At 37.4% G+C, this 144,179-nt stretch overlaps 1 protein-coding gene across 1 annotated transcript; it reads right to left on the bottom strand.

Annotated features, from left to right (window-relative positions):
- Positions 1–35,942: 35,942 nt before the first annotated feature.
- Positions 35,943–107,969, bottom strand: LOC131038934 (arogenate dehydratase 2). Its single transcript, XM_057971543.2, has 11 exons — positions 107,143–107,969; positions 96,528–96,595; positions 96,331–96,423; positions 95,318–95,518; positions 95,140–95,220; positions 94,877–94,972; positions 94,686–94,763; positions 94,377–94,466; positions 37,265–37,332; positions 36,969–37,050; positions 35,943–36,372 (listed from the first exon to the last, which is right to left on the bottom strand). The coding sequence occupies exons 1-11, from the start codon at positions 107,423–107,425 to the stop codon at positions 36,310–36,312; spliced, it is 1,203 nt and encodes a 400-aa protein (XP_057827526.2). The 5' UTR covers positions 107,426–107,969; the 3' UTR covers positions 35,943–36,309.
- Between the last annotated feature and the right edge of the window lie 36,210 nt (positions 107,970–144,179).

Genomic DNA, 144,179 nt, shown 5'->3' with positions numbered 1-144,179 from the left:
CATATCCATATAGCCTTTCCTATATATGCAGGCTCATCTACATTGTATGTAACAACTATTGATCATTTATCTATTGATGAGAATACGGTTTATTCTTGTCCTATATTTTGTCTCTCTAATTTGTAGTTTTCATTGAGCTCTTGATCTTGGCAAAATCTCATAGCTCCCCATTGGCTTCCTTGATATCTTATACTTAGAGAGGATTGACCTTCTTTGTGTCATCCTACTCATCTAGGGTATTGGCTTCCTTGAGCCATGCCACCCCATATTGGATTCCTTGAGCCCTTATACTTAGAGAGGATTGACCTTCTTTGTGTCATCCTCCTCATCTAGGGTGTTGGCTTCCTTGATCCATGTCACCCCATATTGGCTTCCTTAAGCCCTTATACTTAGAGAGGATTGACCTTCTTCGTGTCATCCTGCTCATCTAGGGTGCTAGTTTCCTTGAGCCATGTCATCCCATATTGGCTTCCTTGAGCCCTTATACTTAGAGAGGATTGACCTTGTTTGTCTCATCCTCCTCATCTAGCTTGTTGGATTCCTTGAGCCATGCTTCCCCATGTTGGCTTCCTTGAGCCCTTATACTTAAAGAGGATTGACCTTCTTTGTGTCATCCTGCTCATCTAGGGTGTTGGCTTCCTTGAGCCATGCCTTCCCATATTGGATTCCTTGAGCCCTTATACTTAGAAAGGATTGACCTTCTTTGTGTCATCCTACTCATCTAGGGAGGGTGTTGCTCCTAATTTGTCTTTTTACCCTGCAAGATGGCAAGATCGTGCTCTGATACCATTGTAATGTACCCTTTTGGGGATTAACCTTAGTTTAGTCCTGAGATATCAATTTTAAGTTAAAATGAGAAATGTAATATATTAATCAACATAACTTAATTAGAACTCAATACATTCTATTGTAATATTTAATTTAAATTTTAAGATTAATTTAGAAAGTAGAACTTCTCTTGATAACTCTCTCTTTGATTCTACAGATTTGATATTTGTAAGGTGGTCTTGATCCATTTATCTGATACTTGATTCATGTAGTCAATATAGTGTATCACTATTGTCCCCCAAAAAATGATTTTCATCTTTCTCTCTAATACCATTCATATAGCCCTTTGTAGAAAGGTTGTGACTTTTCTATGTAAAGGTGACCATTGATCGGTTGTGAGTTTTCTTTAATTGCTTTGACTTTAATTAGAATCAGAATCATTAACTGGTCTTTTTAGGAGATCATGTTCCCTTCTTTACAAAGGTTCACTTAATGTATTTAGGCTTACTCTTTAATCTTTGGCAAACTTAATTTTCCCAACAACATGAATGCTACAGATTATTACGGACCATTGCATTGGAGGTCTCTTTAAGAGGTATAGATTAATCGCTATCATGATCCAATCCTCCCCATCGTATGTGCCTTACATGATCTCCTATATTCTTTACTATTCTTTGTTGTATGGGATTTGAATATAAATATTATTTATAGTTACAAGGATCTTTCTTCTATTTCGTTCTAGAGCTTTATCATTTGGAAGGGGATATCACAAGAAGCACACCAAAAATTACTTGTTTGAAATTATTTGGCTATATTGGGCCTTTATAGTCATTAAATTAATCTTCTTGTGATTTGTCAAACCTTTGGGTGATTAGGAGTTAATATTCTTAAACCACCCCCCAAAAATAAAGAAGACTCATCAAATTGTTAGAACGTCACTAACTCATCATACCATCAAACTTGGGAGAGAAGCATAAAAATATACAATGCCCCAACGAAAAAAAAATATCATACATCGATTTATTGGGGTACCTTAGAATTGCATACCATGACAAAGGGGATAAGACACTCCAAAACTATGAAGGGGCGATGGCATCAATAAAGGGTGATGTCAACATAGATGTGATTGCTTGGGATGAATGAAATTACTAGAGTAAATTCAAAGTTTTAAAGTTTCAAGGATAGATGGAAAGGCATGAAGGGATGGGAAAGGCCAAAATTATGAGAGATTTAGAAAAAATTTGGAAAGATCAAGAGAAATGTCAAGGTATTAGACTTTGGAGGGAAGCATGACCAAGATACCAATTCTAATGGGGGTGGAGAAATTTGAAACTCTAAAAATTTGAAAGACAAAGAAACAACTCTTGAGGAATTATGGAATTAAGGGATAGTAGGAAGGCAAGGGAAAACCCAAAACTTGAAAGGCCAACAAGTTGAACACTTTGGAAATTTTCAAAAGGCCCCAACGAAGTTTTAGACTATTGGAGGTGGATGAAAATAAGTTATTAAAAAGGAATCGTTAAATTTTAGGCCCTGATAAGGTATTCAAAGTAATTGATGAAGTATTAGAATGTTGATAAATCAAAGAAACATGGACCAAGGGATGGTAGAGGAGGAATTTTTCAGAGGTTGATAGATAGATATAAAGGGCTTAGGATTTTAATAGAATTACAAACTTTGAGAATTGTGAGCCATCTTCATTCAACTTGGGAGGGACTAGATTTCTTTGAGTCATTCGGCCCCCATTGGCTTCCTTGAGCTCTTATACTTAGAGAGGATTGACCTTCTTTGTGTCATCCTACTCATAGAGGGTGTTGGCTTCCTTGAGCCATGCTACCCCATATTGGCTTCCTTGAGCCCTTATACTTAGAGAGGATTGACCTTCTTTATGTCATCCTACTCATCTAGGGTGTTGGCTTCCTTGAGCAATGTTGCCCCATATTGGCTTCCTTGAGCAGTTATACTTTGAAAGGATTGACCTTCTTTGTTTCATCCTCCTCATATAGGGTGTTGGCTTCCTTGAGCCATGCCACCCCATATTGTCTTCCATGAGCCCTTATACTTAGAGAGAATTCACCTTCTTAATGCCATCATGATCATCTAGGGTGTTGGCTTCCTTGAGCCATGTCGTCCCGTATTGGTTTCCTTGAGCCCTTATACTTAGAGAGGATTGACCTTGTTTGTTTCATCCTCCTCATCTAGGGTGTTCGCTTCCTAGAGCCATGTCACCCCATATTGGCTTCCTTGAGCCACGCCAACCCATATTGGCTTCTTTGATCTCTTATAATTATAGAGGATTGACCTTCTTTGTGTCATCCTACTCATCTAAGGAGGGTGTCGCTCCTGATTTATCTTTTTACCCTGCAGGATGGTAAGATCATACTCTGATACCACTGTAATGTACTCTTTTGGGGATTTACCTTGATTTTGTCTTGAGACATCAATTTTAAGTTAAAATGAGAAATGTAATATATTAATAAGCATAAATTAATTAGAATTGAATACAGTCTATTGTAATATTGAATTTAAAATTTAAGAATAATCCAAAAAGTATAACTTATCTTGATAACTCTCTCTCCAATTCTAGAGATTTGATGTTTGTAAGGTGTTCTTGATCCATTTATCTAATACTTTAATCATGTAGTCGGTATAGTGTATCATTGTTGTCCCACAAAAAATGATTCTTATATTTATTTCTAATAACACTCATATAGCCCTTCATAGAAAGGTTGTGACTTTTCGATGTAAAGGCAACCATTGATCGGTTGTGACTTTTCTTTAATTGCTTTGACTTTAATTAGAATCAGAATCACTAACTGGTCTTTTTAGGAGATCACGTTCCCTTGTTTACAAAGGTTCACTTAATCCACCCAGCAACATGAATGCTACAGATTCTTATAGACCATTGCATTAGAGGTCTCTTTAAGAGGTACAAATTAATCTCTATCATGATCTAATCCTCCCCATCATATGTGCCTTACACGATCTCCTATATTCTTTACTATTCTTTATTGTATGTATTTTGAATATAAATATTGTATAAATAAAAGGACATTTCTTCTATTTGGTTCTAGAGCTTTATCATTTGGATGGGGACATCAAAATAAGCACACCAAAAATTACTTGTTTGAAATTATTTGGTTCCATTGGGTCTTTATAGTCATTAAATTAATCATCTTTTGATTTGTCAAACCTTTGGGTGATTAGGAGTTAATATTCTTAAACCACCCCCCCAAAATAAAGAAGACTCATCAAATTGTTAGAACATCACTAACTCACCATACCATCAAAATTGGGAGAGACTCATGAAAATATACAATGCCCCAACGAAACACAATTATCAAACATCGGGCTATTGGGATACCTTAGAATTGCATACCATGAAAAAGGGGATAAGACACTCCAAAACTATGAAGGGGCATTGACATCAATAAAGGGTGATGTCAACGTAGATGGGATTGCTTGGGATGAATGGAATTACTAGAGGAAATGCAAAGTTTTATAGTTTCAAGGATAGATGGAAGGCATGAAGGGATCATAAAGGCCAAAATTAGGAGACTTGGAACAAATTTGGAAAGAACAAGATAGATGTCAAGGTATTAGACTTTTGAGGGAAGCATGACCATTGTCAAGTCTAATGGGGGTGGAGCAATTTGAAACTCAAAAACTTTGAAAGACAAAAAACTAACTCTTGATGAATTAGGGAAGTAAGGGATAGTAGGAACGCAAGGGAAAACCCAGAACTTGAAAGGCCAACAAGTTGAACACTTTGGAAATTTTCAAAAGGCCTCAACAAAGTTTTAGACTATTGGAGGTGGATGAAAATAAGTGATTGAATAGGAATGGTTATATTTTAGGCCCTAATAAGGTATTCAAAGTAATTGGTGAAGTATTAGAATGTTGAGAAATAAAAGAAACATGGACCAAGGGATGGTAGAGGAGGAATTTTGAGAGGTTTATCAATAGACATAAAGGGCTTAGGATTTTAATAGAATTCCAAACTTTGAGAATTGTAAACTTTGATAATTGTGAACCATCTCTGTCCAACTTGGGAGGGACTATCTTTCTTTGAGTCATTTTCCCCCCATTGGCTTCCTTGAGCTCTTATACTTAGAGAGGATTGACCTTCTTTGTGTCATCCTACTCATCTAGGGTGTTGGCTTTCTTGAGCCATACTGCCCCAAATTGGCTTCCTTGAGCCCTTGTACTTAGAGAGGAATGACCTTCTTTGTGTCATCCTACTCATCTAGGGTGTTGGCTTCCTTGACCCATGTCACCCCATATTGGCTTCCTTGGGCCTTTATACTTAGAGAGGATTGACCTTCTTTGTGTCATCCTCCTCATCTAGGGTGTTGGCTTCCTTGAGCCCTTATACTTAGAGAGGATTCAACTTCTTTGTGTCATCCTGCTCATCTAGGGTGTTGGTTTCCTTGAGCCATGTCATCCCATACTGGCTTCCTTGAGCCCTTATACTTAGAGAGGATTGAGATTCTTTGTCTCATCCTTCTCATTTAGGGTGTTGGCTTCCTTGAGTCCTTATACTTAGAGAGGATTGACCTTCTTTGTGTCATCCTGCTCATCTAGAGTGTTGGCTTCCTTGATCCATGTCATCTCATATTGGCTTCCTTGAGCCCTTATAATTAGAGATGATTGACCTTCTTTGTTTCATCCTACTCATCTAGGGAGGGTCTTGCTCCTCATTTATAATTTTACCTTGCAGGATGGGAGAACCATGCTCTAATACCACTATAATGTACCCTTTTTGGGGATTAACCTTGATTTAGTCTCGAGTCATCAATTTTAAGTTAAAATGAGAAATGTAATATATTAGTAAACATAACTTAATTAGAACTGAATACATTCTATTGTAATATTGAATTTAAAATTAAAAAATAATCCAAAAAGTAGAACTTATCTTGATAACTCTATCTCTGATTCTACAGATTTGATGTTTGTAAGTTGGTTTTGATCCATTTATCTGATACTTGAATCATGTAGTCGGTATAGTGTATCACTGTTGTCCCCAGAAAAAATGATTCTAATCTTTCTTTCTAGTACCATTCATATCCAGGGTTTACTTTAGTGGTGAATATTCACCAATGGCGAATGTTTCAAGTCGGCGACCTGAGAAATGACGAATATATTGTACCAAATGGGGGTGGCTATGTCACGACAACATTATCAATTTCCGTAAAATTCACGACCCGATCGCAATATGTTTTATGTAATTAATTGTTTCTATGTGAGGATTTCGCCAAAACAATATATGGTGGACACATGGTAAATTTAATTTTTTCGCCTACACTCTCTGAGGTTACCTTAATAGACGACCATAAATCACCTATAGGCATATGAAGATTTGTTGGCTAGGAGGACCCAATTCACTCGGCATTTTTCTAACGCATGTCTCCATTCACCCCATTTTTTGCCAACCCTATTGTATTTCCCAATTAATAGGACGACCCACAATCGCCTCGAAAATTACATAAATTGTGTTATAGTTAAGCAGGATTCGCCAAATATTTGTATACCATATAAAATTCCCACAGAATTCACCATATAAGGATTGGTATAAATACATTCAAAGATTAGATCTATCTCTACACAATATGGTGGGTTCTAGGCTTTGAATTTGGATCAATAGCGAAGTTTCAAACCAAGGAAAGTCATTGGTGTTGACTGCATTGGAAACTACTAGTGACCTAAAGGTGAGCGATCATATTTTTGAAGTGTTATAATATTATTATGAATTTATCTATATTTATTTGCACTGTTGAGTTCATTCTTATTTAGTGGGGACCCGTCAGTGCCAAGCGGTCAACTGGAAGACCTTAGACATCTAGATTATAGGTCATAGGGCCAATGAAACATATATTATACTTTATAGTCTATTATTATTTCTTCAACAAATTGATATTTTTTTCAGCCTTTATTTCATTGGAGATGTCGAACAAGAAGAAGGGTAGGAATCCTAAATGTGGGGAAGGCTATGAGAGGCCAACAAAATGCAGAATTTTGTCTTCGTAATTTGGATTTGGCAAAGATTGTGGTGAAAATTAGGAAGGTACATCATCATAAGTACAAGTACAAAATTTACAACCTACACCACATGTTGAAGACAACAGAAAACCTGATATCTCAGATTAGGATGAACTTGAAGAAGATTATCTGGTAGATACCCATGTTAGCCAGAATGATATAATCGACTTGGGTGATAATGCGATAGATGATAATGCACGAAAGGGGAAAAGAAAATCCAAATCAAAAAAGGATCAACCAAAATAAAAAAGGATCTGGAGTGGGATATGTTAGTGAGGAATTTTTAAATTAATTAGGCATCAAAATATCCATTCATTGAGCCAGTGGAGAATCCAATTGAAGGCGAGCCTCCAATAGAATGTAGGTGTAAGATTTGCACTTGGAAACATAACAAGGAAAAGAGGTTGTAGCTAAAAATTGACACCATAGAAAATCTAATGGGTAAAGTTTATGAAAAATAAATGATAGACGGAGTTGAAAAAATAGTGATAAGATGGAAAACAAAGGAGGAATGTAAGCATGTGAGGAATGCCGAAGAGTATTATTTTTATGAGAAAATACAAACGAAGCCTGTTGAAGTTAAAGGTTCTATTGAAGCTATTTTTGGAAAAGCAATGCAAATAGAAAAACTGGGAAAAGATGTTCAGTTAAGTGTTGTTTTTATATTTTGAGCAGAGGACGTGCTATGACACATTTCTCATCAATTAGTCGTTTGTAACACTTTTTCAAAGTTCCTAACTATCCTAATAGTCATTGGTCAGTAAACAATGGATGGGAATGGGCAAGTTGTCTTGCTGAGGCTGAAAAAGAAGATGTCAAGGAAAAAATAAGAGAGTCAAACTTTATTGCATTTTCTTTAGATGAAGTTACGACAATAGATAATACTTTGTGGGTATGCATGCATGTTTATATTGTACAGAATCATGCCCGCCAACCTCATCTACTATATGTTGCTAAAATGAAGGATAGTGCGACAACGGATAATTTATTTCAACTAGTAACAAGATGTTTAATTGAATATGGAGGTATGGATGACATGACAATTGCCAAAAAATTGGTGTGTGTTGGAGTGGATGGAGCTTCAGTAATGCAAGGTCACAGGAATGGTCTTTGTACAAAGATGGAAACTTCTTTTGCACCCTACATTGTTGGCATTCACTGCATGGCTCATAGAATGAATCTAGCTTTTGGAATTGTGAGCAAGTATACTCCAGTAAAAGAATTGAAATTTTAATCAGAGAGCTCTACTCACTTATGTCAAAGTCCCAAGCGATTTATGGAATTTCAACACTTTGTTGATGGAGTAATTGATGGAAACAAGCTTCTCAAGGATAATGATACCAGATGGATCTCTTTAGATGGTCCAGTGTGAGGCCCTACCCCGAGCCCGTCATAGCACTTCTTAATTTTTCACTATGGACTTATCGTTTGATACATTACTTTGATGCACTATGAATTTAGAGACTATTTGACAGATGATATGATATAATTGGATATAATATATCCCATATTATGTTGATGGTGTTATGATTCATGTATGCATGTGTAATTGATGATTTCTTTATATGATCTCAATGATGTTGCAATTTAGTTAATGATCACATATGGATTGTTAGGAATAGTAATTGGATTCTATCTTTATTGTTCTTTGATTAGGAGATCAAACCATGATATGATGTGTAATTAGATTCTATGTATTTTAAAGTGTATTACTTCATATATGTATGCATATTGTTTTGGACCTACTGATGTGCGGGTTGAGATGTGCAGGATATTAATCCACGTGACCATGGAAATACACGGGAGAACTAGAGCCAAACATATGTGCGATTGTAAAGCCAAGGTTTGTCTATTTGGAGAGACAATACCTCATTTGTAATATGTTTATTTTGATATAAGTGAATACATGTGGGTGTGTTCAATTTGTTTAATTTTAATTTATTTCACCTTGAAAAGGCATGTCCAAGTGTATGTTGGTGTGTTGTATTTTATGGTGTCACTTGACACTTGTAAAGTGTTGTGAGCTGGCATGGCATGTGACATATCCTTGAGAGGGAAATGTGAAACACTATGTATTTTTTAAACCTCATTTAGCTTTCCCAAAAGGCAACTTGGTTAGGGAGCCCTTGGTATGGTCAAATCAATTTTGACCCGTAGGTAAACTTTAGGTGGGTTTTTGGAGGGTCAAACTAACTCATATATTTCAAGTTAAGTCATCTTTGAAGGCCCACTTGATATACCTATGGGTAAGGGACGTTTTTGGGCATAGAACCACTCACATGTGATTGTCGAGTCACTTCAAAAGTGATCTTTTCTTGATGGACGAAAATCAACTTTTAGGAGATTGAGTCTTGGTAAAGATAACCTTTCATTCTTGTGTTGGATGCACTTTCCCACCTTACACTTACATTTTCAGTTTCCTCTTTTAGAAACCTTGTAAGAGGGTTGGGAAGACCAACCTATGAGCTCTCACCATCCTTTTCCAAGGAAGTTGGAAAGTGTGAGGAGAGTCTACTTAGGAGAAAAATTCAAACTTATAACTCATCACCCACTCTCCAATTTTGGAGATCAAGAGTTGTTGAATGAATTGAATTTTGAGGAAGAAAATTTAGCTAAGGTAAAAATCTTGTAGTTGGTGGACATATTGTTGGCTTGGGTTGGAGGCTCTTCATCAAATCTTCTTATCACATTCCATTGTAGGAGTTGAGGTTGGTGTATTGTCACCCTTAGGTTTTAAATGCATATTTTAGTGGTTTTATGTGAAAATATGCATATTGTAAAATCACTTGTTTGTAACTAGAGTTTTGGTATTATTGTGAATTCTTGGTTGGATTGTTGCATAGTGTAGTATGTCTTCTCTTGAATATTGTTTATGGGAGCCAAGACCAAACTCACCCTTGGGAGGGTAGAGTAGTCTTCAAGTGAAGGGATTTTGACATTCATAGGGTGTAGAGTCTCTCTTCCGGGAAGAGAGGGAAACAAGGATATGAGATCCTTGCTGCATTTTATTTTGTTTAAATAGGGGGTCATAAGTGAGGATTTGGCTTGAAAGATTTAGGGAGTCATAAGGGATTTATTTTTATGGTCACGAGAGACCAGGTTTGGAAGGATATTTTTGTTCTTGTGATGGCTTTGGTTATTGTATTATACCTGTAGATCTCCCCATGTCTAGTCCACCTTCACCCCACTTTAAAAATGTCATTTTATGACTATGTGTTAAGCTTGGGATGGTAGTTTTTGTGTTGAATGTTCCCCCTTTGTAATCTGGAAATTGTATGTGTGTTAAGCTTGTTTGTAACCTGTTTGGTACCTAGTTCTCGCAAGCTCGAAGGTGGCCTTGGTGCAGAGGCACTTAGCAAATTTTGGTAACTTTGTTTCCAGGATGTTGGAATCATGTTTTTAGTTTTGTAATAAGGCCAAGAGGCCATTGAGTGTGTTCTCAAATGGTTGAAAGGGCCCTGAGAGTCTTTGTTTGGCCAATGTTGGATTGTCAGCTCTTAAGGGTGCCAAGTAGAGCACTTAATAGGATAAGTTGTTTTTGGGTTAATGTAGGTTGGTTGATGTTGTTTTGAGATTATTAAGGTCGTATGAGTCATTTGAAAGTTACCAAGGTTGAGTTTGAGCAAAGTTGCTCGTCTATGTAACAAATTGCAAAAGTTGCTAAAGTTGCTCATAGCAACTTTGCAACATTTTCATACACCAACGACTAGTTGGTTGACACATTCGGTTGTGAGCATGTGTAACTACTCCAAGGCCAGTATAAGGCTTGGAAAGGTCGATGATAATTGGTTGTTGAATGTTGTTGAAGATCTGAAGCAAATAAACTAATTTGATTTGCCATTTGGTGTGTTCTTCTGAGTTACCACCTATTCTTTGCAAGTTTGTACGGCCCGTATGGATTGACACCTCCAAAACAGGGATATGGATTGTTATCCTGGTGTCTTACCTTCATTTGTTTTTTATTTAGAGTCTTGAAGTGTTGTAGTTTGTAAATAATCTCATTTTGTTGCAGGCGGGTTCAAAGGTCCTAAAAACCAGGGTTTTGAGACCAAAATGGCTCCAACCTAACATTCCAGGGTGGATATCCTCTCTTAAACCTTTTGGAATGTTAGGTTGTTATGTATATTATGTTTTCTTTTTTGGTTTTGAGTCAGGGGAATTCAAAACAAAGATTTTCCACCATACCCTAGGCTTGACACGTTGAGTTGGCAAGCATTAGGAAGAGCTAATCATGAAGACCTTTGATGTAGTTAAGACTGGGGGTCTTATCAAATTACCCAATCTTGTAGCCTTAACATGCCATCCACTCCAATTTACGAAAATAAAATCTGAAACATATCTTTATTGGAATTTTTAAATATACATTCATACAACAAAATACTTCAATAAAAATTACATATATTGAATATTTCAACAAGAAACAAAATTTAGACACTTTATAATGTTTCTAGGCACTTCATGCCTACAAATCTTAAAATCCTCATATTTTCACACCTTCATGGCTTCACTCATCTTTTTAAATCTGATTTTTTTCTTCATAATATATCTCTCATGGCTGCCTTAAACACCTACAACACACCTGCAAATTATTCTCTCTTATTTTTTTCTTTTTCCTCTTAGCAAGCTCATTGCCAACACTCTTCCTTATACAATTCTTTGGAGAAACTTGCAAGTTCTTTCTCCAACCTTATTTTTGTTGATTGGTACTTCTTAACACCATTAAAAAGATGAATTTTATAGAGGTCAAAACATCTATGAGGCACCAAACTATGGCACCCAAATATGTTCTTTCGTTTCCCTTAACTTGACCTCTCAAATTCCTTCAAATACATGAAATAAAATATAATTTTGTCTTTCAAAACGTTATGGCACAATATACAATGACTTTATGATATATTTCATTTGAATATGAATAAAATATCAAACCAAGTTGTGTCCTTGTTAGACAGCTCAAATAACTAGAGGATAACTGAAAGGCGAGGGGGGGTGATTCAGTTGCCAACAGATTACAAAACTTTAAGAATTCAAATACTTATTATCGAAACACATAAACCAGATACCAGAATAACTGATATAGCAACTAAGCATAAACATAAATCATAAAATAGTTACCATCCATCCATAACACATGACACCAATATTTGTACATGGAAAACCCGGTAAAGGGAAAAATCACGGTGAGAAGCCTACCCACAGTCAGATTGATAAAGAGGTAGGGCAAGGGGGTTGCCCAATTAGGCTTGTATTTTTACCAAGTGATAGGTCCTTAGCTAGTTTCAAGGTGTAGTCACCAAAATCAGAGTGCAAAAAGCTTATAGGCAACCTAGCAACTCTCCTTGATCCACCTCCCTAAGTCAAACACTCCCTGGTTGCTCAAGGGCTTCAACTCCATTGTTTTAGGATTTGTAGTCTAACACCTTACTCTCTCAATTGGAATTCATTTCCTCTATCCCTGACCTATTCTCTGACTGCACAAGGTCTCCTCTTGATGAATTATAAGTTTGTGTCAAGTTCTACCCCCATGGGTGTCTTTGGTCTTCTATGGTTTGGAGCGTAGTAATCCTTCACAAGTGCTACAAACCAACTTATGGAGTGTACCTCACCAAATGTGTTAAATGCATGCAATATTAACTTGTTTCAACTGGTTCTGATGGGTTTTATGCTTTACAACCTTCCTTTGTGTACCCGATTTGACAAAAAACCATATTTTAGGCCTAAAACAGGCTACAAGGAATTAGCCCTCTTTTGGGGGTTTTGTGCTCATCCTGCTCCAACGATGGACTTCTAGACAAAAAGAACCACATATTATGATACCCTTTTGGAAGTTCTTGAGGACTTTCTAAGTTTTAGGGTCCATTAGGCCTCCTCCATGACTGTCCCAAAAATGGGTGCAAAAAGAAGGGTTTGCTAGGGTTTTGATGGCAAGAATCAACTTGCAAGCTAGAAACCTTCAATGTGAATGATGCAACCTTAGTTCTACCATGTCACATACTAATTAGGCCAAAATAAAGCAGTTTTACATCTTCAAAGGTTAGAGAACAAGATTTTACAAAAGATGCTCATAAGGAGTGTGCAACATTTACAACTTTTTCCTTTCTTGCTTTCCACAAACACATCATTGCAATGAGTACCAATTACATCCAAAACATGTAAAAATGTCTAACATTAGTGACAAAGGAGAACCAAATTATCCCTACACAAAAAGGCATTAGGCAATTACAAACCAATGAAACATTCACTGTCAAAACTTGTTATCACTGCACTTTTCCTCTTTCACTGCATTTTTACTTCAACCTGCATTTACCCCTATCAAAACTCTTTTTCAAAGGTCTGTCTGATGCCTTTGATCATTTCTCTACCTTTTAATGTTTGTTGACCTTCATACCTTCTATTTGGAAGAGGAATATTGCATAAACAACTCAACTTAAAATGCAAAAATCAGTCATAATTGACTGTTACAGCCAACTGGGCGTTTCAACTTTGCCTAAAGGATCATTAATTGATCTTGGCAAACTCCAAAACCCATGGGTAGGGTCAAAGACCACTCCTTGTTCTTGTTTGCAAACAAATAGAAGGAGATACAAAATTTTACAAACACCAATATATGGTGGAGAGTAAGCAAATGAGTGGAAACCAACACCAAAACAGTGACTCACTATTTTTTTACACAATTTTCACAAACTGAAAAATGCAACCATCTTCATCATGGCTTGGAAAGCCTCTTTTCTTTCACATACAACTTGAACATCAAGACAGGTCTGCCCACCTGATGAATGCATTTGCTATAGAAGAGCAAAGCATCAAACTTCTTCAAAGACCTGTTGTGACCATTTCACACATCGCCCCATTTGAAATGGGGACCCCCTCTTTTTGCTCCTTTTTTTTTGCTCGCTTTTCGCTTCGCTTTTAGGGTTTTGTTAGTCAGTCAATTGTCTAGATTTAGGGTCAAGCCTTAGGGTTTTAATTGCCGTCTTTTCAGGCTAGAATCTAGTCAATTTTGAGAGCTTTTGAGCTTCTTTTGTAAGAATGCAAATTCTGAATGCAATGATTTCGCCAAAATGGTCTATTTTCAATTGGAATTTTTTTGAGTGCAGAGCTTAAAATTGTCTAAGTGTTGAAGATGAAGTGTGAATTTTTGTCCAAATGAGTAATTTTGACCAAATTTTGACTTTTTTGATTTTTGATCCCGGGCATGGGGAATGATTTGTTTTCGCCTTGTGAAGTGATTAAACTTGTGAAATCATGTTATTTTGGCCTGTAGGAGCAAAATCGCTCCCGTCCCTCAGTGAAGGACCGAAGCTCGTTTTCAAATATCTTACTGTCCCTGCAGAGTCAAGATGAATTTCGAATTGCAAGTGGTGAAGAAAGGCGTGATCTTTCCGTTGAATATAAATTGAAGAATTTCACGAACACGGAAGTGCCTCAAGGAGTCAAAATCGCTCCTGTCCCTCAGTGAAGGACCAGAGCTACAAATCAAATATTGCTTTGTCCTTGCGAGATTTTAACGACTTGACGTCTTGAAGAGATCCAAGGAGATGCATTTTACCAAATGAATATAACTTGAAGTGCCGACATGAAGGAGAATGACCCAGAATGCCAAAATCGCTCCTGTCCCTCAGTCAGGGACCAGGGCGAAGTTCTTTGTAGTTCCCGTCCCTCTCCCAGGGACCAGAGCGAAATTCTTCATAAGGTACGTTCTAGGCAAAAATAAAGCAAGTTATAAGTTTGAAGGCAAGAAATGATGTGACTCTAACCCGTTGAAGACAAATTGAAGATTATGAAACGTCAACAAGGGACCTAAATACCTAAGTTCGCTCCTGTCCCTCAGGGAGGGACCAGAGCGATTTTTACTTTAGATGATTTTCTTGCTCAATTTGAATGGACCCCAAGGCATGGGTGAATGGAATGGAACATTACGAATCCGTTGAAGATAGTTTTCGAAGGTGATAAAGTGAAATAAAGCCCACAAGAGTAGGATCGCTCCTGTCCCTCTCCAAGGGACTAGGGCGATATAATGATTATACTATCGTTCCTCCAAATTCAAGACTTTCTAAGACGGAGAACAAGGTGGCAAGGACATCTTAAGGCATCTCCATCAAGCACAAAGCATCAAGGGTCATCAACATTAAACGAATTACATCAAGACCCCCAGTTCGCTCCTGTCCCTCAGGAAGGGACCAGAGCGATATTGAATATATTGGCCAATTCATGCAAAAATCACGTTAAGTCAAGACTTTACAAGGTCGTAAAAGGTTCAAGGCGTCCTTTGAAGGTCATATACCAACGTGTTGAACGTTAAAATGCTACCAATTTGTGCAAAAGGCCTATATCGCTCCTGTCCTTTGGACAAGGACCAGAGCGATTTGCATAGGATCCTTCATTTTCCTTCAAATGCATGTCAAGGCAAGTTCACGCAAGATCAAGGACGTCCTTTAAAAGGCAATGAACAAAGAACCAAGATCAAAAGTTTGCAAATTTGAGCCAAGACACATGGATCGCTCCTGTCCCTCTCCAAGGGACAAGGGCGATGATCCTTCCAACGTTTAAATGTCTTGTGGAATTCAAGCGAAATGAGCATGGAATAAAAGAATAGCATTGTTTGTCCTTCACAAAGATGATTGAGGCTCGAATTTACAAAGGTCAAGGAGAAATTATGAGGATCGCTCCTGTCCCTCTCCAAGGGACCAGGGCGATATTTGCCAAAACACCTATTATCCTTCGAAGATCATAACAAAACAAGTTGCAAAGGGTCTAAAACGCCATTTGGAAGGCAATGAACGAAGAGTTAGAATCAAAAACGATAAATTTCAAGCTAGAAGACAAGGATCGCTCCTGTCCCTCTCCAAGGGACCAGGGCGATATCACATTTAAAGACATTCCTTCGCACAAACAAGTCAATCAAACTCGAAGGACCCAGCTAAAATGTCGATTGGAACGTGGAGATGAAGACTTTGGACGTCAAAAATGCAAAGATCAAGACCAAATTGATGGATCGCTCCTGTCCCTCAGTCAGGGACCAGAGCGATGAGGTATGTATATTTCATTTTCAAATTTTGGGGCCCAAAACAAATATTTTTGAATTTATTTTAAATGCTAAAATTCGATATGTTTTGAAAATTCAATTAAATGGCATTTAAATATTGCGCTTGGTATTAATTAATTATTTTGCCTTGTAAAAAAAAAATCGAAGTTTATTAAATAATAACGATGGCATTTAATAATTAATTATTAATTTAATAAAAAAATCAAAAGGAGCGCTTGGTTTATGAAGGTCGGCCTTCTATTTTGTTTAAAAAATCGTTTAAATTGCCTTATTATTTACCAAGTCGGCCTATGTGGAGGTGAGAGGTAAGCGCTATAAAAGGAGGGTGAAAATCTTCATTTTCACATTATCATTTTTTGCCATTTCACATGCGATTTGGAAGACAAAGGGAGAAGTGCGAAATTGAGTTCAAGTGCGAATTTCATTTCAAGTTAGGGGGTGCAAATTCATATCCAAAGGAAGGCGCAAACATCATCCAAGGAGGTGCGAACTTGGTTTTCACTTGAGCGAATTGACAAAGGATCGATCATTTAGAGGAGATCACGTCAAGGACATACCAAAGGTGGCGAATTTGTCAAATGCATTAAAGATCACGTCAAATACTTGAAGGGTGGTGAAGTTGATAAGAGGAACGTTGATTTGAAGATCACATCGAAGCTATCTAACGTCAATTTTGCCTAGGCGAATTTTTATTCATTTTGCATTCTAGAGTTAGCTCTCTATTGAGGTATGGCGATTTTTTGCTTTATTGCTTTAATTTTGAACGTTAATCGTCATAGCTTAAATTTTGAATTTCGAATTCCTAGCTCAATCGTTTTATTTTAGGAAATGATAACTCAAAGACTTATCATGAAGTTTCCTAAAATTTACTCTCTAATCTATGTTATGCATTGCAATATCTAGTTACTTATTATGAAATGTTGTGTAGGTATGGCAACCCCGAAGGCGGGAGCATCCACCAGTCGTTCAGCTCTCATGAAAGAAGATCAAAAGACCGAAGAAGTGGAGACCAAGATCGTGTCGAAGTGGAGCAACATTGGAGATACAAACTTGGGTAACTTCAGCACGAAGAAGTTTCGAGAGGTCCCTTACATTGGCAAGCCATCACCTGTCGCCCGGAGAATAATCGAGAGTGGCATCATTAAGGCAGTCGGCTTTCCTCCAGCTGTTCAGTGCCATGAGTTGATGATCGAGTGTGCTCGTCACTATGATCCATAGTCCAGAACGATCGTGTCCAAAGAGGGAAACACTTTGGCGTACCTTTCAGAGGAAGCTATAAGTGAAGCTTTCCATCTTCCAGAGCACAAGGACATGATATACAAGAGCATAGAAGGAGCCAGATCAATGTACGAAGATGATCCAGATGCTTGTCTAAGCATAATCAATAAGAACTGGTTACTTAAGAGTCGTCCCCGTCTGAGCAAGGTCCCGAACACACCGCACAGGATTGATTTCCAGGAGGAGTACAGAGATTTTATTACCATGCTCAACCGAGTTACAGGAGCCCCTCACGCCTTCTATTTTGAGAAGTGGATGTTCTACTTCATCCAGGTGATTGTTCAGGGAAAGGGTATGATACATTGGGCTAGGATGATTAGCCATTGCTTGGACGTACAGTTGAGGAGACTCAAGGCTACTAAGTCCTTCCACATGAGTTCATATGTCATCTATGCCTTGATTAGGAGTGTTGAGTATGCAGGACTACCTCACAGAGGAGTGATTGGAAGAGGACCCGACGAGGTCAGAGCTTGTGATTCCTATGCCTACTTGCATCATCCGCCAGGAAGCAACTACAAGCTAGTTAATGATACCTTCACGATGAACATCACAAGGACGTTGCAAGGTGGAATTCACAACAGATTATCTCAAGATGCACAAGAATTCATAAAGAGGTATGGTGCTTGGTTCATTCAGTTTCCCAAGTTCACTTATATTAGAGTGCATGGATGTCCTTTACCTCCATACATGTTGCCGAGATATCCGACAGACAGAATTGTGTTACTTGAAGTAACAAGACAGTTGGCAACATATGCGAAGGCATTTAGACACAGACATCAGAATGGAGTTCCAGTACCCATCATTTTGGGCAATTCAGTTGAGGTATGTCCTAATGCTTTAGCCATGGATGACGCAGAGAAGGAGTTAGCCTTGTATTCTTTTTCATCTTTTGCTTTGAGAGAAAGCTTTGATCCACATGGACATTTAGAGGAGACAGTCGGCAGAAGGTTTAGGCATGAGTACCAAATAGAAGATTTTATGATGAATCTCTTAGATGATCTTGAAGTGAAACGGAAAATGCATTCTAGATTGCCTTTGGATTTCATCAGGAAATGCAGGATTTAGAGAGTGGCCGACCAAGCTCAGGACAGTGGCAGACATATCCAGTCTTCCTATGATCGAGAAAGCAAAACAATAAGGTTAGATTGGAATGAGCCTGAGGTCATGGATCTAGATACTTTGATGGCACCAGTCTTGTCTTGTACTCGCAGATGGGTTGACATTCAGCATCAGAAGTTGAGAGAACAAGGCATAACTATGACTTTCACTTTGGAAGAGAAACCAGCCGAAGGTGGAGCTAGTGTGAGTGAAGGCAATCCTAATCCTAGAAATTCAGGTGAAGGAAACCTTCGATGTGCCAGTGAGGGCAATCTCCATTCAAGAGGTTCGAAGAGGAAAGAGAGACCTGGAAAGAGAGAATCTTCCAAGAAGAAACAAGAGGCTAACAGAGATCGATCATCCGGTACTTCTTCTAGACCTGAGAAGAGAACAATTCAAGTGGAAGAATCCATGGAGTCTATGGTACAGAATGACAGGCAGGAAGGAGGACAGGCACAACATGGGTCACCAGATGGATCTCTCCAAGACTATGAGTTAGATGAAGATAAAGAAGACAATGCGATGACATCTCCTCCCAGACAAGAAGAAATAGTGCACAAAGAGATTCAAGTTCAAGAAACAAGATCGATTATCCCAGATTGGTTGAAGGAAAGATTAACCAAGGTGATCATAGTAGAAGACGAGGACAATCCAATTGATTTAAAGAGCCTTGTTGGACGCTCACACGAAGTAACAGAGAAGAGGAAGGCTACCAAGATGTCCAAGATGATTCAAGATGAGACTGGATCCAGGAAATTGCAGATAGCTACACCGGCAGTAGACAAATATGAAGGTGAGATCCTAGCAGAGGAATATGATATATAGACATTTGAGCTAGGACCATCTACAGCAGAGCAGACTTTAGATGATGCCACCGATTCATTTGAGGCATTGAAAGACAAGCTTAGAGAAGAAATGGAGAAGAACAGAAAGCTTGAGAGAGAGGTCGGTGCATGGAGGACATATTTCAGTCACATCAATGAACCTTTGGGACGTCAGGATCCAACTAGATCACCAGTGCAAGCACTTCCACTTCAATCAATCAATGAGGCAAAAAGATTCAGGAACATGGTCCAACGTACAAGTACTTGGATGGATAAATCTCATACAGTGGCCATAGAATTTGTAACAAGGATGATGAAGATTATTCATCAAGCTATCCAAGTTCTTGAGATAATCCACAATTTGATGATAACAGTAGCTGCATTTGCCCATACCAAAGATGTCATCATTCTCATCTTGAAGGTAATTAGACACACATCAAGGAAATTTTTAGCGCAAGAGAAGATCTTGGATGGAGAATCTCACAGTTTGTTTCAGTGGTCAACCTTGCTCCATAGGAAGAGTGTTTTCTTCGAGGACATCAGTGTTAGATGTGGCCAAGTTGAGGAGGTGATCAATCCGATCCAAGACAGAGTATTTGAGGTACTTCGTACCATTCTTGGCAGAAGGATCGAGGTCGAGACAGATGTGGATATGCAGGAATTAGAGGATAGAATCAAGGTCATCTTTTGCAAGGACGCAAATGTTACAGATGAGCAATATGATCAAATGTTTGCCACCATGCTCCTGATTGAAAGAACAAAGGAACTTGAATCTACTTGGGACACAGCTCTTCTAGATGCATTCGATCAGGTCATCCACTTGGAAGAGAGTATGAAGAATCTTCCCGAGATTCCAATTGCAGAAATTGAAGGAATCGTGACAAGATTCATTGCATATGCCAAAAAAGAACATTGGAAAGGGAATAAGATTCTAGATGAAAGGTTGTTATAGATGACATGGCATCTTATTTGTCATTGGTTTATGTCTCCTAGGTTTTTGTGCCAAATTTAATATTTGGCTATGTATTTAATATTGTTCAGTAAAAAGGAGGCCATTTGTAACAAACCCTAATTAGGGTTTAGGTGTCATGATCTTGACCGTTGATCTACTTTTGATCTGGACCTTTCATTGTAATTGGGGATGCTATTTATACCCCCATTTTTCATTTCATTTGGTAATAGTCAATAGTTAGATATCAGAGAGTTTATTGTATTAGAGAGATTAGAGTTAGAAGCAATTTTATTTTGTAGCAAGATTGAGTTTTGAAGAGAGGAATTCAAGCAATTGTTGTACATGATGACTTGGAAATCAATAAAATATTGAAGTTATGGTGTTTTTTTGCAACTTTCTTGGTTATCTTCATGGTTGTTTAATCTACTTGAATCATGCTCAATCAAAGTAATGTGTTAGTTTGAAGGACATAGTGTGAGACTTGATTTTTGGTAGGATTCGCTTTCCATACCACTAGCTTCTTGCTGATTGTAGGAACGCCTTGCGTGGTCGACTGGAGAATACTTTGAGTCCCTTAATCTTCAATCATTATTGTATCTTGGATATGTACCTTCATGGTAGTGTCTTTGATCTTTGATGCATTGAATATCATTTTGTTACCTTAGAAGATCGCACTAATTTCAATTGAGTTGTTATCTTATGGCAAAATTGAAGTTGGTTGAATCTTGCCAAGTCTTGTCTACACGAAGTCATTCTTAGGGTTAGATTAGATTAAACCTCTTTCAAACCCTACTCTTTTGTTATTTTTGAAAAGTTTCTTTATTTTAGCAAATCTTGAACTTTCGGAATGCGTAAGACCCCTTAGAGGAAACAGCAAATCACATCATACCGCTGGAAGCTTGTCCACACGTAGAGACCCTACTAACCAGAACCTTGGAGTCATCCTAACTGATCCTTTATGCAAATCTTCAGCAGTTAGAGACTTTTTCTCAAGAGAGGATAAGATGCCTATTGGTATTTTATTCTGTGTATGATTGTGTACAAAATACACGTCAACAAGACCCTAGCCAAATGGCACACTTGCCTAGGGCTCCATGGCCACAAAACTTCTTGCACCTGCATTTTTGAAATAAAAACATGCATTTACATATCTTACAAGTTTACCAACTGGTTCTTGGGAAGCCATGAACATTTAGGACTTCAAGAAGCCAAGTTGGTCAAGCATCCTTGCCAAATTCCTAGACAAGGCAGTGAAACTGTCAAAACCAATTAATTTTGCCTAGAATTCAAAACTTAATGAAATTTGATGCCACCAAAGGGAAAATTTTTAGGAAACATAAGAGAACTTGAAAATGTAAAAACAATACGGCCAAGTACAGCAGGTGTACGGACTACTGCTCACATGGAGTTAAAACTTAGAGAAAAACAAGGTAAAAACTAGTGCAAACTGAAAAATGCTTGATATCTCCACGAAATCAACCCTTACAATGGTTAGAGAAGGAGAATAAATACCTCTACAAGTCATTTATCCTCCTGTATGGAGAGGTACATGTCCAAGAGCACTCAAATTTGACATTTTCATGTCTAAAATGATAACTTTTAATGCCTAGATGATGCAAGGTTGACCTCAAAGGCTACCAATCACCTAAGAACACTACTCACACCTAAAAACCAAGCACCAAGCATGTCTAAAAACTTTTCAAAACAAAAACACATTGAAAACTCACTTTTCCCAACATTTTGCCAAGCAACTCCAAACTGGCAACTTTGAGCAAAAAGATGAAAACAAGAGACATGACCACACAATGAGTTCAAAACTCATCCAGAAAACTTAGAACAAGTCAAAAACATCTTAGACAAACTTTCCAACTCAAGACTAACAAAAATCAAACCTGCTATCAAACCTATGATGAAAGGAAGCTAGGTGCTCCTGCACCACAGATAATACTTCTGCAGTAAGTATGTGATTACAAAGTGAGGGGTCTGCACATGCAGGAAGGTCAACAACCTAGAGCACACTGCTCATCACAAAAGGAGCCCCACTGAATACAAAATAAATTTAGACTACAATCCGGAAAGAAGAGTGAACTGGAAAGATAACATCTCCTATGCCTAAGTACAGTTCCGGTTAAGCTTAGTACTGAAGGTCTTAAACCTCTCTTACCAACCCAATTCAATCACCTATGATAAACCAAAACTCTTGCATATGATTACAGTATTATTCACACACAGATAATCACATATCCATTCTATAACCATGATCTACAAAGAGATCTTACATCATATTTATACCAACCCGGTACCTAAACAATTAGGTTGACCACCTAAAAGGTAATACAATAAATTCATAACATAAACCCGCAATCCAATGATCAAACAAGTCAGCCTAAGATCAAAACAACATAATCCAATCAATGAATCCATCCAGTAACGCATCGGGATCACCCATCAACACGTTACATAAGTCGGTCCATAACCTAGCAGAATAAGACTAGACCCAACATAGGTCACCATAAACCAAATCCAACAACACCGATCAACACGAATATGAACAAGATAACCAACAACATCCCAAAAGACATCTAGAAGTTGTGCCAACACCACTTATCACATGCATCAAAAGATCTTCAACAAAGTTATATCAATAAAACCCTTACCGGTGACCAAAAGGCTTCCTAGAACAAATGATAGTATCTGAGTCATCAAATCGTGAACCAGTTGATCGTGATACACATCTGAATATCATGAATGACAGATCCAAATCAATTACACAAACCAAAGCATACCAGAGCATATTGAATCAATACATAATTCAACCACTCTACCAGAACCAACCGAAAACTGGTAAACAACCAAAACAGTCGGTGTTGCCATCAATGACAAAACATCAATGCAACGCATAATAAATTCCTCCAAATTTCCAAAAATCTCCCCCTTTGGCATTGATGGCAACACTATATGTGAAAAACATCCAAGTGCCAAAAAGTGCCAAACAAGTCCCCCCCTATGGAAGACAACCAACAATCTCCCACAAAATGATATAGAAATGACACCAAACTCCCCTAATGAATATATCTCTCCCTTATTCTTTTCACAAGAATTAACTCTCCCCTTTGACATCAATGTCAACGATCTGACATAAATATCAAAGAAAAACCATAAATCCTCTGATTCTTACAACTAACTACTCCCCCTGAGTAGTAGCACCACCACATCAATCTGGAATGAGTAATAGCTCTGATAATGCATGTCGGACTTATGCAAATCAGCATCACTCGAGTCTCTACCGGAGGGGCAGAAACCCCCAAATCTGTCTATGGAGTACTCAAATGATTCTTTAGGCAAAGGTTTAGTGAAGATGTTTGCAATCTGCTCTTTAGTGTTCACATAAACCAGTCTGACTTCATTTGCTTCCACCTTCTCCGTCAAAAAGTTATAATTGATAGATATGTGCTTTTTCTTAGAATGAAATACCAGATTCTTTGATATATCAATAGCAACAGAGTTATCACAGTGAATAACTACCAGTTCATTACAATCCACCTTTATATCCTTCAACATTTGCTTCATCCATTGAACTTGTGTACACTTAGTAGCAGCAGCACCATACTCAGCTTGAGCAGTATTTAAAGAGGTACATGACTGTTTTTTGTTGATCCATGAAACAAGTTTCTTTCCAAGAAAGAAAGCTCCACCGGATGTGCTCTTCTAGTCATCAACATCTCCAGCCCAATCTGCATTTGTATATGCATATAAATTAAAATCCTCATTTTTAGGATACCACAAACCATATTCAGTTGTTCCCTGCAAATACTTGAAATCCCTTTTCACTGCACTCTCATGATTTTCTCTAGGATCACTCTGATATCTTGATACAATACAAATTGCATTCATTATATCCGGTCTAGTCTAAGTCAGATATAACAAACCTCCAATCATATACTTGTACCTTGTAGGATTTACCGGTGCAGATGCATCTTTCTTTGTCAATTTCTCACTTGTAACCATCGGAGTACCAACCGGTTTAGAATTTTCCAACCCAATTTTCTTCAATGACTCTCTAGCATACTTAGTTTGATAGATGAAAATACCTTTATTAGTTTGAGTAATCTGCAAACCTAAGAAAAAATTCATCTCCCCAATCATAGACATCTCAAATTCATTCTTCATATTGTTAGAGAGTTCCATACACAACTTATCTTCACCTCCAAAAATGATATCAACAAAGACTTCAATAATCAATATGTCATCATCAATGATCTTATAATATAAATTACTATCAACATTACCTTTACTGAAACCAAGCTTCAAAAGATATTTATCCAGTCTTGCATACCAAGCTTTAGGGGATTGTTTCAATCCATATCAAGCTTTCTTTAACCTGCAAATCATGTTTTTGTCATCTGAAAGTGAAAATCCATCAGATTTCTCAATATAAACTTCCTCTTCAATATATCCATTGAGAAATGCACACTTAACATCCATCTGATAAACCTTGTAGTTCTTATGTGCAGCATAAGCAAGAAATAATCTCACAGCTTCAATCCTAGCTACCAGTGCAAAGGTTTTATCATAACCAATTCCTTCCTTCTGAGAATATCCTTTACAAACCAATCTAGCTTTATTCCTCACAACTTGTCCATCTTCATTCAATTTATTCCTGAAAACCCATTTAGTTCCAATAACATTCTTATTTTTTAGGTCAGGAAACTAAAGTCCATCTGTTATTATTTTCTATTTGATCTAATTCTTCTTCCATAGATTTCATCCAACATTCATCTTTACAAGCTTCAATTACTGATTCTGGGTCAACTTCAAAAATTAAACATACCTCATCAGCTGCCAACCTTCTTCTTGTCATCACTTCTTTGTTTTTGTCTCCAATGATCTGATCTTTTGAATGATTCAACCTTGCATACCTAGGAGTCTTCTGATTTTATGTTCCTCTGCCCTGATCTTTAGTTATTGTTAAATTTTCTAATATTGCCGGAGTAACTAGCTCAACATTTTGTTCTAGTGTAGGTGCTACCGGTTCAGTTATGATCTTTTCTACTGTCAGTTCTCTCTCATAAGTTCTTATTTGACTTATGTTCTGCTCATTCACCTTGACATTTGTGCTCTCCAAAATTCTCTGCAATCTTTTGTTATAACATCTATATGCTTTGCTTTCATTAGAATAACCAAGAAATATTCCTTCATCACATCTAGGATCAAACTTTCCAATGGAATCATCTCTTTTGATATAGAATTTATTACCAAAGATTATAAAATACTTAACTGTCGGTGTATGACCAAACCATAACTCATAAGGTGTCTTACTGGTATCTCATTTGATATGAACTTTGTTGAATGTGTATATTGTCATGCTTTCAGATTCTCTCTAGTATACATGAGGTGAATTAGCCTTCATCGTCATAGTTCTAGCTGCATCCAAGATAGTTTTGTTCTTCCTTTCCACAACTCCATTTTGTTGAGGTGTTCGAGGTGCAGACAACTGTCTCCTTATCCCATTCTTCTCACAATAGCTGTTAAATTCACCGGATGTGAATTATCCACCCTGATCTGACCTTAAGCATTTAATATTCAATCATGTATCTGTCTCAACTTTAGCTTTAAAGATTTTAAACTTTTCAAATGCTTCAGACTTCTCCCTTAGAAAAGTAACCCACGTCATTCTAGAATAGTCATCAATGATTAGCATGAAATATCTATCACCCTAAAAACTTTTGATTCTAGCAGGACCACACAAATCAGTATGAATAAGATCAAAAACATCATTAGATTTGTCTTGCATACTCTTAAAATAATTTCTGATTTGCTTTCCCATTTGGCATTCCTTACATACCAGATTATAGGGCTTTACAATCTTAGGTATATCTCTAACTACCTTAGTAGAACTGATTTTCACAATGTCATCAAAATTCACATGACACGACCTCTTATGCCATAACCAACTCTCATCAATTTGTGCAATCAAACATGTCTTCTCACCAGAGTTCAAATGAAAGATGTTACCTTTAGTTTGTGTACCGGTTGCAATCTCCAATCCAGATCTATTGATAATCTTGCATTTTCCATCCTTGAACTATAATTGAAATCCCTTATCCACCAACTTTTCTACACTCAAAAGACTATGCATTAAACCTTCAACATAATAGATGTTATCAATGTTATGCTTACCATCCAATAATATTGTTCCTCTTCCTTTGATCATGCATGCTTTTTCATCTCCAAATCTAACCAGACCACCATCAAATTCTTTCAAAGATAAGAACTTCCTTTTATCTCAAGTCATATGATGTGAACGTCCACTATCAATCACCCATTCATCCTTGTCTTCAATTTTAGTAGCAAGGGCCTTCTCTTTGGGTACCAGATCATCTTCCTTGATAGCCAAAAATACATATTCCTTACCATTGTCGGATCCACTAGCTGAATCTTGTGTCGTTTCATCATCAGAATCAATCACACCTTTGCCATTAACAAAGTAGCACGATTTGTCTTTGTTCCTCCTATACTTATGCTTGTTCTGATAATCATGGTCGTTAGGCCTAAAAGATCTTGTAGTTGCTTCTTCAAATCTTGAATTCCTTTCAAGACATCTAGATGCAAAATGACATATCTTATTACATGTAAAACATTTAAAAGGTGATTTTCCTTCATACTTACTTCCTACCGATCCTTTAGGTACTCTTCTAGCAAATAAGGCTTCAAGTTTCTCAAACTCTTCATCTTCTTTCTTCATATCCTCTAGTTCCTTCACATATAAAGCTTTCCAATCACTCTTGCCGATAGATGATGTAGATGCATGAAAAGTAGGTTTAGATTTTATAGCTCCAGAAGGTCTCAATTCCTCAAATTCAAAAGCAGATAACTTCCCAACCAAGGTATCCCTATTAACAAAGGTGTTTTCCATAGTTCTCGGCTCATTAATTGCAGTAGCCTTCATCTTATAAGACGGTGGAAAATCTCTCAGTACTTTAGAAACTATTTCATCTTCGCTCGGAGATCCACCACAACATTGAATTCCTATAACAATCTCATTAACTCTCTCCATAAAACTAGTAATCATTTCATCTTCTCGAGTTTAGCAATTTTAACAGTAGGGTCACCTTAATTCAAAATCTCCAATTTTTCCCATATAGCCTTTGCAGTTGATTTTTCAGTTAGTCTCATTATTTGCTGATCAGAAAGTGCACACAAAAGGGCTTCTCTAGCTCTACAATCATTCTCAAGCTCCTTATATAGGCCTGCTGGAGGAGGATTTCCAGATGTTGGATTAAAAGGTGTTAATCCTTTCTTAGTGATCTCCCAAATTTCATTTCCAGGGAATCTCATATGAGTCTCCATCAAAATCTTTCATACCCTGTAATTTGTTCCATCAAGCCTAGGAATTTCTCTCCAGAAAACAACTGTAGATGTATTTGATGAACTTGAACTGTTAGATGTCATAGGATCTTCCTCAAGCAGTTAAGCTTCTATAGAGAGGACCAAGCTCTAATACCAATTGTTAGACAACTCAGATAACCAGAGGACAACTGAGAGGAGGGGGGAGGTGAATCAGTTGTCAACAAATTACAAAACTTTAAGCATTCAAATCCTTATTACCGGAACACATAAACCCAATACCAAAATTCATAAACCAAATACCGGAATAACTGATATAGCAATTAAGCATAAACATAAATCACAAAGAAGTTACCATCCATCCACAACACATGACACCAAGATTTGTACGTGGAAAACCCGATAAAGGGAAAAATCACAGTGGGAAGCCTACCCACAATCAAATAATACTTTTGCAGTAAGTATGTGATTATAAAATGAGGGGCATGCACATGCAAGAAGGCCAACAGCCTAGAGTGCACTACTCATCACAAAAGGAGCCTCATTGACTACAAAATAAATCTAGGCTACAATCCGGAAAGAAGAGTGAACTACAAAGATAGCATCTCCTATGCCTAAGTACAGTTTTGGTTAAGCTCAGTACCTGAGATCTTAGCCTCTCTTACCAACCCAATTCGATCACCTATGATAGATCAAAACTCTTTCATATGATTACAACATTATTCGCACACAGATAATCACATAACCATCATATAACCATGATCTACAAAGAGATCTTACATCATATTTATACCAACTCGGGACCTAAACAATTAGGTCGGCCACCTAAAAGATAATACAATAAATTCATAACATAAACCCACAATCCAATTATCAACCAAGTCGGCCTAAGACCGAAACAACATAATCCAATCAATGAATCCATTTGGTAATGCATCGGGATCACCCATCAACACGTTACATAAGACGGTCCATAACATAGCAAAATAAGACTGGACCCAAAATAGGTCGCCATAAACCAAATCCAACAACACCGATCAACACGAACATGAACAAGATAACCAACAACATCCCGAAAGCCATCTAGAAGCCGCACCAACACCACTTATCACATGCATCAAAATAACTTCAACAAAGCTTTGTTGGTAAAACCCTTACCGATGACCAAAAGACTTACTAGATCAAATGATAGTATCTGAGTCATCAAATCCTGAACCAACTGATCGTGATACGCATCTAAACAACATGAATGATAGATCCAAATCAATTCCACAAACCAAAGCATACCGGAGCATACCGAATCAATATCATAATCCAACCACTCTACCAGAACCAATCGAAAACCAGTAAACAACCAAAATAGTTGGTGTTGCCATCAATGACAAAACATCAATGCAACACATAATCAATTCCTCCAATTTGCCAACACTCCTTTGGTAATTGAAGAGTCATTAATTATTTTTTCAAAATTTACTACATTTTCTCTCCAATTCAGTACCCCAAACTAAAAGAATAACACGAGAATGAAATGTCAAATTTTACTTTCTTTATGCATACTTGTAATACTCCACAAGATGCTCTTGAATCCCAAACTACACCAAAAATGATAAAATTAAATATGAAAATAAAAAACATATTGGTGATGTAGGATTTCTTGTGAGCCCAAATGATCCTGCATAAGACACACCAGTTAAGAAGTTTGTGACCATAGCTCCCAAATGGATTTGAGTAATTAGACTACACTTTCAAGTTGAAAATAACTTTGCAACATACTCCAATGTTGTGAATAGGTACCCTGTATTAGTTTTCTTTTTGCTTTTCTTCCAAAATTTGCTTGGAACATTTGTCATCCTTCTCCACCAAATCAACTATCCACTCCTCTTTAATTTCATGGGATTTAACACACCACAATTCAACCTCCTTCACCAAATACATTTTCCCCTCTTCTATTTTCTTGTGAGATTCAAGCCACTATAATTTGTCCACCTCCACCAAAAGTCTTCTTCACCTAAACTCAATTCTTCTTAAATTTTATCAAAAATAATTACTTCCTCTTTTATACCTACATACACTACTTCACCAATATAATTTTAAAAATCATAACTATTTAACACCTTTTCTTCTTCACATTCTTCTACACCTACAAACACTTTACATGTAATAGTTTGAAACACGCTTATTTATTTTAATAATAATACCTTCATTATATACCTTTTCATCCACCATTTCTTTCATTTCTATAACATCAATATCACATTTTAAAAAATTAGAAAAAGAACATTTTACCTCTGTAACATCTAGTGTTACAACTCCATCCTCTATCTTTATGCCTTCAAAAAGACATTTTAACAGTTGTCTCTTCTATTTTTTATCGTTTTCTTCTATATTTTCTCCTTCAAAGAATCTTTCTATTATTCTCATCTCCTCTTTTAGCGAGAGATCATTAAATTGCACATCAAATTTAGGAATCTCTAAGTCAATTTTTTGAAAATTTTCATCTTCATTTCCTATACTCAAAACATCACTTGCAAACATATTATGATAAAAAAAAATGGGACTTAGCTTCACTCTTTTTCTAGTTTTCTTCATTTTTTCTCTCTCTCATTTATATCTTTCTTTTTCAATCTATTTTCATTGACATACAATCATGCTTTAGTTTTTATCAATTCTTCCCAAGCCTTCTATTTCTCTTTTCTTCCCAATATTGTTCTCGGAATTAAATTCTTATAGTTCTTTTCAAAATGCCATTCTTTATCCTCTTCTTTGAAAACATCTTCTCACATGGGCTTCACTTAGTGAACTTGGGTTATATCACCTTCATTCATGGCATACTAAAGAATCCCCCTATTTTCAAAAAATATTTCCCTACTCCTTTTTTTCCACCCCCTCCCAATACACATCTTGAATTAAGTATTTGCACAAAATATTGGATTTTTTCATAGCCCGAATTTAAAAACCCCGTATTTTCACTAATAGGCAATATATTGCACCCTCATTTTTTGGATATTAAACCCCCCAATATGAATGCACATGATATGATATTGCCTATTTAGTGAAGCCCCCATGCATCTTCTTCTTTTTTAACAATTTTTAAAATTTCTCTAAGAGACTTACGAGTCCCCTTCCAGTCACAAGGTTTCATCCTCACTAATATCTAGAGTATTAACCCTTTGCAGTCATCAATCCTCATTGCAACAAAAATTATCACATCACACTACCCTCTACCCAACAAAGACTCTAGATGATGCACCTCTCAAGACCCCCTCTACCCACTCTCTCTTAGTGGAGAAAGTTGTACACCTTCTACCTAACTTTATCTCTATTGGAGGATACAAGTTATAAACCCTATCTCATGCCTACAAAAACAAACTCCTTCATACATGTTGCAAGAAAACTCTTTCGCAACCCTCTCTTTTTTCCAACTCTCTCATACCCCAATCTTCAAGCATGCTTCAAATCATGCCAATGATCTTTTGGCTTTGATACCATTTGGTGCAAATAAGATTAGGGAGTCTTATCAAACTACCCAATCTTGCAACCTTAACATATAATCCAATCCAATTTATGAAAATATAGTATGACACATATCTTTATTTAAACTTTCAAATGTACATTCACACAACAAAATACTTCAAGAACAGTTATATACATTAAATATTTTAACAAGAAACAAAATTCAGAAATTTTACATGTTTCTAGGCACTTCAAGCCTACAACTTTTCAAATCCTCATCTCTTCACACCTTCATGGTTTCATTCATCTTTTGAAGTATAGTTTTTTTCTTCATTATATAGCTCTCATGATTTCCTTATATGCCTACAACACACTTACAAATTATTCTTTGTCTTCTTTTATCTTTTTCCTCTTGGCAAACTAATTGTCAACACTCTTATTCAAATCTCTGGAGCAACCTACAAGTTCTTTCTCCAAGATTTTTGTTGTTTATTTCTACTTCTTAACACCATTAAATGCTGAAATAGATGTTAAAATATTTGCAACATCAAATTGTGGCCCCCAAATATGCTATTTCATTTCCCTTAATTTGACCTCTTAAGTTCATTTAAAAATATAAAATAAAATATAGTTTTTTCTTTCAAAATGTTATCACACCATATACAATGCCTTTCTGATGTATTTTCCTTTGGAAAATGAATAAACTACTAAACCACGTCATGCTCTTTTGGTAATTGACGAATCATTAATTGTTTTTTCCAAAATTTACTAGTTTTCCCTCTATTTTGGCACTCGAATTGAAAGAATAAGACTAGAATGAAATGCCAATGGTTACTTTATTTGTGTAAACTTATAACACTGCACAAGATACTCTTGAAGCCCAACCTACACAAAAAATGCAAAAATTAAACAGAGAAAAAATTATTATTTTGGTGATGCAAGATTGCTTGTGAGCCCAGATGCTCCTACATCAACCTTGGATTGGAATGGGAACATAACTAGAAAATATTGTACATGTCTCAATCCATTTTCATGTCATCCTAATCATCACATTTATGTGTTTTATCTTGAGGAGCTTAATTTAACCTGTCACTTAAGGACTCAAGCTTGTAGGATCGCCTACATAATAACCTTCTACAAGAGAGAAAAGCAAGAGCATAGATTTTCAATAATGAATGCAAATCTATTAAGATCAAATGTGATCGATGCATTGGCCTAAATGTACATATGCAACCTTTCTTATATAGACAGGGTTCATAGATAGGAATAACTAGGATGATGACAAGTGTCTTAATCCTATCATCCTATGTCATGTGACAAACAAGTGACAAGATCACATGCCTACAAGATACTTCTAGAAGGAATCCTAACTCGCTAAGTAAATATGTGAACATGCGTGAAAAGGTCCTAACCAAAAACTAGTTAGAATATACCTAGTTGAAAGGGGGAAATGGATAGGAAATACCCATGTTCACACCAATGTGACCAATAAAAGACTATTCATTGTTTAATGATAACTTGGTTGAACTAGCACTAACTATTTGAAACCTGTGTCAACTACAAATATTACCTACTTCATTATGGGTCCTAGGAGGAATTGTGTATGGAACTACATTGAATTTGGAGGATACTAACTCAAGGTATATCGTAAATGGTTATTTTACATGTTACAAGGGAAGCATACTTGATACATAAGACAATATGCCAAATCCCAAGGCTATCTAGAAATCAAAGCATTTAAATGTGGGGCCTTTAAATCTTATCACATCTATGTACAATGATGTACTAAATTTTCCAACCAACACACATCAATTCCACATTGTTTATATATAAAGAATTTTGATACAATTTAAGGCTAATGGACAAAGGAGTGATAGGTAGCAATACAACAATTATGAACAAAGTTTTTGTAAGGCTCAACCTTATGTGTGATTATTACAACTCCTTTCTCTTTGGTGGGATCCATTATTGCCAAATAGTTGAGATGATTAATGAATTGTAACCTTGTTTTGGTGTGGTGTATCATCAGTCAAATTGGTGAATCTTCTTGTTACTTTTCTCTCTCTAAACTTAGCTTAAATATTTGATGCAAATTATTTTATATTATCGAATTTGTGTTGCTAACCATCTGACTTAGTTATGGATAGTATATGATCTTTTATGATTGAAATTATCTACAACATACATCCTATAATGAATGAATTAGGTTGAATAGGAGATAAAGAATGGCCTTTAGTTTACGCATGCATGCACACTCACTAGCTAGCTAGCTATCAAAAATCGTGTGTTAAGATGACCAGGTTTTAATAAGAATAAGAATTTTCATGACTTTGTTTAAATTTGGATTCATATTTATTTGGGTTAAAAAGCGATAAAATGTAAATTTATGCTTTATTATAGTGGTTTTAAAGATCTCATATATGTACCTAAGGGTTAGACACATTATGAAGTTCATATCTTTAACTTATAATTGAGTTTTGAATCCTCTTCACTGTCCTTTAATGTTTGTGACAAAATGAGGGTTGAGGTGGAATGGATGATGTGTTATCATCCCATTCCATCCTCCAAAGTTTAAGGTTTGTTGGTTGTTGGATAACCTTCCATGGATCACACATTAGGTGGACACATAGAAGCTCATTGGGAAGAATATCTCAACTTCTCAATAAGTGCTAGAATCGTCGACTGGGGGGTCGAGCCCCTACAATTCTAAGGTAGTTGGTATATAGTTGGAGGGAGCCCCACAGGATCCAGAGCCAGTTTACTAAGAACCAGTACCACCAATAGCAAGGGAAGCAGCACCAATAATAGAGCCAAAAGAAAAGGTTACAGAAGCAAGGATGGCAGCAATGATTGTTTAACTGACTAATTCCAAGAGAATAGGGATAACTAAGGAGATTGAATGTGAAGTTGATAAGTTCACCTTCACACTGAAAGATTGAAATATTTATATTTCTATTTATTTTCTTTTGTAAATGAAGAAAGGGTTTCTTCTAATAATTTTTGGGAACCTTATTTTCCGTTATTGTTCTTCTTTATAAATCTATTATTCTTGTGTAACTTTGACAAGGAAGAAGTCTTCAAAGGGTTTTTAGGGGAAAAAGAAAAGTGAGATTCACAAGAGAGATGGAGACCAAATGAGTAAGACATGGCAAAGGAAGGAGACTTCATCCCTATAATTCATGTAATAAGATCAATCCTCCCATTTCCCTTTATCCATTGTTTTGACGTTTTGAAGATATTATTGATTTGTAGAATTTTTTTTGTTAAAAATGGTTTAGTGAAATTATAGTAGTTCCTTTGTGATTTGTGCTTTGTGTTTGGAGATATTGTATTTTGGTTGCTTGAGAATCTTGTGGTATTGAAGAGGTTCTATTGTTACATGATATTCCTACTTCATTTTCAAATATATTTGTTCCATCTTGTGTATAATGGAGTTCCTGATGATTCACTCTGGTTAGGGAATGGCTAGTCTTGATTAAGGCATATTGGTAGAGTGAAGAGAATTTCTCCTACTGTTGACATGTCCTCGTTGGAGTTTCCATTATGGTTCTTGAGAGACTAATGGATGTTATTTCATTGAGTCAACTTGTACTGAAGAGATCTTATTGTAAAATCAATGAAGACTATGAAGTTGCAAGTTTTCGTGTGAATAGAGTAAAATCGTATTAATTCTAGTTATAATAAAATGAAATGGATTCCTATGTGTGGATTAAATGTGTAAAGGATGTAATGATTTTATTGGTATTCATTATATAGAAATTACGAATGTATGCAAACAAAACTCTATTTGGATGTCAGTAAGAGATTATCTACAACTACATTGAGGAATACTAACATATTAAATTGTGTCCATATCTTAAATGGATAATTTTTTTCTAACTAAATTAATGCAATACATTAGAAGAACATTTCTTTATGCACAATTGTATAAACATTATATATCTTCAAAATTTACATATATATTATTAATAATTTGAGCTAAAATCACTAAATTTCATCTTCACACGAATGTCATTATGACTAGCATTCCAAGTCAACAAGGGAAATAATGATAAAATAATAATCTCTCAACAAAATGGGTGTCTAAGTACACATTAAAAGATTGTTGGAAATGCATAAAATAAAACATTAGGATTGTAATTAAATATCACACTACCCTAACACCTTTTGCTTAGGCAATCATTTAACTTCCCAAGTGCATGACAAATATAATGTCTTGGCAAATAGTCATTTTTCATGGCTAGTTAACAATTCTCATACCCTAGGGCTATAATTGGTTGGTTAGCTAGTCAGGCAACATAGGTTCATATATCTACCCTAAAGGATGATGACCTTTCATTGGTCATAAGCATTGTTCATTTCCACAAATGGATGTTAATGTGAAAAGACTAATAACAATAAGCAGAGGCAATGGCAATGAAAGACAAAGCGTGTTCAATCAACTGAGAAGGCAAGTCAACATAGAAGTGTTTCTCTCCAATCTATGATATTGGAGAATGCCATCATAATATGGCTGCCATACATTGTTATCGTAGGAGTCATTAACAAGATGTAGGCAACTCTAAGAACCAAATTGATGGGAGCTATCATAAGTCATGTTGGCTAGTAAACATATGATTTTGTTTTCCTTGAAGTGTGTGGAGGTGTGTGAGCTTGACTATAAACAATAGAACTTTGTAAAGCTTGTTGAGCAATATCATAGCACATGTACATTGCAGAATGGTAGCATGAAAGCCTAGCTAATTCTTCTCAAAGTTTTCTGCCAATTGAAGGGTTTCTCTAGTATTAAAATGTGTTGCAATTGTGTACGTTTTTGCATGATTATTTGTCTTTCCATATTTTGGAAGTACTCTTAGTGTTTCCTAAAGCTAAATATACACACGTAAATTCATCTTGAGGAAGTTATCTAGATGCTTTTCAAAACAAATCCATATTACTCGTGTGTCAAAGTATGGCATAGCTGCCCCAGATTACAAATCAAGCAATGACTGCATGATTTCAACCCCCTTGTTCACCCATAACTAAAATTCTAATTCGTAACCTATAACTCATCCACCATTTGAGAAGAAGATGCATATTATACATTATGCTTAAAAGTTCCTGCATAGGACCATGGGGTTATTGTCATCAAACCATACAAAGGCAATAATAATATACAAATAAAATACATAATAATGAGGTACACTTTACATGATTCTAGGAGAAATCAATTGTACACATTTCTTCTCAACAGGCTTAAAGAAGTAATTTTAGTCCACCTTTGAGAAATTTTAATGTGCCAACAAAGATATATAATAACATTGCATGAGGTAATTGCAAATGATGTTTAACTCTTTGACTACAACTAAATACAAATATGTTCAAATGTGCAAATATAATTTGTTCGTCATTTACCCCGATAACTTACCCACTTCAGTTTTAGGTAAGCTACCATGTAATTATACAACTACATTCAATTGAAACAATAACACCCTGGCCAATTCCTCCAAAATCAAGTCTCTAGCCAATCAGTCACTTGAGCTCACATCCATAGGGTAACTTCCAAGTACTCTCATGAATGTTGCAAATTCCTACACGTTAAAACATATTGTCAATTTGTTTACAACTGCATGTAAAGGTGCAAACACATTTAGGTAACATATGGAAACCTGAAACATCCTTTCCAAGATTGAATCTGGGATGTGTGTAAATTACTGAATTAGGGAACGAGTTGCCATTGTTTAAAATACAATACATTTATGCATCCAGTAACCAAAAATGTAAATTTACTTTTACCATAAATTCGTTAAAATTTCAGATCTTAAGAACAAGCAATAAAGCATGCCACTGCACTCGAACACAATGTGCATTCCATAAACGCATATAGTCCTTTTTATTCCTAGTTGCAGAGCTTTAATGAAGACATTATTTTCAAATTTCAGACAAATGCCTACTTACAAAAGGCAAAAGCATACTATGAATTGTAATACCTTCAGAACTCAACTTATGGCAATCCACTCATTACGTTGAAGAATGTTAGAGGGTGGATAAGATATACTTGACGTGGAATGCACTTTTTCAGAACATTTCTAATTGTATTTTCATTTAGATCCAGCACCCCATTCACATATACCACATTTTCATTCCTCCAACCTGTTGATGTTGAAGAAGAAACAGATATAAATACCTGTAGGTGCCCAAGAGCATTTTGTGCCCGTGCATCAGCCATTGAAGCTTCAAAATCAACATAGAAAAGATAATCAAAATACCTGCAGGGTGAAAATACATACATATAATACAATTAAAATATGATTCCAACTCAAATAATTTCGATTAATTTAGGTTCTTGATATTATTTATAGTGTGTCCAATGGAATAAACTTGAGGAACTCATGAAAAGAATTAATTAGTTCCTCTTAGGGACCCTTATTTGAGAGTAAAATTAGAAAGAAATCTGGGAAACTAGCGAGTAAATATACTGACTTGGCAGACCCATTGTTGCAACCATCCATTACACGTAATGGCCGTTTTCTTTGGGGACGGCTCTCTATCTGAAATAAGGAGCAACATCACTTTCAAATAAGGTATTAGAATTCATGGCTGCTTCCAAAATTACAAGAAACAAAATTATTCAGTTAACCAGCCAGCCATCCATACAGCAAAGCATTCACCAACAGTGCTATCAGAATGTCCCATTTCGTACTTGAGAATAAAGACCTATAAAATCTAAATTAGGGTGTACTCTATATAAGGTTCTCTAACAAACTGAAGCAAGAAATCATATTATATCATCAATGCAGTCATTGATATTATTAGATCAGGTACAGTCCCCATAGAATGATAACCTTACTATTTCTTGCAAGCTTTTACTAGAGCTCTCTTCATCATTGTTTTCTTATTGGAGCAAATATGAAAGAACTGGGGGCACACCTGCTGCAGCATCAATCACCACATGTCAAACTTAGAGGACCCCATTTGGCTAAATGCCACATGTTAAAGGATCTTGTTTGGAACCCTTAAATTATCAAACCACATAATCCAAGTGAATGGAAAGGAATCCAGCAGGATACGAACCCTGACCATCATCACAATTATATTACAACCTTACTGCTAGACTAGACCCTCTGTTTGCAGCCTTCTTTATTGTTCTCTGAGAATACAGCTCTTACATATTCCAAAAGGAGCTACAGACATGCTTATAGTCTCTATTTTTATCGGAACTTAAGGTCTCATTTTTTTTACTGACACCCACATATATTACTTGATACTTTATAATCAACCGGCATTATTACTACAACTAGAAATGAAGAAAAGAGTTTCCAGTTTGTCTATGGACATTTATATGAAATTCCTTAACAGTTTTGAGATAGTTTTGAAACATTATGCAATCCAATTTCAGGAGTTGAGGAGATGAGTTTCAGGTATAGCTGGAAAGACCCCCATATTTTTGGGGATGGTACAAGGGACATTTTGCACTAGAATTAGGAACACCCACACAAATATATAAAAATATATAAAAATTAACTAATATAGTATAAAAATAACAACCAATGTGAGTAATTTACAAGCAGCAAGAAATGATATTGGATATAGAAGAACAGTCAAGAAATCATGACAGAACCAAGTATGTGTAGTTTATGTTTATAGTTTATACCAATTTTTAAAAAAACAAATGCATGAATGAAGTTTTTTAAATTAAATTTAGGAAGATTTACGTCAAATTTTAAAAATATCCAATCACATAGTATCCGGCATGGTTGGAAAATCAAGGTTTTTTGGGCACACATGGGTATAGTATCCAACATGTATCCAGCCCATATTGGATACATATCTGTTTCAGATAGGGGGAAACGCATGGTCAAGGAGGGACAAAGGAGTATCAAGCTACTCTATTATTTAGTAATGGTCAATTAGCTTTTAGTTGTAGGATTTAATAAAATCGGAGACTAGGATGTAATTTATGCTTTATTAATTTATTCTTTATATTTCAACATTCTTAGAGAGGCTTGTCACCCTACATTGTAAAAATATATAAGAAAGCTCTCGCTTCTTATTTAACTAATAAATATCTTGGTAATCTTTATGTGCTCTATTTTTTTGTAATATGATATCAAAGATCAGCTAGAGCTTCAGAAACTATGAGAGCACAAAGACCTAAGGATTTATTGGTAGAGATGGATCAAAAGATCAGCAGTAGCATAGTAAAGAGCCAAAAGAATTCATATAACAAATTGTATAGAATCATGTCCGTTTTGGAAATTCATGCAAGGATTTATTGTTGAGAATTTTGCACAGATTTTTAATGAATATTGATAGTTTTTTCAACAAGTAAAATTGTGTAGTTTGTTTAGAAGGCAAAGTCACAAATCAGTTTATGGTAAAAATCATGCTAGTTTAAAGGAAAAAAATCCCGCAAGGTATATTTTTAATTAAAATCATGCCAATTAGGGCATGTGGAGGTCACATGGCTGTTTAAGGTTTAAATCATGGATTTTTTCTCAAAAAAAAAACCAAGGCTTTAAATCACAAATTCAGGTCTTCAGGTTGAAAACAAAGTGCCAATTTTTGGTGTTACAACTAGGGTTTCTACTACAAATCTAGGGTTTTACTTTTGAATTTGTTGCAGGCTCTTTCTGCTGCAAATGAAGGGTTTCAAAAAAAAATGGCAGCCGCAACTACGGCACAAATTTCTACAAAAAAAAATTTGCAGCAACATTATCAGGGAGGCATTGACTTTTTGTCTGACTCCAAGACTACAAGTTGAGGGAAGAATATTTTAACATGTCCTCACCACCCAAGATCATCTTGGAAGCCAACTAGAAATTTATTTGGTAAAAACTACAATACATGAAGCAATATATGTTGACTATTTTCTAGAATAGATGTCTTGAAAAAATTACCGTCTAGCAATTGCAGGTAAAGACCAAGACAAATTTGATAAACGTGACAAAGATGTTGTCATATTGATTGAATTCTCTATTATAGATGAAAGGTATCTCTTCAAAATCAAAGTACTTATCCATTTCTCCTATCTAGTCTAGGAGTTCTTCTCCATTCAAACTCCCTGAATACACTGGTAGGTCCATCTCGACCTTAGAGCCATCATTCTAAACAGCCTTAACAACCTTTCCATTCTCAACTCCTCAAAATCTCTTTCTTCTTCTTGTTCTCCTTGTGGTGTGCTTTATTCACCCACTTCTTCTTGGTCACTCACATCTCCTGAGACCACTCCTCTTCTCTGATTTGTCTAACTCTCAACTGCATCAAGCCTGGCTTGAAGGATTTTTGTCAACTCCCTCATCTCTCTTGCATGTTTGTCATAACCCCTCTTTGGACATTGGATTAAATAAATACGACAATTAAAACATTTATTAATTAACATTTAATAATATTGGAAAATCGTCTCATTTATGAGACTTCACGATTTTCCTCTAAAGTGAGAGGGTTGTCATAACCCCGCATCCTAGTGATGTAATTAATACTAGTTTTTGTGATTCTTCATCATAATAATAAATTATCATTTATTATGTAATTAATTATTGATGTTAATAGTAGTATTAATCATTCATTAAATTTAAAAATAAAATTTATTCTCACTTGGCTCAAAGCAACGATTGTATTGAAACCCTTGCTTGTTACACAAGGTAAAACAGCATTGAGTAAGATTATTAAATGCTAATATTTAAATAGTGGCCAGGTACAAAGTATCATAAGCAAGACCTTAGCATCTAATAATAAAGATAATACTCAATGATATCTCCATTACCGATCAGAAAATGACACAAGAATAATCGCTATAGATTAGCGATATAATGGAAAGGAATTGATTCACTATTATCAAGCATCGATGGGTTAAGTAATAACAAAGAAGATGATAGATACGCATCATTAATCGATATTATGACAACAACTATAATGCTAACGTGTAATTTGTTAAAAGGCACGATTAGTGGCAACAAAGGGCAGTGATTTGGACGAGATAGAAGACGTGTCTTTTCAAACCACCTCATCGCATTATATACTGAGACAATCAAAATCACTTTGAATGGGAGGGGAGTGATATATATAATTACAGTTTAGAAGAACAGAAGGGGGGAGTCAAAAAGGTCCAATATCCTGTGTATGAAAGCCCAGGATTATTCACATCTGACACAACACTGCATATCCTATGTAATATCGTATATATCAGAAATAGCATCATCTCTTTATCTATAAGTAATACAAAATCTCATTCATAGCATTCATATATCGGTCATGAAGAGGATTATGAAGGAGCGGTGAGAATTCCATAAGTTTAGTTATGATTAGGCATCAATACATCTCCAGACAGCAGTGAGTATAATATGCACAAATTAATAGGCTGAGAGGCTACAGCAGATATATATGTGAAACACATCATCAGATTTAATTATTCTATTTAACTCAAGCAGCACTCAGAAAACATATGTTAATTCAGAATCATTTATAATTATCTTGTGATGTGGAAGCAAATTATAAAGGAAGGAATTCCACGTGGGAGGGGGGCTTTGATCTGCCAGAGATATCAGAGTTAAGGAAAAAAGGACTTCAATAAAACATCAGATTTGTTAGTATTGAAATAAGCTTGCCAAAGGTGCTTTGTGGGCCCCAAACAATCAGTAGCTGAATACTTGTTATTCTGATTTCTATAGTAGAGGGACCCACAAACGGTGACTGCAGCATTAGGAAAGATTTCACAATTATTGTGTTTTTTTAACAGCACCACTAAAATGGAATGGGACCCACTTGGGAGATATTGGATTATTGGTTGTGCTTTTATTTCAGCCTTTCTTAAGCCTAGCAAATTATTGTTTGTGATTTGAACAACCAGCATTACCAAAAGGTCAACAATGTTCTAAGAGGAGTTAACGGATTGAAGGTTTTGTTTGGGAGAATCATTTGTGTTTTTTTTTTATCCATTCTCCACTAATTGTGAGATGTCAATCCAAATGGTTTCAGAAGATGTTTACAATATAAAATATATCTCAAATCGGAGAATCTATCAAGATAAGTACTACTTTTCCAAACTAGCCTTAAAACTTTAAGTCGAATATTATAATGAAATATATTCAATTTTGATAAAGTTATATTTATTAATGTATCACAGCTCTCATATTAAGTTAAAATTATTGTCTCAGGACTGGATCTCAGCAAATCCCAAAAGGGGACATTACAATGTTTCTCCTTCAACCCACTCACCTCTCCTGAGACCACTCCTCTTCTCTGATTTGTCTGACTCTCAATTGCATCAAGCTTGGCTTGAAGGATTTTTGTCAACTCCCTCATCTCTCTTGCATGTTTCTCCTTCAACCCACTCACCTCTTGGCAACTGGATTCCCTTTTGGAGGCATTCTTGCTTCCCTTCACTTCATTTTTTCCCTCTTCTTGACCAACCTTTGCTCTAATACCAATTTGATGCAGAGGTAGGGGCATGTACAATGGTTTCAACACACAAAGACGATGATCACATACTCCATCCTTCTTGACATCCTTGGATGTGTTATTTGGCTTCTAGGCTTGGGCAACCAATATGACTTGAACCGTCATCATAAGGGCAGAGTCAAGTATCTTGGCAAACTGATCAAGGTTTGAAGACACAGGACTAATACTCGAAGGTAGGCTTTCAACAACTCTACTCTCTCCAAAGTTGACAACCATAAGTCTTACCCAGCTTGAATTAACATTTATTGATAGCCAAAGGCCAACTCAAAGCACATCTGCCCCTCTCAACCTCACTTGGGAACCCTACACAAGGTTTACACACATCATACTGGTCTTATAACAATGAAAGACTCCCCACTGTAACTCTGTTTGCAACATTCATATGACTGGCAACATTATTGTGACAGGTGGGTTACTAGGACAGTCATGATTACATGAGTTCTCTTCACACTATGACCTTCAAATAAGTGTCTTTTAAATTGGTAGGGTCCCTCACACATCCATTCAACACCAAACACCAAGGCAGTTTCAACCTTTTGCCTTTCAATGCAATTTTGTCCCTCACTGGTTTTTCAGTCTGATACATAGGGATATCAGACTTTCATTCCATCACCACATGTGCAAACTCTCCCATCCGTCCTTGCAAGTCAAGAATATTAAAGTACACATGGAAACAAGTCATTCCACCATTTTTGGGGATTTTCTATTGGTGGAATGAAAAGATGTGCATTTTCCTAGTTCACTGGTTACCCTACCTAGGGTTTGGACCAGTTTGGAAAGAAATTGTTGTAACTTGCTTATTACTCAATGAAAATGGATACAACAAAAAGATTTAGAAAGTAGATTCAGTCCTCTTTCATTCCCAACCAGTCTCAGACTTTTATTTTGCAAGTACAGTCCGTATCAATTGCTGCAACAGCTTGCAACTTCCAGAAAAATAAAATCTAATAGGGCGGCCTATGGTAAAATGGCCATAACTTTCTTGAAACTTGATAAAATTACACCAAACCAACGGAAAATGAAAGATAACTCAGTCCTCCATCAATTACAATTGATTTCAGACCAGTAAAAGTCGTACAGAGCCGTACAATACAAAAGAGCAGCAAAAAACATGAGGAAAAATGATGTGTTTTTATTGCTCCCATTTCAAATTTTCATCAACCCTTGGTTCGTACAATGTAGGCCTATTTATGCCCATACAATCAGTTTTCATCATCCAAACCGACCCCAACTACCATCTAACAACTTTTTGAGAAGTTGACAAGAAAATGCAAAGTGGTCAAGACAACTTTGCCAATTTTTGACAACTTTTACAATTTTGAACCAATTGACCCCAAACTTGCACAAATGGGTCCAAATGAACAATAATGGCCTAAAATGGCCTTATTAACATGAAACAACACAAAAGGAAACAAAAAAACAACTTTGACCATTGTAAGCACAAGGGTGCTCCTACACCAATTTTGTGGTGGAAATCTCACCCTTGCATTCTCCAGTGGGAATCTAACACCTCAACCCGAACTAGCCGAAGTGCCCTCTCCCTAGCCTCCTCAGCTTCCTCAAGAGAGTATGTCACCCCTCATAGTCTGTAAAAGACATCCCTATAGCAATTCTCCATGCAATGAAGTGCAATGAGCACTCAGCCATATCGTCCAACCATAGTGGGTCTCAGTGGATGCCATGTTGCTAACATGGCTAATGTCTCCACGCTTGGCCACCCTTGAGATATGAAGCACCTAAAGAACGTAGTCGACATAAAATGCCTATTGTTATATTTGATAATATTTGTTATCTGCCAATATATTAATTGTTTGTATCAAAGTTACAAGACTTGACGAGTCCCGAGGCGGGTCGCCTTTGCCAAAGCCAGGCGACCCTAGACTCGAACTCGGCCGAGTCTGGCCGGGTCTGGGCAGACTCGGCCGAGTCTGGCCGGGTCTGGGCAGACTCGCCAAGTCCCGAGCCCTAGACTCTGTCGCCCAAGCAACATAAAAAAAGAAAAAAAAAATTAATATGTTTGTTTTAAGTGAAACTAAAGGTAAATATATTTTGACTCTCACCCTAAAAAGTCATTTTTCTTGTTTGCAAACACAAGGAGAGAAAAAGAGGGTTTTGAGCAAAAAAATAGAGGCACTGAAGAGCAGACCAACAGATAGAGGAGATTGCAATTGTTGATTGTTTGTGCAAGTTTGTAGCTTGCATTCAAGCATTTAAAGGTGTTAAAGAAGGATTTGGAAGAGGTGTCTAGCAAATTTATAGAGGTAAGTACCAATTTTTTGCTATTTTTTTATTTTCTTATATTCATAATTCCATTTTTTTGTACATTTGTTTTGTTTTTGTTTTACTTTATATTGATGGAAAAAATATGAAAGTTGAAACCCTAGAATTGTTTTTTCTTTCTATTATTTATTTTTAAGTTTTAATTTATTTAGAATAAGAGACATTATGCTGATATTTTTCATTTATAATATATTGCAGCATAATGTCTCAGCCTACCGGTAGTGGAAGTGGTGCCCCAGTTAGAGAGGATAAGGCTTGGAAGCATGGCATCCTTGGATCAAGATAAGAAGCAACATGTATTTATTGCAAAACAAAATATAATGGGGGAGGTATTAACCGATTGAAATATCACATTGCACAAATAGAATGCATGATGCAAATCCATGCAAAAAAGCACCCCTTGAGGCTATACATGAAGTGCAAGCTCAATTAGAGGAATTTAAAGAGAAAAAAGAATTAAGAAGGAAGCGAATGGAAGAATTTTCTAGATCTAGAAGTAGTGATATGTGGTAGTGTGAGTGTGAGCATTGGGCCTTGAATTGCGAAGTCGAGTGATCACTAATATTGGCTCCTCTAAGCCTTAAACTTCTAGCCTCTAGGCTTTCATATTCCATGAATTTTGTAGACATTCGACACTATCTATATTTCTAATATGTTATTTAGTTTATCTTATTTCCTTAAGATCAAGCCTAAAAATTGCATTTATACTTATGTGATGAATGTAAACTTGTGTATGTGTTCAAAGCAGCTTCTATTTGATGAGATTATTGTGTCTTTGAGGTTTATTTAGTAAAAAATATGTGAAACAAGTTTAAAATCATTAAAAATCTTTGAACTTCTTGGGTTTTTCAATTTGCCGAGTCTTGGCCGATTTTTTGTCAAGTCCGGGCACCAAGTCCAAGTCTGAGTCAAAAATCAGCTTGTCGAGTCTAAGCCGAGTCCGAGTCTTGTAACTATGGTTTGTATTAAGTAGGTTGTCACTCTCGGGTAGTTAATGTGTTGGTTTCTTGATAGTTGTATTCCTCTCAGCAACCGTCGAGTCCTTTAAATATGTTGTGTACCGCCAAGGAAGGTAGTATAGTATAATCAGATCTATTGTAATCCTTGGCCGACCATTTCTACTCTTCTCCTCTGTAATAATTTCATGTGCAAATGAAGATATAACTTACTGTTGTGTTTGATATGCGTTATCATGTATATTATTATTTCATGTATTTGATTTATCAAATATAGCTGTAAACAAAGAATTTTCCCTCACACTCCAACTGCATGAATGCCAAATCTTCTTAGCCTCTGTAACAAGAAGGGAAGCAAGGCCACTATCCATTTAGTGGGATAACTCTGCAACCTCACTCATCACCAAGGTCATGTCCTACAACTCACCCAAGTACCGTTGCACGGTGCCAATTATGTCATGTGAATCTGGTCAAGTGATCTCAATATGTGTTCCAGGAGTCTCATCCTTGGTGGATGACTCCTTTGAATCCTCCCCCTCTGGAATGTTTAGCCGTTTCAGGTTACTACAATCCTGTAGGAGTGGTATCTCTCCTAACCTCCTCTCAGGGCTATTCTAGCTGATATCTCTTTGGCTATGACCCCTTTGGTAGTGGCTCATCTAGTAATGGCCCTTCTGGCTAGGCAAGCACGATCTTGACCTCAAGCTCCACTCTCAGGGCTACCTTCTCTAGCTGCACAACTAGCTCTGCCTCCCCTGTTTGAACTGCCTCAAGTGCCAGGGGTTCCAAGCTCTCATCCGAGAGACCTAGCAATGGTAGTGGTGGAACATCAATTGGTACACCAAGCATACCCAGCCAACTGTCAATCTTCTTTGCCTCAACTATCCCCTACGTACCTATTGTTGCCACTTGATTGCCTTAGGTTGCAACAGCCAATGGTGCTGCAACTAAAACTATTCCCACCTCAGCCGACGATGATACTTTTGTTACAAGCGAGAATGTGACTGGCGGAACTATCTTGATCAAAGATGAGATAGTCACCATGGATGTGAGTCCTCTTGATATCTTTGTTGCGGATGATATGGTCAAGAATGTAGTCTTTCCTATGTAGAGAAAATATATAGCACATAATTATATAGAGAAAAAAATAAACCATAAACACATAGAATTACGTGGAAAAACCTAGTAAAACTATACCAAGAACAAAACCACAAGCAAAGATCTTTTATATTATTTCTCAAGAATTTTCATAGTTACAACAATCTTCAAAAAGTGTCAAGAAAACATGACTTCTGGTAGCATTTTACATCCGAATTGTAGAGTCTTAATTGAAGACAACTCTCCAAAAAAAGAAAGTATGACTCGTGCAACTACATGTCAAACAAATGTCGAAATGGCTAAAAATAACACTAGTGTCATATCCATTCTTGACTATACATCACTGCTGGAATAACACTAGAATTGACTTCATATTCGAACATGCTAGTGGTCGTCGCACTAATACTAAGTAGGCCTCCACTACTACGGAACCCTCCTCGAAAGTGGTAATCTCGAGAGTGGTTGTCTTCGTGTATGATGATAACTTAATCACTACATAGTCACTACTCTCCACTATTGCTCTCATCTCCTCCTCTTCCTCGGCAGTTGTGTTGTTGGTTGAGCAACCTCCTCACCACCTACCTGGAACCATAGATTGGCCCAACAAAATGTGGTCAACCATGTGGGATCCAAATATCCTGCTGGCTACAACCTCCCCCATGTGTCAATGGGCACTTGTGTGTGTATGGCACCCAACAGCAACCTCATGGCGTGTTGGATCATGTGGAATGCCTTGTGCCTTACGCACAAGAACTAATGTATCCTCTTTGACAACCCTCTTGCCCAGTTGTATACCTTTTCCTACACTCAAGCCTATTATAAAATCTATCATCCAAAATGCAATATCTGGCGCTCGGCTAGCTCTTGTCAATCTACACTTCATAAGGTCAAGCACGCATTTCCACTCGACAGTGGCAATAAAATTCTTCTCAAGTCCTCTATTCCCTAGACTCCAAATATTGTCAAGCTCCTACTGTATCAAATCTTGTCTACATACTCACTTGATAAGTGCCTCATATTGGTGGGTAACTTTTGTAGGTTTCCTCACTGATCTCCCTATTGAGGGTATGTTGAATACTCTCGTGAATTCTAAGGGACTATAAGAAATGGTAACCTGGCATCCCTTGTAATCAATAGACTTGCAAGTCACCCTGTTATACTACACAACCATTGCCCACAAGTACTAATAAAAGTCCCTCAAATTAAAAAAATGGAAGTAGTGTCACTTTATCAACCTGAGCATGGCAAAGTGCAACCTTCAATACATGGTCCTCCTATGTAGTCTGCCACCAACTACAACACACTTTTGGTGATGTTCCCCAAGGCAATTGAATTTGTCTTAATAACATCATTGCTCTTTGCCTTTCCTACTATTCCTATTGTGATTTGAGGCTTGTAAGGTTTCTTCCCTTTATTGCTACTCGCATCCATACTCTCGACTGAAATTGATGAGTTCACTTCCCTAAATTTAAATTTATAATACTTCCTTTGTAAACGATTAGAATAACTTGGCTGAGTATGAGGCCATTCTCTAAAAATGTGCAATTTCCAAGGATGCCCTACTGTACCACTTACTCAATGGTGTCTACCAATTGCAATTCTTCTACTACCCAGACCAAGTCGTACACTTAGAAGTGCATAGGAAACATGTCGTACGCCAAAAATAGTAGCAAGGTTTTGTGTGCCAAAGGACTTGTATTGTCGTACGATATTGACTAGGTGTTGTCTGCTTGGCAAGTAAGTATTGCATTGTGGGTGGATGATTGCCGTACAATGCTTGAAAAGGGAGGTCATACTTCGAAAAAAAATTGTGTTATTTGTTGTCATACAATACACTCCAAGAGTCACACAAGGAGATCTTGTAAGTGACGTGACATGCTTGTGCCAAGAGGTCCTACTAGAAATAACTGAAGATGTTGCACAAGAGTTGTAGAAGGTTGTACGTTGAGAGTGTTGTTGTATGAGAGGAGAAGGTCATATGATGTTTAACCTTTGGAAGTCGTAAGATAGGAGAGATGAGAACTATTCTACCAAGTAGGACACCAAACGCCAAGGGGAGAAATGAAATAAAGAAAAGATGTCATATGATGAGCTTGTGGGTAGATCATTGTACAGTTCTAACAATCTATCATATGCTAAAGTTGTGTGCACATAAAATCATTACCTTGTTTTTGTAATCGCTAGAGAACGAAGGTGAAGGGGTCGTACAACCAAGACTCTTATTTAATAGCTTTGTAGTTTTAAGTCTCCCTAATTTTAGATTGGTGCTTTCATATCCTCCAAAATTTTCCTCTGCAAGGTTCAATTTGTACTTCAATTTTCCCTTATTGTGGCATGCCATATGCTTTTTAAAGGCCAGATTGTTTTTTTTCCCCACCTTTAACAGTTTTTTAATCCTCACCTTTCTATTTTTGGCCTTTAATTGCCCCTTAAGTTTTCCTCCATACTTTCTAATACCTTTTAATTTGAGTACCTTAGTAATTTTTCTCCTTGGCACTTTAATACTTTTCTCTTTAATATTTCCTAACTCCAATGTTTTAATGATCTGTTGCTTTTTTCTGCACTTACTAGCATTTTTCTTTTTTAATTTAATTTTTCTCAGCCTTAGTGCTCCATTTTAAAAAAAAATTCCATTGGTCGGCTGCACTTTTGACTCTTTTTTTTCACCCTCACCATTTTTCCTTTTTGTTTTCATTCTGCAACCCTTCTATAAATTTTCACTTTTCCCCTTGGCCCCAATTCTCTGTAATTTTTGTATCGTGCCTCCACTTATATGTCTTCCATGGCCATCTAAAATATTCTTCCTCACAAAAAAGTACCAATGTATTCAAGATCAAAAAATTTATCTAGCACCATACCTTGTTCAGAGTTGTGACCGTCAAGTAAGTTTTCACCTTGTTGGTTCTATATGACATATTCTCCTTGTATAACTAAAGTTCTAGTAGATTTGTTCACCACTCGCTACATTCTAGTAGGAGGACAAGGTAGGGTTGGTGGCGGTAACCCCTTTTATTTTGCATACTAGATCATCGCTTCATTGTATCCAGATCTTTCTATTATTATCACCAGAGGTGCCATTAGTACTAGTCTAAGCTTTGGTCCTCCACCTTCTTCAGCAAACTCAAGCCGTTCCTCGTCTTTTTAACTCTCTCCTAGATTTTTATCAGCATTGATTTCTATGTCCATTTCATGGCTTGAATATCCGAGTCTTCAAACCGAGTAAGGGTCGTATATAATTTTGGTATTGTTGTGACGTATTCACACATCGCCCCATTGCAAATGGGGACCCCTCCTTTTGCTTTCTAGGGTTGGTTTAGTTTGTTTGTTTGTCTGGTCTTGACTATTAGCCTTTGGATTGGAGAGTTGTCAGAAGGATTGTTAAGATAGCAGGCTCTGCTTAGGCTAGGGTGAGTCAGTAGATGGTCCAGGTCAGGGTTTCTTTAAGGCCTTCCTTAGGTCAAGTTTTACTTTTGTGTCTGGTTTGAGTTTGAGGAGGTCAGTGAAGTTTTGTGAGGGAGTGTCATCTTTGAGAGTTTAAGATTAGTCCAATAGGTGAAAGATGAAGTCCTAGGTATAATTTGATGTGAAGTTGACTTATCTGTCCTTTGGAGACGCCTTGGATAAGTTTAGACCTAATGATTTGATGAAAAGGTCAAAATTTGAGCCTAGAGGAGAGATTTCGCTCTTGACCCTTCCAGAGGGTCCAAAGCGAATTCCTTGGAAAAGACCTAAATTGTCATCAAAAAACATTGAAATGATGTCACCTTGAAGGCGAATCGACTTAAAAAGATGAAGGAATGACCTAGCAACCAAGTCAAAGGGCAAAGTTGAGGAAAAAATGAGAAATCCTAGCCCAAGTAAGAATTTCGCTCCTGACCCTTCCAAAGGGTCCAGAGCGAAATTTCACAAAGGACCTAAGTTTTGACCTAAGTTAGTGAGGGGTTGAGCGAATTTGCAAAGATATGAAAGGAAATGCATCAAAGGGTTGAGTCCAGGGCAAAGACAAGTTAAATTCAAGGAAAATTGAGCCAAGAATGCAAATTTCGCTCCTAACCCTTCCAAAGGGTCCAGAGCGAATTTCTCTATAAGACACTCTACATTGCCCAAAGCTATGAACTAATCTATGTCCCAGGTATTATTGAAGGCAATTCACTTGTTCGAATGAAGAAATGTGGGAAATGGAGTCAAAAATCAACCCAAAATGCAAATTTCGCTCTTGACCCTTCCAAAGAGTCCAAAGCAAAATTCATATAAGACCCTATTTCTTCACAAAATCTTGAACTAGATGCCAACTTGAGGAGCATATTCACTTGATCATGATGGAAGGAGGCCTAAGAAGTTATATCCAAGCCAAGGAAGGGAGGAAAAAGGTGAGAAATGAGCCCAAGTAAGAATTTCGCTCCTGACCCTTCCAAAGGGTCCAGAGCGAAATTCTAAATAGGTCCTGTCCCTGGCCATGGTTTTGAGCGAATTTCTCCTTTCAAGCCATTTTGAGGTCAAGCAAGTGTTGTCTTCATGAGAGAGGGATCCAAAGTTGAGTGTCAAAGGAAAACAAGGTATGAAGAATGAATCTAGGTGAAGGAAAACAAACAAATCTTGAATTTCGCTCCTGACCCTTCCAAAGGGTCCAGAGCGAAATTCCCAAAATCACCTAATTTGCTCATGATAGAAGCTAATATATGAATTCCTAGGCCTTGGAAGAGAGAAGACTAGTGCATACTTGCCTTGGGGAGCAATTTGGGGTAAAGAAATGATGCAATTTGGACCTAATCATGAATTTCGCTCCTGACCCTTCCAGAGGGTCCAGAGTGAAATCCTTTGAAACTCCTATTTTTCACCTTGTTTGAGCTAGGCGAAGGACTAATTTTGAGATCATGATGAGAAGAGGTTTGAGGGCAAGGCCTAAGATTGTGAAATGGTGAAATGAGATCTAAATTGAGCAAAGTAGCAAATTTCGCTCCTGACCCTTCCAAAGGGTCCTGAGCGAATTTTATTATAGGGCCTGTCCCTGGAGAGGATCTAGAGCGAATTTCATTCTAATGCCTTCTTGTTGATGATTTAAGGTAAGAAATCTTATGTTAAGATAAATATATCATGTGTACTTAATCATCTTTTGGTTTGTTTTGCAGGTGGAAGAAAATCAGGCCAGGACAAGGACGACCTATTCTAAGCCCATCATTATCAAGGACACTTCAAATGCATAAAGGAGAACTCAAGGTGTTTTGAAGCGTTGGAAGGCTACAAGTGTTCGAGGAGTTGCAAGCTATCTTTAAAACCTTCATTCTGCCACACAAAGGAACCACATGCTACCAGAGAAGGAGTGACTTGACTGTGAGGCGGCCTCATCAAACACAAGAGGGTCAAGGAGAGGTACGTCATCCATCAAGTACATCAAGGACAGAAGAAGATCAACCAAGGTCAGTGCAAGGGTGCATTGAAGAAGCGGATAGTTTCAAAAGAGTTAATCAAAGTTAGCTTCTCAGCATCATCAAATTGAGTATCAAAAGAGATATGAGCAAACGCCAGACAAGGTGGCATCCCAGTCACTATTCCTCCAATCAGATAGCTCCACCTCAACATGTCCAGATTCAATGTACCTGACTCACCAGTGATGGCACAAACTTCAAGGCACCTACCCCTAACATCTATTGGTCCACACTCATGGAATGTAATTTTCTCGTTGGCTAAGGAAGTTTGTTATAAGAAACCCTAATTAGGGTTTCTATCTTGTAATCCTAGCCATTGATTCAAAGTCAATCAGAGCCATCAATTTGTAAAGGGGTTCTCTATATAAAGCCCTGGCTCTTCATTTGTGAAGGTTAATAGTCAGAGATTAGTTAATAGTTAGGAGTTAGCAAAAGAGAGATAGTCAATAATTAGTAGCTCAATAGTAGATAGCATTTTAGAGTAGAGTAGAAAGAGAAGGCAAAGATTGTTGTCAAGACATTGTTGCAAAAGACATGTAAACTTCATTGAAGGAATGGTGAATTTTGTGTGTTGATTCTACAATTTGCATGGTCTCTATACTTCTCAAATTTAATTTCATGTTATTAGATGAATGGAAGAAATTTGTATGATCAATGGTGAAATTTGTATATCCATACTACTAGCGGTTTGTTGATTGCAAACTTGCCTTGCGTAGTCAACTAGAATCATTCAACTTAAGCTTAACTTCAATTATCACTTCTTCATTGATATGCATCAACCTGACGGTGTCTATGCTTGTAGCGGTGATCTGAACATCATAAAGCTATCCTTAGAAGATCGCACTAACCTTGTGGAGATGATCATAGCATGTCAAAGCAATACTTAGTTAGAGTTTCATCAAAGGTCATCCATTGCTCCTACATTCTTAGTGTTACAATTAGATTCCTCTCCAACCCTTATCCTTTTTTCCCTTTTTAAAAAATCAAGGATTGGTAAAGACCCACATTCCAGTGATATCCAAAGTAAATCAAACGCTAAGGTCATCAAATGTAAGTCCCCTTATGATTCCAACAAAATCACATCATACCGCAAGAGCTTATCCACAAGTAGAGAACCTACATACAAGAACCTTGGAGTTGCCTCGATTGATCCTTCGGCGAAATCTTCAGCATTCGGGGAAACTTTGTTCAAGAGAGGATAAGATACCTTGGTATTTTATTCTGTGTTCGCATGTGCATGAAATCAACAGGTATCATCACGAAATCTTATCTCAATCGGTGTTGGTCCGCACATACAATTGATTAAATAGGGTTTCATTGTTGGTACTACCACTTCTGATATTTCTATGTTTTCTTCAAACTCACCTACTAGTCCTCCCAATCTCAAGTCAAAATTCTCTCTATGCATTGTGTAGTCTATCATGTTTAATTGATATTGGTGTCTCCATTCTTTCTCTGTATAGTTTAACTTCTATCCATTGATACTGTCTTTTAGTAGAGTATCGTCCAAATTATCCAATCTAATGGCTCCATTTTGGCAAACTTCTCGGATTTTAAAGGGACCGAACCATCTCACCTTGAACATACCTAGCTTAATTTCATTGCAACCATTATACTTCAAAACTATCTTGGTTGGAAGTTCATTCTTTGTAGATGTTTTTCATGCCAATACTTTCTCTCTCGTTGCATGTTCTCGGTTGCCCACTATGCAAGCACCCTTCATTCATCAAGTTTGTCCAATTAAAAGAGTCATTCCTTCAAACTCTTTGTATCTTCAAGTATATTCTCTACTACTATTCTCAAGCTTGGAACCATATACTCGGTAGGGACGATTGCTTCCTGACCGTACATCAATTGAAAAGGTGTATGCCCAGTCATTACTTTGTATCTTGTATGGTAGGCCCACAATACGGCTATCAATTTCTCCTCCCAATCAGCCTCTTCGATGCCACATGATTTGTGAATGACTGGTCCTAGTACCTGTTGTGATGTTTTCACACATCGCCCCATTGCCAATGGGGACCCATGTTTTTTGCTTTTTAGGGTTTGTTTTTGGGTCTTTTAGAGTTTTGTTAGTCAGCCTTTGCATTTTGAGTGTCGCCCAGGTGATCAATAGGATAGCGAGTCTGGCTTGAGTGATGTCTGGAATGTCCTGAAAATTTGGCTAAGTCTGAACGTCCTGATCCTGAAATTTGGCTAAGTCTGGAATGTCCTGAAAATTTGGCTAAGTCTGAACGTCCTGATCCTGAAATTTGGCTAAGTCTGGAATGTCCTGATCCTGAAATTTGACTAAGTCTGGAAACTGAAAAACCTCAAAAAACTAGATTTTGCAATATAACTCCTGGAGGTCTGAAACCACTCTCAAACATCCTGAAAGTATATATGGAATATAACTTAAAGTATAAGAAGGAAATGTCACTTATACTTAAATGTTATATTCCATTAAAATTGTCCTGATAGAGAGTTCGAAAAGTCAAATTTCGCTCCTGTCCTTCACTGAGGATCTAGAGCGAATTTCGCTCCTGTCCCTCTCAGGAGGACCAAGGCGAAGCACTCCTGTCCCTCACCAAGGGACCAGGGCGAAAACCATTTAAACATCGAATATGCCTTGCTAACGACAAGTAGAATATGCATGAAGCGAAGGGATAACGTCATTGCTTGCCATATAATGAAGGTTGGTGATTGAAGAAGCAAGATCAAGGAGAAAACACCAAGATCGCTCCTGTCCCTCACCAAGGGACCAGGGCGATATCCACCTTAGAGGGCATTCATTCACCAAATCAAGTTAGTCAAGTTCGAAATTCCCAGCAAAAATGCCAAAATCAATGTGGAGATGGAGGTTTTAACGTCAAAAACACAAGAATCAAGACCAAATTGAGATTTCGCTCCTGTCCCTCAGTCAGGGACTAGAGCGTTAGGTTTGCATCTTTCCACCTTTTTTAAAATTCTTGGCGTTAAATCATTTTTTGAATTTATTTTAAATGCTAAAATCGACAAAATCAAAAAAAAAATTCAATTAAAATAGCATTTAAAATTAGCGCATGGGCCTTTATTAATTAATTTTTTGCCTTTTAAAAATCGAGTTTATTTAAAATTATAGGCATTAAATTAATTAATTATAAATAAAAATGGGGCGCTTGATTTAAAATTTGTTTCATTTTACAAGGGTCGGCCTTTAAGTTTATTTTAAATTTGCCTTATTCACCAAAGTCGGCCTAGGGTCAATATGAAGGTGAGCGCCTATAAAGGAGGAGTAGTTTATTTCATTTTCACATCATCATTTATCATCTTTTCATATGTGATTTGGAGTATACAAAGGAAGTGCGAAATTATCATTCAAGAGGAGGTGCGAATTGTGTTCAAGGTACGAGTCTTATCAATAGGAAGGCACAAGCATTATCAAAGGAGTTCGAGTTTCAAGTTAGGCGAACTTGCCAAGGACATTGAAGAACACATCAAAGACTCCAAGGGTGGCGAATTGATAAAGAGGACGTTCCTTATCCTTGAAGATCACGTTGAAGGCTTCTAACGTTAATTTTGCCTAGGCAAATTCCTCATTTTGCATTCTAGTGTTAGCTCTCAAGAGAGGTATGGCGATATGGATCCCTTGTTTTAATTTCGAATTTTGATCGTCATAGCCTTAAATTTTGAAATTTTGAATTCTAATTGCTCAATCGTCATTTAGGAAATGATAACTCAAGGACTTATTATGAAGTTTCCTAAATTTAATCTCTAATCTAGTTATTCATTGCAAAATCATGTTGCTAATTTTGAAATGTTGTGTAGGCATCAAATGGAGATCTCATCAAGGAAAATCAAGCCGGATCAAGGATGGTCTTCGCCGGGACGATCAAGCCAGGACAGGGGCGACCTCTTTCAATCCAGCGTTCCAAGGCGAGGTACATCATCATCCTACACATCAAGGACACATGGAGTTAGGACAAGGGCTCGTTGAAGAAGCAAATAATTTTAGAAGAGTTAATCAAAGATAGCTTCTCAACGCTACCAAATTGAGTATCAACCAAGTGTCAGATGAGGTGGCATCCTAGTCATCACGTCTCCAATCAGTGAGGTCCACCTCAGCATGTCCAGATTCAATGTACTTAACTCATGGAAGGTGGCACAAACTCCAATGTACCTACCCCGGCTATCCATTGGTCGATTTTTCTAGAGGGGACATGTGTCCAAGCAATACAATTTTATCATTGGTCGAGCATTAAATGTTATGTAATGGTTGTAACAAACCCTAATTAGGGTTTTCATTGTTGAATCTTGGCCATTGATCTTGAATTGATCTAAGCCATCGAATTGAATTGTGGGCACTATATAAGCCCTGACATTTCATTTTGTAAAATTAATTAGAGAGAGTTATAAATAATAGAAAGCAGGTAGTAGATAGAGAGTAGTTAGAAATTGATAGAATAGTAATTAGAGTAGAATAGGAGGACAAGGCAAGAAATTGTTGCCATTGATTGTAAACAAACTCCATTTTCATTGAAGTAATGGTGAAGTGTGTCGTTTCTTGCAATTTGCATGGTTTCTTGTTGAGTCTTCAATCCTAGATGGTAGATGATTAGATGAATGGAGGAAATGCGATTGATTAATGGTGGAATTCGTATATCCATACTACTAGCAGTTTGTTGATTGCAGACTTGCCTTGTGTAGTCAACTGGAATCATTCAGCTTAAGCTCAATTTCAATTTGTCGCTTCTTCATTGATATGCATCAACTTGATGGTGTCTATGCCTGCGGTGATGATTTGAACATCATAAAGCTTCCCTTAGAAGATCGCACTAGCCTTGTGGAGATGGTCCATTGATGTCAAAACAAGACCTAGTTAGAGTTTCATCAAAAATCAAATCATTGCTCCTACATTCTTAGTATTAGGATTAGATCTTCTCTTCGCCCTCATCCTTTTTCCATTTTTTTCAAATCTAAGCCAGTAAGAGCCTGTGTTCCAGCAAAGCAGATCGGAAGTTCAATCATCAGATGTAAGTCCCCTTGTGATTCCAGCAAATCACATCATACCACTAGAGTTTATCCACACGTAGAGACCCTACTAACTAGAACATTGGAGTCATCCTAACTGATCCTTCATGCGAATCTTCAGCAGTTAGAGAGACTTTATTCAAGAGAGGATAAGGTACCCTTTAGGTATTTTATTCTGTGTATGATTGTGTACAAAATACACGTCAACAGTACCTCGTTTGTTGATTCGGCCTAGATATTTGCTCTCAGGTATTACAGACTTGATAGATTGTGAAAGATCCAAAACTCCGTTGTAATCAGCCTAATGACATGATTGACGAAATGTAGTCCCTGATCACTTGTGATATCTGTTTTATTAATTTGGGTCCCTTTATTTAATTAATTAAGTCCTTATGGTATTATTTAAAATTTAGGACCATTTAATTAATTAACTTAATTAAGTCACTTTATTAAAATTGGAGACATTACATACTTGGACATCAACAGTCATATCATAGATCAGACTTTAAGGACAAATATCAGAAATCAGGAGTAAGTGCATCATTTGGACTGATAAAATCAGGAACAGGTCTGATTTAGGTCTGAAAGTGATTTTGTTAAGGCAAATTAGGCCTCCCTAATTCATCTAAAGAAGCAAATCAGCCTTATCCAGCAATTAATTTTACAATTATTAAGATGCAAGGTTGATTTGGATTAATTCCATAGCTAGCTTATTAAGTGAATAGGCTTCATTGCATCAATATTTCACCACTACCCTAACTCACATATCTCTCACAGGTGGAAGATGGCAACTCCTAAACCGAACAAAACTATTTCCCGTCGTGCACTCATCAAGGAAGACTCAAAGAGTGGTGCATTCGAAAGCAGGATCACTTCGCATTGGAGCAAAATAGGAGACACCAATCTCGAGAAGTTCGACAACAAGAAGTTTCGGCACCCATCATACACAAGTGAACCTACCGCTACGGTCAAGAAGATGATTGAAAGTGGGATCATAAATGCAGCTGGATTTCCTCCCGCGATGCTATGCTACGAGCTAATTGTGGAATGTGCTCAACATTATGACTCTACCTCAAGAAGAATTGTGGCGAAGGATAGAACAGTGCTCGCATATCTCTCAAAGACAGCAATCAGTGAAACATTTCATCTACCCGAACCTAAGGACATGGTCTACATAAGCATGGAAGGAGCTAAGTCTACCTATGATGACGATCCAGATGCTTGTGCAAAGATAATTGACAAGTTTTGGTTGAAGAAGAGTAGAGGTGGTATAAGCAGATGGCCCGACAAACTACATAGGGTGGACTTCAATGATGAATTCAGAGACTTCATCACTGTACTACATCGATTGGTTGGTGCACCTAAGGCTTCATATTTCAAGGACTGGATGTTCTACTTCATTGAGACTCACTCATGGCAAGGATGCAATCAATTGGGCGAGACTCATCAGTGAAACATTTCATCTACCCGAACCTAAGGACATGGTCTACATAAGCATGGAAGGAGCTAAGTCTACCTATGATGATGATCCAGATGCTTGTGCAAAGATAATTGACAAGTTTCTGTTGAAGAGTAGAGGTGGTATAAGCAGATGGCCCGACAAACTACATAGGGTGGACTTCAATGATTAATTTAGAGACTTCATCACTCTACTCCATCGATTGGTTGGTGCACCTGAGGCTTCATATTTCAAGGACTGGATGTTCTACTTCATTGAGACTGTCACTCATGGCAAGGATGCAATCAATTGGGCGAGACTCATCAGCAACAGCATAGATCTACAATTAAGGAGGTTGATGCACACCAGAACATTCTATATGAGCTCCTACGTCATATACTCCCTTGCAAGAAATTATGAGTATCCAGAACTTATGTACACGGGCGTAGTCGGAAGGAGACCCGAAGAGATAAAGGTGCATGAGTGTTATCCGCGGCTTAATCATCCACCAAAACAACACTATAGGAGAGTGAATGATGCATTCGCTATGCATATCACGAGGACGCTTCGAAGTGGATTGCAGCGAAGACTCTCTCCAGAAACACAAGCATTGGTAGAACAACATGGTGCATGGTTCATCTAGTTCCCGAAATTCACCTATACCAGAGTTCAAGGATTTCCTTCTCCTCCCTACATGTTACCGCGCTACCCAACAAATAGAGTGGAGTTACTTGAGGTGGTGAGACAACTGGTGGCATATGTCAAGGCATATAGGCATAAGCATGGAACCAGTGTTTCTTTTTCTATCATGCTTGGAGATTCTATTGAAGTATGCCCTTTCATTCATGTAGCTGAGGATGCCGAGAGAGAGTTGGCACTCCATTCACTCAAGACATTCATGCCTAGGGATTGCTTTGATCCATATGATAACATAAAGGAAATTTTGGGAAAGAAGTATGGACACCAGTGGAAATTAGAAGATTATTGGATGAGCATTCAAGATGATGTAGAAGTGAAGAAGAAGAAGATGTATTCCAGGCTACCTCTCGATTTCATCAAGAAATGCAAGTTGTTCCATGTTGCCGATCAAGTTCAGGATAGCAGCAAATATCTCCAATCAGCCTACACTAAAGAAAACAAGGAAATCAACATCAAGTGGGTTGACATGGAAGTCGTGGATTTGAAGGAATTGATGAAACTAGTTTTGGAATTGATGAAACTGAAAGAACAAAACTTAGCAATGACATTTCACTTAGAAGAAAAAGCAGATGGCAAGGATGAAGCGAGCGCAAGTGGGAGTGCACCTCAACCATCTCACTTAAGAGGATCAAAGAGAAAGGAAGATCGTGGAGAAAAAAAGTCCTCAAGGAAGAAGCATAAATCAAATTCAAGTCATCCTTCCTCCAAGCATGAAGAAAAGTTGAATCAGGGAGAAAGACATGAAGACCAAAGGGTAGAGAAGGAGATGAGTCAAGGAGCAAACGAATCAATGGAATCCACAGTTAACAATGATAAAGGGAAGGAGAAATCGTCACAAGGACAAGAAGATCTCATTAAAGAAATCGAAGGAAATGAAGAAGAGGATAATGATGAGACTACTTCACTGCCTAGAGATGAGCAAATGCATGAAGAAACACAAATTCAAGAAGGAAGATCCTCTATTCCTAAATGGATAAAGGAAAGACTAGCCCAAGAAGTAATAGTAGTGGATGAAGAACCAACATATGATATTGTTGGTGTAAATAAATATTCATTATGGATATTATTACACTTTACTTAAGTTAACTTAGGATAATGCATTTCTTCGTAGTTTGGATTTGAGACACTTAGGGAAGTGTGCACATAGGGATAGAGCTTGTAGGAGAAATTCCACCTTTTGTGGTCTTATTTTGCTGTTACACTCCACATTCGGTGGGTCATCCACCTCTTGTGGAATATTATATTATTTCTCCTACCTAACCCTAGTATTTCTTACCTACCCTTGTTTCTCATTGAGCCACATGTCATGATTGTGTGCTCGTACATCCATATGGCCTTGCCCATATAAACAGGCCTATATTCATTGTATTGGTGAATCCAGTTGATCATTTTCATATTGATGAGAATACAGTTTGTTCTTGTCATTCTTTTGTCTCTATTTTTATACTTTTCATTGTGCCCTTGATCTTAGCAAAATCTCACATGGTATCAAAGCCATTGGGGCTTCATTGATTGGTTTTTGGAGACATCGTGGAAGGCTTCTATTTTCGGATCTGAGGAATTGTGTTTTTTGGAGGCATCTTGGAGCGTTTTCGACCTCACCATTGCATCCGGGAGGCGGTTTCCATAAAAATCGAGTATACATTCAACCTATTTTGGCAAAAATCGATTTTCGGGTGTGGAGGAAATTTTCTGCCCAATTCGGGCGGTACGGTAAGGAATTTTCGGATTTTTTTCCAAAAAAAAAAAATTATTTTTTTTCTGAAAATTATTTTCCAGTTTGAAAAATTTGAAAATTATTTTTGGGATCCGTACCTTCTGCCCAGTCAGCAGCACCCAGTCAACGCCCAGTCAGCATTTTCTTTGGAAATTTTTAGACCCCTCTCCGTTGAGCAGTTTGGATTTTTGGGTCAACTTTGGAGGCCCATAACTTGCTCAATTTTGCTCCTTTTTGGGTGCAATTTTTTTTTTGATTTGGGCTAATTTTTCGTGCTCTTCGCAGTGGTGTGCTTATTTTCTGGTTTTGGTGCACAGGGTTTTCGAAATTTTCAGATTCTCTCAGTTGTATCTGTCCGATCCTCAATTCTGCAATTTCAAAGGCCTCGTTTGAGCTCATATGACCTCCTTTTCAGGTGCTGTTTTTTTTTAATGTGCATGTTTTTTCATCTACTTTCATAATCTATGACCAGATTTCCGAGATTTTAAGTAGAAATTGTACTTTCAGATATTGGTCTTATTTGGCCTATTTGGTACTTGTAAATTGCTTGGATCTTAGTTTAGATCTCTTGCATTATTAGTTTGAGTCTCTTTTGTCCTTATTGAGGCAGTTGTAAAATTGAAATCAGAAGTCCACTTTGCCATTTTTTGCAAGTGGCCCATTGTACATGCACTAAGTATAAAGTGCCAAATCATCACTTTTGGGGGGGTTCTTTGATTGAGTGAATTTGGGGGGGTGTCTTGTGTGATTGTGTCTCTCTTTCCTTGTGCTCTTTCATTTTTGTTGCAATGAGTCCTCATAAATTTCCACCTTTAACTCCACATAATAATGCATCATGGAAAATTAAAGTATGGAGCAAATTAATGGAAAAAGGTCTCACGCATTACATAGATGGAACAATAGCAGCACCACCTGATCCTAAGGCTGATCCTAATGCTCAATTAGAATGGCTCACTAAGAATTGCATGGCTCTTGGAACTTTGCGCAAGTATGTATCAGATGACCTCATCTTTCATATTGAAAAGTGTACTACAATCAAAGATGCTTGGGATATGTTTCAGAAATTGTATGGTCAAGTTGATGAAATCAGAGGTTATAAGATTGACAATGAGCTCACCAACTTGGATCCCAAGAGTTTTGATACAATCCAAGATTATGTCACCAAAGCAAATGAGCTAAGAGCAAAGCTTAAGGATTGTGGAATTGACAAAAAGGATGCTCAGTTGATATTCAACTTGTTGGACAAGCTTGCACCAGAATATGCAGCATTTGTGTCTAGCTTCCAAACTCATCGTTTGACAGTGGGGAGTTCCTATGTTATGCCTTCATTTGATGCTTTCACAGAAATGTTGATATTGGAACAATCTAAGTTGTTGAACATAGGGTTTCTCAAGTCTTCAAAGTCCAAGGCTTTGGTGGCTAATCAAGGGAATCAAGGAAGTCAAGGCAAAGATTCCAACAAGAAGAAGAAGCAATCTAAGTCACAACCACAACAGGAAAAAGGACAATCATCCTCTCCATCACAAGGCGATTTTTCATCCTCTTCCAAGAAGGGGACACCACCTAAGAAGGATAAGCCAACTTGTGCATATTGCAAGAAGTATGGTCATGATGAGCATCGATGCCACACAAAGCAAGTTGATGAGTTAACTAATCTTCTTAAGAAAAACAACATCAACTTGCCATCCGCCTACACAAAGAAGGATTCATCTCCTTCCTCTTCCTCACAGTCTAAGGGAAAAGGGCAAGCATTTGTGGCTACAACAAGTTCTTCACAGCAGTGGATACTTGACTCAGGTGCCTCATATCACATGGGTTCTACAAAGGAGCAGTTTTCTTCATTGGAGCCATCTAAGGTACCTCACATTTACATAGGTGATGATACACAAGTAGAGGTTGAAGGGAAAGGTTCAGTTGACATGGATGATGGAACATTTGAGAATGTTCTCTATGTTCCTAACTTGTCTACCAACCTTCTCTCTATCTACCAAATCACTCACTATGGGAATGGGAAAAAGGTTGAGTTTGCACCAGATTCAGTTGCGGTAAAGGAACTTGATGATGATGCCTTGGTAGCAGTGGGACAAGTTAATGACAACTCAAGGCTTTATTCATTCTCCCACTTTGTGCCAAGTTCACCTTCTAGGGCCTTGCTTACTCATTCAAATTCCGAAAGTAAGCTATGGCATGAGCGGTTTGGTCACCTCAACTACCGCTATCTTCAACAGCTCAGCACTAAAGACATGGTCACAGGTCTACCTCGAATCAGTTTTTCAGAGGGTGCATGTTCAGGTTGTTCCATGGGCAAGCATCCCGAGGAAAAGTTTGATAAGGGGAAAGCTTGGAGAGCTTTGGAAGTTCTTCAACTTGTTCACAGCGATGTAGCAGGTCCATTTCCAGCACCTTCATTTAGTAAGGCCCGCTATGTCCTCACCTTCATTGATGACTACTCCCGCTTCACTTGGGTCTACTTTCTTATTCATAAGAGTGAAGTATTTGACAAATTTCAGGACTTCAAGACTCGTGTGGAGAAGCAATCCAGGAAAGTGGTGAAGATTCTTCGTACAGATAATGGAAGGGAATATGTGAACAAGAGACTTGAGGATTTTTGTACATTTGAGGGGATTGATCTTCAGCATTCTGTAGCATACACTCCACAGCAGAACAGAGTTGCAGAACGCAAGAATAGATCTCTCAAAGAAATGGCTAGCTGTATGATTCATGCACGTTCTCTTGATCCCGCTTTTTGGGCCGAGGCTATCAGTTGTGCCACACACATCCAGAATCGGGTTCCTCACAAAGCTTTGCAAGGTATTACTCCTTTTGAAGCTTGGGCTGGTAGGAAACCGATTGTGAGACATTTCAGAGTCTTTGGGTGTCCAGCATGGGCTCGCATACCTCCGTAGAAACGCAAGGCATTGGAACCACAGAGTCGACCTTGCATATTTGTTGGATATCCTAAGGGTGTTAAGGCATATAGATTGATGGATCCTGAGACACATGACGTGTTCATTGAGAGGAGTGTTCACTTTGAGGAAAGCTCTCCTAGCTTAGCCTCTCTACCTCCTCCACCTTACTCCATTGTGGATAGTGATGTTAGTGATTAAGATGATGAGACTCCTTCAACTCCGACTCGCAGGGTTACACCTCCGCAGGGTCCACTTGCAGTTGAGGAGCCTCGTTCTCCACCTCCCCCCAGACCTCGTTGGGCTCAACAGACACTTGAGTCTGCGGGTTCTCTTGTTGGGGATCCTTCAGATACACGGAGAACTCGATCACAACATCAGGATCTTCCACATGCATTCATTGCTACTGCTTCCTATCCACAAACATTTCGGGAAGCATCAGGGGTTCCTGAGTGGGACCAAGCTATGGAGGAAGAGTATAGTTCCTTGATGAGGAACAACACATGGGATTTAGTCCATCTCCCTAAGGGGAGAAAGATGGTTCGATGTAAGTGGATCTATCAGACCAAGTATGCTGCAGATGGTAGTGTGGATAAGTATAAGGCTCGGCTTGTTGCGAAAGGTTTCTCTCAGGTTGTAGGTATTGACTATACTGAGACCTTTGCGCCCGTAGCCAAGATGAACTCCATTCGCTTGACACTTGCTATTGTTGCAGCTCATGGTTGGGTTGTACATCAGATGAATGTGAAGAGTGCTTTTCTTCATGGTGACCTTGATGAGGAGATTTATATGGAGCAGCCGCAGGGTTTCATCCAGGATACTTCCTTGGTTTGCAGACTAAGGAAATCTCTCTATGGCCTTAAGCAGGCCCCCAGGGCTTGGTATGCCAAGATGGATTCCTTTCTTCTCTCAGCAAGGTTCACTAAGTGTCATTCTGATCCGAATGTCTATATTTTGCGACAGGATGACTCTCACTTGATACTTGTGCTCTATGTTGATGATTTGATCATTACAGGGAGTACCGCATCCATCATTAGCAGGGTCAAATCTGCTTTGCATGACAAATTTGCTATGACTGACTTGGGTCTTTTGCACTACTTTCTCGGGATAGAGATTTCACAGTCACCTTCCGAGATTACACTATCGCAGCCCAAGTATGCTCTTGATCTACTTGCACGCTTTCATATGGCTGATTGTAAGCCTGCACCGACTCCCTTTCTTTCCGGAGTCAAGCTTGAGGCTCAGTGTTCTTCTCCACCAGTTGATGCCACTTTGTATCGTCAGCTTGTGGGTAGTCTCATCTACTTGACCCATACACGCCCTGATATTTCATTTGCAGTTGGCATGGTTTCCCGCTTCATGCAAGAACCACATGAGCTTCATTGGAAAGCCGCCAAACGCATCCTTCATTACATCCAAGGTACACATCACTATGGGATTCACTATGTAGTAGGCACAGGACTTCGCTTGGTTGGTTACACAGACTCTGATTGGGCTGGCGATCTTGATGATCGTAAGTCTACTTCTGGTTACAGTTTTCACCTTGGTTCAGGCCCCATTTGTTGGCAGAGCAAGAAGCAGCATGCTATTGCTCTTTCTTCGACTAAGGTTGAGTATCGAGGCTCTATTAATGCAGCGACTGAGACCATTTGGCTTCAGCAGATTCTCACAGAGTTTGGGTTCACCACTCCGCGACCGACAGTTCTACATTGCGACAATCAGAGTGCTATTGCTATCTCGAAGAACCCGGTCCAGCATCAGCGGACCAAAAACATCGAGATCCATATGCACTATATCCGAGAGTTGATTCAGGAGCAGGTCATTGATTTGCAGTATTGTCCTACAGCGGAGCAGGTTGCAGACATATTCACCAAACCTTTCACCGAGAGTAAGTTCCAGCAGTTGCGAGCTCTCTTGGGGGTGCGGGATGTGTCATTAGGGGGGGTTAGCTGACTTCTCCTTCCTCTCTTATGGGGGGGACTTTTTCCTCTTTGAGGTTTTGTCCTTCTTTGAGAGTCTTTTGTACTTTCATCTCTCTTTTGGGGGGGAGTTTTTTCCCACTAGGTTTTCTCCTTTTCTCCGTTTGTGAGAGATTGCATTGCATGGTTTTTCTTGCATTTGCATATTGTACATGGGTACCTATCATGGCCTAGTAGTCGGGACCCATCTTGCATTGTTGACTTGAGTCTTCATTCCCCTAAGTTGCACTTAAGGGGGGTGTTGGTGTAAATAAATATTCATTATGGATATTATTACACTTTACTTAAGTTAACTTAGGATAATGCATTTCTTCGTAGTTTGGATTTGAGACACTTAGGGAAGTGTGCACATAGGGATAGAGCTTGTAGGAGAAATTCCACCTTTTGTGGTCTTATTTTGTTGTTACACTCCACATTCGGTGGGTCATCCACCTCTTGTGGAATATTATATTATTTCTCCTACCTACCCCTAATATTTCTTACCTACCCTTGTTTCTCATTGAGCCACATGTCATGATTGTGTGCTCGTACATCCATATGGCCTTGCCTATATAAGCAGGCCTATATTCATTGTATTGGTGAATCCAGTTGATCATTCTCATATTGATGAGAATACAGTTTGTTCTTGTCATTCTTTTGTCTCTATTTTTATACTTTTCATTGTGCCCTTGATCTTGGCAAAATATAGCAAGCCTTCTAAACTACACTCGAGAGGCCACTGAGAAGAGGAAAGCTACAAAGATGTCCAAGGTGATTAGAGATGATTCAGGATCAAGGAAGTTGCAAATAGCTACTCCAAAAGTTGATAAGTATGAAGGTGAGATCACAGCAGATGAGTATGATATGGAGACTATTGGTTTGGGTCCACTCACCTCCGAGCAAGCTATAGGTGATGCAACTGATTCATTTAAGACAATTAATGACATGTTGAGAGCTGAAATAGAAAAGAATAGAAGATTAGAAAAGGAGATAAGTGCATGGAGGAACTATGTCCAACAATTTCAGCAACCATTGGGACATTAGAATCCAGCAACTACACTGCCACCCTTGCTTCCTATGGAGTCAGTTGATCATATGGAGAAGATGAGGAACTCCGCACAATTGATGGATACATGGATAGAAAATTCATATAACAGAATCAGCAAGTTCATGAAAGGCATAATGAAGACACTCGATACAGTCATAAAGGTCCTTGGGAGAACTCATGTCCTCATAGAAGCCTTCGAAGCATTTGCTTATGCTAGAGATGTCATCATTCCAGTATTACAAGTAATAAGAAAAACACCCAAGGAGGTCCTATCAAGAGAGAAGATAAGAAGAGAAGGATCTACCCCCAGTTTTCTACAATGGAGCAGTCTACTTCGCACAAAGAATATCATTGTTTAGGAGATTGGAAACAGATGCAGTCAAGTCCAAGATGATATGCACCAAATTCATGATAAGATAGTAGAAGTAGCACAAATTGTTTTGGAAAGGAAGATAGATCCTGGGACAATTATAAAAGCTAGAGAGTTGGAGGAAAGAATAAGAGTTATCTTCCATGGAACTGATGGAATGAGCACCAAAGGACAATTCGATGATATGCTTGAGTTCGTGGTATTAGCCAGCAAGACTCAAGAACTCAAACCTGAATGGGAGAATGCCATCGTCAAAGCTTTTGATGAGGTCACACACATGGAAAAACCATTGAAGTCTCTACTTGAGATCCCAATGATAGAGATAGAAGGCATAGTGACCAAATTCATTGAATATGCCAAAAAGGAACGAGAGAAAAGAAACAAGATTCTAGAAGACAGTTTGTTATGATCCTACTTGGCAATTCGTTTTCTCATTGGAGGATGCTTCCTCGATTTCTTTATCAATGCATGCTATTTTCTCATTGGTTGTTTCCATGATGATGTTTATCTAGATAGGGTTTCATTTGTATCAAACTCTAATTAGGGTTTAAGTGGCAAAATCTTGACCCTTGATCTTTATTCAATCTAGGCCCTTCATTGTATTTGGGAGTATTATATAAACTTCACTCATTTCATTTGTAAAAGGTTAATAGGGATTTTGATTAAAAAATTAGTAAGCAAGAGAGAGATTAGATATTAGAGATAGAATTCAAGAGTGATAAGAGGACTTGAAGAATTGTTGTTCTTTGGCTTTTTGGATTAATAAAACATTGAAATTATAGTGTTTCTATTCAATCTTTGAAGCTTATTGCATAATTCTTTATCCTCTCAAATCAATCTTTGATATTTGTTTAAGTATTTAGATTGAATGATGGAATGTTGTACTTGATGTATTGTGAAACTCATAATCCATACCACTAGCCTCTTGCTGATTGTAAGTGCACCTTGTGTGGTCAGCTGGAATCGTTGAAAGTGCTTAAGTTCAATTGTTGCTCAATCATAGTTATGCATTCAACCGATGGTGTCTGTGTTTAGTAACGATTTGAAAATCTCTAAACATCCTTAGAAGATTGCACTAGTTTTGGTGGAGTTGTTCTTGTATGGCGATTCTAAGACTAGTAGAGTTTCACTGATGTCGTCCTCATCCATTCATTCCTAGGATAGATTAAAACTTCTCTTTTGCTATTTTTTGACAAACATTCAATAGTATTAGGAAGCAACTTCACCGCATATCATCCGCAAAGTGCTTCTTGAAATCTCTCCTTGTGTAAAAGGCCCCTTGATGAAACAGTATTCACAACGACCAACTATGCTTATCCACACGTCGTGACCCGACATACCAAAACCTTGGAGTTGACTCAAATGATCCTTAAGCCAATCTTCAACATTTGAGAAACTTTGTTCAAGAGAGGATAAGATACTTTTGGGTATTTTATTTTGTGTTTGCATGTGCGTAAAAAACAAATCAACAATATCTAAATTGGATTACCATGCCTCATGACAATTTGCTCATAAATAAATCTCATCGTACTCACGGTCGTGTTTTCCGACAGTGCTCTTGCCTCTACCCACTTTGTTAGGTACTTTCTCATTGTGACTGTATTTGCACCAATGTAGTTGGCTGACCTTTAGTGGACCAATGAAGTCCAATCCTCACCTCTCAAAGATCTCCTAAGATTGCGAAGGGAACAATGGCATTTTGAATTTGTACTACCTAATCCTGAAAAATCAGGTTGAACTTCTAGGAACAGGTTCTAAACATATTCTTTTGCCTAAATATCAGTTTGTGGCTCCGTGAGATATCTATGGCAGTTTGTTTTCGATAGTTTACTGCAATTATTCATGGTTTTTCCCTAATTTCACAAATACCTTCCAAATTCAACTAAGAAAAAGGATAACCATTTCCAAACGGTGAATCCAATCAAAATTTTAGCCCTTTCCTTATTTGGATTGTAGCTAGATCTATTGGGTTCACTCCCCTTTCAATGTATTGGGTTAATTTGGTTGATTTAGTAGATTTATTATCTTAAAACCTACTTCTTGATTTTCACTCAATATATTTTGGTGAACCCGACACCTTTCATGCTTGTTTCTGATTTATTGTCTCAGATCTGATTTGTATGCACTTTAAGATTAAATTTTTGCACTCATAGATCTTATTTGCAATTGACTTACATAGATTTAGAGGTTAAAATCACAAAAACCCGAATTTATTATTCTAAAATTGACTTGTCATAAATTTTCAATTGTGTTTTCAAATTTGATTGTTATGACATGTTATGTTCAGATTTAGACGCATTTAATATTCAAAATCATAATTCAAATTGCTTAATTAATTGGTTAATCAATCATTTTTACAACAAATTGCATTGTTTAATCATAGTTGTCAATTTTTGCATCCAATTTTCCCTCCTTTGTGCATGAGTTTTGTTACCATTAGTCCTACATACAATATTTCGGTGAGAAGTTGTAGACTTATGGCTTCCAAAGGTTTAAACACTAAGGATATGAAGCCTTAGTTGGAATCGAAGCGCCCATTAATTCTACATCCAGTAAGAGGAAGTCTCTGGGCTCAAAGTTTCTGCGGGCAGCGCACAAATACCAGGTGAACACAAGCATTCCGGCCATGTTCTTGGCTATTTGCATTCGGATGGGTGTGTGCAAACCCAGAACGAAGAAGGTCTGTCAAATGGTTTCAAGCATTCTTTTTTGGGGGAAATTGATACGGTCTTGGACAACATAGACAACCAGAATTGAATTCCGTTGGCCCATCAATATTACATGGCCCGTGATGCATGGGGGGAGACAAGGAAATTCTGCATTCTACAGAACATGGAGCTAGAGAAATATAATCAAGGTTGGGCAGAGAGAAATAGAAATTTGAGCTTCATTTTGTTTGTGACGGGCAGCCTGGCAAGGTCGGAGGGCTTCGACTTGGGAAAGTATGTGCAGGAGGAAGGCCTGCAGGGTAGGTAGGATATTGGGGTGGATGAGAATGGTGTGATGGCGGAAGGCAATGACTGGGGTCTGGAGCGTGGGGAGCTGTGGATTCCAAATTATATGAGGCTGGTGGAGGAAATTGTGGTTGGTGAGGCTCATGTGGATTGCGGCAAAGACTGCCCTGTTGTAGCTCAGGCCCTTGCTGCTCAGAAGGTCTACGAAAGCATCCCAAGCTCCTCAGACAATGAATGATGGTGCCCCTTTCCAAAAGATTTTTTGTGTTTTCAAATACTTTTCTGGTTTTTTTAGTACTGTTTTGTAATTGCAGATAGATAATACAGTGTCGACAGGGTGTACGTCTCTGTGCTCAGATTTTGTACTCCTGGCCAGAGTTGGTATATAGTTAGTCGGTTTTTTGTTGTGTCTCTGAAACTGGAAATATTTTAGTTTTTTGAAGGAGGAATCGGTATATTGACACCTCTTGGATGTAAAATCTTTACTATTAATACAGGTGCTGGCCTATCCAACTATTTACTTACTAAAAAAAAATATTTCGGTGAAAAGTTGTAGACTTAAGGCTTCCCAAGGTTTAAACACTAAGGATATGGAGCCTTAGTTGGATAACTTGTTCCATGTGAATGTTGGTGCTTCCTCTAATCCAACAAATGACATCATTTACCCCATTCTCCTTATACTTCTCATGATGTGAATGAATCACTAACTAGGGTTACTATTGAGCAATTGGAGAAGATTGACAATGAATTTGAAAATTTTCAACAATACCCAAAAAGTGAAGCAATCCCCTTGATTGAAGGATTAAAAAGAATGGTGCAAAGTGATAAGATAGGTGTGGATTTGTTGCATGGCCTTGCTCATATTGTTGACACTAATATTGTGCCAATCAAAAGTTGTGCCGAAGTCCTTGGTTACTTTGAACCCACTAGTCAAGTTAACCATTCCATTCCTATGCCTACATCCTTGCCTAGTGTGCCTACATTTACATCTTCTATCATGATTACTTCCAAACGAAATGTTAATTCTACACATGTTAGTCATGGGGGCAATCATATTAATTAATATTCTTACATACCTCCTTCCATGAATGTTCCATTTGTTTCTCAACCATCTCCTATAACAACATACCCCTATGTTCCACCTCCTTATTCTCAACCTCCACCTACATACAACGTTACTCCTCCATCACAATCCAATATGTCCAATTTCAATCCATCCACCAAAGCAACCATCAATAACTTAGCCCAAATTGTTACATCCTTACAACATCAATTGGCTTCCATAACTTAATCTAAGTTCAATGTTCCCACATTTGATGTAGCGAGCCCACTATTCGATGATATTGTCTGTGCGGTTCCCCCTAAACATATAGAAGTTCCTCAATTGGAGTTGTATAATGGCAAAGGAGACCCTTTGACTCATGTGAAGACATTTCAAACTTTGTGAAGTGATTTTGCTCATGACCAAAGACTTATGGCTAAATTGTTTACTAGGACCTTTAGAGATAAAACCTTGCAATGGTATTGTTCTTTGTCTCTTTATTCTATTACTTCATTTCAACAATTGGCTAATGCTTTCATTCAACATTTTCAAAATAACATTGGTCCTAAGATTACTTTGACTGATTTGATTCATTGTAAGCAAGGAGTTAAAGAAAAAGTGACGGATTTTATTGGTAGATATACACATTTGCATTCTCAAATTGCTTATCCAATGCCTGATCATGATGTTCAAAAATTTTTACTACTAATTTACAAAAAGACATTAGAGATAAGCTTCTATTTTTTAAGTTTACTTCTTTTACACAATTGTGTGCAGTGCTTCATAATTATCAACTTCAAATGAATCAATTCGAATCATCCTCTTCAATGGCTCCAGTTAATAAGAATGAGTACTCAACAATCGTCTACGAAGATCAAACCCAACAAAGGTTTCATCAAGATTCAAGTGGCAACCACGACATCAGGTATGGCCCCTTTATCCAAATACTTTAGAAAAGAATTTACTCCTCTTCTGAGTCTTTGCATAGTATAATGTTGAGGTTAATAAAAGCTAATGTGTTGCAACTTCCTCCCATCAAGCCAATTGACAATTCCAAACCATTGCCACCTTACCAACGTTTGTCAATATCATTGTCAATTTAGCCATGATATTGAGAAGTGTTACAAGTTGAGAAATAAGATCCAAAAATCCATTGATAACAATACTATATCCATAGTTGGTGTCAATGACAAAGAGAATAAATCCGAAGCTCCTCGTAATCAAAACCTCCAAATCTTTACCAATTCATTGCCTTCTCATTCTACCAATGTTGTTGAGTTCGAGTCCCTTGATTTTTCTCCTAATGACCTTGGTATGCAATCTAATTATGTTGTGAATCTCACCTCCAAACCTACACCTCCAAAAGATTTGTGCATTACTTTTGATCCTAATGAGACTATTGTTGCACTTGATGGCCCATTATATATCACTGCAAAGATCAAAGACAAACTCTCACAAGGAGTTCTCATCGATCCAGTGTGTATGGTGAATGTGATTACCGAAGAATATATTTATATTTTACAATTGCATCGTTACATATGATAAATTTGATGTTATAGTCAAGGTGTATGATGGTTTCTCTTGCCCTACTATTGGTTCTATTATTCTTCCTGTTGAGGTTGGTATTAAGTGCTTAGAGGTCACCTTTGCTATTATTCCCACATCGGATCAATTTCGTGTGAAGTTGGGACATCCTTGGCTCTCTATGATGTCCCCATCTAAACAATCAAAATATGATAATGCCACTCTAAAATAGAATAGTAATAAATAATAATACAATCAGTTGTGTTTCCTTGTGTGTTTTGTGGCTTTTTCATGGAATCTATGGACAATGCGTTTTTGCATTGTCCATTTGCTTCGGATTGCTGGTATTGGCTGTTTGGTAAGCTTGGATGGTCCTCTGCCATTTGTTCTAATTTATTATCTCATTTTTTGGCTTGGCCTTTGTTGTATTCGACTTCATTTTACTCCTGTCTCTGGATTGTTGCTCCGTCTATTGTTATTTGGAATATCTGGCTTGAGAGGAACTCTAGGATTTTCAAGCATAAATCTGCTTCATTGATGGATGTACTAGGTAGGATTCAATCTTCCATTTCTGAAATGGTGCTTTCCTATATTTATAAAAATTTGGATCATTTGTGTTCCTTTTCCCACTGGGATAATTGGGTGACATGGAGTTGGGAGGCTCTTCGAGTCATTCCCTCTCGGGGGGTTGTATCATTAGGTTAGTCTTCTGTTGTCAAGCGTAGGCTTGCTAAATGGTCCCCTCCTCCGCAATTCTCTTTTAAATTAAATTTTGATGGGGCTGCCAAGGGCAATCCGAGCAAATCTGGGATTGGAGCTGTCCTTTTTTATCATAATGCAAAGATTGTCAAAGCTGCTTGTAAATATATTGGTTTTGGTTCTAACAATTCTGCAGAATTCTATGCTTTATCATTCGGTTTAGATTTAGCTATTTCTTTGAACATTAAGGATATTGTCATTGAAGGGGATTCTATGTTGGTTTTTCATTCGGTTTCCAATAAGAAATGTGCCCCCTGGCACTTACAATACCTTTTAGACCGAATTCTTGCTCAATTAAAGTGTTTTAGTTCCTTTACCATTTCTCATAGGGAAATTAATTGTATTGCTGATTTTCTTGCTAATAAGGCAGCAGTTGAGGGCTTGGAATATTTGGAAGTCTCCCCTACGGATATTCCCTCTTCTTGCATTAGCATTTTATTTTAGTCTTCTGTGATCGATATTTCTTGATTATTCTGTTAATTTATGGGCTTGGGGGCCTCAAGTTTGAAGTGGTCTGGCATGTGTTTTCTTGTTTTTTGTAGGTGTGTAATCTGAGCTTAGACCGTTTATTTCATTCTTTAGGATTGGTGGTGTCCTCTCTGTAAGTTGGCGGTCTGATGCTTTCATCACACACCCTGTTCGCCGTGAATGTTCTTGTATGTATTACATTAGGGAGGGTGTTGTCCATTTGTTTATCTTGTGGTAACACTTTTGCCGATGGCATACATGTTAAGTATTTTCTCTACGAATGGTGGTGGTGATGTAGTTTTATCCGTGCGGTATGTCTCTTTCATGTTTCCTTTGTCAGTCAGATCGGGTTTATCTGGTTACTTATTGGATTATGATGTTCTCACACACTCTTTTTCCCATTCGGTTATTCTGTAATCATTACTAATCTTTGGCATTGCTTATTATCATGGAATGTACCTTGGGTGATTGGTTTTGGTAATTATGTATGTTTGTGCTCGTTATCTTGGTTGCTGATCATTTCTTTGGATCGTGGGCTTGGTAATTATGTTCAGGCGAGTTGGCTTTGTCACCTTCTATAAGATTTTGTGCTTCGCTGCAAGTTGTAGCTGTTATGATGTCTTCTCTCACTTGTTTTGGGTTATATACGGGTTTGCTATTTCTCTAAGTTACCGGTTCTTGTGGTTTAGGCCTGGGTCCGAGTCCTGGTTCGTGCCCGGTCCTGGTCCGGCCTGGGTTCGACCTGGGTTCCACTCGGGTCCTTCCTTGGTGGCTGGGTTCCCTGTGGGTCCTGTGTTAGGACCCACAGGGAACCCAGCCACCTGGGAAGGACCCGGGTGGAACCCAGGTCGAACCCAGGAGGACCTGGGTGAACCCAGGCCCGTGGGTGAACCCTCCTGGGTTCCACTCGAGTCCTGGTTCGTGCCCGGTCCTGGTTCGGCCTGGGTTCGACCTGGGTTCCACTCGAGTCCTTCCCAGGTGGCTGGGTTCCCTGTGGGTCCTGTGTTAGGACCCACAGGGAACCCAGCCACCTGGGAAGGACCCGGGTGGAACCCAGGTCGAACCCAGGAGGACCTGGGTGAACCCAGGCCCGTGGGTTCCCAAAAACGGGGCCCACAGGTCTAAAAACAATAAAAACCAATAAAAAAGTACTTAAAAAAATAGTTAATTAATAATTAAACCCTAATTCGCCCCTTTATGATGCATTTCATGCATCAAAACATTCATTCAACTCATTCTATTTGCATTTTTGAAGATTTTTTCTCTAAAGCCGTGTTTCTTAGTTTTTGCATTTTTCTTCAAAGGTAGAGACTATGAAGATGTGAGACACGCATAAAAGGCATAGGAATCACTGGAGAAGGAAGATTTAGTCATCAAAGGTGAGTGAATCTGATTTTTTTACAAGTTTTTAAGAATTTTTTTAAGTTTTTTTCTAATTTTTTAATTTTTTTTTAAAGTTTTTCTAAAAAATTTTAAATAAGTTTTGTATATTTTTTTACACTTTGTATGCATAGTATGGGGTTATAATGCCAAAATTTTATCAATTTTTTTTAATAATGTTGTGTTTTCTCTTTTTATTTTAGGTGCATTATTCATATAATCATACATAATGGCTGAAATTGGAAGTGCAAGTGCAAGCTCTAGTTCAATTGCCCATGCCCGAACTGAAAATAACCCCTTTAAAATTGATCAAGATTCACCATTTTGGCATTATACAACAATGATCAAGCAAGTGTCTGGTGGTGGGGGTTTTGTTTGGAAGTGTAACCATTGTGGCACTGAGTATACCAGCTCATACTATCGAGTGAAAGGCCACCTTTGTTTCATCCCCGGGCGTGGAATAAAATTTTGTAAGGGATCAGATGGCAAGGGGCTGCCAAAAGTTCTAGTTTTGGAATATATTAGAGAACAAGAGGAAGCTGATAGGAGAAGTGGCAAAGCAAAGACTGGTCATCCTCTTGTCCAGTCAAGCTCGAAGACTACGAGGCCTTCTAGTAGTATTGGCTCCACAAGACTAGCTGGATCGCATCCTTTCATGCCAAAACCACCAGTTGCTCCACTAGAGAATCAAAATGTTGTGGCTTCACGGAAAAGAGGGCCATTGGATACTGCCTTCAAAAATGAAATGAGAGAGATTGCAGATCAGAGCATTGGGCGTTGCATTTATGGCAATGGGCTTCCTTTCAACCTTGTTGGATCACCTTACTTTCGGGACATGGTACATACCCTTTGCAACACACCTTCTGATTATGTTTGTCCAGGGTATGAAAACGTGAGAACCACCTTATTGGCAAAGGAGAAAGCATCCGTAGAGTCACAGTTGAAAATCATCAAAGATACATGGCCGGAAACAGGTTTGACCATCGTTTCTGATGGATGGAAAGATTGTAAAAATAGGCCATTGATCAATGTTATAGCAATGTGCCCTAAAGGGGCAATGTTTTTGAAAGCGGTGGATTGTGAGGGGCAAGTGAAAGATGCAAGTTTCATTGCCAATATCCTCATAGAATGCATTGACATGGTGGGGCCTCAAAATGTTGTCCAAGTCATAACGGACAATGCTAAAAATTGTAGGGCAGCGGGGACTATAGTGGAGGCTACATACGGTCACATCTTTTGGACACCATGTGCAGTCCACTCACTCAATTTAATCATGCAAAAGATTGGCACACAAATTGATTGGGTGAAAAAACTGTACGAGGGCGAGGAGATTCAAATGTTTGTGACTAATCATCATATGTCACAAGCCATTTTTAGGACCTTCTCCAAGTTGGAGTTGTTGAAGGTAATTACTAATTTTATTTTTAATTTTATTTTTTAATTTTTAATTTTTTAATTTTTTATAATTGATATATGTTGTGTATTTTTTTATGTCATGTTAGGTAGCTGAAACACGATTTGCATCTCACACACTCGTCTTAAGACGACTTGTGAAGGTGCGAGAGGGCTTGAGTTCTATGGTCATCAACGGATTGTGGAGTGTATGGAAGCAGGCCCAAACAGAAAGAGCTCTAAAAGTAAGAGCATTGATCCTTAGTGAGAAATGGTGGGATGATGTGGAATATGTTTTGAATTTCACTAAGCCCATCATGAGCATGATTAGGTATGCTGATACTAATCGCCCATGTTTGGATGAGATTTATGACGGCATGAATTGCATGGTGGAGAAAATAAGAGAAGTAATAAAAAGAAAAGTAAATGACCCAACGGAAACATTTTTCAAAGTTGTGCAGAATATTATTGTTGACCGTTGGAACAAGATGACCAATCCCTTACATCTCTTGGCATTTGCTTTGACACCAAAATTTTATAGTGCAGAGATGCTTGCAACACCAAGGAGGGTACCACCATATAGAGATGCAGAGGTTGCTTCTGGCTATAGAGTTGCCTTTAAAAAGATATATCAAGATGAGGAGACAAGAAATGTTGTCATGAAGGAGTTTGGCCAATTTGTATCCACAAAAAATCATGATGTCGTAGCTCTCAAAGCTATATATGGGATGGATGCTGATGAGTGGTGGTATGTACATGGTCAAAGCTCCGTTTACTTGCAGCCTCTTGCAATTAAACTTCTCTCCCAAGTATGTATCTTTTTATTTTTTATAGTTTTCCAATTCCATTTGATGCTATCATATTTTTATTTTATAATTTATAAATTTCTAATAATGTTTTAACTTTTAACAGGTTGCAAGTTCTTCTTCAGCTGAGCGGAATTGGAGTACATACTCCTTCATCCACTCAGTCAAACGTAATCGTTTGGGTGCAAAGAGAGCTGAGGATTTGGTCTACGTACACTCCAACCTTCGTTTGTTGTCACATAAGGACCTTGAATATAATGTGGGTGCAACAAGGAATTGGGATCTAGCCCCTGAGTGTGCTGATTTAGATGCTACAGTTGCACAACTTGCCCAAGTCTCTATAGATGAGGCAGCTATGGAACTTGAGAGAGACTTGGCTAGTGGGTGTGACATTCCATTCGATAGTGGTTCAATTGATGCTGGATTTGAACCACTTGATGACCTTGGGCTTGGGTTGGATGGTTCAGATGAAGATGAATATGGAATTTAAATCCCATAGATGGCTTGTAATTTGAATTTTTATTGTGTCATGACATATTCACATTTTGAAACTTGAATCAGTTGAAACTTGAAACTTGAATATTATCTTTTTTGCAAATTATGAATATGATATTAGACTTTAGTTATTAGTTTACTGATAACATTTGCGATATATGGATATTTATTGGCATTGGCAATTATGGATTTATGATTTATGTATGGAAAGTCACATTGTATATTTTATTTTTGTATGGATTGTATATATTGAAGATATATATAATATATGTGTATATATATAAATTTATAATTAATATATGTATATATGTACGGACGAACCCGTACCCGTACCCAAGAAAGAAAAAAAATTTGCCGAACCCGCGAATCCGAACCCAAATCCAAACCCGAACCGGTAACTTAGCTATTTCTCTATTCTTATCGTTTTTTCCTCTTAGAGATTCCTGCTGGTGGTTGTCTTTCTCATATATGTTTAAGATGAGGATTGTGGGTGGGAGTGCAATCTGCTTCATGCGGATGACTTTATTGAGGCTTGGAAGGTGGTGGTTGTCCTTTGGAACTTGGAAATTGCAGGTGTTACGGTATATGCGGTGGTTTCTTGTCTTTCTTTTGCTTGCTTGGCTCTTCTTATGGGTGATCTTTTGGCTTGGCCTCATTTTGGTTCCATCAGGATTCCAGCATCCTGTTCTCCTTCTTCTTTGGGTTATTCTCTGTTTGATCACGGTTCTCATTATGGCATGCTCACTTGCAGTGGTTTCATTTCTTATTTTCTGTCTCATACTAATAAATGGTTTTGAGAATTGTTCTGTGTAGCCAGGGGTGGTTCATGGATGTTCTTTTTTGGTTGTTCTAAAGCTGTAATTGGCTGTTGTTCTTCACAGTGATCTAAAAGGATGATTATGCTGTTGATATCTTTATGTATGCCTTTTATGGCAGCTTCTTTTGTATCTAATAGAATGATTATGTAATATGGGGAGGGGTTTTTGGATTGTGCCCAAGAGGCCTCATTGTATTGGGTAGGTAGGACTTGTGTTTTTTGGAGCAATACTGAAGGGTTTTCTTACTGGTTCTTTCCCTTCAGTGCTCATTGAACCAGACACCATGTAAAAGATTAAAAATATTAATATAATTTAGTGGTATATCCACTTTTATCAATATATATATATATATAACCAAATAAATGAATAGAATGAAAAAAATAAATCTTAATAATAATAATAACAAGATTTAATATATAATTTATAATTAATTTCATATTTATCAAATAATAATATAAATTTTACAATATTATATTATTGACAAAATAACAATATAAATATTATAATAACACACTATTGCAAAAATAATAAAATTTTGTATTTTCCCTGAGACAGCATCTGAGACCCACCAGGTTGCTTCAGCTTGTAAGAAATTGTTCACCAATGAAATATTTAATGAAAACCTTAAAACTAATTCCATTTCTCCTTAGGTGATATGATTATAAGACCAAATCTTCAGCAGAAAAACCACAAAGGATGTCAGAGAGAAGTGTCAAATTTGGTTCCCTTAAATTTGCAAGGGACAATATAATGTGTTACGTCAGCCATCAGATAGAAGAAAGAGTATCAATGATAAATTAATTTGTGCGTCGATATTATTATGGCATCAACTATAATACTATTGTATAATTTGTGGAAAGGCACAAGAAATATTCTATAGATGGAATTCATAACTGCGATAACAAGGTGATTGTTTGGCATAACAAATCGGAACTAAGGTAGATAGTGGACACGTCTCTTGGAGACAAGGCATCCTATGGTAAGGTCTAACGAGGCACTCATTATTATTCCATTGGGATCAAGGTGTGTATCTCTTTAGATATATCACGGGGGATAGCTCAGACTAAGCAAGGGACTTCAAGTTTAGGATCGGATTGGTACAATAGTAGTTCTTGTATTTATTCAGATCTGCTCTATCGGGTCAGGGCCAGTAACAACATCAGATTAGTGCTGCAAGGTTCTACATCCATATTTGACTAGCAACTATATCGCTAAAGCAATAATACAGATCCAACATTGCATGGGTTAAGAGATCCTAGTAGAGACTGCAATCGATATGGCTAAAGCAATATCGCATTATATCTCAGTGCGTATTTACATTGCTATACTTGATATAATATGTGATCATTACATTAAGTACAAATACCTCAATTCATTGAGGAACACACTTAATTATATTAATCAGAGTTAGGAGAGAGGATGCGTGGTTTCAAGAATATAAACATATGTACAAGGAAACATTAATAGGAAGATAGACGGCAGATTTAGTAAAGAACTTTAGGAATGACAGATTATAAAGAGGAATTAGTGAAGGAGTTTATGATAGACTTATGCGGAAATTGCAGTCCGATTTGTGGCAAATTTAAGGTAGCCTTAAAGGAGAATTATTTCAGTTTTAGAAGGGAGTGACCAATAGCAGTTTCAAGCAATGTATAATATTACGGCATATCTCTCAAAAATACAAATCAGTGAAAGCTATCAAGATAAGTCTATTTTTCTGAATTATTCTTAAAAATTTAAATTAAATATCATAATGAAATGTCTTCATTTTGGGTAAATTTTATATTCCAATTCTAACTTTAAGATTGAATGGTGTCTCAAGATTAAATTAAGTGAAATCCCAAATAGGGTCATTACACTCTCTTCCATGAGATGTATGAGCTTGTTGAGATTAATCATGAGTTATCTTCACATTTTTCAAAAGCATTAATCCTAGCTCCTAGTGACAAACAAAGTAACTCATCATTAGAGCATGGTCCTTGTTTGGAACTTGCAGTAGCTCCATCTATCATGCTCGAAGTGGCTCCTCTTGCATCTTGTCCACCATCCCTAAATGATGTTCAACAAGATTGGGAGGCAAATGATTTGCTTGACTAGCTTCATTCGTGTCATGGATTCTCTTTTGTGTGTTTGCTTGTTCGTAATGTGCTTCTCCCATGATGTGTTGCTTGACATTTTTTGTGTTATGCTAGGTTCTCTTTGGATGACCCTTGTTACTCCATTGGTGCAAGGTAATAAAGAGGCCGAATCTGTTGTGACATTCTTCTATTTGTATCTCAATTCTTCTATATGTTGTCCCTTGTGTCGTCTACTTGAGGACAGTGCAAAGTGTTGAGATCTCTTTTTGGTCTCTTACATGTTGACTCAAAAAGACACGTGTGCTCTTCTTCCATTGTGTTTGTAGTTCCACTACCTTTGGAGGATGAGGTCAATTCAATACAAATATTCTTGATATACATTATTTATCATAAGAGCATAGTGACCCCAAAGTTAGTGGATCCCTTATGTGCTTTTTCCTATATGTTTTGTGACCAATATCCTTTGATTTGTCCTTTCTTGGGGGCATCTCATTGTGGTAATGTGCTCGTCTTTTGGATGCATGCTACCTTAAAGTAATTGCTCTCAATAAGGCATATGCAATTGCTTTAACATGGGGGCATACACTCCGCTTAATATTACAATTTTTGCACACACCATGACATGTTTTGATACTCAAGTTGCTTTGCAAACTGAGTCTTTTGCTTTGTAATTTGATATTTTTTTCTTTTTCATGACTAATAGAAAGCAAATCTTACTAGGCCAGTTCAATCATGCTCTCTCTTTTTCTTTCATGTGTTGTCCCTTTTATCTTGATATTAGAATAGTATGATCCTAGAGTCCTTGGGGGCTTGGCATGTCTTGTCTCTTTGATATCTTGGTGAAAGTTTTTTAATGCGACTTAGTACTTTACCGTGAGTATGCTTGGTCTCATATTCCTGCTAAAGTGGGGGCTAAATGTAGGGTCGTAAATTGTATCCACATACAATTCCGTCCTCACTTAGGCCTCACCTTGGCACTTCGGCTTCCAATGCCTGTTGCATATTTTGATTTTGTTCACACCACCTATCAATCTCACATTTCCATCACCTTCATTGTCTCCCCCTCATGCTAGAGTCCTAATTCTCAAGACCAAGGCGCCCAGGCGCCTTGGACCTCCTCATTAGGACCCATTTTGGGGCCCCACAATGGTCACTTCATGTGAGCGGGGAAATTGATCCCGTGTTGGCCTACTACGAAAATTTAATTAATTTTTGAGCAGTCAAGTATAAAAGGAAGTCTACCCCTTTCATTTGAAACCCTAATAAATCTAATGGATTCGTCTAAAGATCTCAACTACACTTTAGCAAATTCAAGTAAGCAAGCAATCAATCATTCATCAAGCATTGGAGCAGAAGTGAAGTTAACTTTGTGCATTCAAGATGGCATCTATGATCAACCTTCTTTGAAGACATTCTACATGAAACCCTAAAACCCTTGCATGAGGATCAAACAAAACTTCATAAAGGTATATTTCAATTATTAACACTTTTGTTTCAGATTTGGGCTTTCCCTCAAAAGGAAAGCATTTTGCAGTCATTTCCATTTCAATTTCAAGGTGAATTTCTAAACCGAGGTTTGACTTGAGTCAAACCCCTATACCCAACATCTTTCCCTCTCTTTCTGTGTAGGAAACAGGTGTAGGAGTTGTACTCGAGAATTCTGGCAAAGTTGACAGTGACAAATAGGTTCAGCTTTCAATGAAGGAAAATTTAGAGGACCAAGGCGAATCTGTACTACCTGGTCCCATAAAATCAAGTTGAACTTATGGGAATAGGTTCTAAACATATTCTTTTGCCCAGATCACAGCTTGTGGCTCCATGGGATATCTATAGCAATCTATTTTCGACAAGTTACTTCAATTATTCATGTTTTGCCCTAATTTCACAATTACCTTCTAAATTCAACTAAGAAAGACGATAACCATTTCCAACCAGTGAATCCAATCAAAATTCAGCCCTTTACTTGTTTGGATTGTAGCTAGATCTATTGGGTTCACTCCTCTTTCAATGTATTGGGTTAGTTTGGTTAATTTAGTGGATTTATTATCTTAAACCCTAATTCCTAATCTTCACTCAATACAGTTTGTTCACCAAATACATAAGAGCTTGGTGGTCCACAAAGAATGTAAATAATGTAGCCAATAGGTAGTGTTTGAATTTTTGCACCAAGTGCACTATCCGAGTGCTTCCCTCACAGTTGTGCTATAGTTTTTTTTTGCCTTCAACAATAGTTGACTTGTGAAAAAATATAGGGTGATTTAGCCCTTGGGGTCCCACTTACACAAGTGTTGATCCAATGGCATAATTCGATGCATCAACATGCACATGGAATTCCTGACTCCAATCTGTGTACACCAAGATTGGTGAACTTATTAGCCTCGCCTTTAGTTCATTAAAAGTCTTCTCTTGGTCTTCAATCCATATGAATGGTTGGCCTTTCCTCATTAGTATGTCCAGTGGGTAACAAATTGAGTAAAATTCTTAATAAATCTCCTAAAATAACCAAAATGTCCAAGAAATGACTTAACCCCTGTGATATTCTTCGATGCTTCCATCTGCATGATCACCCTTACCTTATCACGATTCGTCTTTAGTCCAGCCTTGCAGACGATGTGGCCTAATAACTTACCATGGAGTCTCATGAATCTACACCTCTTTGGATTGAGTGTCAGTCATGCTCTTCTACACCATTTTATACTCTCTTAAGTGCTCTTAAGTGATTTTCCTGACCACTAAAGATTGACTAGTCATTCAAAATGCCTTAAAATTCCCTACAAAAAATCTTGTTGAAAATGTAAAGGATGATTCTCTAAATTGTCATCAAGGTATTGCATAGACTGAATGGCATTCGGTTGTACACATAGATGCCATCTTCCATTACGAATGTCATCTTTAGCTTATTTTCTTCAACTACACTTATTTGAGTGTACCTTGAGAACCCATCCATGAATGAGCACATCTCATGACCAACCACTTCCTCCAGGATTGTTTCCAAACAGGATTGGGAATGGGTCTTTGATAGTCACGACGTTCAGGCTACAAAATTCCACACATTCTAATTTGTTCCGCCACCTTCAGCAAAATCACAATTGATGATACCCATTCACTCGTCTCTACTTTAAAAATTATATCTATTTCCAACATCTTCTCAATTTCTTCATGTATTTTGGAAGCATAATTCTTGTTCATTCTATAGGGTCTTTTTCTCATCAATTGTGCACCTAATACAAGAGAGATTTTATGCACGCACGGTTCCAATGGTAAACCCTTAAGATCCTTGTATGTCCAAGAAAAAGTGTCTTTATACTCCATGAATATTTTGAATGTTGTTGCCTTCAGCAATGGGTCCCAATCGTCCTCAACCATGATCATTCTCAAGTTGTCTTTGTCACCCAAATTTACCTTCTTCACACTCAACTCCTCATACTTTATCATCTTGTCTCTTTAGAATGATGATCTAGCATATCATCCACTCGTGCTACTCCCTCCTTGTATTCATCATACTCCAAAGGAAATGTATGACTTGTCATACCTTGGTCTCCTTCAATTTCCCCAATTTGTAGTATGTTGCATTCAGGGTGAAAAACTTTGTAATCTTCGATCTGACAATGAAACAATATGTTCAGGAACTCGTCTCATCTTTAGAGCTATTCATGAGGTCAAGTACTCCCTCATCATGCAGTTCCATGTGTTTTCTTTCTTTGTCCATCCTTGATTCTCCATCTTCTAACTCTTGACTCAAATGATGCCAACTCTTCGCTCAACGCCTATTTCCTCAAGTCGATGACGTGCTTCCTCATGTTGATCTCAATTGAGAGCATGTTTCACTTCCAGTTGTGGTCCACCTAAGCAGTAATCAGCCATCCCGACTCAAGCAGTGCATCATGCGCCTTCTTCTACAACAAAATGACTACAAAGTCCAAAAGGCATTGTTGTGTCCCAATCATCACCTTCTACAACATCAACATTCCCTAAAATTTGATACTGTATTGGTCGGCACCCACCAATTGGAATGTCGACGGCCAAAGGGTTGGTTTTCTGAGGCATTTCCATGATGATGGTGTTCGTCAAGTTCTTCCCCATTATTTCCATCTCAACGACAGTTCGCTTTCTCTTGATATTCACCATCAACAGCATGGGATCACTACCTTGTTTTCCTTTTGGTGGTGGTTTCAATATGAAGCCTTCTTGTCGCTTGCATTGGTTATCACCGATTGCCACTTTCAATTGTGGCAATCTATAGGAGGTTTGTCACCTTTACCGGCATTGTTGTCTACAACATCTACTGTACTCCATGACTCCAACCGCAATGAGATACTTGCAGCTTCATTGGAGGTTTTTCTCTCCTTTGCCGTCACCCGTTCTACATTGGCTTTGGCCTCTCAAAGTCTTTCCTTCTCAGTACGAGGATCTAGATACATTGCCTTCTTTGATTGTAGTCTGGTGATCACTAGAACCTCTTCGTTCAGATCCTGCATTGCCACCATATTGATTCCTTTTTGTTTCAAGCACTCGATGTCTTCATAATAATGATCCACACCACTTGCACAACATTCCTTATTTATTTTGACCGTTTTGACATTCTTGAGAGAAATGACCTCATTCGTTACACTTCTAACACTAGATCATTGGTCTTCCTTTGCTATCATACTATATTCTACTTCTCGAGCCATTGTTGTTATTTTTGTACCAGTTATTGTTTCCTCACCTATTGCGGTATCCGTTAGGTGATGCATTAGAATTGTTTTGTGGTTTTAGGGGTGTGGTCGATGGGATTGATTGTTTCCCCTGAGTGAAAAGCACTTGTGTGCTTCGTCTTTAGGTTGTACAAACATTTCTTGATGGAATGCCCCAATACCTGACAAATGTTGCAAAACAATTAATTTCTTTGGACATTTTGTTTTTATATGACCTACTTTACAGTTGATGCACCATAGTTCTTTTATTTCCTTACAACATTCCTTATCGACCTTTAGTTCATCATACGCATCATGTCTTGTCGTAGGGCTTGGACACTCTTTGATTCTTTGTCGTTGATATCCTCGATACTCTCATCATCATTAGTCTTCCATCTTCACCAAGAGGATATTTTGGATTCACTCTTGATGTCCATCCCCCAATTATAAGCATCGGTGTATGATGACGAAGGTACCACTTTCATTTTCTTGCGCAGTGAGGGAATTAATGCCTTAATGAACCACCGCTTCTTCAACCCATTGGTTGGCTAATTCTCCAACTTATTAACCAACAACTCCTTTAGCCTACGATTGTAAGCTTGTACTTTTCATTCTTCCCTTGTCTAGTGTTGTAGATTTCTTCCACAAACTCGTCAACTCTCAACAGTTTAAACTTTGCCTCGAATGCCTTCTTTGATGCATCCCAAGAGTTTGTGGATTCCTCATCAAGCTTTGTGAACCAATCAATGGCTATTCCCCGTAGTGTTGCTAGAAATGCTCTCAGCCAATAGTCTCTATCCTCCTAGCCGCTTGCTATAAATATAGTTTTGCACATCTTGCAGTGCCTTACCAAGTTCTCTGATCCATTTCCTGTGAACTTAGGGAGTTTCTTCTTGTCAACATTTGGACTTGCCAAGGGAGTCACCATCTTTCTTGGTTGGTACACACCCTATGTCATGGACTTGGTTGGACTATTTTTCTCTTGACATTCCAATGCTTCACTTGCACTCACGGCCACATATGAGTCCTCTACACATCCACTTTTAGCATCCCTTGCACTCGAGTTACCTTTCGCTTCATTCTTGGACTCTCTTCTTCCCAAAGTCTTTGGCTTAGTTCTCCCAATTCTCAGTTCTTTTGATATGGATAGTTGTTCTATGCAGTGTAAATTACTCTCGAGTATCTTAGTGAGCTTGTTCTCAAAGTTTCCTTCTTCCTCCTCTTCGTCTAATGTTGGTTGTACAGAAGGGTTGCCTATTTGATTGGCAACATCTTCTAGGAGTGGTAGGTGTCTTGTAAGTTCCACCCACTCGCTCTTCATCTACTCACCATCGGTGAGATTCTTCTTCTCCTCCTAACTACAACATCAACTGACGCTTCGACTTTTGTTTCTCGGCAGACTTGAGCTTTCCCTCAATACTCCTTCATTTTCGGCTTCGGCGATTCTTCTCAGTCATCTTCGTTGCTCGCTTTGTTCTCTCAATCGAAGGTATCTTCTTACCAATCCTTCTGTGACTTCTTGACTGCTTGGGATACGTCTCCTGTCTTTGTTCAACTACACAAGCATTAATTTCTAGAGGTACTTCTCCTAGTAGTGTCATGTTCTTCCTCCCCCCTGTTGATGTGTATTTTGTACACGACCAAACACAGAATAAAATACCCAGAGGTATCTTATTCTGTGTTTGGTCGTGTACAAAATACACATCAACAGAATTGGCGCTAGAAGGAGGGCCTGATCGCGATGAATGCCTAAATAGCTAGACTTCAGATTATATCAATTCATGTTTACAGGAGTAATCTTAAAGACTTTTTTTTCACCCTCCTCCCACGCTCAACAAAATTGGCGCTAGAGGGAGGGGTGATCATTTTCAAGCCGCGATTAGTGGAACTTATCAAGTCATATTTAGAAAAAATATCCAGAGCTTTTTACCCTCCTCCACGCTCGACAGAATTGAAGCAGAAGAAAGGTGAGTGAATGCGAACTCTTGAATCCAAGGAAGATCAGTGGAAAGCCTTTTCTCGAACACTCGACGGAAGTGATACAGAGAAGGAAGGTGATCGCTGGGTCGTTAGTTGGACTTGCGAAAGCAAGGAAGCAAGCTGGAACCAATTGAACGTTCAAGTTGAATCTGAGATATTCAAGATCTCCCTTATTCCAGAAAATAAAATAAAAAAGTGAAAAATAGAAAATCAAAAAAAAAGTGAAAAAAAGAAAATCCAAAAAAAAAAAAAGTGAAAAATAGAAAATCCAAAAAAAGGTGAAAATAGAAAATCCAAAAAAAATCAAAAATCAAAAAATCAAAAAAGAAAAGATTTCTCAATGGAACGGCAATAGTTTCACGAGGAGCAACAAGTTGATTTTCCTCAGCTTTGGTGGATATTAGATAAACAGCTTTATCCACGCAGATTGTCCGAGTTTGCAAGACCAGGGCAGTGTCGAGTCCACGAAACAGAGGAACATGATGAAATGCATTGCTTGAAGTACTTATCAAGGATGGAATCGGCAGCGCAGGGAAAAATCTTCTTTTGGGATGTCCCCAAGCCAGAAACAGAAGAAGGCAGCTTCAGTGTCCCAGAGAGCAAGGATCCTCTTCTAAGCTTCTTGTGGATGATCGAGAGTCAGCTCATTTTGGATGGTGAAATGCGCTTAGAAAACATATTGCTACCATTGTGGTGTAGAATTCACAACTCACCTCACTCTGAATTTACTTGCTCAGTATGTGAAATGGCTATCAATCAAGTCAGAAACCAATTTGGAATGCCAACTTTGTCCGAGGAAGAATGTATTATTAACAGATCTTGGGGTGCACATCTTGCATTTGAATTCAGGAGAACCTATGAACAGGACATTGCTCCAGCATTTGATTGTGAGAAGGATCAGTTGTACGTTGACGATACAAATACACCTGATGATCAATGTATTACAGTGGATAGCCCGCCATGCCTTGCACCTGAAAAGGAATACCATGAAACAAAAGTTGAAGAATCAGTTGAGAATACTCCGGCAGTAATAAAGGAAGATCCAGGAGTTGAGCAAGCAATTAAAGGAGAAGATGACTCATTCCTTGAAGAATTCTCGTTTATGCTACAAAAGGAGATCCTTGAGATTGAATTGCAGGAGGTTTCAAATAGCATTCTTAAAGAGGACAATCAAGTTGACATATTGAATGAAGAATTACAGATCATCATAAGTGAGCCTAAGTATGAAGAACAATTCGAAGGGGCACTTAAAGATTTCCTCACTCTCATGATATTTGAGGAGGCACTGAAAGGTCTTGAGGAAGAAGTAAAAATGGAATCACGGTCAAAATTTTCTCAAGACAATCAAGTTATTGTAAGTGATATGATCCATCATCAGCTCCGACCTCCCGAGACTATGCTAGAAGAAGAAATGCCACCAGAAATTATATTTGATCAACTAGAGGAGATCTTTGAAAATCAATCCCTCAAGGAGACTCTCATTTTTGAGGATATGCTCACAAAATTTCATGAAGATGCCTGGTTTATGCAAAATATCTCAATGAAAACAGAGAATCTTGAGCTATTCAAAGGGGCGCTGAGCTTGTTTCAAGAGGAACTTCCAAATCAAGATCAACATACTACAAATGCTCGTGGAATGATTCATCACCAATGGCGACCTCTTGAAGCAGCTGTTGACCTCGCTTCCGACAATACAGTTCCGTCTGAGCCAGAAATGTGTCAGGTTGTCTCTTTCCTTAATCCTAGCCTTGACAGTTATTATGATTTTGATTACGGGGATTTTGGGAAAACAACTTGCATCTGGATTGATCATGGCCCTAATGAATTACCCCAGTTGATCATTTTGAGTAAAAATTTCCCTGAGTATGAGAGATGCATGGTGAGAGTTTGCCTTTCTGTATTTAGGGATGAATTTGCCTGACTGAGAACCATCACGTTTGCCATGCTCCTGTTGCACAACCTGAGAAATCATGTGAAGTCATGTATATATTTTGCTTCTTTGAGTCGTGTTGAGTCTGGGAGTCTTGTATATAGGTTTAGAGTAGGTTTTCTTTTCGTGTCTTTAGTTAGAGGTCTTTTGAGCCTTGTTCTTAATTTGCCTTGAGTCATTTGACTCATGATCCTGAAATTTGGCTAAGTCTGGAATGTCCTGATCCTGAAATTTGACTAATTCTGAAAACTGAAGAATCCTCCAAAAACTAGATTTTGCAATATAACTCCTGGAGGTCTGAAACCACTCTCAAAAATCCTAAAAGTATATATGGAATATAACTTAAAGTATAATGTCACTTATACTTAAATGTTATATTCCATAAAATGATCCTAAAGAAGAGTCCAAAATGTCAAATTTCGCTCCTGACCCTTCCAAAGGGTCCAAAGCGAATTTCGCTCCTAACCCTTCCAAAGGGTCTAGAGCGAAATTCTCCATAAGACATTCTACTTTGACCAAAACCTAGAACTAATGCATTCCTAGGCTTGAATGAAGGCAAAAGCACTTGTTTGAATGAAGAAATGCAAAAAAATGAAGTCAGGATCATGGCCTAAGGTGAATTTCGCTCCTGACCCTTCCAAAGGGTCCAGAGCGAAATTCTTATTTCCTCTATTTTCCTCCTTAGCTTGACCAAGTTTGTAGACTTTTGAGGCATAATTGAGAAGGTTTGATGCAACTTTGCCTTGGAGAGGAGATTTTAGACCTTGGGATGATGGATTCTAGCCTGGGAGAGGAATTTCGCTCCTGACCCTTCCAAAGGGTCCAAAGCGAAAATCCTTATAACTCTCATTTTCCTTCCTTGTTTTGGATGGGCGTTGGTTTATAAGGCTTTGTGTGTGAGTCTTGATGTGTTCTTGCCTTGAGAAGTGTTTTGAAAAGTGAGGATCTTGTCCAAAAATAGGAATTTTGCTCCTGACCCTTCCAAAGAGTCCAGAGCGAAATTCTTCATAAGCCTCATTTGCTCCCTTGTTTTGGATACCAACCTTGTTCCATGGGCGAATTTGGGAAGGAAATAACATGTCTCTACCTTTTGAGGTGATGGAACGTAGAAATGTGAAGGATTTTGGCCAAGATTAGGAATTTTGCTCCTGACCCTTCCAAAGGGTCCAGAGCGAAATTCACTATAATCCTCATTTGCTACCTTGAATGGGCTTAAAACCTGGTTCCTCAAGTGGAAAACAATCTATATTTGCCTCCAGGAGAAGACTGAAGTTTGAAAAATGAGCAATTAAAGCCTAAATCAAGATTTTCGCTCCTAACCCTTCCAAAGGGTCCAGAGCGAAAATCCTAAAACCTAATTATTCCTTTCAAATTTATGCTAAGACAAGACTAGACTAAGGAAAGAAATGCCCTTGAGACTACCTTTGAGTTGATGTTTGTTTCAAAAGTGATGATTTTTAGGCCAAAGGAGGAAATTCGCTCCTGACCCTTCCAAAGGGTCCAGGGCGAAAATCCTAAAATCTCCTATTCTGCCTTACAAAAACAAATCAAACTTGGATTGGGTGAAAGAAGAAAACTATTTCCTAGCCTTGTGAGGTGGATTGAAGTTGGAATGATGAAAAATGAGCTACAAAAAGAGAAAATCGCTCCTGACCCTTCCAAAGGGTCCAGAGCGAAAAACACTAAAGATACCTTTTCCTTCAGGATTTGAGTAAAACTAGGCCTGGATTACAGTGAAAGAAGCTATTTAGAATGCCTTGGAGAGATTTGGACCTTCAAAAAATGTGAACTTTGAGCTCAAGAGAGAATTTCGCTCCTGACCCTTCCAAAGGGTCCAGAGCGAAATTCTGGGTAGGTCCTGTCCCTGGCTAGGTTGTTGGGCAAAATTGACCTTTTTCACCTTGTGAAGATCAAACCAATGCTAGTAAGTTGAGAAGTGGGTTCAAACTGATCGAATTTTGATGAATTGAAGTGAAGGAGATTGGAAAATTGGCCTGAGAGGTGAATTTCGCTCCTGACCCTTCCAAAGGGTCCAAAGCGAAATTCTTAAAACCTCCATTTTTGCCCCAAATTTACATCAAGCTTGGTGTTGGTTGAGAATGAGGACGTCCTTGGGCATGTATCTAAGCAAGTATGATCACAATGTGAGAAGAATTTGAGCCAGGAATGCAAAATTCGCTCCTGACCCTTCCAAAAGGTCCAGCGCGAAATTCTTATGGAGCCTGTCCTTGGAAAGAATCTTAAGCAAACTTCATTTTGATATCTTCTTGTTGATGATTTAAGGTAGGAAATACTATGTTGAAATGAATTTATTATGTGTCCTTAATCATCCCTTGTGGTTTGTCTTGCAGATGAAAGAAGACCAAGCCAGATCAAGGACGACCTCCACAAGACCAGACCAAGACAAGGACGACCTTCTCCAACCCAACATCAACAAGGACGACCTCTTCTAGTCCAACATTTGAAGGAAAGACAAGGTGGCATCCCAGTCATCACTCCTCCAGTCAGGTTGGTCCACCTCAGCGTGTCCAGATTCAATGTACCTGACTCATGGGAGATGGCACAAACTTCGATGTACCTACCCCGGTTCTCCATTGGTCGAATATCCCAGAGAAGACATGTGTCCAAATAATGCAATTATTTCATTGGCCAGAATCGAGTTTATTGTAACAAACACTAATTAGGGTTTCATTGTAAAATCTTGGCCATTGATCTCAAATTGATCTAAGCCATTGAATTGTATTATGGGCACTATATAAGCCATGGCTCCTCATTTGTAAAGGCTAATAGTTAGTCAGGAGTTAGAAGGTGAATAGTTAGAAATAGTGAATAAGTCAGTTAATAGTATAGCAATTAGAGTAGAATAGAAAGAGAAGACAAAGATTGTTGTCAAGATGTTGTTGTAAAAGGCTTGTAAAACTTCATTGAAGAAATGGTGAAATCTATGGATCGATTCAACAATTTCCATGGTCTTTATACTTCTCAGTTTTGATTTCATGTTATTAGATGAGTGGAAGAAATGTGTTTGATTGATGGTGAAATTTGTATATCCATACTACTAGTAGTTTGTTGATTGCAGACTTGCCTTGTGTAGTCAACTGGAATCATTCAGCTTAAGCTTAACTTCAATTGTCGCTTCTTCACTGATATGCATCAACCTGATGGTGTCTATGCCTGTAGCAATGATCTGAACATCATAAAGCTTTCCTCCGAAGATCGCACTAACCTTGTGGAGATGGTCCTAGGATGTCAAAACAAGACTTAGTTAGAATTTCACCAAAGGTTATTCATTGCTCCTACATTCTTAGTGTCAGAATTAGATCCTTTCCTCGCCCTCATCCTTTTTCTTTTTTTTTTCAAAATCTAGGCCAGTGAAATCTTGTGATTCCAGCAAATCAGACATTCAGGTCATCGAGTGTAAGTCCCCTTGTGATTCCAGCAAAATCACATCATACCACAAAGAGCTTATCCACGAGTAGAGATCCTACATAACAGGAACCTTGGAGTTGCCTCGACTAATCCTTCGACGAGATCTTCAGCAATCGGGAGACTTTACTCAAGAGAGGATAAGATACCTCTGGGTATTTTATTCTGTGTTTGGTCGAGTACAAAATACACATCAACACCCCCTCCGATTTCATTCTTCATACCGCTACAATATTTGTTGTCTACATTGCCCCCGATCACTGTCTTGCCAAAGGTCTCGAAGGAAAACAAAGTTACGTGCGAGCAACCTTGACTGTCTCCAAAGAAGATTGTTGACTTCATCGTTCACTATTAGGTTATCTCGGATGGTGTTCTTGGGAACCTCTCACTCGATACCCTCCCCTCAAACATACGAGTTTATAGATCCTTCCCACAAGTAAATCAAGTCCCGTGTCAGTTCATCTTCTGTTGTATTCTTCTTCGGTTTCAATTACTTCTGGTTCTTCCATAGGTCAGCCCATTCCATCACCATACTTCTTGTTTGTGCATTATATTTTCCGAGGATTCGTATCGACAATGGCACTAAATGTTTACCATCCAACTCTACCAGTTACAGGAGTAAATGGAATTACAAGTACAAAGCAATTATGCAATTACAACAGTATATGAAAGATATGTCATTCTCGTTCTTTATTATTCAATGATATGCAGTGATTACAGTATTCATATGCCAGCCTACCAGTTGGTCCTTAGTTCCCGACTATGAACCAAAGATACAATATATAGTAGGCTGACGTTAGTTAAGATAAGTAACTACTAACCGACAATTGTTCAGGAACTACCAATTACAATGCATAACAATGACTAACCAAACATAAGGAATTAAACTTTCAGCCGATGCAATTATATTTACTTTTATTACTTGGCCAAATACAATTAAAGTTTTCTTTCTGATCTCAGACAAGCCATTTGCAGCATTTTTTCCAAAGTTGGGAAATAACAATGGTATCAGATTGGTTCAGTTCATTGTGGGGGTAGTTGTAACTATTACAATGGCATTAAAGCAAGAGGATAATATCTCACCAAAATATAGTCATAAATACCCCCCATATTTAAAAACATTGAGGAGAACATATCAACCATCTAAGCAGAAACATAGAGGAGCTCCAAAGAAGAAACGTGTGCTCTAGTCCTTAATGCAATTCAAGCAAAGTCAGTGCAAGAATTCAACTATCAATTGGATGCACACTAAATCTCATTTTATTGATTTAAAAATAAAATACTAAATTTATCATCTTTTGCAGGGTTCAAAGCATACATCAAAAGTATTTAATGGCAAAATCAAAACCCACTACCAGTAGAGAGGGACTACATTACTCAAAAAATATGGCATATGCTTGGAATATTGCTAGCAACATCAATTATTGAAATCAGTATTCCCTTCATGGTAAGCATAAAATCCAACAAAAGGAAACTAGAGCTGTTGGAACATAAAGTGTGGTTCCAATGTTTGAGCAATTACCTTTGTCAGATTGATTTCTCGCATGGCAAAGACAGCAAGTGCCTTGAAAAGAACTCCAGGTCCTTCTTCTAGAGTAAACACTATACTTGTCTAGCAACATTGCACAGAGGTAACCATGAGCATAAGCATGCTTCAGTTATTAATGCTGAGATAATTCATCCAAACAGAAAGGTCTGATGGCTACTAAATTATTCTTTCATATTTTTAATGATTCCCACTTGTTCCTTCACTGAAACACAGCCTCAACATTTACATTTGCTAAAACAATGTAGAGTTTTCAAACAAAACATTCTTACAGAATATTCTTACCTTAAAAGGCCTATCTACTCGAGGTATTATGGGTTCCCTTGCTAACATGAGAAAACGACTAACATTATCAGACACATCCTGTCAGTGAAAAATCATCAGTGTAGCAATGAATGGTATTATTTTTTAGGGCCCAGACAGAGTCTAAGCTTTTACTGATTAGACACAGCAAAACATCATAGAAGAGCCAGCACCTGTATATCCTTCGCAAGGATGTCCAAACCATAAATTTCTGCAGCTCTTGCACTAGCAACTGCTCCTGTATCATGAAGTTTGTGGAGTGCAACAAACTGCAGGATGCCAACAAGTCTTCTTGTGAATTTGACTGAAAACACAAAAATAAAGATTACCTATGAAGGGAACATCTTCACTTTATCACTAGCAAAGTCACAAGCATTATGGGAAGTGCTACAACACTCATCACAGCAGAAAATAGAAATAACATAAACCAACAGACCTTTGCTGCAACTGCCGTGTCATCAACAGCTTCCCTAATAATGCCTAACCTTGACAATGTGTGCTCACATTGTGCAAGAGCCTTAAAAACATGGCAGGAATCAGAAGAGTTAAAAAAAATGAACACAATTTCAATATATAAAATTAATCTAAATCTAGAACTAAAATAAATTTGTTGCCTGTGGATGACTAAGCACTCGCCGAAGTTCCTCCTTCTTCACTCCATGAACTCCTAACAAGCAGTGACGTACTGTAAATTGTACTTCACCAACAATATGCAACCTATGCCGGAGTAATAGGTCATAATTGCGATGGATACTCCCCACTAGCGAATTTTCAATAGGCAAGACAGCCCTATCAACTAGCCAGAGCTCCACAGCCTACACAAAAAGGTTAAAAATATCAGTTGAGTTTTCATAAATAGGAACCTGTGGTTAATTTCTACCAAATGAGTGAATATTTTTTGTGCCAATGCTTTAAAAGTTAAAGCAAGAACATGCCCATTTCCTTCCAAGTAATCAGTAATGTGATCTCTATGTGAATAAGTACCCAACCCCAATGTTCATTTATGCAGGGAGAAGTATATGACTAATGTGAGCACCCCCAACCTGAATGTTCATTTATGCAGAAAGAAGTATATGACTAATGTGAGCACCTAAGTGCGTGCAAATTTTGTAATAAATTAGATATAACACTTCTTTGTGGTTTGCGTTATATCACAATGACTTGATAAGGATAATAGTGAATGAATGTGTTTATCTGACTTATTTGTACTCACAGCTTGTTTTTTATTAGTTGGTTGGTCCACCAGATACGTGTAAACAGTTGCCAACTGGCACCCCTTCTGGTAAGGACTTATGGCCTTTATCTTTATGTGTCTGAGGATGGTTTGGAGAGTTCCAATTATGTTTCTCCCTGGTGATATTGTTTTAAGTTCTACAGACTATATGAATAAAGCGAAAAGATTTTTCTACTTTTTCTGTATATATTTCCTAGATAGTTTGGCTGTGCAAACTGCATACTCAAAGTTCTATTTGTATGCTACAACTAATGTGTTAATTTGTGCATGCTAGTTACAAATTTGCAAATTACGTAAAAATGGCCTATAAAGAAAAAAATAACAATGTGAAGGGCTTGTTATGTGAAACACCAGAGTTCCATGTCCCCTATCAAAACAAGAGAAGATGATCACCTCAAAAACAGTTTCAAACTGTTCACAAGGAACTGCATCACATTTAGGATACGCTTTAGCAGCAGCAGCCTCACTAAATGCTCCAGGGAGACCCTGCAATTCTCCATCAGATTAGTACCTCAGGAGCCAAACAAAATTTACTTAAAACCGCACTTCAGAAAACCACCAAAATTTGACATTTTCTAAAAATCTTATACCTGGTATGCAACACGTAGCTGTGACCTTTCTCTCACCGGAACTGATAAATCTGATATTGACAAAGGTCCTAAGCATGTTCATAGAAAACACAAAAAATACAGATTAACTTCAATCACTCAGCATAAAACATCTAATATTACATAATAAGGGATTCTGAAAGCATAAGTTCACTGGCATCCTTTTAATGTAACAAATATGTACTGTATCTAAGCTTTTTAAATTTGACACAAGGGTCATTCAATACACATAAATTTCAATAAATCAATAGTAATGCCTATGAAGAACCCAGAACAGTCAGTGGGAACAGAAACAGATAAAAGTGAAAGTAAAGCAAGTGAAGTGTCTTAGAAGTGTCCAATATGCAAATCAATGTGAATATAGAGTAATGGGAATGGCTATCCCATGTCCAGTAGGACCCGAAAAGGAGGAGGCAATATAGCTGAATCCTTCAGATTTCATGTCTTTCAAAACTCTGTTGATTTATTCATCAATCATGCAGTTTCCTAACATAACTATTAAAATGCCAAGAAGAAGCTAGTAATGAGCTGCATCAACGATGTACTGATCTGTCTAGGGAAGGCACAGGGTATAACTAAGGTCTATGTTGAGAAAATTGGTCATGAGTGTGAATTACGGTATAGTATGGAACTCTATATGAGGAGTTACCTTCCTCCCTCCCTCTCTTGATATGTGTGACCCAGGACAATTAGCATTGCACTATGTCACTAAAAGTATTAAAAATTAATGTAATATGAAGGCCTTATTATGTAAAACAGCTCTCATAAACAAACTTGATGTGCCAAACTCAATCTCAAATGATTGAACTGAAGCTAAATAGAGATGCTTCTTAATTTCTTCACAGGCATTTTATTTCTTTGTCCGTATAAATGACATGCAAGATGTGAAAATATTAGCAATACATACAACAATAAGGCAAGATCAGAAAAGTAACATAGCTTTCCCAGGCTCAAGGTAGAGAGAAAGCCATAATAACTTGAGTCTTCTTTGGATATGCATCCCTTTAACATCAATGGTTCAACACTAAGCCAGGATATTCAACCTACTTTATGGCATAGGATCAGTTAAAAGATTGAGCTCACAAAATGAAATTCCTCGGTATCTGCACTACTCATCACTGGTACTCAGCATGCTCTTCCTAAGTGTGATTATGACCAAAATGTGATTGAAATACATGACCAGAAAACAGTCTTTAAGAAGTGGAATGCCATTTTTCATGAGCACACTTAACGTTGTTGGAGCATTTGTTTGCACAAGCAATCTTTGGTCCTCGGGTTGAATAGAAGCCTAGTGATAACCAGGCTTACTATCAATCTTCATAAAGTTCTTGGGATCAGGAATCTGATCCAAAAGATTGTCAACCAATGGCATAGGATTTTTCTCTTCACCCTGGTATCACTAGGGATGCAATTATCAATTTACAAGCAGTGAAAGCTATCTTTCATCCTGTATCATTCTCCCAAAGAGAATGGTGATACAATGGAGTATTAGCCATGAAGAGTCTAGAACAAGCTTGATAGAGTAATACATTTAAGGATTCCATATGAATTATCAAAAACAGTTTTATAGTATATCAAATAAAAGCATAATTGTTTATGTCATCTTGCACATGGGATAGAACATTCTTGTGAATCAATGACAAATTTCTGCTCACAGAGCTGAGGAAGGACTTCTACAAAAGGAAGATAAGTTTTGAGGGCTTGTTTGGTAGATATCTGATCCATAAAGGATCACAAAAATCAAAATTTATCAGAGGAATCACTTTCAATGGTCATAAATCTCAGAAATGATCAGAAAAACATGGTCGATGAAATCACCATAGCAATTTCATTATTGTCCCAGCAGTTTATTAATCACCCTGGCAATTTCATAAGCACCAGCTGTCTGGAGCTGACAGTTCCGTCTCAATGCCAACAGGTGGAATTTGAAGTTCACATTTCAACATTTCTCCTTCCAATTCAACTTTTCCGACCTCCTAGTGCACAAGGAGGTCATCCCAGAACTTATTTATGGACAAAAGGGAATTGGATTGTACCAGGGGAGATAGATTTGAATAATGTAGAACAGTGAGAGTTAGAGTTCCATTTGTAATTCACGCTATAAACTTAACAATATGTATGTAACTATTGTGACCATTTCACAACATCGCCCCATCAAAATGGGGACCCCTCCTCTTATCTTTAGGTCTTGCATTCTCTTTGTCCTGCTTCTCTCTGCTTGTCAGATGGTCTGAGTGAGTCAGTGATGGCCTAGGTTAGGTAAATTGGGGTTTCCTTTGAGGAGCCTACCTCATAATTGTCCCTAGGGTTAGTTTTAGGGCCAGGTCTGGCCTAAGAATAGGGAAGTCATAGTTCTATGCCTAGAGTCTTGATGTGAATTTTAGCAAGACCTAGCCTTTGAGGGTCGAGGAACGGATACTTTGTAAAGGATGTCTTGAGAGTTTGAGTCTGGATGAGTCAAGGATATGGGTCAAGTTGTAGGTTGCTAGGCTAGAGTGTTGTTAAGGGTCTCCTGTGGAGTTTGAGTTGATGAGTTGAAGCAATGATCAAAGTGTAGGCACGAAGGATGAAGGCTAGTAAGGGCAAGTTGATTGAAAGATTAAATCCGCTCCTGCCCCTTTCAAAGGTACAGGAGCGAATTCCTCAAGAAAGAGATCATTGCCTTAATTTGAATGAATTCTTGCACTTCAGGACCGTGTTTGATGCAAACTTAACTCATTCCCACTATGGAGGAGCAAGGCCATGAGAGCTAGACTTGAAAATTTGAGGGAGAATTGAGAATTTGAACTTAAATGCCAAATTCGCTCCTGACCCTTCCAAAGGTACAGGAGCGAATTTCCCTAAGACCCCTATTCTTGCTTCCCATTTGGATCAAACTTGTGTCTCTAGGCTTGGATTAGTAAGAAATCAGCTAGAGCTTGCCCTTAAGAGAATTTGAACAAGCTTGAACTTAGGAATTTGGAGGAAAAGTTAAGAATTTGAGCCCTAAAGCTAAATTCGCTCCTAACCCTTCCAAAGGTACAGGAGCGAATTCCTTAGAATCCTCCCTTACACCTAGTTTGGACCATAAACCTTGCTCCCATGGCAATTGGAAGAAGCTTAATGACTTAAAGTGAATTGAGACCTAGTTGAATGCCCTTGGACATTGAAAGAGTTAGGAATTTTACCAAGATTGCCAAATTTGCTCCTGACCCTTCCAAAGGGACAGGAGCGAATTTCCTTAGATCCCCTCTCTTAGACCTAACTTAGATCAAAAACCTTGCTCTTACGCCTTGATTGAATGAAGATTGATCTATCCATGCCTTTGGGGTAAGTTGCAATAAGATTGGATGAGGAAATTGAGCTATGAAGCCAAATTCGCTCCTGACCCTTCCAAAGGGACAGGAGCGAATTCTCCTAGAAACACTCTCTAGGTCTTATCTTGGACCACTACCTTTTCTTCCCAGTCACGATTGAGGAGAGGGCGATCTATCTAGGCCTTGTGAATGAGTTGAAACAAGTTTGAACATCAAAACATGAGGAATTTGAGCCAAGAAGCAAAATTCGCTTCTGACCCTTCCAAGGGTACAGGAGTGAACTTTCTAAGTACCTTGTACCTGTCTAAGGCACATGAGCGAAATTGTCAAGACTTGTCTTTAATCCATCTTTTGAGCAAGGGAACCCCTAATGATGACTTCTTAGCATGATCTTAGGCCAAGGCAACTTAGATTAGGATGAAGATTGAGTGTTTGAGTGAGGTCCAAGCTATATCCCTCAAATTCGCTCCTGACCCTTCCAAGGGTACAGGAGCGAAATCCTCAAAAGGCCTTAATTGCTCACTCAAACAATTAAATGGATCCTATCATGAGCTAGGTTGAGGGCGAATGGACTTGATCGAGGTGGAAAAAGGACCCAAAAGCTAAGTTTAAGAGCAAAGTTGAAGAAATATGAAGTGTTTGAATCAAAAAGAAGAACTTCACTCCTGACCCTTCCAAAGGTACAGAAGCGAAATCCTTTAAGGGACCCCTTATTTCACCAAGGTACTAAAAGGATCTTGTTTTGAGCAAGGTTAAAGTGCAAATTGACTTGAGTGCAATGAGGAGTGAAGTAAAAAATCAAGTCTAAGGCATAGTTGAGTGAAATAAAGTATGAATTGAGCCTAGAGGATGAAATTCGCTCCTGACCCTCTCTAAGGTACATGAGCGAAATTCTTAAGGGGCCTTGAATCTTGCCTTAGTGAGTGGGCGAACTCATTCCTAAGCAATTCGTGGGAGAAAATGACTTGTCTATGCCTAGAGGGAATACAATTATGAAGTCTAAAGCCTTGGAGAATGAGTGATGATGAGAGAAGTAAGTGAAATTGCCTAGTGCACTCCTGACCCTTCCTAAGGTACATGAGCAACCTTGTGATAGAGGCATGTACCTCTTGAAGGTACAAGAGAGAAATCGTGACAAGTGCTTTGTGATAAAACCGAGAGGATTAAAAAAAAAAAGCTAAAGCAATGCAAAGTCGGCCTATAAGCATTAATGCATTAACAAATCGATTTCACCCTTTTGGCGCCAAAAGCAATTTTGAAATTTTAATGAGAAAGTCGGCCAACCTAAAAGGAAATGCAATTAATTTTATTTATTATAACAAGTCGGCTTTGGTGCAAAGCCCATGAAGGCACCTATAAAGGAGGGTCGATCCTTGATCACTCATCATTCATTCAAACATATTTTCTTTAAGGCGAATTTAAGAGCAGACTAAAGGGGCGATTCTCAGCAGGTGGAAGGCGAATTCCAGATTTGACAAGTGCAAAAGGCGAAATTTTATCTATTGATCCAGTGATAAAGGCGAATTCCAAAGGCATGATAATGTTATTTACTAGACATATTCCAAGCCTATACCTGGTGCAATAAAAGCAGATTAGTGAGTCAAATCTTTCAGCAGTGAAGAAACAAATTCAGATTTGAGAGGGCGAATTTAGAGAATACTGATCCTTCTAAGGAGACTCTAACATGTTTAAGGTGCAGGTCTGAGACAGCTATCTTGTGAAAGCATCGCTGGGAAGGGACGTGAATTCAGCAGCAACTCACTATTTACCCATCTTTTTCAGGTTACTATCTTTAAAATCAGGATTAAGGTATGTGCAATTTGATTTATTTGAAGGAGTTTAAATGAAGATCTGATTTAGTTCAATAACAAATATTTTTTTGTAAAGTCAGGTCTCTATGGTTTAGCTTGATTCATTTATGATGTCAATTTGAAAATTTGTAATTTTAAAGTTTATTCTTTTGACTTTCAAATTGAAGTTCATAGTATAGGCATAGTTGCTATTTTAAGGTCTTGAATTGATCATCGTTGTGATCTATCCCTTTAAAACTCTAACTTGAGCTCTCTATAAAGGTGATAAATGGCGGCCCCCAAGGCGAGCAGATCCACTACTCGACAAGCCCTAATCAAAGAAGATCAAAGGAGTGGAGACTTGGAGACGAGGATTACATCCAAGTGGAGCAACGTCGGAGACACCAACCTAGGAAACTTCAATGTGAAGAAGTTTCGTGAAGCACCCTATATCGGCAAGCCATCACCCATAGCCAAGAGGATAATTGAGAGTGGAATCATCAAAGCAGCAGGTTTCCCTCCCGCGGTCAGGTGTCATGAGCTAATGATCGAATGTGCCAAGCACTATGATTCGCATTCAAGGACAATTGTGGCCAAGGATGGGACTGTCCTCACCTATCTATCGGAGGGAGCTATAAGTGAAGCTTTTCATCTTCTTGAGCAGAGGGATATGATCTACAAGAGCCTAGAAGGAGCCAAGTCTGTCTATGAAGATGATCCCGATACTTGTCTAAGTTTCATCAATAAGAATTGGTTGCTCAAGAGTAGGGCTCGCTTGAATAAGATACCCAATGTACCTCATAGAATTGATTTCCAAGAAAAATTCAGAGATTTGATAGCCATGCTTAATCGAGTTGTAGGTGCCTCTCAAGCCTTCTTTTTCGACGGGTGGATGTTTTTCTTTATACAAGTGATCATACAAGGGAAAGGGACGTTCAACTGGGCCAGGATTATCAGTAATAACCTAGATGTGCAATTGAGGAGGTTAGTTCCTACTAAGTCATTCCACATGAGCTCATATGTTATATATTCTTTAGCCAGAAGCTATGAGTATGCGGGATTACCACACAGAGGCATTGTTGGGAGAGGGCTCGGAGAGATAAGAGTATGTGATTCCTATGCTCAATTACATCATCCACCTAAGAAGTACTACAAGATAATCAATGATACTTTCACTATGCATATCACTCGAACACTACAAGGGGGAATTCATCAACGACTGTCTCCAGAAGCACAAGAGCTTGTAAGAAACACGATGTGTGGTTCATTCAATATCCTAAATTTACCTACATAAGAATTCATGGATGTCCCTCACCTCCTTATGTGTTGCCAAGATATCCTACGGATAGGATAGTACTACTTGAGGTGACTCAACAGTTGGCAGCGTGTGCTAAGGCATCGAGGCATAAGCATGGGAATGGTATCCCTATACCTATTTCACTTGAAAATTCAATTGAAGTTTGTCCTAACTATCAAGCAGCTGAAGATGCAGAAAAGGAGCTATCTCTCTACTCGTTCACATCTTTGGCTTTGAGAGATAATTTTGATCCTTATGGTTATGTGGAGGAAACTACCGGGAAGAAGTACAAGCATGTATTTCAGGTAGAAGACTTTTGGATGAATGTTCAGAATGATGTAGAGGTAAAGAAAAAGATGCACTCTCGATTATCCCTCGATCTCATCAAGAAATGTAAGATCTATAGAGTGGCAAATCAGGCACAAGATAGTGGCAAATATCTTCAATCTTCCTATGAAAAAGAAGACAAAGAAATGAAGATCAACTGGGATGAACAAGAGGTCGCGGACTTAAGAGCATTGATGGATCCAATTTTAAGTTGCACTCGCAGATGGGTGGATGTCCAGCATCAAAAGTTGAAGGAACAAAACATGGCTATGACATTCAGCTTGGAAACAAGAATGGAAGAAGGAGAAGCGAGTGTAAGTGAGAACACTTCTCATTCCAAAGGATCGAAGAGAAAAGAAGGACCTGAAAAGAGAGAATCGTCCAAGAAGAAACAAAAGGTGAATCCCGATCATCCCTCTAGTGCTTCTTCTAGACATGAAAAGGAGACAGGTCAAGATGAGGATCGAAGGGAGAAAGAATATGAGATAGATGAATCTATGGAGTCCACAGTACAGAATGATAAACAAGACAAAGGAAGGACACTTCAACAATCATCAGGTCAGTCTCTTCCTCTCAAGATTGGTGTTAATGAGCAACAAGAAGAAAGAAATGATGATGAAGCTACATCTCCTTTTAAAGGCAAGCAGGCATTGCCCGAGGAAATGCGAGTAAAAGAAGGGAAATCTTCCATTCTAGATTGGCTCAAAGACAGACTTACAAGAGAAGTTGTAGTTAAAGAAGAGGAGCAAGTATTTGATTTGGAAAGTCTTCTAAGCAAGTCTCAAGAAGAGATTGAAAAGAGGAAAGCTACAAAGATATCTAAGGTAATAAGAGATGATACAGGCTCCAAAAAGATGCAGATAGCTACGCCAGCAGTGGACAAGTATGATGATGAGATCATGGCAAAAGAATATGATTTGGAGACTTTTGATCTTGGTCCACTTACCTCCGAGCAAGCCATGGAAGATGCGACTGATTCAGTGGGGTAGTCAATGATAAGCTAAAGGAAGAAATAGAAAAGAATAAAAGGTTGGAAAAGGAGATTAATGCTTGGAGAAATTATTTTAGCCAGCTTAATGAGCCATTGAGGCGACAGGATCCAGAAGTCTTACCTTTGTAGGCACTCTCTCTTGAGTCAATGAATCAAATGGAAAAGATGAAGAACTCGGCTCAACTCATGCATGCATGGATTGATAGATCTTACACGATAGCCAAGGAATTCGTAGGAGATATGATGAAGATACTACACAAAGCCATCCGAGTTCTTGAGATAGTTCATGGTCTTGGTGTAACCATCGATGCATTCACTCATACTAGGGACGTCACTATCCCAGTACTACAAGTAATAAGAAGGACATCAAGACAGGTTTTAGCACGAGAAAGAATTGTTGATGGTGGAACTCATAATTTCCTACAATGGTCAACTTTGCTCCAAATGAAGGAGGTTCTATTCAAGGACATCAATAGCAGGTGCAGCCAAGTCGAGGACACTATCCATCCTATTCAAGACAAGGTGTTTGATGTACTATGTGTGATCCTTGATAGGAGGATAGAGATTGAGACAGATGTAGATATCCAAGAGTTGGAGGACAGAATCAAGGTCATCTTTTGTAGAGAGGACAACATGATCACAAAAGAGCAGCGAGATTAGATGTATGCTACTGTGTTCCTGATTGATAGAACAAAAGAACTGGAGCACGGATGGGAGATGACTCTTCTTGCGGCCTTTGATGAGGTCCTTCACTTGGAGGAGCGAATGAAAAATCTACTTGAGATTCCCATTGCAGAGATTGAAGGGATTACGTCCAGATTCATTGAATATGCCAAGAAGGAACAAGGAAAAGGGAACAAAATTCTAGATGAAAAGTTGTTATGAGATGATGTGGCAATTCAATCCCTATTGGATAATGTTTCCTCGTTATTCGTGCCAATTTCTATTGGCTATGTTATGATAATGTTTATCCAAATAGGGTTATTTTTGTAACAAACCCTAATTAGGGTTTAGGTGTCAAAATCTCAGCCCTTGATCTTCTTTAAATCTGGGCCATTCATTGTATTTGAGAATGCTATATAAGCTCCCACTCATTTCATATGGGGATATATATATATATATAGCAGAGAGAAGAAGAATAGTTATTCATAGAGAGTACAAATTTGGTGAAGAGAGAAAGTTGAACAATTGTTGTTATATTTTGCTAGGAGATTAATAAAACATTGAAGTTATGGTGTTTTATTGCAATCTTTGTGGCTTCTTACATGGTTGTTCATCTTCTTGAATCACTTTATTGAGGATAGTATTTAGATGTTAGAGATAGATTGGGTGATAAATGATGTGCTTGATTTTTGGTGAAGCTCATAGTCCAAACCACTAGCCTCTTACTAATTGTAATTGCGCCTTTTGTGGTCAACTGAAGATATTGAAATTGTTTAAAGTTCAATCACTACGTGAGTGTTGATATGCACCCTATTGATGGTATCTATGTTCATGAATGATTTGAAAATCTTTGAATTCCCTTAGAAGATCGCACCGATTCCAGTAGAGTTGTTGTTTTATGGCAATACTGAAATTGGTAGAGTTTCACTAAGATTGCCCTCCATTTAGTCATTCATAGGCCTAGTTTAGCATAATCCTCCCTAACCCCCTATCTTTTGTCTTTTTTTTGAAGCATCGATTAGTATTGGGAAAATCTTGTTCCTCATTGGTCAAGTAGTTGCAAAAACCAACTTTCATTGAAAGTACGTAAGGCCCCCTTGATGAAACAGCAAACATAACAAATGTTGGTGCTTATCCACACGTAGAGAACCTACATACCAGAACCTTGGAGTTACCTCGATTGATCCTTAGGCGAAATCTTCAACATTCAAGGAAACTTTGTTCAAGAGAGGATATGATGCCTATGGGTATTTTATTATGTGTTTGATCGTGTATAGAAGACACATCAACAGTAACCAAGTGAAGTAAGGGTAAGATTGTATTCCACGCCATTTTACAGCTCATCGTATTTGTCTAGCTTCTAATGATATTTTGGTAACAATGATCGATTGTCACCATCAAGCTGGTTTCTCCCCTTTGAGAATTTTCTAAGGTAAAAATTATGTGTTTATTTCTCTTTGATAACTTTCTTTCTTTCTAACTCTCATTTAAATTGATGAGATTATAGACCAATATCACTGTGAAACTTATCTTCGGAAAGACTTCTGAGACATCTATAGAGCAAAGAAATTGTATAAGCAATACACTAGGCCATGATTCTCAAACAGCATAACACGTCCGAACGTAGCAATGACATGTACTCCAGGTGTAGTAGATTGGGAGGGTTTAAATAACCCTGAGCTGGTTCATAAAGTCACTACGGGTGCTAAAATTGAACATTATATAAGTTAGATGGAAGATATCTATTAGTGCAAGCTCAAAGGGGGATCTCATGTGCCAAATTGGCCTCTGGGAAGGCTGACCTAATTAACAACTCCGTCTTCCATATTCTTGATTCCGAAGTTGTATTTAAAAGAGTCCATATGCATATGTATATGTACTCAGGTATGTACATGTATATAGCATTTTCCCCCTGGGTCGAAATGGCTTCTCCATCCCAGTATCCATATCTAAAGTCTTTAATTTTAATGCCTCAAATAGTACTGCTTTGAACTATCACATCCTAAAGAAAGAGCAAAATTTATAAATTTTATTGCTGATTCAATAGCTCCCTTTGAAGTCCAATGAGATGAACCTCAGCGGGAACTCACCTCCATAGAAAAGGAATTTTTTAGATATTTCAATAAGAATAGAGCCCAAAAATTGATGAAGCGCGTCTTCCTTGTGTAAATTATTTCACTAAACGTCTTACCAATCAAAAATATGTTTCTAATGTTCATTTAAAAAAACTTACTAGGCAACGAGTTCGAATCTCTGGCAATCGATTCCGAATTACCATCTTCTGAGACCCCCTTTATTTCTTCTAAAGCCCGAATATCATCGCTAGAACCCAGTGCTGGCCTTGCATGCTTATATTTGACAGAAATTTTGTCATGTAAATGACAGCTGTTTCCTGCTGCGTTTCTGCGCACCTTCACTTGTGTAACGTTGGATTTGAATACGGGAAAACAAATGCTTGAATTTAATTCCAAAGATGGATTATGGGTGTACGTTCCAGACAAACACAATGTAGCCATTTTTTAAACTAGCTTCTCTGCAATCATTACCGTCTTCTAAAGTTTTTAAAATTGGAAAAACCCAACAGGCAGTTACAAATTACAGAAAAAACAACCGTGCTTGCACATGCAGAGCACAATCAAACAGAGAAAAGAACTGAAATCGCTGATCAAGCGAGACAGAAAAGAAGAACAGATATAACTGATCAATAATAACAGCAGAGTAGCTGTGTAACTAGGCACGACCGAGAGAAAAGAGCCTGAAAAAGGGCTTTGAAAGTTATGCTGCTTGAGAATACAATTTACAACCGGAAGGTTAAAACAACAAGTTAGGTTAAATTTGTATACATCCGACAATGATAAATTTTTCTTCCCCTCCACCAAGGACGTTGGCCAATTTCCTTCTTCTGGTTGGTTACGAAATACCCCACCATTGAAATAAAACACAAACGATTTCCCTTTTGTGAGGGAAGACTTGGTGTTCTATGTTGGAAATGTAAACCTCCACTCAAAGTCCCGATTTGTCTGCGGAGAGACGCGTTTGTTTTGCTTTTTTTTTATTTAAAAGACCAATGGAGAGATTTAAATAATATAAACTGTTCTTTAATTTCAATGGTTGATATGAGATAACTTGTACTAGATCACTGCTAAATTTAGAAGACCGTTTTTTATTTACAGATTTGTTTTTTTTTCTCAAATCGGAGTGTTTTCGTAGAATTCAAAGATTTCCGATCGTACATGTCGTCTAGTGTATACGTATAATGCTCCTTATCTGAGATTTCATGTTTGCGTTGAAGCTTTTGTCTTTGTGTAGATTTAAGTGCTGGAGTAGGCCTAGAGAACATACCACTTGCATGATATTGGTGGTTTGCTATAAGACAATTTACAATTTATTATATCAAGTGTTTGAGATGCATAAGCGGCAAATATATCTATCATAGTTGTTTTTAGATTAGGTTATATAAAAGTTTTTTTTATCAACATTTCAAATTATATTTTGTAATTCATCTTATGTTCTCTTTTGTTCTCTTTTAACTTCATGATGGATCATTAGTGTGATCTGAAATGTTGATGGAGAACAAAACTTCTAAGCAATCTAATCTAAAAACAACATGCCCAAAACTATAGATTGTGGAAATTTGATATCATTGAGATCTAATGGCATTAAACTCAATAATTTGGAAAGCTTACTATGAAATACCAGTATCATTGACATCATGATAAGCTACATATATATACTAATGACAATATGATAATATAAAAAAGAGGTCACACAAAATAAGAGATGTTTGTGGATCAAGATGTGCTAATATCCAATGCGTGTGGAAATAGAGTATACTCTTAAGATAGGGCAACATCTTATAAATCACCATAACGAAGAAGTCACTCCATGCTATATTGCAAGAGATCTCAAATACATTATCATGTTCTTCCTATTGAACCCAAGGCAAGACTGTGAGAGGGGGGGTGAATCGGTCTCAAACATAAATTAATGCAACACACAAACAATTAATCAACAACATATATCCAACACATGAACACCAAAATTTTCTACATGGAAAACCCAAATAGGGAAAAACCACGGTGAGTAACTACCCACAAAAATATATCCACTATGTATATCAAATTACAATGAAAAGAGCTCATTGCTCTAGACTTGCAAACCAAGGCTAACTGCTCTTGCGGTAAGATACAAAAGAGGACTTACAAACCTGAAGCTAACTACAATAGGGCAAGATACAAAAATGATTTGAAAAGAAGGATCTCCTAATCATGAAGTTGTCCTTGAACTCTGCATCAAGCGACCAATATTAACACACACAACTCAGACCTCAACTGCTAACACTCTATCTCATATCTTTGTCACGGTCTTAGCATAGTTTGCATATCATTTGAACACAACTCTTCTTCTTTGCTCTTCACCGAACCTCACTGACTATATTCACATCATACATCTACACTCCACACCTCATCTCATACACTCAACTCAATCACATTCATCCTTAGATACAAGATAGATCATCAAAGCTTGAACCAAGTCAGCCTAAACCAAAATAAACCTTGCAGACCAAAAACACACATGTTGATCCACTCCAGGAGAAAGAGGGGACCAAAACACATCTTCCAAAGATCAATCCATTGATCCACAATCACTAGAACATAACTACCAGCATACCAACATGTTACGCATCCATAAAAGCAATTAATGGTCAAAACATATCCTCCAAAGCAATTATCTCGAATTTGGATCTCCACACGCTACGGTGAGACCTAATAACACATCAAGCAATCTTCCACAAATCATATCTGAACCTAAGGATAGGTTTAACATAGAATATCACAACCAGCAATGAATAATGTCACAACAACCGGAGAATGCAACGATACTTCCAGACCATAGAACTATCATGTCCGCTATACCAATACTATATCCAAAGAAGATAACAATAACAAACAACATTAGCAACACTTTCCGGACTTGAAAACTTCCGAAACAAATAATAGAACAATTGCAACACCAACACAACAAGTATCTCTGCACCACAAACATTCCGGACCAACACCAATCCGGAATAACAAGTTTGACATCAATGACAACCACAGCAACACATACTTCCAACACTTCCTATATCCTTATAATGATATTCACTTTGTTTATAGAGACCTCCTCCTAATAACATAATGGAGGGGCAAACTATTAAACTCGTGTAGATATACTCATTATCTAGTACAATTAAATACATGGGTTGTCCACATGACCTAATATAACTAAAGGATGTGTGCCACATGTTAGAAATTCTATCATCCTATATATATTTTAATATCATAACCCAAATTAAATAACATCACATGGTTTGTAGTGCTAGAGTTCACCTTCCATTTGTGTGTGACATTTTAAAATGACAAATAATATATTGCATGTCCTCTCCATAAAGTTGACAAGCGCTAAACAATATAGAGAATATCATTTTCAAATTGAGTATTTTTCTCTTATCAAACCTCGCCCCTGTTATCAATGAAACTATAACAAGACATCCCATAGATGCTCACAAGAAGAATTTGACAAGAAATCGCACCAAGCATTGACCTTGATAAACTTGTATATTAATGGCACATTGATAGAAAATGTGCAAAATGCAATAATACTAAAGGAATCTTGGGATGCAATCACCACAAGAATGAGGTGAGAATAAACATGTTCAAAAATTTGTTATATAATATAAGAGTTGATGAATCAATAACTGAGCATCTCTCAAAGCTCAGGGATATTTTAAATTCACATTGATGCAAACAAAAACATTGTTTATAACGATATCTATCAACCTCAATTGTTTGCCAAAGTTATTTGAGAATTCCAAGAACACACCCACACTAAATGAAAAATTTGAAATTCAACGCTTTGGAGGTTTACTATTACAACACAACAAAATCCTTGATAGAGATCATAAAGTTGAATTGGTAAATGCTTTTGCATCTAAGTTCAAGGGCAAGAAGAGTTAACGAAAAATGTGTCAAGTTGTGGATAATATTGAGTAGAAGAAGGAAAGGTTTGCTACATTGTAATCATCCTGGTCATTTTGAGCACCAATGCTTCAATAAGAAGAAAGATCCAAGTGAACATAAACACAAAAATATGATGGTTGATGTTTATATTGAAGATGATGAGATTTTTAGAATATTTTTGGTATATTTTTTCAAATACATAAAAAATAATGATGTCCAAATCATCTATTTAGGTGTTACTCACCACATGACTAGTAATGTTGATGACTTGATAAATGTAATAAAACAATCAAGAGACATTATTATATTAGGAGATGACTACCAAATACATATTCGAGGAGTTATCAATGTTCCTACGCAAGGAAAAACAAGTATTGATAATGTTTTATGTGTTCCAAAAATACAGAAGAATCTTATCTCAATCAACTAAATTATTATAAAAAATATGAAGGTCATTTTATATTCAAGATCTTGTAAGGTGCTTTATAGTAAGTAAAAAATTATATGTGATGCATATATGAAAGGAGGACTATTCTACTTGAGAGAAAAATCCTCTAAACCCTTAGTTTTGTTGTAAAACAAGGTGAAGAAAGCTTGCAATATGAACTTAACTCAAAGTTATTGCAAATTTGAAATTGAAGATTAACCATTAACAAACTAATTGCATAATCAAAACAAGAGTAGGAAAAACATTGCACATGAAACACCAAATTTATGTGAAGAAACCTTTCTAGGAAAAAACTCCACCATAGAAAGAGAGGCAAGTATATTACTAATCCGATGAAGATTACAACAACAATGCACTTCTTTGTAAACCTCTATAAAATTCGGCAACACTTCATTAGCTTGCAAACTCAACAAGAATAAATGAATAACTCTAGCTTAAGGCCCCAATTTATAGAAGTTTGTGAGGATGAAAACCATTGTCGTATCACCAAACAAAGAGCAACAAAACCACTTGGAAAACTCATGCCTACCTCCCAAAATAGCCTCTTACATTTGCTTCTTGCAGCTATCATAAGGTATCTAGCTAATTTGGGCATCCCTAGACCCAATATAGAAGTCTTTGTCATAAATGCTTGTCATAAAATTAATTATGATTGTCATAACCATCGTGTATTCTCTTAGAACTCCTGACAAGTGTCCAAGCACCTCAAAATAGAATATTACAAAAGGGGACTAGCTATTTTGTCCTTTTCTTAGAGGACAAACAATAAAAGTAACTTTGCCTTTAGGGTGATTGTACGGATCTGTGTCGCACTTTAGGCTAACAATGCCTATTCTAGGGTTCCGGCCAAACCGATTTGGCAGCCACGCAGCGCTCGCATGGCAAGGGGTTTCCGGTCGAAACCCCTTATGCTATATAAACCCAAAAATCCGCCCAATCCCCTCATTTTGCATTGAGCGACTTGGAGTTGAGCAAGAGGTCGAAAAGAATTGCAGAGATCTAGTCGGAAGCGTTTCAACGGTAAGTCCCTTTTTTTTCTTTTTTTTAAAATGTATTTATTGTATCATATTAATTTGTGTTGTTGTTTTTTTAAATAGTTTTTATTAGAAAATTAGTTTTTTGATAGCAAATTAGTTTTTTTAAATAGTTTTAAATATATATATATATTTCTTTTTTGTATTTATTGTATCATATTAGTTTAAAAAATTAGAAAATAAATACATACATGTACATAAATACACACATACATACAAATACATACACAAACATACACATAAATTCACATACATACATACATACATACATACCACTAATACATTTGGCCTAAAAGTCCGATGGAGGTTTCTGATGGAGAAGGTATATTGTGATCAAATTTGATTTTTTTTTGAAAAAATGCCCGATTTCGTTGGAATTCTGACAATAATGCAACATTTGGTTTCGACAAAGAAGGAATTGGCAATGGCATTTTGGTTTTTTTAGAAAACATTCCCGCGTTCGTTGAAATTCTGACGACCGCGTGCATTACTTCAAAAAAAAAAAAAAGACCAAGTCATTTCATAAATCCCTCATCTTCGTCCCGTCGACCTCTGCCATTACTTTGTCCCACCTCTTCCTCCCGCCTCTACCATTACAAAATCCCGCATATGTAGGGAACCAACCGTGGAATGAAGTGGTGCTGCAGGAGCAGCTATACCAGGATACCAGGCGACGAGAAACTTTCCAACTTCATGGTAGGAATTTTGTTATGTTTTTGTTTTTGTGTTTTGTTTGGAATTTTCATGTCTGGGCATTATTTAATGTACTAAGGGCATGTTTTGGGCCCATTTGTAAGTTGTTTGGCATTTTGTTAGGGGTGTATTGATTTAGGATTTAAACCGATAATGAGGGAGAACAATCCAGTGGGGTAACAAAATAGAATTAAGTGGGGTTCCCTAAGAGCCTCCCTCCCTTCAACTGAACTGTCGAGAACCTAACTTCCTCAACCGGGGGTGAACTACCTCCATCCTTTGGACCGACTTCTATCCCTCTTCCCCAAGATGGATTCCCCGGGATGGAGCGTAACAACTATGGATCGATCCTCCGACCAGAAAAAAATCAGATGGAATAGATCTTCTTCCACCATAGAATAGTAGGGGCATACAATAGTAGGGGCCCTAGCATAACCCCTCTCTCCATTTATCATTGTTCTCGCAGACATGACTGTAGAAGCGACCAATGTCCATTTAGCTAATAAACCATCGATCAATTGATCATTTTTCTCATAGACATGATTGGTGAAGTGACCGAAATCAATAAGCCTAACCTACACCGCACATTGAATGAAGGATATCCCGGAATCTGAAGCAGTGAAGGTGAGCCTCCATCTGGAACGGGGAACCCCTACAAGGAGAGGTGTTAGTTGTTCCTCACTACTTCCCTTCATCCGGCAGAGGCAACAAAGAAAGCAGCCTTGGTGATAGATCCATCTCGTGATCCTGTGGGCAACTACTACTATAGTTGTCCTTCACTGCTCTATGCTCCGATATCTACTACTACTCAAATTGAGGTGAATATGTACAAATTAAGGTGATATCCCTACTGTAGAACCGTGAGTGTAGTGACCGAGTGCTATTTTTTGTCGATGTTTTGGAAGGGAGCATAAGTGTACCGTTAGGAAGGTGGTATAAAATGGTGAAAGATGATAAGATAGGGAGGTAAGTGATGAAGGATGTAATGGTGAAAGAGTAAGTTAGGATATGTTAGGGGTTTGGAAGGTAGGAAAGTGAATGGGGGGAGATAAATTAAGGATGTGAAGGATGGAATGGGGTTAGGTAGGTGAAGTAAAAGTAAGTGTGTATGAGGTTAAGGTTTAGGATAGGATGTAGGAAAGTAGAGGAGGTTAAGATAGGGGATATGAAAGGTAGATGGAAGGTAATAATGATAGGAAGCGAGGTAAAGGTTATGAGGTGTGGGTTAGAAAATAGGGTGTAGGAAATGGAAGGAAGGGTCATATCACTTTGAGAGTTTTCACCAAGATGAGTAGCCCGAGTATGGACCTCAAATCTTACAAGCCATAAGGATCCACTTGTAGTAGAGGAGCATATACTTGCATCTTGGGAGCTTATTAGGAATTCACCTTGAATTTGGGAAATACACATAGAGGAGATAAAATATTGATCAATACACATTACCTAGCCTCATCATGCATAAATACAAGAGGTATGGACTATAGCAAGCACATATCATGAGCCAAAGGATCATATTCGAGAGTTGCTTCATCTCCAATCCTCTACATTTTTAAGATCGACAAATGGGGTTGAGGTTAAGTCTTGGTTACTTAGCTTGGACTTATGCTTTGGGTTGCATCTATATGTGAGCAACTTAAAGGCATAATTTTCAATGCAATTTTTGAGAGGACTTGATTCCACCTTGTGGTACTGGGAGGATAAAATGCACCAACTCACATTGGAAACCCTCTCCAGATACCATTTTGGAGTGCTTCAAAGTGTGTTCTATTTTAAAATATTTTTGACAGAGATGCATAGATGAGTTTCACAATTTACATAATAAGGTTTCATAGTGGCTCAACATGAGAGTTAGTTTTTGGAGTTCTTGTAGTTTGTATATTACATTCAAGACAAGTTACTTGTCAATTATTTCATTAGGGGTGGAAAGCCCAAAATTTCAGTTTTCCTACACATGGCCAATCCAAATGACTTTAGGGTTGCTATGGCAAAGTCTCTTATGGAAAAGGAGGTACATGGGAGGACACAATAGGCATTAGAGAAGTTTTTAACCAGCTATGGCAAAGTCTCTCATTTTAGGTATGAGAGACTATAGGGCTATCAAGCTAGGCCTTCTATGACTCAACAACCTTTTAGGGGAGAATCTAGTGTTTTTAGTAATTAGGATCTTCTAATTATGGTGGGGCCTAGCCAGCATAGGGTTATATGAGAGGCACATGTTATGTATATGTTAGTATCAGACAGAGAGTGCCCACAAGGTTTTAGAGTAGGTGGACACCATCCTAGGATGTCAAAGTAGATAGTTGATATGTGGGTCTTTACCCTCCCAACCACTCAACATATACCACCATGGGTCTTTACCCTCCCAAACACACAAAGGTCAAAGGAAGATTCGCTGCTGCAACACTCACTTTTTGTGACAGTCTCAAGCACTTAGGACAGTCACTCCTTTCGTGGCCATTCTTCTTCACACAACACTCTCTAACATTAATTATGATGATAGTGTACCTCCTTAAACCTTCCACCAACACCAAACTCAATACCAAACTCTTTCCCAATCTCGCTAATGGACTAATTAACTCAACTCACTGTGAAATTGTGATGGTCAATGCAAGGTTTAGGACAGTAGTAATTAGGATCTTCTAATTATTGTGGGGCCTAGCCAACATAGGGTTATATGAGATAGGGGTAAGTTCAATAGTGATTTCTCCTTCAATTCTTGATGAATGCTTCATTGCCTATTCACTTGGAATTGAATTGATTTTATAATTAAGAAATGAAATGTTTGGTCAAATGCCTCAAAGAAATGTGGTCTAATGAAATGCTATGATTGCAGGATATGCACAAACAATGTTCGTTGAAATGGATTTACAAAATTCCAACGAAATCTGATCGGTGGGTATAAATTCGAACCCTACAACGGCCAACAACCTTTACCCTCTACAACCTTTGCCAGCATTCTTCCAGTCTATGCGAAAATGAGAGCTTGACAACATTCTTTCACTTTTAGCTAGCTAAACTTTTCAAGAATTTTATCTCTAGATTTAATATTTCTTTTCTTGCATGAATCTATTAATTTTGAGATAACAGATCTTGCCTTCATGAATTGATCCTAGTTTATCCCTTTAACCCTGATTAATTTATTTAGAGTGTTTAGTTCCATTTTAATCCTTTCTTTTACAATTAAATATTATTAAAAAATTGTATTATTGTTCCAAATTTTGTGGATATTTAGGACTACAAAATTTTTACTAGACCACGCATCTTGGTACTTCTTACTTTTAGAAGCTCACTCCTCTAGTGTTTGATAAGATAGATATGAATGATTGACCTTAAACTACATGTTTTTAAAGATGAAGGTGCATTCGGGGTTTAGATGATCTTCCATGACCAAGTCAAAGGAAAGTGATATAAACCTATTTTAAAAATTATATTATCATTATACTCAAGCCATTTGGAAAATATAAAAAAATATATCCAATCTCTTAACTATTTTTTCTCAAACCTAGCATTTTGTTTGCCCATGTGAGTGCTCCATTCCTAGAACTAATAAATAGAGAGTGTATTCATGTAGATAAATGAATTAAAATCAATTTGTGATAGTAAACATTCACATAGCATGTATAATTAATTTATTTATGATTGACTTTTAAATGTAATAAATCATCTCCTATAGTTATCTCCTAAAGGTGGGGCAATTAGGTCCATATATGATGAAAATCAAAATAAATAGTTTGAAGATAATATTAGTTACCTAAAGGATATTCCACTTGATTATTTGGTATATCATAACTATTTTGACAAATTTTGAAACCATTAGAGGTACCTTTTGCTTCTGTAGATGAGGCATTCATTCATGTTGAAGTTGTGATAGCTTATTTGCCTCTTTATAGACAACAAATTATCCATATGAATTATCATATATACTTGTAACCTCCATCCCAAACCACCTATTTCACTCTTCTTCCCTTGTGTACCTCTTTTATTCTTCCATTACCTCTTTGCTTACCTAAATTCAATCCAAAACATAGTGTATATAGCATCAAAAAAATTCCATATTTGATTAATATTATCCACAACATATCGAAAAGACAAATACCACACTTACCGTGTCATCAACCAAAAATAATTTACTTACATATTCAAAGAGTTCAATAATGGAGAAACATCCATGTGGTGCTCTACACATGTCCTCAAAGGTTCAAGAAATACTTATCCTCTATTGGTCCAAACTTTAAATCACTTTCCATGCATGAAAATAATTGCAACCATACCCAATTTCCCACCCAATAGATTCTCTCAAACTAGTTTACTATCTTAACATAGGGTCAAGGAAAAGTGGGCCAAAATAGGAATCCAAGTGTCTTAAAAGCCTTCAAGACCATAGAGGTGAGGATTGAATTTCTTTCTTTAGTGGTATCTTTCTCTAGATTAATTAGTTGGGGATTCTATTAGGACCTTTTCCTAATTAAAAAATATATATAAAGATTACATCCCTAAATATTGCATTCATAATAGAATAAATTTCTGCAATATTGAGACTAAATTTATAATAGATTTATAGTGATGAATAAAGAAATATTTAAGATTCTCAAAAATTTGATGTTTTCTTTCTCCCAACCGTCATTGGATATTGGGTGATCCTTGAGGCATTATGTCAAACAGTTCATGTGCCTTATCTAAGCTTACACATTTTGCATGCATGTGTACCTGGGCAGTTGCACTACAACATCTATACTCACTAATCACATTTGGTTGGAAGTTTCTAAATCCATTTCAAACACATTTTTTGCATATCATGCAATCATAGCATTCCATTAGATCGCGTTTCTTTGATGCATCTCACCAAACAGTTCATGCGCTTTCATGTCTATACTTCCACATTTTCCAAACATGTCAAACAAAGCATTTCCAATCGTAAGCATCTGATATTAATTGCCCTTACCTTCTACTTTGATGGAAGCCCATACTCTGTTCCAAAGCTCCCATTTTGGCACAGGTAGAGAGTACGTTGGCAGATAAAACTGATCGAAATGGAAATCTATTTGTTGCATTGACTACATTGTGAGGATGCTTATGTATTTCATTGACAGCATAAAGCAAGAAAGGACATGAGAATATCTCCTCGGGGATGTATTCTATGACAATTGCGAGGTAGATGAGAGTTTCTTATGCCATTTGCTTTGTTCTATGCAGTCAAACACAGGAACACTGTTTGAATTCAAATGCTAACGGTGATTGTCTTTTTAACGGAAAAAGATGGGAAGGGACATTAAGGGAAGGAATGGGCCCATATCACACCTAAGCATTCAAAGCTTAGTGTGTGTTGTTTAAGGCTGCCCCCTTAAGACATCATAATTGATTGGCTCTTCACTCCTAAGACCTTCAAAAGTCTTTAATGGCTTCATTGAGTCCTTTGGTCTTCCAAATGCACCTGCACCGACTTGAATTCTCCTTCAATGCTTGATTGCCTATTCACTTGGAATTGAATTGATTTTATAATTAAGAGATCACTTGAATTGTAGGTAGACCCCTTCAAATGACAGGGTAGGCTTCCTTTTATACCTAATATATGTCTTGAAAGCATTTTATCTTGATGGCTTTAAACTAAAGCACTTTCTCTTCTATCTGGTATTAGTGGAGCAGAGGTTGCATTGCATCGTCCTAGGATACATATTTCCGCAGATACAACACAAGTTAAATGTATCCCAAGTCGATGCAAAGCAACCTCTACTCCAAAGATCACCAGAAAATAGAGAAAGAAATTTAATTTAATGCCATCAGAATAAAAGTCTTTATTCAAGACAGATAAATGGTATGCAACTGGATCTATTTGGAATGCATTACCCAAACATCACAATCGATCAATCACCTTTGAAAAGAAAGTGGTATGATGAAATATTTAGGCATAAAATAGATGAAATGTACTCCATACTACTGCTGCACAATATTTTGGTCGATGATATTTTTAAAATAGTAAAGGAAGGTGTATGGAACAACCAAATTCTTATCATTATAAACAATGAATATTTTAAGATCCTTTTATGATGTGTAAGTTGAGAATATTTTATGAAAGGTCCCTAAATGAATACACTTTAAACTAATTTTAATATACCTTGAAGTGTGCAATATGGAAGGTTTGTATTCTTAATCTCCTGCCCATTTCTTAATTTAAAAGATGATATCTTTATTAAATATCTCTTCTATTAAATATCTTTATTAACTTGATTTCTCCTTCAATTCTTGATGAATGCTTGATTGTTTGTTCACTTGGAATTGAATTGATTTTATAATTAAGAGATCACTTGAATTGTAAGTAAACCCCTTCAAATGATAGGGTAGGCTTCCTTTTATACCTAATATATGTCTTGAAAGCATTTTATCCTGATGGCTTTAAATTAAAGTACTTTCTCTTCTATATAGTATTGGTAGAGCAGAGGTTGCATTGCATTGTCCTAGGATACATATTTCCGCAGATACAACACAAGTTAAATGTATCCCAGGTCGATGCAAAGCAACCTCTGCTCCAGAGATCACCAGAAAATAGAGAAAGAACTATAATTTAATGCCATCAGGATAAAAGGCTTTCAAGACAGATAAAATTTGAGTTTGATTGTCATCATTTACTTTGCCAAATTCTTCACACGTAACTCCTGAATCAATTTCCTACTCACAAGAATTTTATCAAGTCTCAAATATAGGGAAACAGAAGGATTCAAATAGAAAACTTGTACATGCAACTAAATCCATTGACTAATCAGAAGAACAAAATTAAGAAATGGTTTGATCATGTGAGAGATGTTGTAGACTTGCAACTCACCAGCTACTTAGTTTTTGCGGGTAAGATTTTTTTTTGTTTTGGTTATGGTTGTGGTGTTTATAGGGAGACATTTACAAATTTATATCTATTTTCACTATTTAATGGTTTATGGGTTTGTAATGGTAATTTAATGTTCTTTCATGTTTTTGTATATATTCTTTATAATAGCCTATTATATTGATTTGTTCTATTATGGATAATGGTGTGGGTCAGACGGCTTTGCCATCGGTGCATGAAAGCATTGAACGAGTTCTACTTTTAAAAATTACATGAAACATTTTAAATTTATTTGATTAAGTGATATTTGCAAAAAATGATTATCAATGATGTTTCCTTTCTCCAAGAATTGTCTAGGATCTTTCCGTCAGATAATATGTAACATCGAATGACTAAATCTTATCATTACAAATGCTTATTTTATTTAATTATTATCTGAGCGTGAATTAAAATTTATATCTGTATGGAAGCAGAACATACAAGCTGAAGAGTCATGTGCAAGCAAATTTCCTAAAAGAAAGCAAGCAGGCATTATCTTGAATGACATGGAAACAAGCTCATCAGCTACCTAGAAGAGAGCAGTTGGAGAATGACAGAGGAAAGTGTTTAAGGGTGATAAATAGATAGAGAGTATGCAATACAAACAAACAATGTCTGGAGTGTGTGATGTGACATCTCTAATTTATGTCTGGAGGGACTAACTGGTTTTGGAGTTCCTGCGAAACCTATTGGGCCACGCTTGGAGGAAATCAATGTGTTCATGCAAGGAGCACCTTTTTTCTATTATGAGAATGATGCTTTTGCACCAAGGGATATTTGGAAGTCAATATCCAAAAATTTTTATAGTGTGGAACCAGAGTTGGCAGACTCGAAGTAATTTTCAACTTTCAGAAGACCAAGAGGTTATGTACACAATCTCCCAATAGAAGGGTGATTTCAAGCATTACCTCTCCCCCCCATGACTATTCAGGAAGCACTTCCTCAAACAAAGGACTATTGGCCTCCATGGGATCAAAAAAAAAAATTGAAGCATAGACTCTAGACGATGTGGTGGTGTCCTTCATGAAGAACTCTGCACTATAATTGAAAATTCACGAGGGAAATAGCAAGATAGTGAAGAGAAATACAATCTTGAAAAGTGGGAAGAATGGATATTGGTTTGGGTGGGGCCAAGTCAGGTGGCTCCTCTAGAGGTTGATGAGATAGAAATCATATTAGGATTTGAAAAAGATCACACTTGTGGAACTTCATGTGCGAGTGATCAATTGCGGTGTTTGGGTAATGCATTCAAAATAGATACAGTTGCATGCCATCAGGATAAAAGTCTTTAATCAAGAAATTACCCATTTGGAATGCAACTATATCTATTTGGAATGCATTACCCAAACACCGCAATCGATCACTCGCACACGAAGTTCCACGAGTGTGATCTTTTTCAAATCCTAATATGATTTCTATCTCGTCAACCTCTAGAGGAGCCACGTGACTTCGCCCCAACCAAACCAAGATCCATTCTTCCCACTTTTCAAGATTGTATTTCTCTTCACTATCTTGCAGTTTCCCTCGTGAATTTTCAATTATAGTGTAGAGTTCTTCATGAAGGACACCACCACATCGTCTAGAGTCTATGCTTCAATTTTTTTCTTTGATCCCATGGAGGCCAATAGTCCTTTATTTGAGGAAGTGCTTCCTGAATAGTCATGGGGGGGAGAGGTAATGCTTGAAATCGCCCTTCTATTGGGAGATTGTGTACATAACCTCTTGGTCTTCTAAAAGCTGAAAATTACTTCGAGTCTGCCAACTCTGGTTCCACACTATAGAATTTTTTGGATATTGACTTCCAAATATCCTTCGGTGCAAAAGCATCATTCTTATAATAGAAAAAAGGTGCTCCTTGCATGAACACATTGATTTCCTCCAAAGCGTGGCCCAATAAGTTTTGCAGGAACTCCAAAACCAGTTAGGCCCTCTGGACATAAATTAGAGACGTCACATTAGACACTCCAGACATTGTTTGTTTGTATTGCATACTCTCTATCTATTTATCACCCTTTAACATTTTCCTCTGCTTTTCTCCAATTGCTCTCTTCTAGGCAGCTGATGAGCTTGTTTCCATGTCATTCAAGATAATGCCTGCTTGCTTTCTTTTAAGAAATTTGCTTTCACATGACTCTAAAGCTTGTATGTTCTGCTTCCGTATAGATATAAATTTTAATTCAGGCTCAGATAATAATTAAATAAAATAAGCATTTGTAAAGAAAATATTTAGTCATTAGATGTTACATATTATCTGACGGAAAGATCCTAGACAATTCTTGGAGAAAGGAAACATCATTGATAATCATTTTTTGCAAATAACACTGAATCAAATAAATAATAAATGTTTAATGCAATTTTTAAAAATAGAACTCGTTCAATGCTTTCATTCACAGACAGCAAAGCCGTTTGACCCACATCATCTCTTGTCGTCGGAATTTCGATGATAACTAATGAAACATCCGACAAGGATGTTGTATATCCGACGTCACTTCCATGTCGGACGATCGTCGAGGAGCAATCATAACATCTATCAGAAATCTGACAGAAATCCACCGATATTTGTGGTGAGGGATGCAAATATAGCCGTCGTCGGATGAGTTCATTACATCGTTGGATGACCGATGCAAATGGCATTGTCGGGAAGCCCGACGATGAGTTTTCGACAGTAAAGTTGGTCGGAAGTCCGACGTGTGGTCGTCGCAAATCCGACAATTAGCCGTCGGAAATTAGGCCCAAATGTACTAGTGTACATACATACATACATACATACACATACATACAAACCTACATACATACATACACATACATACACAAACATACATACCTACATACATACATACATACATACATATAAAATAATTATATGTACACCTTAGGACATACACATACACATGTATACATACACATACATACATAGGTCTACATACATGCATACACACACATACATGTACATACCTACATATACATACACATACATAAATACATACACATACATACATAAATACACATAAAATAATTATATACACCTTAGGACATGCTATTAGGGGTCGTGTGTGGTCCTGAGGAGCCACACATGTGTTAGAACATGTGTGTGGCCCCTCAGGACCACACACGACCCCTGATAGCATGTCCTAAGGTGTATGTATGTATGTGTATTTATGCATCCTAAGGTGTATAATTATTTCATATGACCCCTTCAGACCACACAAGGCCCCTTTCGACACATGTGCACCCCTTAGGACCTATTAGGACCACATAAGACCAAACGGTGTCGAAAGGGGTCTTATGTGGTCTTAAGGGGTCACACATGTGTTTTAACACATGGATGACCCCTTAGGACCACATAAGGCCCCTTACAACACATGTGCACCCCTTAGGACCTATTAGGACCACATAAGATCAAATGGTGTCGCAAAGGGTCTTATGTGGTCCTAAGGGGTCACGCATGGGTTCTAACACATGGATGACCCCTTAGGACCACACAAGGCCCCTTATGACACATGTGCACCCCTTAGGATCTATTAGGACCACATAAGACCAAATGGTGTCGAAAGGGGTCTTATGTGGTCCTAAGGGGTCACACATGGGTGACCCCTTAGGACCACACACGACCCCTTACAACCTATTATGACCACATAAGACTGAATGGTGTCACAAGGGGTCTTTTGTGGTCCTAAGGGGTCACGCATGTGTTCTAACACATGGGTGACCCCTTAGGACCATACAAGGCCCCTTACAACATATGTGCACCCCTTAGGACCTATTAGGACCACATGAGACCAAATGTGTCGAAAGGGATCTTATGTGGTCCTAAGGGGTCATGCATGTGTTCTAACACATGGGTGACCCCTTAGGACCACACAAGGCCCCTTACGACACATGTGCACCCCTTAGGACCTATTAGGACCACATAAGACCAAATGGTGTTGCAAGGGGTCTTATGTAGTCCTAAGGGGTCACACACGTGTTCTAACACATGGGTGACCCCTTAGGACCACACAAGGCGCCTTACGACACATGTGCACCCCTTAGGACCTATTAGGACTACATAAGACCAAATGGTGTCGCAAGGGGTCTTATGTGGTCCTAAGGGGTCACGCATGTGTTCTAACACATGGGTGACCCCTTAGGACCACACAAGGCCCCTTACGACACATGTGCACCCCTTAAGACCTATTAGGACCACATAAGACCAAATGGTGTCGAAAGGGGTCTTATGTGGTCCTAAGGGGTCATGCATGTGTTCTAACACATGGGTGACCCCTTAGGACCACACAAGGCCCCTTGCGACACATGTGCACCCCTTAGGACCTATTAAGACCACATAAGACCAAATGGTGTCAAAAGGGGTCTTATGTGGTCCTAAAGGGTCACACATGTGTTCTAACACATGGGTGACCCCTTAGGACCACACAAGGCCCCTTACGACATGTGCACCCCTTAGGACCTATTAGGACCACATAAGACCAAATGGAGTTGAAAGGGGTCTTATGTGGTCCTAAGGGGTCACGCATGTGTTCTAACACATGTGTGACCCCTTAGGACCACACAAGGCCCCTTACGACACATCTGTTCCTGGTACATATAATTTGGATCCTCCCTATCTTTTATGATCTCTAAAAAAAATTCATGGTCTTCAATAGGAAACCTCCACTTTTGGTTGCCACGTCCTCTTTTTGACAATGTCTCCAACTGCAATCTTGTCGTTATTACTAAGTGATTGTAGTGTAGAACTTTTTGGCCAGGCATATAATCAATGAATGTTGCACCATTTGTATCTATCTTTATTTGTTGATAATAGGTGCCTTCAACAACAACTGAACTAGTGGGATATTGTTGCCCATCATCATCATTGACTGATTCCAATAACTTGCATTTTGGTTGTGTGCATCTCAGTAGATAATAATCTACACTTTCAGTATTGTTAGGATCAACAATCACTGCAAAAATATCACCTATGAATATAGACCACATGTATATATATTTCAAGCAATATTAGTTCATTATACATTTTTAAATTATTTTTGAACAATATTAAATTAAATAAGAATTAAAAAAATTTCATCTCGTACCCGAGTAGATGTTTCTTGAACATCATCATGTTGATCTTGAACATCAACGAATTGTTGTTGACTACATTTTGTATGACCTTTCATCTTATCATCCCTTTTACGATCATACAACCTTGATCTAGTCCTTTATTCCCCATTGCAAAAAATATTCAGATCTTCAAAATTTCATGCTTTGAACCTAAAAACAAAAACATACAAATGTATCGTATATAAGAAAAAAAATATTTGCGCACACCTTTCAAGTTATTTTAAATTCTAGAAGTTATCTATATACTTATCAGAACAATGTTAGAGTTAAATATATAAATCTAGACTTCATTTGTAAACTATGAAAGTTAAAAAAGTTATATAGTTACTTTTCCTTGTCCTTAACAAACAAAATATAATTAATGAAATGTAAATTTAATTTTGCATTCTTAAACTTTATACATTGAATAAATGAAACATGTGTAAGTTTTCATCCATTTAGATCATTTGACTTGAACTCCACTTTTAAAAATTTAGAAAATAAAAAAATAGCATTCAAGAAATAAGACTTAGTTTCTACCAAACATAAGATAAAGAGTAAGAAATTAAGTCTAGTTGGATTCTACATTTAACTATGCAACATGTACATATGAACGCAATTTAATAACATTAATTGCTTGAAATCTAGAGTAGCTAATATATAGAGAATTTGAGTCAAGTATTAGTTTCAAAAAATAAAAATAAAGTAATAAATAGTGTTGAATATACTCAATTTCATTAGTGTTTAATATATATATTTTACAAATTCACTATTTAGTTCTTTTAAGTATATATGTAAATGAGAATGAATCTACGCATATATATGAACACGTATAAATGAATCCATACACGTAAATAAAAATGGATAAATGCATACATATATAAATAAAAACATATGGAATCCATGTACACGTAAATACAAGATTCAAGATAAGATACACATGATTGAATCCACAATTAACGTTTAATATAAAAAAAATAAAAATAAAGTGTAATATAATATACTTGAAAATAAATGATTGAATCCACAATTAATGATTAATAAAATAAAGTTTAATTAAATCTAAAAAATATAAATAGTTTTCAAAAAACCTTCAAATATTTGTATATATTTGAAGATAATTGAAAACAAATGATTGAAGCGTAATTAATGAATAATAAAATAAAGTTTAAAAAAATCTAATTTTTTTTTTCCCAAAAAACATCCAATATTGTAAATTAAGCATGATTGAAAAAATAATTTAAAATAGCATGCTTGGAAAGGGTAGACACCTTTGAAAAAAAAAATCAAAATCTTCACCCCTTTATAAAATTAGAAATAATCACCCCTTTATAATCTTCCTCCTCGATAAAAAATGCCACTTTATTTCAGAAAGAAAACGATTTTATTCAAAAATCACTTTTATTATTTTCGCACTTGATTGAAATTAATTTTTTCATTGGAAAAAAAATATTATTTTATATGGGGTTGAAGCTACGAGTTGCTTGTACGACCGGTCACGTCGGCCTCCATAGTTTCGGCTGGAACTATCCTTGTGGAATGCCAAGTGGCAGCCACATCAACAAAAATTCTGATTTTCTGAAACTTGTGACTTCTGCAAAAAAAATCAATAGGTAAATTAAATTTATTAAAAAAACTAAAAATACCCTTTTGTAGAGATCTAATTCACAATTCCACTCATATAATTTTTATAATGTTTTGATTATATTTAATATATAAAAAATAAAAAATACTACAAGTAGGTATTCTTTTGTTCGGTAAGAGACTAGTTTGAAAAACAAACAAAAAATATCGAATAACTTCAAAACAAATTGAAAAAAACATGGTTCACTAGAGGAAAGAGTCTTCTCCAAAAGGGTATTTTTTCATTTTTTTGATTATCATAAATTGAATAGACAAATTATGGTGGGAGACAAAAACTGTCAAATTCTGGTATATTCGACTTCCAAATGCTATAACAAAGAAAATATACATCAAATTTTATTTTATTTTTTTGATATACTGTATGTATGTGTCATCGATAATGGATATCAAAATCGGAAAAAAATAAGTTGATTTACATTTTCTTTTGTGGTGGGAACTAAACCCCTTGTTTTTCGGCAATAAAAAAAATTGAAAAATAGTAGACTTAAACTTCACCAAATTTTACACATTTCATCAGTTTACATCATCTTCAAATTCAAAATATAAATGCCACTTTTATGGCAACCAAATTGAACGGTTATTGTTGTGTTAACCTTTTTCCTTTGTAAAAGTGTGACATAGGTTTGTACTTTTACCCTTTACATGGTCTCTTTCACCACCATTGGTTAAACAGTTTAACCTCTTATGGGTAAATTACAAAAGACAGTAAAGGGTAACAACAAATTAAAATACTCACAAGATTGATGGCACCTAAAACCTAACAAGTTTCAATTGTTGCTTTGGAGCTCAAATTTGTGTTCCCCTTTTTGCTTCAATTCCATCTATTGGGTGTGCATGTGCAACATGATCCTTCATTGATAACCAACCTAATAAGTTTGTATATGGGTCATTGAGTTGTGGTGTGCTCTTGGTTTTTTATTTTCCCTTGTCTTTTTCATGTTCCCCAAAATCAAAATCAGAGTTTAAATCAACTAAGGCAAAGGAATGCATCGATTATGTGGAGAAGGGTAGAGTTTGGTGTGTGGCAAGCAAAAATCCCAACCCTCAATTGCTTCCTTTTCCTCTATCAAGGGTTCGTGTTTTCCTCTGCATGCTTCCTCACTTGACTTGTATTGGTTCCTTCAACATGCATTTTGCTCAGTCCGCCTGATGACATGTTGTTCATTTGCCAAGGGTATGAGGTTTTTAATGCCAAATTTATATTTCGACTTGTCCCAACATATGGTGCATTTTAAATTTTTTTATGGCACATTAAAGTCAATGTGTTTTTGAAAGCCAATAGCTATGTGCATCTCTTTCATCCTTCCACCTATGCACATTTATGGTGTTGCTCCTCTCAACCACCAAAATTTATTGTAGATGTGATCCATTGATCTACTACATCCATTTTGGGTGGGAAACAACATGCCTTGTACATTTTGAATGATAAACAATATTGTATTTTAGGACCTTACAAATTGCAACCATTAAGATGGGATTTTGGACTCATTCTGGAGGAGGTTGGTCATTGTGTGGTCTTTAGATGCCTAGGAAGTTGTAGGACAACCATGAACACTAAATCTTACTCATTTTTTGGATTTCAAATTTGTTGATTCAAGAAGCTTTGATAAATGTATGTGAGTTATGTGTCAAAGTGTCTCCAACATAGCATGCATGTATTTTGGAGGGTTTGTAATTGCAACAAGGGATCTTCCCTCTTTTCACATTTATTGGCATGACTGTAACAATGGATGAGATGAATGTCATAGCATTTCAAAACTATTGCAAGTTTTGTAATAAACTCTTTCATATTGCACATATATATATGCAATTATATTTTGGACAAATAAGTATGCCTTGTCATTCTAATTTCACAATCTTGAGTATATAAAAATATAAAACCTACTTCATTTCTTGTCTCTATTCTATTTTACATTTAATGTACTATGACTATGTTGCCCAAATAGATAAGCATTAGTCTGTGATCATTCATCGATCTCACACCTTCAAATCAAAACATAAATCAGTAGTATAAAAGTATGAGTAGTTTATAGATATTCATAACCTATTGTTATTGTGAGATTTTGCCAAGATCAAGAGGCAATGGAAAGCACAAATAAGAGAGACAAAATATATGATAGAAATAAATTGTATTCTATCAAGATGAAAATACTAATCAACTAGATCATCAATCATTCGTTACATACAATGAATATGAGCCTGCTTATATAGGCAACGCTATATGGATATGTGAGCACACAAACATGACATGTGGCTCAATAAGAAACAAGGGTAGGTAGGAAATAGGTGTGGGTAGGTAGGAGAAATAATATAATAGTCCACATGAGGTGGATCACCCACAGAATGTGGTGTGTAACAACAAGATCAACACCATAAAAGGTGGAAATTCTCCTACACACACTATCTCAATGTGGCACAAACACCCAAGTGTCTCATACCCAAACTACTACGAAATGCATTTCCTAAGTAAACTTAAGAAAGGTGTAATAATATCCATGATGAATAATTATTTACACCAACACCCCCCCTTAAGTGCAACTTAGGGGAATGCACTTAAGTCTACAATGCAAGATGGGTCCCCGGCTATGAGGCCATGTTAGGTACCCATGTACAAATACAAATGCATGAAAAATAATGCAAGGAAATCTCTCACAAAACGGGGAAAGAGAGAAAAACCCAATGGGAAAAAACCCTCCCCCAAAAGAGAGGTGAAAACTAGATACAAAGAACTCTCATAAGAGTATGTGAAGGACAAAACCCCATGTGAGGAAAAAGTCCCCCCCATATGAGAGAAGAAGAAGAGAGACTAGGAAGCCCCCCCTCAATCTGGAATCTGCACCATGATAGAAGCTCGAAGATGAATGAAGAAACTGCTCCATGAACGTCGAACCACGTTCCTCCCTTTAGGAAGAAACAAAACCAAAGGTGTATCCAAAAAGTCTCCCCAACCATGAAGGGAAGAAGAAGCAAAAATACTCATGATGAAAGGAATCTCTGAAAATTGCTCAAGTGTCCCCATGTCGATGCTAAAAGGTACCCCCTCCAAAGGTGGTAAACTGTGCCACACTGCTAAAAAAGGCACTCTAGGATCTAGTGGATATGAATCTAGAACAATATCCAAAGACTCATATGTCTCCTCAAAAGATAAAGAGACCTCCTCCAAGTGTTGTACAAAAGTATCCACAATCATGTCAACCTCTAAAGATTGATCATGTAGAGAATGCACAAGAGGGTCAGAGTTATCCCTCGCAACAATCAAAGAAGGATCATCTTCATCAAAGAGAAGATGAATGTCATGAATGGTGTCTCCCAAATCTGCAATGTAGGAGTCCACAAACAAGCCTGCAATGTCTGTCAAGTAGGCATCCCAATCAACTGAAGTTGGAAGACATGAAATATCCTACTGCACTAAATCGTAAGAAGGCAAAACTGTCGCACTAGCTGAATCATCAAGTGCAATAGGTGGTGTGATATCAAGAGAAGGAGATGAAATGCAAGGCTTAAGAACAGGGTCACATGTGAGAACCCCCAAGTTCAAATTCCCAAAGTTCTCCTCAAAATCTGAATCATCAACATAAAAAGAGTACAACTAAGATGAATGATCAACCACCCCAGTCGCAATGATAGCTCCACTCTCCAAGTCTCTAATGATAACTGAATCAGGTGTGAACTCCAGAGTTTTCTTAGTTGCCCCATGTGTGATTTGATAGATGGAAAGAAGATTACTTGTCAAGTGGGGTACACACAACACATCATTGAAGGAGTTATCCCCAATGGCAATAGATCCTTTCCCAATCACATCCATGTATGTATGATTGCCCATCAAAATTTGTGGCATGTGGCAAGGCTCAAATGTAGAAAACATAGACTACGAAGATGCCATATGATGAGAAGTCCCTGAATCTAGAAGCCATCTCCTTGAACCATGACTTGTAGTAGCACAAAGAGCTTGTCCCTTTCCTTTATCTGTCCCAAAAGAGTGATCCTTTCCTTTATCCTTGGAAGAAGAAGTTGATGTAGACATTCTAGAAGGTAGGTTGATTCTATTCTTCTCAAGAAGATTCTTCAACTCATCAATATCCTTCTTATAACAATGATGTCCATCATGTCCTGACTTCTTGCAATATCCACAAAAAAGATTGTCCTTATATGATTTCCTCTTAGGTGAGAATGGTGAATCACCTTGTTGTGGAGAGGAAGATTGTGCTCCATCTTGTTGTGGTTTAGACTTAGGTTGTTTTTTATTCTTGCCTTTTCCTTGATTACTTTGATTCCCTTTGTTAGCCACCAAAGCTTGTGACTTTGAATATTTGAGAATCCCCATTGTGGTCAACTTAGATTGCTCAAGTATCAACATCTCCGTGAATGAATCAAATGAGGGAGAAGTGTATGAGGAACCTTGAGCTAACCTATGGGTGTGAAAGCTAGATATAAAGGCTGCATACTTTGAAGGAAGCTTGTCCAACAAGTTATAAACCAATTGAGCATCCTTTTTGTCAATTCCACAATCCTTTAGCTTTGCTCTTAGCTCAGTTGCTTTTGTGACATAATCTTGGATTGTATCAAAATCCTTGGGATCTAAAGTTGCGAGTTCAATATCAAGCTTGTAGCCCTTAATCTCATCAACTTGACCATACAATTTCTTAAAAATATCCCAAGCCTCTTTAATTGTTGTACACTTATCAATGTGAAAAATGAGGTCATCTGATACATACTTTCTAAGAGTTCCAAGTGCCATAGCTTTCTTAGTAAGCCATTCAATTTGAGCATTAGGATCAGCCTTAGGATTAGGTGGTGCTGTAATAGTTTCATTTACATAATGAATGAGTCCTTTTTCCATTAGTTTACTCCATGCCTTAATCTTCCATGATGCATAATTATGAGGAGTTAAAAGTGGAAATTTAGGAGAACCCATAGCACCAAAATGAAAAAACACAAGATAGAGAGAGACACAATCACACAAGACACCCCCCCAAAATACTCAATCAAGAAATCCCCCCAAAATGGTGATTTTGGCACTTTATACTTAGTGCGTATACAATGGGCCACTTGCAAAACAAGGCAAAGTGGACTTTTGATTTCAATTTACAACTTCTCAAAATGAGATCTAAGAGACTTCAACAAATACTGCTAGTGATCTAAACTGAGATCCAAGCAAAATAGAAGTACCAAATATGCCAAAAATGACCAAATACTGGAAGTACAATTTCTAATTAAAATCACTACAAACAGATGGTAGATTATGAAAGTAGATGAAGAAATATGCACTTTAAAAAAAAAATGGCACCTGAAAAGGAGTCCATATGAGCCCAAACGAAGCCTCCAAAGTTGTAAAAACCAAGATTTCATGATTTCTAAAAAACCTGTATCCGAAAATTAGAAAAATTCTACACCACTGTACAAATCACAAAATTCTACCCAAAAACAAAAAATATTGCTCGAAAAAATGATTCCGGATGAGTGAGATATCGGTATTTGAAAAATGCCTACAAAATTATAATTTCTGGAAAATTTCGCTGCAGCGTCAAACTTCAAATGCCTCTAGATTTGGCTTCCAAAGTCCGATTTGGATGAAACAAAAGGCAAAACTGACTTTCTTGGACCTCCTCAATCCAATGGTAACCTCAGATTTGACCCATCAACCTTCAATAATAACGTGCAATAGAAAACTCCAAAATGCAAACCCCAAATAACATCAAATTTCTCTCAATTAGCAAACCAATGACACTCTAATGGCTCTGATACCATGTGAGATATGGACTAGCTCTGATACCATGTGAGACATGGACCAGCTCTGATACCATGTGAGATTTTTCCAAGATCAAGAGGCAATGGAAAGCACAAATAAGAGAGGCAAAATATATGATAGAAATAAACTATATTCTATCAAGATGAAAATACTGATCAACTGGATCATCAATCGTTCGTTACATACAATGAATATGAGCCTGCTTATATAGGCAAGGCTATATGGATATGTGAGCACACAAACATGACATGTGGCTCAATAAGAAACAAGGGTAGGTAGGAAATAGGTGTGGGTAGGTAGGAGAAATAATATAATAGTCCACATGAGGTGGATCACCCACGGAATGTGGAGTGTAACAACAAGATCAACACCATAAAAGGTGGAAATTCTCCTACACACACTATCCCAATGTGGAACAAACACCCAAGTGTCTCATACCCAAACTACTATGAAATGCATTTCCTAAGTAAACTTAAGTAAGGTGTAATAATATCCATGATGAATAATTATTTACACCAACAATTATAACTAGGGATCTCCATTCAATGAGCCTCGTATGCATTCATCTTGTGTGGGTTATGATTGTATGTTGGTATCAACTATATGGGGTTTATTGAGGTAGTCAATTATTCTTAGTCTAGTGACAATATTTGGGGCTAAGTCAACAAGTTGTGCTTGGCTTTCTTTAATGTATAATTACTAATTTTATGTGATCTCAATACCTATTGAGGTATACCCCTATGAATACCCTTCTAGGTCTAAGATGAGCTTGAAGCCTAGGAGATCTAACCCTCTTTTGTAGAATTTGTCATTAACCCTCCATAGTCTGTTGATGAGCTAATTTCACTTGCATGACAACAACCTTGTCCTTGTGACTAAGATTTGGTTCTAGAAAGTGGAGCATTGTTTTTGAGACCCAACATGTTCCTTCAAGGAATCAATTGTGACATGAAATTGTTGGTCATATTAATCATGTCATTAAAGGAAATTTTAAGTCAAAGTATAGTGTATGCTATACCACTCATCACTATAAATAAGTGTTGTGATGTATTTGAGTCCTCTCTTTCTCTTGGAGTGGATTTCCTTGAGTATTTTTGGTCCAAGTGGCTTATTTTGTGCATTAATGTTTGTATACACATAAAAATTGGCTATGAGCAATTAAATAAATATTTAATATTTATTTAATAATTATTCTTCTATTAAATAGTTAATTTGAAAAGATTAATTTATTTAATTCATTTTCACGTCTTTCTATTAATAATATTTTATTAATTAATTAATTTATCCTATTCCTCTATTTAATTAAATATCTAATATTTAATTATTCTTCTAACCAAGTTAATTAAATATCTAATATTTAATTATCTTCTCCAAACAATTAAATATCTAATATTTAATAGTTATTCTCCTATCCTATAGTCTCAAATATTAAATAATTTCTTAAATTATTTAATCTTTCTTATCCAACTCACCCTTCATCTCCACTTCATCTTCCCTTTGCCAACTCATCCATCATGTGGCTAAGGAAATTAATATTTCTTAAATATTCATTCATCATTTATCTCCAACTTCTAAAATTCAATGAATATTGTGTACGTACACATATTTCATAACCATTTCCTATATTCTCTCCAACACCCTCTACATCTTAGGAAAGACTTGAGTCCACTTGTCCTCTCATGCCTAAATTTCCTCCAACCATCCCTAGATTCTCTCAGTTAGCAACCCAGTCAAGGTGAGATGAGTGACACTTGTCTTCTCCTTCCCCCTTTCTCTCAACCTTCACCTTTTCTCACAGCCATCCAAATCTGTAGATCTGATCATGACCGTTGATCTAAGCCACATCATCTCATCCTCTCAAAGTCTATAAAATCAAGAGCTTCAGTTGAGAGAGAGTTAGACTTCAAGAGACTTCAAGTGCATTTTGCAAGCTAATCATATGCATCCGTGAGTTTTAGTTTTGAAGCAAATAGCAATAGCAATTATCATATATCATTTTAGCATAATCATGTAGTATTTGCATATCATAGTATCAATTAACTACAAGTTATCAGTCCATTCTTCATATGCCATCTTGGAAGCCATCAGTGCATTGTCTGAGAGCACACCGTCTGCAACTAAGAATAGTGGAGTTAGGACACAATGAGACATAAACCATGAAGGTAATATTAGTATTTTATTTCATATATACTTCATGCAGTTTCATTGGTTGAGTTTGGATTTTCTGTATGCATTTCCATTAGTATTTTGTGAAACTAACTTATTATAGGTAACATTCTGAGGATGAAATTCAAGTCGACACATTTTGGTGCCCACCGTGGGGCTGGACCTGGCATATACCTTTAAAAATCTTGTAAAAAGTTAAATTAACGCATTTGTAATGCAGATTCACGCATGTGTGAATTCTGACAGCGCTTTTATTCCACAGGTTAGTGCATTTGCCTTCTAGGTTAGTGCATTTTCACTATAGGGTAGCGCATGAACATTTTAGGTTAGCGCTTTTGTCTTAAAATCTGTGCATATGCATTACAGGCTCACGCATTTGTGTCCTAGGTTAGCACATTTGTCAAAGAAATCACGCTTTTGTATCCACAAAGCAGCACTTTTGTAGTCTAGGTTAGCGCTTTTGACCTACAGGTTAGCGCTTTTGAGCAAAAAGATAGTGCATGTGTTAAATTAGTGCTTATGTTTACAAACTGACAAAATTTCTTGCAGGTCCAAATACCCAAGAAATCAAAATTTTCAAACTACTAACATGCATGTGCAGGATGGTGTTTAAGGCAAATTTTATGAATTTCCTCATCTAGTTAATTAAAAGTCTTTATTCGGGAAGTAATATATCATATCCTATTCATTTAGTTTAACTAAGAGGATGAATTGACAACATGCAACTTGCATTTTTAGTATTTTCTCTAAAATAGTTGCACATAGACTTTTAAAAGGGCTAAAATGAACACCATGCTTGTTGGAGCAACATCTCCAAATAGGACTTAGCCAACAATTGTTTTGAAAAGATTAAAAAGAACGCTTGTATTTTGTGTCTCGAAAGTGGTAGGTATATGCTCTCCCCTTAATTGGGTGACCAAAAATCCAAACCCACTCTTTTACGCTTTCTTTACTTTCAAGCAATTAAATCCTTCAGAGGGTTTGCCTTCCCGAGTTGCCTTGAGGGGGCCAGTGAGAGGGGAACGACCTAAAGTGGAAACGGGCTAATACCGAGTCCTTCCAATCCACTATAAATAAATCGTGTTTGTGATGAAAGTCCTAAACAACATGTGCTGATAAGTTTATACCGACACTATGTTTCCCCATAAACGCTATGGAGTGTAACCTCTATAGGCTGGGAACCTTCTGTATTTACAGAGCTGAAAGTGCTGCATGTATGGCCACATGACCGGAAGCCTTTACTAAAAACCACTTGTACTAAGTTGCCAAAATCCTTCTAGTTGTTGGCGCAGGAGGTCGGACCTTTGAAGCGGCTCACACACATACGGATTTTAGTAGAGATATAAAGTTTTCCATAGGGAGTTTTCATGGAAACTGGTGCTTGGCTGCCCCAGAGAAGTGAGCGCTGAGAGTGGAGCCAGTGGGGTCAAGCATCTAAATATCCACTTTGAATAGCGTAGCCTTAGGGGAAATCCCATGCGAGATTCAACAACTATTGTCTCAGCCTACCATAAGATTTGTACTTGCTTGTGCATTTTGTTTATTAAACATTGTGTCTTCTATGTCTGTAACATGTTCCAAATGGTCAAAAATTGAAGAAAATTATCATTTATGAGTGAGCAAAAATACAACAAATTACTTAAAAAATTGATCAAAAGGGTAATACAAAGGTTTTCCAACATTTGAAACACCAGATCAAACCAAGTGATCAAGAGTATATCATCCAACTATCTCAACGACAACAATACCTAGATAGGTATTCAAGTTAGTCAAGTCAAGTTTCCATATCAAGAGACTTTATCCATATAATTTGACATACTTTGTCATAGGAGCCTATCAAACAAACCCTCTATTCGACTTAGTGAGCTTGACTATCCGAAATGAAGTATTCATCAAGTCAAACAACATCAACCTATCTAAACTGAAACTTTGATCGCTCATGTGATCATCCCTTGTCACTTGAAAAAGAAGAAGTTTATTCAAAGGAAATGAGTCCTAGCCTAAATCAAGATCAAGATATCATGACTCTCCAATCTAATCCCATTTTTTATCAAGATCCTACCTATCAAGAATCTTATGATGATCCCCTAAAATTTTGGTATTCCATCCATGATGATCCCCTTTTATCTCAAGAGAAGAGTCCCATTCAACATCCACCTCCTAAGAAAGAGCATGATATCCCTTCCATCTCCTTCACTAATCTAATTCAAAATCAAGTGGAAAACACAAACTCAAATGATCCTACTCCAAGTCAAGATCAAGAAAACTCTTCATCCTCCAAATCCATTTTAGGTCCTTTCATTCCAAAGTCAAAATCTTCATCCTCCAAATCCATTTTAGGTCCTTTCGTCCCAAAGTCAAACTCTTCATCCTCCAAATCCATTTTAGGTCCTTTCATTCCAAAGTCAAATTCTCCATCCTCCAAATCCATTTTAGGTCCTTTCATTCCAAAGTCAAAATCTTCATCCCTTCCATCCATCTTGGGTCCTTACTTCCCTCCATCCACCATTCCATCACCTCAAATGATCCATAAGAAAGATTAACAAAGGCACGCACCTTTGAACTTCTTTCAAAAATCTATCTAAACATCTTTTCAAAACTATTCTTCCATCATTTTCTTTATCTATTTTGGGTTCTTATGTCTCAAAATTTAATTTTGCTCCATCTCTTCATCACTTCTTGTGTTGTGTACCAACACTCATCTTGAATAAATTTCCATCTATCCTCACGCAAATCTTCAAACATTATATCTATTATCCAACATCTCTTTTATATCCTTCCATCCCTTTCATTCAATCCTTTGCATAAATTCATAATCTGTGAAATAGGCATTTGTGTCATTTTGTCACATGCTTGCACATGCTCGAATCTCATGTTTAGTCCTTTTCCTAGATATCTATTCATGATACACTTCAGAATCTGAGGTTATTCCTCTTCAACATTATCTTTTGGTTGGGATACACACTCAATCCAGAAAAGAACCACTTATCGTATCTTGGTACCAACATCTTTTGATTACTATATCTCATACACTTAATCAATTGCTCTAAATCATTGTGATTTCTTAGTCGAAGACATGGCTAGTGAAAAATCTAAAATCTTGCTTCAGTGCCACTGTAATTATCAAACCCATGTAAGTTTCATTACTTACAAGCCAATGCAATCAAAATAAGAAAATAAAAAGACAATATCAAAAGATCCAAAGCATGATCAGGAAAATAAATATCCAGAAAAGAAAAGAAAAAATCAAATACCAAAAGCTTGGCTATGGGAAAATACGAGTAACTCCATCGAGGCTATGGATGCCTGGATGACAATGGAGCAATATTTGTGATATTACAATGATAACCTCATTGGAGCTATGGATTCTTTCTAGCAACAAGGCTCTATCCAGGATGCTTTTGAAGTCAGGGTAACTCATGTAGCTAGCCACATTGGATTCTAAAGATTATAATGATAATATGAGCTAGAATGAACCCAATTACACACACATGGGTAATCAAAGACTAAGTACCTTTATCCAGTTTGGGATTCTTCTTCCCTTTTGAGTCTATTTCCTAGTTGCTAGATATGTTTGGTTGAATTTATCAGAGGTTCTAAGTGTGGTTTGGGTCTCTATCTTTGAAAAGTTCAGGAACATTTATTCAAGTGGTGCTAAATACCGTGACAATATTACATATCACTTCTTTACAAATGGATACTTCTATACTTGGGGTCAAAGTTCCATCCACTCTATTCTTCATACCACATCTCCCATTACCCTTCCTCTAGTATCCATTACTCTATCTAAGTTCATCTAGTGCTATCTATGATCTTGCTTCATGCTAATCTATACCGTCTATCCTAACTATTCATTTCTTCCATCATCTATCACTATCTATGATCTTGTTTCTCCTATCCATATCCCCTTTTCCATCCTTGATCTTGATCCAAACTAAGGACAAAAACATGATTTCAAAAAAATCTCTTGACGTGTCTCCTCATGAGATACCTCCATCTTTCACCCATTCATCTTCAGCTCAACAATTCATCCATTCCTTGTCTTGCTATACATTGGGGAAACCAAATACATCTTTCTTCTAATCCAAAAAGCTCAAAAAATAAAAAATGTCCAAAAACTAAAAAATCAAAAGAACAAAATTGAAAATCAAAGCATGAGCACATGGCCCATCCATCAAATCAACAACAGGACTATCGAAGTCTATAATCAAACTGATCACATTTCTTGTTAATCAATTCATCCATCAAATCATATCAACAACATGAAAACTCTCGAAGTCAGCAATCAAACTGATCACATGTCTAGTTAATCAATCCATTCATCAACATCAACATGTCTTATACAGGGATACGTACACTCAAAACCAGACAGATCGGTCTTACATGGGGTACTCACTCTTTGAAACCAGACATTCTTATCAATCATTGAACAAATCAAAACAATGACATAGATCAGTATGACTGCTGGATTTTGTTCTGGGTAGTCTTATCTTTATCAATTGATGGCAAGACATGTTTCATCTCTCAAAAATCAGAAAAAGCATAAAATAGTGAAAATCAAGAAAGACAAAAATCAAAATCCAAAAAATGCAATAAATTTAGATGGTGAAAACCTGGTAAACAAGCGCTATCTAAAAAGTAGGTTCCTCCATCTATGAGATCGCTTTGTGCACCTATCCACTCCATCCTATTGCATCTATCGCTTCCATATATCTTAGCTTATCCATTCCATATTTCACATCCATTGCTCTGAACCATTTAGCAAGAAATATGCAGCCTACCAACATATATCAATCTTTGACATATTTGTCATAGTCACTGTCTTGGACCTTATCAGAATCAATCAATTTGCATTTGTATTCCTCCATGGTTTGGATCTTGATCAATTCATACATCCATAATAAATTTTTGTTTCCGTTGGGTAAAATCCAAATTCCTTTTGCTAAGGTGATCTTTCGAACCTTAAAAAATCCAAAACATTCAAAAAAATTAGAAAAACCAAAAACACCTAGGGTTTTGAAACAGATAACGAGCAACAAAGCAACAAAAATCAAGGCATTACATCAACAACTGAATCATGCAAATCAGAAATTGAAGAATCAGCTAACAAGTAACAAAGGATTATCAAAGATCATTTGTCAAGATGATTATATCAGTTAATGACCATAAGGACATGTGAATGACATTCAAGATTCAGTGTTTATATCTTGATTTTATTGCTAATCATGTACTCTATGCAACTCAAGGATGTCCATGACTAGAGAAGCTATGATGAGACATGATTATTTTCTTTGATTGTTGTCTGTGGTTTATCTCTTACTACGGTATGAACTTGTCTTAGGATATGATCGATAAAAGATCAAGGAGGATGTTCCAAGTCATGCATGAAAGGAGATACTCCTTGTCTGTTCTGCAAGCAATACTTAGGTCAACTTGATCCATTATATCAAGTTGCTTGTATTAACTTGATATATCAAAATCCATGTAAGGAATACTCAGGTCATGTTGAATCATTATGTCAAGTTGCTTGTAATTTCTTACAACATTTAAAGCTCAATGATGAAATCAAGCACTGTTACAAGATCGCATATGAAGAATGGCAGTATAATTTTTAGTTAGATGATTTTCGATTAGCTCATTATTTGTCTGCATTATAAGCATTCATTTGTCAGTTGCACTATAAGCATATCATTTCATTAATAGATCAATGGTCATAAATAAAGATTGAGTATACTTGGACAAACAAAAACAATTTGCATTTAATCATTATAGGTGCATTCATTTCTTAGAATCATTTTGATCATCATTCATTTCATTTAGTTGCATTTTATCATTGCATTAATTGGCATTCAATTAAGTGCATTTCATTCATCATGTAGTGTATCATCATTATTATTTGCATTATCATTCCATTAACGATCATTTAGTTGCATCTTTGCGCTTAGATTCATAAACATTACATATAAAATACAAAAACATTTCACGTAGATCATTTTCATCATCATAAGCATTAAAGCAATCATTCATTTGAATTTCCATATAGATCATTACATTTGTATCATTTACATATCATTTAAAATACTAATCAATTTCATTTGCATCCAAGATCATCAAAATAAAAATCAAACAAAAGCATTTATCATGGCATCATCATATAATCATAATCACTGCATCCATATAATCACAACATACAGATCATCATCAAATAAAAACATACATGCATATAAATCATCTGTTAGGCCCAATATGGAAAGCTAATGTACTGAGAGGGGAGGGGTGAATCAGTACTGAAAAACTTTTCTTGAATAATAACTTTAAAATTATGCATAAACAAAATAGTGTAGTAACATAAAATAAAGTTAAAGCAAATAGATAACAATCATACATGATTCACTCCATAACACATATATTTTAGTTACGCAGAAAACTCTTGGTTAGAGAGAAAAAGAGAGAAAAACTGCTGTGGGGATGGCACCCACAACTTCACTACTGCAATAATAAAGAGTGCTCGGTTAGAGCTACATTTTAGCTATTTCTGATAGCTTACCTTGTTAGGAGTAACAAGATCTGTTAGATCTACCTTGCTAAAGGATTTTATAACATTTATTCTGAATGTTGCACCTGGTTAGAGGCTTTACAATTTATAGACTTGATTAGAGTCTTTTACCCTGTTAAAGGTTTCTCTTTCAACTTCACAATATTACAATAAAATCATTACAAATATCTGCAACTTTACATCTGAAATGTTATAGTAGATTCTATGTGCTCAGAATAGATTACCTTTCTTATAGCATACCTCGGTAACCCATATAGTAACTCAGTAAACCCTTCTGTTTACTCTGTTCTTTGACTGTTCTCTGAAAACCTTCTCGGTGACCTCTGTGTCTCTGTAACAATCTTCTTTCACACACATATACATCCTAACTCATGCTGTATAAATAGATCTCTTAAGATGATGATCTAATTCATTGCTTCGATCTTACAAACATGATTCCTCAAAAATGAATAACTATACAAAATATTTCATTGGTTAGATTGATCTCAAAATCATACACAATCTTCTAGTGCAATTTCCAATGTAATAACGGTTAGATGTGCCTCGATCTTGTAACACGTTTCCATATGCATGTCCAGGTTCATTGTATCTGGTAACACATTTCACTCAGTGTATATCAACTCGGTGTGTCATCTTTACTGCTCGGTAGACATAAAAAGATACTCGGTAGACAGCTCGGTGTATACTGCGTTTTGTGACTACTTTCCTCTGTAACCGACTAGACTGTGCATACCGACTTCTCTGTGTATACCGACTGCATGATTCGGTAGTGCTAACCAACTAGAGTATATAGTATGACTTTGAATATAAAAACTAATGGCAACTTGATAAGTAGTAACATCATCATCATCCTATAGAATCCATGTTTGCATATAGATCATCATAAAACAATAAGAGTCCAAGTACACAATGATATCAAATAAACAATACAAATGCTCCAAATAAAGTCATGGCTATCTTGTACCACTGCTACCTGACTCTGTCCGTCTCTGTGGCTATGGGCGAGAAGATCCTCCAGATGCTTGTTTCCCATGATCACCACTCCTTTGAGGAGGTTCCATGACCCCACCACTGCTAGTATCCATCAACATGGTGGTATGATAACTACCGGCTCTCTGGCTCTTTGTAACTGGCTCCTCATATCGTCGTTGCTAGTGGGAAGTCTCCTTCCCGACCCGAACTAATTTTCTAACAGTGTCAATCGAAAGAGTACCTGATCCAACCTACTGAATGTGATCAAGAAGGCCCTGAGTATCCTATTATCTCCTAACAGCTCTATCCCGCTTAGTCATAAGAGTCTGCACCTGTGCTCAAAGCTGATCAATCTGTGCTCTCAGACTGTCAATGGTATCCTGCCCTGGCACATCATGCTCTGGTGCATCTTGCTCTGGCATATCATGCACTGGTGCAACCTGCTCTGGTAAATCCTGTTGTGGTGCATGAACCCCAATCCCCTCACCACCAACCTGTCCAACTACTGGAATCTCAGTCCGAGTAACTCTTCGAACCCGTCGTCTAATCAGGGGAACATGATCCTCAGGATCCTCATCATCTCCACCATGCGCTGCAATAACCCTAGGATCTGGCTGAATCTGTCCAAAATCAATACCTCTTTCACAACCCCCATCCAGTCCACTCACCCTTCCTCCTGTCAATGGCAACCCTCTCGGTGATCTCATGCCTGCCCTGCCATTCTCCCTCCCAATCCGTCCAACATCTCTCCCACCCATAGGACGTTCTCTCTCAATCTTGCCAGCCGGTCCAAACGGTCCTCCACAGACTCTCAGTCGACCTCCCCTCCATCCAGGTCTCCTACCACCACCACTACCACCACCACCACCTCCATCCCCACCATTATCTCCACCTCCCCCAGCCTCATGAGCAGCTCTAAGCTCTCATCTCTATCTGCGTCTCCTAGAAACTGGATCATCTAAATCATCATCATCATCTCTTAAGCAAGGAGGATGATCTGCTGGATCAATAATACGAGGAAATGGATGAGCTAATATGTACTGAGCATAATATGCAGTAACCCCAGGATCAAGAATGTGTAATCTCATATCATAAGCCACTCTTGGAGTAGCAACAACCTCTGCATGAGCAATCTCAAATGACAAAGAAGGTCCCCAATCTCGCCTATCTCTGTACCGCCGAGCATATATCATCACACCAGTAGGCATAGGCTGGATGATACCAAACTGTCTCAAAATGTGACCAATCAACTGTCGCTCAACAATATAAGGAGTCTGACCAATGAGATATCTACTCTACATAATAAATGGTAATGTTTGTGCATCATCCATCCATGGCTCACAATCAAGATATGGTATCCAAGTAATGTTATCCAATGAATCAAGCACCCAACACCAATACTCCATCTTACGAAGCTTATGCTGAGTAAGAATACCTGCATAGAAATACACATATGGTTGCCTCTCTCCACGAACTCTGTGATGGATAGGCCACGTAATAGCAATGTGCTCCCAACACCAGATCTGCAATAAAGTGCATCCTGTAGACAAACTTGCACTCTCATCATACACTACTCGGTGAAGATCATGATATAAGTGTGCCAACATGCAAACACCCCAAGCATATCGAGTATGATGTTGCATCATACTCAAGAGAATCTCACCACATCCAACTGAAAAACCTCATGATTTCCTATCAGGACATATAAATCCTCCAATCAAACCAGCCAGAATCACAGGAAGAGCCTCGTAATACATCACCATATCAACCCATCGGATCTCTCCTCTACCAATGCTCTCATCAGCAAACACGACTCTGCAAGCCTCTATCCCAGCCCGATCTTGATAATCATATTGCACTAGCTCGCTAGTCACTAGGATGTGCAAAATCCTATAGACATCCTCAAGAGTCACACTAATCTCACCCGTCGGCAGGTGGAAAGTGTTATGCTTGTTGTGCCATCTCTCGGCCAACACCGTCAATAATCCTCTATTATGCGTAATCTCAGGCATATACAATAAATGGCGTAAACTACAGACATCTATATGTCTAATCTCATCCAGGGTCAACTCCGGAA

The sequence above is a fragment of the Cryptomeria japonica genome, chromosome 3 (assembly GCF_030272615.1).
Source record: "Cryptomeria japonica chromosome 3, Sugi_1.0, whole genome shotgun sequence".
NCBI classification, from domain to species: domain Eukaryota; kingdom Viridiplantae; phylum Streptophyta; class Pinopsida; order Cupressales; family Cupressaceae; genus Cryptomeria; species Cryptomeria japonica.
The sequence above is the reverse complement of the archived record's forward strand: the minus strand, read 5'-3'. Positions and strand labels throughout refer to the sequence as shown.

Coding starts and splice junctions, on each gene's coding strand:
- LOC131038934 (XM_057971543.2), bottom strand. CDS start 107,425: ATGGCTACATTGTGTTTGTCTGGAACGTACACCCATAATCCATCTTTG. Junction 96,596..107,142: donor AGATTCGAACTCGTTGCCTA/GTAAGTTTTTTT, acceptor GAACATGCTTAG/GACCTTTGTCAATATCAGAT. Junction 95,519..96,330: donor AGTTTGAAACTGTTTTTGAG/GTGATCATCTTC, acceptor CTTTTTGTGTAG/GCTGTGGAGCTCTGGCTAGT.